The following is a 144,179-nucleotide window of genomic DNA, read 5'->3' as shown; positions in this document are numbered from 1 at the left end:
AATGTGAATCACATTTTCATTTGGCGTACCCCCGACGGTATTGCGCATATCCCTGTTTGGGAATACCTGCCCCAAATGGATAGTTTTGCACTTCTCAAGGTGGAGAGGATAATTGAAAAGTGACTCCAAAAAGCCTCTTCGTATAATCTTGGGTATTGTAAAATATCGGCCGAATCGGCTTTAGTCTTATGAATAATACAGGACAGGTCAGATAAACACACTTCAGTACATCATAACCCCATGACATACTTGGCTGTGACCAGGTGTCGATCAGATTACAGTACTATATTTGCACATTTTACACGAATAGTATTTATTTTGCTGTTCCAGTACCCGACCTCACAGCCTGAGAACAGCGGATTGACAGTATGATTTACAACAACATATTTCCCATTCATGTCAACATTCTCTGATGTGTGAACTGTTACGGAGTCTAGTTGATAGGTATTCGACTAGCCGGACTGTTCCCGGGACTCCCATGTGTAGGGATTTGTACAATGCACAAACAAGGCTATTGAACCTGACATTGGTGTTTGTCTTTATTCCTTTATCCAACATATCATACTGAAACATGAACCTCCAACCATCTTTGTGGTACCATTTGAAAGGCCACATTTGAATGTATTCACATTTGAGTACATGTATCAGTTAGAATATGACACCCACCCTTGTATGTCTCAACCGATGTCGGGCACGACAGAAAAACATCAGATGGTGTAAAATAGGGTTTAAGCTACATTTGCGAATATGAAAAAAATATGAAAAAAATAACTGAGTTTGCGCGTTTTTTAGATAGGCCTAATTGACGTTTTAAGGTAAATTTTAAAAAAAAATAATACAATAAGGAAATGTATATGTTTTTAAAGGTGGAGTGTTCAAAATAAGTCAACTTTGAACACATTTATCTGTTGAATGTTTTGCCGTACAAAAAGTCACTACTTCTACAATGGGCACATGTGTACGGAAGGTTTGGTTCAAATGAAAACGGGTGCTGTCAAAAAGTGATCCGAATTCAAATGGACGTGTACATACCATGGCCTCACCGGGCTCCATCCTACTTCAACGTAGCGATTATATGCGAACAGCGACAGTGTAACGCCGGGGGTCTCGATCCAGGGTCTCCCAGAACCCAGACCTGCTTAACCACGACAGCTCCAATAAGTTGCTACAGTAGGCTATATATGCATTTCTCGTGGCCATATTGCAGCCTACACATTTATTTGGCCTACTTTGAAACTCTATTACAGCCAATAAAATGAGGTATTTGGATACAGCTCCCCGTGTCTCCATGCGTAATTGTCCGTGGCCGCATTGGATTGGTTGACTATTCAGACAATGACATATTTATTTAATGTCTTGAATAAATCATTGATAGATTTGAAATGGTTTTAAATATATTTGCTAGTACTCCAATATTCCGGGTGTTTCGGATGTCATTTGTTACCCAGATATAATTGCGCTGACATGCCCCCAGGAGCTGTTATTTTTAGGTGGCGTCCAGAGGTGCGAGATGTCCGCAGAAATATTTTCTATACATTTTTTCCGCCGTGCGTTTTGAGTAATGTCCATAAAATAGAGCGTGTTTCTGACTTGGACTTGGTTACTATGAATGTGCGCTCTGGGCGGACGATGCAGATTAGTCATTTACATCACATATGCCCACATGCACGTCTGTGGGTAGGCATTTTTCGGGGTTGCATGTTCATGGATTAAAACCAACCAGCATGGTCGTGGATACAAATGTAACTTTCAACCACAGCAACATGAGATCTTACGCGACAGAGAGAGCGGAAGAGCCTGACGCAACTAACATGATTTCGGAGGCGCTCGTTCCACACTTGCTGAAGATTGTACAAGAGGCGGCGGAGGCGGTGTCCCCCACTTCGCAGTCTTCAACTCTGCTGATGGAGAATGGCACCAGGTGCGGGGAACAAATTCGGAACTACGACAAGGTGGAGAAAGTATTTATTGGAGCGATCCTCACCACGCTCACGCTGTTTACTATCTGCGGGAACTTGCTGGTGGTGATTTCGGTGTGCTTCGTGAAAAAGTTGCGGCAGCCGTCCAACTATCTGATCGTGTCTCTGGCGGTTGCCGACCTTTCAATCGCGCTGGCAGTTATGCCGTTTGTCAGTATAACGGACCTTATTGGGGGGCAATGGGTTTTTGGCCAAGTCTTCTGCAATGTTTTTATTGCCATGGACGTGATGTGTTGCACTGCATCCATAATGACGCTGTGCGTAATTAGCATAGACAGGTAAGTGCCGTTCCAACTCCTATTTCCCAGTGATTGACGACGTTGAGCCGGCGTTGTGCCGAAAATCTCCCCCATGACAGAATCCCACCACTCCCCTTCTAATTTCCTTAATTTTGTGGCTAGAGTCAAATACTTCCTATAGAACAAAACTGAGATTAATAATTAATGCATGTGTGTTATATTAAACATAGAGGAGGGAGTAAAATGTTGGTAAGCAATAAACATTTCAGAACAACTATGGGACTGGACGCCCCCGGGTGCGGGCGGGTGCTGGAGGGGGGGGGGGGGGGGGAGCGCCATATTGAAACAAATATCCAAACCGAAAACTGCAGACAAAAATGCTTTCTGCTACTAAGATCAGTGAAATGTCGGTTAAACTGACAACGGAGTGAAGAGCAGAAATCTCAACTAGCAAGCAAGTAGCAGCAATGAAGAGGGGGAGGGGGGGGGGGGGTTCTGGCAGGGGAAGATTTTCGGCACAACACCGGTACTCATTTTGGTGCCAATACTGTTTATATTTAGGTGCAGGAACTCCGCAATACTTTTGAGATAATATTCTATAAGAGGAACAGGATCTCAAGCAGTAGAACATTCGAAGTGCCGTTACTCAGCTCCAGCTCTGGTGAAGCACTGCTATTACCTACATAGAAGGACAAGTGTATTGTTTGTGTTGTTTTACAAGGTTATTAAATACGTTTGGTTATGATTGTTAATTATGCATTTAATTGTTAATTGCATTTAATTTGTTAAATAAAAATGGTGGTTTGTATTTTGTGCACACATCGGCTACTTGATGAAATTGTGTGTTAATATTCCCATACATATATTCCCGTGCACCAGTTGGTCAACTAAATTAAAAATATATATTCAAAAAATCTATCATACATATTTACATAGTATATTGAGTGGGTAACACTTTCACCTCCAGAACTATATTTCCCCCATGCAGCTGGATCGAGCTCTTTATGTCCCTGCTGTTCCCTCTACTCTGTCTCTCTGCTTCTCCCTCTACTCTGTCTCTCTGCTTCTCCCTCTACTCTGTCTCTGCTGCTCCCTCTACTCTGTCCCTGCTGCTCCCTCTACTCTGTCTCTCTGCTTCTCCCTCTACTCTGTCTCTGCTGCTCCCTCTACTCTGTCCCTGCTGCTCCCTCTACTCTGTCTCTGCTGCTCCCTCTACTCTGTCTCTGCTTCTCCCTCTACTCTGTCTCTCTGCTGCTCCCTCTACTCTGTCCCTGCTGCTCCCTCTACTCTGTCCCTGCTGCTCCTTCTATTCTGTCCCTGCTGCTCCCTCTACTCTGTCTCTGCTGCTCCCTCTACTCTGTCTCCCTGCTGCTCCCTCTACTCTGTCTCTGCTGCACCCTCTACTCTGTCTCTGCTGCTCCCTCTACTCTGTCTCTGCTTCTCCCTCTACTCTGTCTCTCTGCTGCTCCCTCTACTCTGTCTCTGCTGCTCCCTCTACTCTGTCTCTGCTGCTCCCTCTACTCTGTCTCCCTGCTGCTCCCTCTACTCTGTCTCCCTGCTGCTCCCTCTACTCTGTCCCTGCTGCTCCCTCTACTCTGTCCCTGCTGCTCCCTCTACTCTGTCTCTGCTGCTCCCTCTACTCTGTCTCCCCGCTGCTCCCTCTACTCTGTCTCCCTGCTTCTGCTCCTATCCTGTTGTAATAATAGTAACTCAAGCTCGTAAGGAGTTCAGAATTCCATTCTCAAAAGTATAGCCCAGCTGTAGTAGGCTACATTATAATAACATTGTTATACAGTATCTTATTATAATCGCTATAGTTCATTTGGGGTGAATAACTCCCCAGTGTTTGTTTTCTGTTCATGTAATGTATTTACAGTAGTATGTTCTGTATGTATAAACAGTTTATGTTTATTAGCTAATTAATGATATGTATTTTTTGCTGTTTGTTCTGAGGTACCTGGGCATAACCAAGCCTCTGACCTACCCTATGAGGCAGAATGGCTGTTGCATGGCCAAGATGGTGCTGTCCGTGTGGCTCCTCTCCGCCTCCATCACCCTGCCCCCCCTCTTCGGCTGGGCCCAGAACGTAAATGACAACAAGGTGTGTCTGATCAGCCAGGACTTTGGTTACACCATCTACTCCACCTCAGTGGCGTTCTACATCCCCGTATCCGTCATGCTCATTATGTACTACCGCATCTACCGCGCCGCCAAGCTCAGCGCCGCCAAGCACACCATCACGGGCTTCCCGCGGGTCGGGGAGGAGGCGGCGCGGGGGGAAGAGGAGGAAGTCATGGAGGAACAGGAGGAGGAAGAGGACAGCGTGGACTGTGTGTCGGCCGCTCTGAGGCTCCACAGGGAGGTGGAGGAGTGCACGCGATTCTCCCGGCTCGTGAGGAGCAACCGGAGGAACATGTCCATCTTCAAGCGGGAGCAGAAGGCAGCAGCCACCCTGGGGATCGTGGTAGGGTCCTTCAGTGTCTGCTGGATGCCTTTCTTCTTACTGTCCACGGCCAGACCCTTCATCTGCAGGGCGGACTGCCCTAGCTGTGTGCCCTTGTGGGTGGAGAGGACCCTGTTGTGGCTGGGCTATGCCAACTCCCTCCTCAACCCTTTCATCTACGCCTTCTTCAACAGGGACCTGAGGACCACCTACCGCAACCTGCTGCGTTGTCGTTATCGCAACATCAACCGCAAGCTGTCCGCCGTCGGGATGCACCAGGCCCTCAAACTGGTTGAAAAGACTCACTCTGTTATCTAAATGTGACCATGGTGTTATTGTTGTGGTTTTGTGGCAGCTGCTATCTAAATGGTGTTATTGTTGTGGTATTGTGGGAGTTGCCATCTAAATGGTGTTATTGTTGTGGTATTGTGGGAGTTGCCATCTAAATGGTGTTATTGTTGTGGTATTGTGGTAGTTGCCATCTAAATGGTGTTATTGCTGTGGTTTTGTGGGAGTTGCCATCTAAATGGTGTTATTGTTGTGGTTTTGTGGTAGTTGCCATCTAAATGGTGTTATTGTTGTGGTATTGTGGGAGTTGCCATCTAAATTGTGTTATTGCTGTGGTTTTGTGGGAGTTGCCACACTGAGAAAGTCTTGGGTCAATGGTATCTGCTTGCCTGGTCCTCTACTCAAGATCTTGCATGTCCAGACAGTCTAAAACAGGGCTCTGTCACGACTTCCGCCGAAGTTGGCTCCCCTGCCTGTTTCGGGCGGTGCTCGTCGGTGGTCGTCACCGGCCTACTAGAAGTTGGCTCCCCTGCCTGTTTCGGGCGGTGCTCGTCGGTGGTCGTCACCAGCCTACTAGAAGTTGGCTCCCCTGCCTGTTTCGGGCGGTGCTCGTCGGTCGTCGTCACCGGCCTACTAGAAGTTGGCTCCCCTGCCTGTTTCGGGCGGTGCTCGTCGGTGGTCGTCACCGGCCTACTAGCCACCCCCGATCCCTTTTTCGTTTTCTGTTTGTTTTGTCTTATTAGTTGCACCTGTGTCTATTTGTGTGTGCTTGATGGGCTTCCTTATTTAAAGTGCGTATACCCGCCCTTGTTTTGTGCGGGATTACTCTTGTGTTATTTAGGTGTGTTCGTGTTCTGGACCTGGTACCCTGTGTTGTGTGTTGGTACCCTGTGTTGTGGGTTGGTACCCTGTGTTGTGGGTTGGTACCCTGTGTTGTGGGTTGGTACCCTGTGTTGTGGGTTGGTCCCTGTGTTGTGGGTTGGTCCCTGTGTTGTGGGTTGGTACCCTGTGTTGTGGGTTGGTACCCTGTGTTGTGGGTTGGTACCCTGTGTTGTGGGTTGGTCCCTGTGTTGTGGGTTGGTCCCTGTGTTGTGGGTTGGTCCCTGTGTTGTGGGTTGGTACCCTGTGTTGTGGGTTGGTCCCTGTGTTGTGGGTTGGTCCCTGTGTTGTGGGTTGGTCCCTGTGTTGTGGGTTGGTCCCTGTGTTGTGGGTTGGTCCCTGTGTTGTGGGTTGGTCCCTGTGTTGTGGGTTGGTCCCTGTGTTGTGGGTTGGTCCCTGTGCTGTGGGTTGGTCCCTGTGTTGTGGGTTGGTACCCTGTGTTATGGGTTGGTCCCTGTGTTGTGGGTTGGTTCCTGTGTTGTGGGTTGGTACCCTGTGTTGTGGGTTGGTCCCTGTGTTGTGGGTTGGTCCCTGTGTTGTGGGTTGGTCCCTGTGTTGTGGGTTGGTACCCTGTGTTGTGGGTTGGTACCCTGTGTTGTGGGTTGGTACCCTGTGTTGTGGGTTGGTCCCTGTGTTGTGGGTTGGTCCCTGTGTTGTGGGTTGGTCCCTGTGTTGTGGGTTGGTCCCTGTGTTGTGAGCATTGCTCTTTGTGCCATAGTAAAGTGCACCTCTTCCTGTGGAACTCTCTGCTCTCAGCGCCTGATTCTTCCTCACACACCTAGTCCCGCCTGGAGAGTCATCCTCCTGTAGGTTTTAACTCCAACCCTGTTCCTGGAGAATCACCCTCCTGTAGGTTTTAACTCTACCCTGTTCCTGGAGAGCTACCCTCCTTTAGGTTTTAACTCCAGCCCTGTTCCTGGAGAGAAACCCTCCTGTAGGTTTCAACTCCAACCCTGGTCCTGGAGAGATACCCTCCTGTAGGTTTTAACTCCAGCCCTGTTCCTGGAGAGTCACCCTCCTGTAGGTTTGAACTCCAACCCTGTTCCTGGAGAGACACCCTCCTGTAGGTTTTCGCTCCAACCCTGTTCCTGGAGAGCTACCCTCCTGTAGGTTTTAACTCCAGCCCTGTTCCTGGAGAGTCACCCTCCTGTAGGTTTGAACTCCAACCCTGTTCCTGGAGAGACACCCTCCTGTAGGTTTTCGCTCCAACCCTGTTCCTGGAGAGCTACCCTCCTGTAGGTTTTAACTCCAACCCTGTTCCTGGAGAGTCACCCTCCTGTAGGTTTTAACTCCAACCCTGTTCCTGGAGAGTCACCCTCCTGTAGGTTTTAACTCCAACCCTGTTCCTGGAGAGCTACCCTCCTGTAGGTTTTAACTCCAACCCTGTTCCTGGAGAGACACCCTCCTGTAGGTTTCAACTCTAACCCTGGTCCTGGAGAGATACCCTCCTGTAGGTTTTAACTCCAGCCCTGTTCCTGGAGAGTCACCCTCCTGTAGGTTTGAACTCCAACCCTGTTCCTGGAGAGACACCCTCCTGTAGGTTTTAACTCCAACCCTGTTCCTGGAGAGACACCCTCCTGTAGGTTTTAACTCCAACCTTGTTCCTGGAGGGTAACCCTCCTGTAGGTTTTAACTCCAACCCTGTTACTGGAGGGTAACCCTCCTGTAGGTTTTCGCTCCAACCGTAATCTAGCCACCTGATTGTAATAATTAGCTGGTTAAAAAGCTGAATCAGGTTAGTTACAACTGGGGTTGGAGTTAAAAACCCACAGCTCTCCAGGATCTTTGTTGGAGAGCCCTGGTACGGTATTGGAGAGGTCTGATTATGAAACAAATATGAAGCAATCCTTCCATCTGAATGTGAGTCCATGGTCACTGGCTTTGTGTCCGTGCCTTTATGGTTTCTTCCCCTGGGCTTTTCCCAGTTGTGCTACTTGTGATGACGTCTCACGGCAATCAATTATGGTTAGCTGTTGCATGGAACAAAACATTTTCTGTACAGAATGTCACTGCAACAATGGTGTGGCTCTGTCAACAATCAACTATGGGGTGTTGCATTTTCCTGTTTTTTTTTCTCACCTTTATTTAACCAGGTAGGCCAGTTGAGAACACCTTTATTTAACCAGGTAGGCCAGTTGAGAACACCTTTATTTAACCAGGTAGGCCAGTTGAGAACACCTTTATTTAACCAGGTAGGCCAGTTGAGAACACCTTTATTTAACCAGGTAGGCTAGTTGAGAACACCTTTATTTAACCAGGTAGGCTAGTTGAGAACAAGTTCTCATTTACAACAGCGACCTGGCCAAGATAAAGCAAAGCAGTGCGTCACAAACAACAACACAGAGTCACACATGGAATAAACAAACATACAATCAATAATACAGTAGATTAGTGTATATACAGTATGTGCAAATGAGGTAGGATAAGGGAAGTAAGGCAATAAATAGACCATAGTGGTGAAATAATTACAATTTAGCAATTAAACACTGGAGTGGTAGATGTGCAGAAGATGCACGTGCAAGTAGAGATACTGCAAAGGAGCAAAATAAATAAAATAAATAACAGTATGGGGATGAGGTACTTGGATGGGCTATTTATAGATGGGCTATGTACAGGTGCATTGATCTGTGAGCTGCTCTGACAGCTGGTGCTTAAAGCTAGTGAGGGAGATATGAGTCTCCAGCTTCAGTGATTTTTGCAGTTCGTTCCAGTCTTTGGCAGCAGAAAACTGGAAGGAGAGGCGGCCAAAGGAGGAATTGGCTTTGGGGGTGACCAGTGAAATATACCTGCTGGAGCACGTGCTACGGGTGGGTGCTGCTATGGTGACCAGAGAGCTGAGACAAGGCGGGGCTTTACTTAGCAAAGACTTATAGATGACCTGGAGCCAGTGGGTTTGAATATGAAGCGAGGGCCAGCCAACGAGAGCGTACAGGTCGCAGTGGTGGGTAGTATATGAGGCTTTGATGACAAAACAGATGGCACTATGATAGACTGCATCCAATTTTCTGAGTAGAGTGTTGGAGGCTATTTTATAAATGACATCGCCAAAGTCAAGGATCGGTAGGATGGTCAGTTTTACGAGGGTATGTTTGGCAGCATGAGTGAAGGATGCTTTGTTGCGAAATAGGAAGCCGATTCTAGCTTTAATTTTGGATTGGAGATCCTTAATGTGAGTCTGGAGTTTACAGTCTAACCAGACACCCAGGTATTTGTAGTTGTCCACATATTCTAAGTCATAACCGTTCAGAGTAGTGATGCTGGACGGGCGGGCAGGTGTGGGCAGCGATCGGTTGAAGAGCATGCATTTAGTTTGACTTGCATTTAAGAGCAGATGGAGGCCACGGAAGGAGAGTTGTATGGCATTGAAGCTCATCTGGAGGTTAGTTAACACAGTGTCCAAACCATTTAGTTTGACTTGTATTTAAGAGCAGATGGATATGGAGGCCACGGAAGGAGAGTCGGATGGCAGAGAAGCTCGTCTGAAGGTTTGTTCTATGGTTATGCTTGTTGTGCTATGGTTGCCCAAACATGACCCCTCAGAACGATGAATGATGGTTAGGTGTTGATTAAAAGGGCAATCAGCAGTTGCTACATCCATTTTTGTACTTAAATTACAGATATACAACATTGATTCTTGAAATATATAACTTAGAAATCCATCATGAGCTTAGTTCAACTGTCACACACCATGAGAACCAGAAATATAATGTTTTTTTGGTCCAATTTTTGTCCACAAAGTAAATGTAAACAAACCCTATTTAGTCCCAAAACACAGTTTAAAACAAATGTTGACATAATGGATGGTCAGTCCTTGCATCCATAGCTCTGTCTACGAATTTGAGAGTGGTTACATTTTCTCCAAACCCATTCCCTCAGCTGTTTATTAGAAAGTGGCGGGGTGAGCTTTGTTGATGTCAAAACTGCAAATTTCCCCCTTCAAGAGTTGGAAATGAACATTTTCTGAATGTCACTGCAACAATTTGGTGGCTCGGTGAAAAATTCAACTATGGTGTGTTGATGTTGTACCATGTTTATGCATTTGACCTTCAGATGTCTTTTTAATTACAGATAATTAATAACTCTTAATTGTCTTTTTAATTACAGTTAATTAATAACTCTTAGTTGTCTTTTTAATTACAGTTAATTAATAACTCTTAATTGTCTTTTTAATTACAGTTAATTAATAACTCTAATTGTCTTTTTAATTACAGTTAATTAATAACTCTTAATTGTCTTTTTAATTACAGTTCATTAATAACTCTTAATTGTCTTTTTAATTACAGATAATTAATAACTCTATTTGCAAATGTTTCATTGTGATGTGTTGGGAGATGGGTCATAACCAATGGACAAAACAACCTACACCTGATATGCTACTTACTGGGATGCTGCCCATTCAAGTGTATAAAGACCTTTTTTTCAATCTCTGTTGATGTGTGTTCAACGTATGTTTGTTGAATGGCAGCATATAAAAGTGATTGACATGTCATTAATGTACTTTTAAAAAATATATATATATATTAAAAGATTAAACAGACAGAATTTGCATGGTTTTGATAATAATGGTATAAAGATTCAAAGTGTAAATCTAATCTGTTGACCATTAATCGTTTTTATAGAACGGCGATAACATTGTTTAATTTACATAGCATTACGAATCTTTTTTTTTTACATAATCATTTATTAAATATTTACAGTTGTCATAATTTGTGTTTTCTTGACTAAAGTGTCAGTATTCTCTCAGTCATATGTTACATGAAAAGTACAGGAAAGCGTAGGGGTGGGTGTAGGCAGTCATACGCACTTATTAACACCGCTGAATCATCATACGTCACAAAGGCATCTTCATGTCTGATTATGAGTCAAAGTCAAGACATCTGAAGGAGGAAAGGGGACTGACTTCCTGTTCCTGATCTAGATCCAACATTTTTAGCCAGTCACTCACTTGGCAAAAGTTGGAGAAAAAAACCCCATAAGAAACACTATGGGCCATAGAGGATTGGTTGTAATAGAAATCAACACATTATGGGAAAACACGTTATCCCAGTTAGCTCTATATAAAAACGGACATTATAAATTGTCTGTCCTCAAAAGTTTATTGTAACTGTAGCAGTAGGGTCTTTCCTGTTTGTAGCGTTCCTTAAGTCTCTATCAGAATTAAATACATTTCATATCTATCTCCATCCTCCCTGACCAGTCCCCACAGCTCCCAACACACACACACACACACGCACGCACGCACGCACACGCACACACATACAACACACACACACATACACACACACACAACACACACACACACACACACACACACAACACACACAACACACGCACACACGCACGCACGCACGCACACACGCACGCACACACACACACACACACACACACATTGGTGCCAAGTATGTTATGGTGTGCGACGGGTTTTTACCCACTTTCTTTATTTTGTGTTGGTTTTCTGAGTTTGTAAGCATTTATTAAATAACTACGTTTATACCAATTTCGTTCTCCTGTGCCTAACGTCCCTGCCACAAACACGCACCCCATTACACATGGCCTGTCAATACACCCTTCTTAATTAAACAAGCATCATGGCCTATCAATTCAACCTTCTTAATTAAACAAGCATCATGGCCTATCAATACACCCTTCTTAATTAAACAAGCATCAACACACACATCTTAATCAAAAAATAGTTTGTGTCCTGTTATTCATGAATTCTGTTCTTCATAAATTCAATGATAATTTACTTAGAAAATGTTTATTCCTTTAGTATCTAGTTACTTACTTGGTCCTCTTCGTTCCTACGTGGAACCGAATGCTTTCACGAGAGAGCAGCACTGCTGCCGATTTTCTGCCTTTTTCATTTCCTTCTCCATGGGTCTTCACCAGGTTTCTTTTGGCTGGCCACACTACCTTCTCCAATCTGCTGTCTGGTGAAGGGCTGTCTTTGGCTCATTCATTTAGCATACATGCCTTATTATTTAATTAAACAGTGTACAGATGAAGGATTTTAATTTTACAGCAGTAAAATAATCCTGCATCAACAGTAAATGTGAATTATTATGTGGATTATAATTAATGGACATTTAATTTAGGGGAAACCTGTTTTAGGTAAGATTTGAATACCCCTGGCCTATTTTGTATGGACGCAGAGGCCTTATATCAATACCTGTCACAGCTTACGGTCTTCCTTATCTAAAGCCCAACTCTCCTTATCTCTCTCGTACCAAATCCACCCAGCTCTCCTTATCTCTCTCATCCCAGAACCACCCAGCCATCCTCCTTATCTCTCTCATCCCAAGCTCACCCAGCTCTCCTTATCTCTCTCATCCCAAATCCACCCAGCTCTCCTTATCTCTCTCATCCCAGAACCACCCAGCCATCCTCCTTATCTCTCTCATCTCAAATCCACCCAGCTCTCCTTATCTCTCTCATCCCAGAACCACCCAGCCATCCTCCTTATCTCTCTCATCCCAAGCTCACCCAGCTCTTCGTATCTCTCTCATCACAAACTCACCAAGCTCTCCTTATCTCCCTCATCCCAGAACCACCCAGCCATCCTCCTTATCTCTCTCATCCCAAACTCACCCAGTTCTCCTTATCGCTCTCATCCCAGAACCACCCAGCCATCCTCCTTATCTCTCTCATCCCAAACTCACCCAGTTCTCCTTATCGCTCTCATCCCAGAACCACCCAGCCATCCTCCTTATCTCTCTCATCCCAAACTCACCCAGTTCTCCTTATCGCTCTCATCCCAGAACCACCCAGCCATCCTCCTTATCTCTCTCATCCCAAACTCACCCAGTTCTCCTTATCTCCCTCATCCCAGAACCACCCAGCCATCCTCCTTATCTCTCTCATCCCAATGAGAATGGCAATAGCCCCAATCACAGTGTACAAGACGGAAGTAGACATTGCCATCCAGAAAGATGAAACAGTGCTCTATACACAAAAAGTCACACGCAAAGTGTAGAAGATTAAGGGAAAAACTCCTTGAAGAGAGGAAAACTTTCCTTAAAGAGAACTCTGTATGCTTTCTGTGTGTGTCTCCTCAACCGCACACCAGATGAAGACCTGTAAAGCTGTCTTCCAGTGCTCAGAGTGTGGACACGACAGACACATTGCAGCTCTTCACGTGGGTCCTGCCTCTTGGTCTCAGAAAGAAGCTCCTCCACACACAGCATGGCAGGGAGGAAGACGAGTCTCCATCCTCTCCAGTTGGCACTTCCACCACTGCACTGAGGTCTGTGGGGACAATGCTCAGGGAAAATCTTGCTCCGAGATCTGTCTTGTTAATGTCTACCCAGAGGGTCAGCCTAAGAAGAAGATAAAAATGTATGCCATTCTGGACAACCAAAGTAATAAAAGTCCTTAGCCAGATCAGTCTTCTTCAAGATGTTCAACGTAGCCGACGACACCTCACCTTACATCATTCAAATGTCTGCAGGTGTCTGAGACCATGTACCGGAGAGCGAGAGGCTTCATTGTGGAATCAGCTGATGGAGAGGCCTTTTTTGCCTCTTCCCACACTCATCGTGTGCAATGAGCTTCCCAAACAATAGGGCAGAAATCCCTACACCAGATGCTGCAAGGTATCACCCTCTCCTAAAGTTCTTAGACACCAAGATACCTTCCCTGGAACCTCAGGTTGAGATCCTGCTACTACTAGGGAGAGACATCATCCAGGTCCACAAGGTGCTAGAGCAGAGCAACGGTCCCCTGCACTCCCCCTTCGCACAGCGCTATAACCCTCGGCTGGGTGATAGTGGGAGATGTCTGTCTCGGACGGGCACACAAGCCTTTACCAGTCAATGCCTTCAAGACAAACATTCTTGAGATTGGACACCCCAGCCTCATGAGTCCATGTCTCAGCATCTTCCATGTCAAGGAGAGCTTCAGCCATACCCCTCAGCCTCAAAGTTCTGAGTCTTGTCAACGATCAACAGCCTGTTCGATCCACTTGGATTTTACGCTCCTGCATTGAAGCATTTAAGGAAGAGCTTGCAATGGAGCTCTGCGATTGGGACACTCCTCTCCCAGAAGAGAAGATCAAAGAATGGAGCCGTCAATGGAGGCATTTACGTAGCCTTGCCGACACCTTCTGGCACCGTTGGAAGAAATAATACCTTCCTTCCATGTAGAGTTGTCGAAAGTGGCAAAATGAGAAGCTCAACCTTCAGCCAGGAGACATTGTGGTGCTGAAAGACAGCCAAATAAAAAAAAAACGACTGGCCCATGGGCATCGTCACAAAGACCTTTTCCGGCAGAGATGGAAAGGTGAGAAAGGTCAAAGTCAAGACAGCAAGAGAGGGGTCACACAAGACCTTCCTGTGTCCATTCTCAGAGACAATCTTACTCCTCTCTCCTGGGACTGATAAGTAACATTGCAGTTCTAACCTGCATAGTCTTAATGGTGGCATCCTTACAGATACCAGGTGGGGAGTGTTCTGGCTCCTGTAGTTGGGTTCGAGTTCTATTAGGCTGTCTTGTAATTCCATTATTGACCACTTGGGGGCCACTGTCCTGTGTTGATGTGTGTTGTTCGTTTAATGTGCTAAATCCTGTCGAATAATTGTCACATTCCAAAATGATGAAATTCACACAGTGGAGCTTCAGACGTTATCAAACTCCATCAATTCTTGCTATAATTTTGTAGAAGTATTGTCTGTAAGTCAAATTAATCATAACATATTAACATATATTAACATATTTGGCATTACATGATGATATTTTTGTACAGATTATAATTTTAATGAGATTTATGAATCTTCTTGATAACCATATGGATATCTGATCCGTGCATTTGATCTTGTCATGTATAAGGGAATTATATACATCCGATTTAATGCATAATGCTGCATATTTCTGTGTTTATGAACGTGTATACAAATACATGTTGTGTTATTATTGAGAATGAAACCTAGTATTCAGCTAGCATTACAATAAGTCATACTCATTGCTCTTTTCTGTCTATATTTCAGTTTTACTCATTTCAGTCACTAGTACTGTACCTACAAAGTGGTGGCAATAAATGATCCTTCAACACAACAGTAGCTGTTCCGGGTTTATCTATCTGCTAAGCTTAAAGTAGGGGACTCTTCTGCTAGGACAGAATAAAATTAATACAACAGATTTGAAGATACAAAAGTAGGATCCTCCCTGCATTAGAGGACCAGACTGGGGGATACTGTCAGACGCGTTCAAAAACATTTCATGTACACTGAGTGGACAAAACATTAAGAACGCCTGCTCTTTCCATGACACACAGACTGAGTGTCCAAAACATTAAGAACGCCTGCTCTTTCCATGACACACAGACTGAGTGTACAAAACATTAAGAACGCCTGCTCTTTCCATGACACACAGACTGAGTGTACAAAACATTAAGAACGCCTGCTCTTTCCATGACACACAGACTGAGTGTACAAAACATTAAGAATGCCTGCTCTTTCCATGACACAGACTGACCAGGAGAACCAGGTGAAAGCTAGCTCCCTTATTAATGTAACTTGTTAAATCCACTTCAATCAGTGTAGATGAAGGGGAGGAGACAGGTAAAAAATATATTTTTAAGCTTTGAGACAATTGAGATATGGATTGTGTATGTGTGCCAATCAGAGGGTGAATGGGCAAGAAAACATATTTTAGTGCCTTTGAACTGGGTATGGTAGTAGGTGCCAGGCTCACCGGTTTGTGTCAAGAACTACAAAGCTGCTGGGTTTTTCACGCTCAACAGCTTCCCGTGTGTATCAAGAATGATCCACCACCCAAGGGACATCCAGCCAACTTGACACAACTGTGGGAAGCATTGGAGTCAAGATGGGCCAGCATCCCTGTAGAACGCTATCAACACATTGTAGAGTCCATGTCCCAATGGATTGAGGCTGTTCTGAGGGCAGAAGGGGGGGGGGGGGGGGGGGGGGGGGGGGGCAACTCAATATTATAAAGGTGTTCCTAATGTTTGGTATACTCCGTGTATACATACACACGTGTCAATGTCTTTCAAAGTATTTGAAATATCTTAAATAGTATTTGAACCCAGGTCTGTTGTTTTCTCAAATTTTGATTGATTGTATTTGATTTGACAGTCTAAAAAAGTACATATACAAACAGAACATACATTTAAAAACTTGACAGGGATACGACAATAAATAAGACAATAAGACATAGACAATAAATAAGATAATAAATAAGATAATAAATAAGATAATAAATAAGATAATAAATAAGATAATAAATAAGACTAAGATAATAAATAAGATAAATAAGACAATAAGACATAGACAATAAATAAATAAGACAATAAACAAGACTAAGATAATAAATAAGACAATAAGACATAGACAATAAATAAGATAATAAATAAGATAATAAATAAGATAATAAATAAGACTAAGATAATAAATAAGATAAATAAGACAATAAGACATAGACAATAAATAAATAAGACAATAAACAAGACTAAGATAATAAATAAGACAGAGACAATACGACAATCAATAAGACAACCAATAAGACAATAAGACAATCAATAAGACAATCAATAAGACAATCAATAAGACAATAAGACAATCAATAAGGCAATCAATAAGACAATAAGACAATCAATACGACAATCAATAAGACACTCAATAAGACAATACGACAATCAATAAGACAATCAATAAGACAATCAATAATACAACCAATAAGACAATAAGATAACCAACAAGACAATCAATAAGGCAATCAATAAGACAATAAGACAATAAGACAATCAATATGACAATCAATAAGACACTCAATAAGACAATAAGACAATCAATAAGGCAATCAATAAGACAATAAGACAATCAATACGACAATCAATAAGACACTCAATAAGACAATACGACAATCAATAAGACAATCAATAATACAACCAATAAGACAATAAGACAATCAACAAGACAATCAATAAGGCAATCAATAAAAGTTATTTCCTCCCTTTCATTACTCAGGTTGTCTGATGAGGAGAGTGTTGTATAGGGAAGACCTGGGGCAGTCTTCTGTACATACAGTGTATACTAGGTGGAAACTCTCCAACACAAATCAAAAGTGAATATTCAGTTAAATGTAATTCAATCAGGCATCCATTCAGAGGTTATGGAAAAACCACGGTGGATCTCATTTTTTTTCTGGAAGAGTTATGAAATTGTTTTCCAATTTTCTAATGGTGCTTTTAGCACACAGTAAACTGCTACAATAAATAATGAATCAAACTCCATGCGAAGAGGTGAGACATTCGGATTCTGTGGAACTGGCTAACAATATCAGAATGTTTTATATCCAGACGGACATTAGTTTAGAGTAGGACCATGTAAAAATGATTGAAGCAGCACTATGTCAAGCTGTGTGGCAAACTATTAACTTAATTAGCACCATGTTGATGACTAACACAGATTTGTTTTTTTTATTAATGTCAAGCTTGACAACACTTCAACACTTCAAACCAAAATGTTTTAGTTTACTTGGTGTTTGGAACAATGGTGTCAGAACAATGAAACAAATAAACAAATCAAAATATATTTTACATTTCAGATTCTTCAATGTTGCCACCCTTGCCTTGATAACAGCGTTGCACACTTTTTGCATTCTCTCAACCAGCTTCATGAACTAGTCACCTGGAATGCATTTCAATTAACAGGTGTGCCTTGTTAAAAGTTCATTTGTGGAATTTATTTCCTTCTTAATGCGTTTGAGCCAATCAGTTGTGTTGTGACAGGGTAGGGGGTGGTATACAGAAGATAGCCCTATTTGGTAAAAGACCAAGTGCATATTGTGGCAGGAACAGCTCAAATAAGCAAAGAGAAACGACAGTCCATCATTACTTTAAGACATGAAGGTCAGTCAATCCGGAAAAAGTTTCTTCAAGTGCAGTCGCAAAAACCATCAAGCATTATGATGAAACTGGCTCTCATGAGAACCGCCACAGGAAAGGAAGCCCCAGAGTTACCTCTGCTGCAGAGGATAAGTTCATTAGAGTTTCCAGCCTCGGATATCAGCAATTAACTTCACCTCAGATTGCAGCTCAAATAAATGCTTCACAGAGTTCAAGTAACAGACACATCTCAACATCAACCACTACTACACCAATATGAAGAAGAGACTTGCTTGGGCCAAGAAACATGAGCAATGGACAATAGACCGGTGGAAATCTGTCCTTTGGTCTGATGAGTCCAAATTTGAGATTTTTGGTTCCAACTGCCGTGTCTTTGTGAGACACAGAGTAGGTGAATGGATTACCTCTGCATGTGTGGTTCCCACCGTGAAGCATGGAGGAGGAGGTGTGATGGTGTTGGGGTGCTTTGCTGGTGACACTGTCAGTGATTTATTTAGAATTCAAGGCATACTTAACCAGCAATGCTACCACAGCATTCTGCAGCGATACGCCATCCCATCTGGTTTGTGCTTAGTGGGACTATCATTTGGTTTTCAACAGGACAATGACCTACATGATTCCATATGTGTTATTTCAAAGTTTTGATGTCTTCACTATTATTCTACAATGTAGAAAATAGTAAAAATAAAGAAAAACCCTGGAATGAATAGGTGTGTCCAAACTTTTGACTGGTACTGTATATACTCCCCTACGTATTTATTTGGACAGTGCTAAAACTTTTCATTTAGCTCTATACTCCTGCATTTTGGATTTGAGATCAAATGTTTTATATGAGGCCACAGTACAGAATGTCAACTTTTATTTGAGAGTATTTTCATGCATATCTGTTTACCGTTTAGAAATGAATTTATTTAGATACTTTATGTATCTAGTCTCCTCATATGAAAGTGTCAATAGTACTTGGACAAATTCACTTATAGTGTATTTAATTCAGTCAGAAGTTAAGAATTCGGTCCCATATTCCAAGCACGCAACTACATCCAAATACATCAAGCATGTGACTCTATAAACTTGTTGGATCCGATTGCATCTGCATTTTGTTTTGATTTGAGTTTCAGATTACTTTGTGGCCAATAGAAATGGATGATAAATAATGTATTGTGTCATTTCCGAGTCCCTTTTATTGTAAACATATTGTTTCAATTTTTTCAAAAAGTTTTAATCATAAATGAATTGTGAATAATGATGAGTGAGAAAGTGACAGATGCACAAATATCATACCCTTAAAAACCTGCTGACATCACACCATTACCAATAACAGCGTAGGTTTGTTCACCGCTATAATATTTTATCTAAGCGTACACACATCACCCCACCGCCATATCGGAAACTCTTGCTAGTGGGAACATGATAGGAAATTCTTTCAATAATATTTTATATGTAGCCTATACACTGAGTGTACAAAACATTAGGAGCACCTTTATAATATTGAGTTGCACACCTCCCTTTTGCCCTCAGAACAGCCTCAATTTGTCAGGGCATTGGACTCTACGTTCCAAAGGGATTCTGGCCATTGTGGACTCCAATGCTTCCCACAGTTGTGTCAAGTTGGCTGGATGTCCTTTGGGTGGTGGACCATTCTCGATAAACACGGGAAACTTTTGAACGTGAAAAACCCAGCTGCGATGCAGTTCTTGAAACAAACCGGTGCACCTGGCACCTACTACCATACCCCCGTTCAAAGGCACTTCATTGGTTTGTCTTCCCCATTTAACCTCTTTAACCTGTCTCTTCCCCTTCATCTACACTGATTGAAGTGGGTTTAACAAGTGACATCAATAAGGGATCATATCTTTTACCTGGATTCACCTGGTCCGTCTATGTCATGGGTCTTACTTTTGTTATGTTTGCATTTTGCTGGGTTTGCTAGGTGTTGGTGGGTTTGCTAGGTGATTGTGGGTTTGCTAAGAGTTGGTGGGTGTGCTAAGTGATGGTGGGTTTGCTAAGTGTTTGGTATTTTATTAGGATCGCCATTAGCTGATGCAAAAGCAGCAGCTACACTTCCTGGGGTCCAACACAAAACATGAAACATAATACAGAACATCATTAGACAAGAACAGCTCGAGGACAGAACTACATACATTTTTAAAAACGCACAAGTAGCCTACATATTGATGCATACACACAAACTATCTAGGTCAAATAGGGGAGAGGCGTTGTGCCGTGAGGTGTTGTGTCACGTTCTGACCTTTATTTCCTTTGATTTGTATGTATTTAGTATGGTCAGGGTGTGAGTTGGGGTGGGCAGTCTATGTTTGTTTTTCTATGTTTTGGGGCATTTCTATGTTTCGGCCTAGTATGGTTCTCAATCAGAGGCAGGTGTCATTAGTTGTCTCTGATTGAGAATCATACTTAGGTAGCCTGGGTTGCACTGTTTGTTTGTGGGTGATTGTCTATGTTAGTGGCTTGTGTTTCAGCACAGGTCTAATTTGTTTATTGTTTTGTATGGAGTGTTCAGTACTTTCTTTATTAAATATTCACCATGAACACATACCACGCCGCGTTTTGGTCCTCTGATCCTTCTCGCCTCTCCTCATCAGATGAAGAGGAGGACGACCGTGACATGTTGCTTTATCTGTTTTTTGAAACCAGGTTTGCTGTTTATTTGAGCAATATGAGATGGAAGGAAGTTCCATGCAATAAGGGCTCTATATAATACTGTACGCTTTCTTGAATCTTTTCTGGATTTGGGTCTATGAAAAGACCCCAGGTGGCATGTCTGGTGGGATAAGTGTGTCAGAGCTGTGTGTAAGTTGACTATGTAAACAGTTTGGGATTTTCAACACATCAATGTTTCTTCTAAAAAGAAGAAGTGATGCACTCGGTCTCTCCTCAACTCTTAGCCAAGAGAAACTGGCATCAATAGTATTAATATCAGCTCTCTGATTACAATGAAGAGCAAAATGTACCGCTCTGTTCTGGGCCAGCTGCAGCTTAACTACGTCTTTCCTTGCACCACTGGACCACACGACTGGACAATAATCAAGATTAAACAAAACTAAAGCCTGCAGAACTTGCTTTTTGGAGTGTGGTGTCAAAAAAGCAAAGCATCTCTTTAAGACGGACAGACCTCTCCCCATCTTTACAACCATTCATTCTATATGTTTTGACCATGACAGTTTACAATCTAAGGTAACGGCAAGTAATTTAGTCTCCTCAACTTGTTCAACAGCCACACCATTCATTACCAGATTCAGCTGAGGTCTAGCACTTAAGAAATGATTTGTACCAAATCCAATGCTCTTAGTTTTAGATATGTTCAAGGCCAGTTTATTACTGGCCACCCATTCCAAAACAGACTGCAACTCTTTTAAGGGTTTCAGTGACTTCATTAGCTGTGGTTGCTGATGCGTATATGGTTGAATCATCAGCATACATGGACACACATGCTTTGTTTAATGCCAGTGGCAGGTCATTGGTGAAATAGAAAAGAGTAGAGGGCCTAGAAAACTGCCCTGCGGTACACCACACTTTACATGTTTGACATTAGAGACGCATCCATTAAAGAAAACCCTTTGAGTTCTATTAGATAGATAGCTCTGAATCCACGATATGGCAGAGGTTGAAAAGCAATAGCACTTAAGTTTTTTCAACAGCAAGTTATGGTCAATAATATCAAAGGCTGCACTGAAATCTAACAGTACAGCTCCCACAATCTTCTTAGTATCAATTTCTTTCAACCAATCATCAGTCATTTGTGTCAGTGCAGTACATGTTGAGCGCCCTTCTCAATAAGCATGCTGAAAATCTGTTGTTAATTTGTTTACAGAGAAATAGCATTGTGTTTGGTCAAACACCATATTTTCCAACAGTTTGCTAAGAGCTGGCAGCATGCTGATAGGTCTGCTGTTAGAACCAGTCAAGTTCGCTTTACCACTCTTGAGTAGCAGAATGACTTTGGCTTCCCTCCAGACCTGAGGACAAAGACTTTCCTCTAGGCTCAGATTAAATATATGACAGATAGGAGTGGCTATAGAGTCAGCTACCATCCTCAGTACCTTTCCATCTAAGGTGTCAATACCAGGAAGTTTGTCATTATTGATCGTTAACACACATTTTTCCACCTCTCCCACACTAACTTTACAAAATTCAAACTTGCACTGCATTTTCTTTTCATTATTAGATTTTTTTTATACATTCATGTAATTGCTCATTGTTTGTCGTGGGCATTTCCTGCCTAAGTTTGCCCACTTTGCCTATGAAATAATCATGAAAATAATTGGCAACATCAAATGGTTTTGTGACGAATGAACCATCTGATTCGATCAAAGATGGGAGTTGAATTTGTCTTTCTGTCCATAATTTCATTTAAAGTACTGCAAAGTTTTTTTTCCATCATTCTTTATATAATTGATCTTGGCTTCATAATACAGTTTCTTCTTCCTTTTGTTGAGTTTAGTCACATAATTTCTCAATTTGCAGTAAGTCAGATGTGCAAGCCAGACTTATTAGCCACTCCTTTGCCCCATCTCTTTCAACCATACAGTTTTTCAATTCCTTATCAATCCATGGAGCCTTAACAGTTCTAAAAGTCATTTTTTTTAACAGGTGCATGTTTATCAATAATTGCAAGAAGCAATTTCATGAATTCATCAAGTGCAGCATCTGGATGCTCCTCATTAATCACATCAGACCAACAAATATTTTTAACATCATCCACATAAGAATATAAATGTTGGTGGGTTTGCTAGGTGTTGGTGGGTTTGCTAAGTGATGGTGGGTTTGCTAAGTGATTGGTGGGTTTGCTAAGTGATGGTAGGTTTGCTAAGTGATGGTAGGTTTGCTAAGTGATGGTGGATTTGGTAAGTGATGGTGGGTTTGCTAAGTGATGGTGAGTTTGCTAAGGGTTGGTGGGTTTGGTAAGTGATGGTAGGTTTGCTAAGTGATGGTGGGTTTGCTAAGTGATGGTGGATTTGGTAAGTGATGGTGGGTTTGCTAACTGATGGTGGGTTTGCTAAGTGATGGTGGGGTTGCTAAGTGTTGGTGGGTTTGCTAAGTGATGGTAGGTTTGCGAAGTGATGGAGGATTTGGTAAGTGATGGTGGGTTTGCTAAGTGATGGTGGGTTTGCTAAAGGTTGGTGGGTTTGCTAAAGGTTGGTGGGTTTGGTAAGTGATGGTGGGTTTGCTAAGTGATGATGGGTTTGCTAGGTGTTGGTGGGTTTGCTAAGTGATGATGGGTCTGCTAAGTGTTGGTGGGTTTGCTAAGTGATGGTGGGTTTGCTAAAGGTTGGTGGGTTTGCTAAAGGTTGGTGGGTTTGGTAAGTGATGGTGGGTTTGCTAAGTGATGATGGGTTTGCTAGGTGTTGGTGGGTTTGCTAAGTGATGATGGGTCTGCTAAGTGTTGGTGGGTTTGCTAAGTGATGGTGGGTTTGCTAAGTGATGATGGGTTTGCTAAGGGTTGGTGGGTTTGCTAAGTGTTGGTGGGTTTGCTAAGGGTTGGTGGGTTTGCTAAGAGATGATGGGTTTGCTAAGGGTTGGTGGGTTTGCTAAGGGTTGGTGGGTTTGCTAAGTGTTGGTGGGTTTGCTAAGTGATGATGGGTCTGCTAAGTGTTGGTGGGTTTGCTAAGTGTTGGTGGGTTTGCTAAGTGTTGGTGGGTTTGCTAAGCGATGCACACTAATAGGCTATTTCTCCAATATGTCAGAAGGGGGATGTGACTGCAATAGCAAAATGTTCAAAGATAATTTACAAAGAGCTTATTTATTTGACACAATTAAGCATTAAAATGATATTATATCGATTCTTGTGCAGAATTACATTTCCAGTCTTCACAGCAGGATGAATGCTGTGGCTGTCTGGAAGTTAATGACTTAAAAGCCAACACCTGAAAATCTCCTTTAACATTCATGGACCTGTTCTCTTGTCAGCACTCAAAGACAAGAGCCCCCTTTCTATTCATTAGAGGATATATACTATTGTATTCATTAGATGAGATATATTATTCTATTCGTTAGAGAAAATATATTATTCTGTTCATTAGATGAGATATCCTTGCCATTGTTGACCAAGGCTTTCTTTGAGGGTTGGTTTAAGAGGTTTTATTGCCTTTGCAAAGAGAGCGGTGACAATAGTGTCGTGAAAACCATCACACTTGAAAAGTGAACCAAATTTCATTGAAGTTTGCAATATCACAGGGCATTTTTGACCCCACGTCTGTTGCCATGGTGCAGTCCAACCCCACCTCCCCCTTCCTGTCTGCACCTTAAGCCCTTCCCCTTATATCAGGAATTCCATATGAGCTTTTTACGGTTTGACCTTAAGAAAACACCATATAAGGGCATAAATAGCCTTTTACTGGTCTGTAATCGAATAGGTATCCCCATTTACGCTCCGCAGAGCATGGCAAATGAAGGGGAGGCTCAGCAATAACAAAAAATCCCTTTGCACACTTAACCTCAACTGAGTGCCCGAAAAGTCCCGTACAGCTGGAACAACAAAAACAACTCATCAAGCTATTAGTTTTATATTTTGTACAAATTGTTAACTCTGACCACTGGTTGAATAAACATTGTTTCCACGTCACATTTCAATGAAATTACGTTGAACCAAAGTGGATTAGACGTTGAATTGATGTACAGTATGTGCCCAGTGGGTAGTGATTATTATGCCCAAGGTGCAAACCACAACCTCCACAGTGGGAGTCGACGTAAAGGTAAGGGAAGAGTTAAGAGTCTGTCTGACGTCAGCTATGCAGATTCAACCACCAGTGACGTCGACATGGCAACACGTATCCAGGGAGACATACTGTACGTGTAGAGTTGGAGAGGAGGTGTCATTCTTCCACTTAAACCTACATACCACATGTCATAAAATTAAAAATAATTATTAACATTTTGTGTGATTCAACAAGAATAATTCTGATTATGTACACCAGAGAACAAGAGGAGGGGTTTGGACTCTCTCCCTGGCACAGCAGTAAATAACAATAGTGGGTCTATATATGTACCTCTAGGAGCTAGACTTGGCGCTCCGGTACCGCTTGCCGTGCGGTAGCAGAGAGAACAGTCTATGACTAGGGTGGTTGGAGTCTTTGACAAGTTTTAGGGCCTTCCTCTGACACCGCCTGGTATAGAGGTCCTGGATAGCAGGAAGCTTGGCCCCGGTGATGTACTGGGCCGTACGTACTACCCTCTGTTGTGCCTTGCGGTCGGGGATCGAGCAGTTGCCATACCAGGCAGTGATGCAACCAGGACGCTCTCGATGGTGCAGCTGTAGAACCTTTTGAGGATCTGAGGACCCATGCCAAATCTTTTCAGTCTCCTGAGGGGGAATAGGTTTGTCGTGCCCTCTTCACGACTATCGTGGTGTGCTTGGACCATGTTAGTTTGTTGGTGATGTGGACGCCAAGGAATTTGAAGCTCTCAACCTGCTCCACTACAGCCCCGTCGATGAGAATGGGGGCGTGCTCGGTCCTCCTTTTCCTGTAGTCCACAAACATCTCCTTTGTCTTGATCAAATTGAGGGGGCGGGGGCGTATGCCTTATGATTAACGAGACGTGGTGTGATCATAACAACGTACAGGAACTGAAGTCCTTATGTTCACCTGACTTAGAATTCCTCACAATCAAATGTCGACCGTATTATCTACCAAGAGAATTCTCTTCGATTATAATCACAGCCGTATATATTCCCCCCCAAGCAGACACGTCGATGGCCCTGAACAAACTTTATTTGACTCTTTGCAAACTGGAAACCACATATCGAGAGCATCCTGTCCGGCTGTATCATCGCCTGGTACGGCAACTGCACCGCCCTCAACCGTAAGGCTCTCCAGAGGGTAGTGAGGTCTGCACAACGCATCACCGGGGGCAAACTACCTGGCCTCCAGGACACCTACACCACCAGATGTCACAGGAAGGCCATAAAGATCATCAAGGACCACCCGAGCCACTGCCTGTTCACCCCGCTATCATCCAGAAGGCGAGGTCAATACAGGTGCATCAAAGCAGGGACCGAGAAACTGAAAAACAGCTTCTATCTCAAGGCCATCAGACTGTTAAACAGCCACCACTAACATTGAGTGGCTGCTGCCAACACAATGACTCAACTCCAGCCACTTTAATAACGGGAATTGATGGAAATTGATGTAAAATATATCACTAGCCACTTTAAACAATGCTACTTAATATAATGTTTACATACCCTACATTACTCATCTCATATGTATATGTATATACTGTACTCTATAGAATCTACTGCATCTTTATGTAATACATGTATCACTAGCCACTTTAAACTATGCCACTTTGTTTACATACCCTACATTACTCATCTCATATGTATATACAGTACTCGATGCCATCTACTGCATCTTGCCTATGCCGTTCTGTACCATCACTCATTCATATATCTTTATGTACATATTCTATATCCCTTTACACTTGTGTGTATAAGGTAGTTGTTGTGAAATTGTTAGGTTAGATTACTCGTTGGTTATTACTGCATTGTCGGAACTAGAAGCACAAGCATTTCGCTACACTCGCATTAACATCTGCTAACCATGTGTATGTGACAAATACATTTTATTTGGAGAGGTTGTTGTCTTTGCACCACACGGCCAGGTCTCTGACCTCCTCCCTATAGGCTCATCAATGTCGGTGATCAGGCATGCCACTGTTGTGTCATTGGCAAACTTAATGATTGTGTTGGAGTCGTGCCTGGCCTTGCAGTAATGAGTGAACAGGGAGTACAGGAGGGGGCTGAGCACACACCCCTGAGGGGCCCCCTAGGTGAGGATCAGTGTGGCGGATGTGTTGTTACCTACCCTTAGCACCTGATCTACATTATAGAGACTAACGCCATAAATAGCAACTTATCTTCATTCAATTGAGCACTTTGTTCAAATTCCCCATTGTACCTTAACTCAACGTTTTACTGAATCTCCTCTTCTGTTTCTGCCTAAAATGTGTTTCAGGAAAAGGGAGGTACATTTATCGAAGTGCCAGGCGCTCTATTGGTATTCAGCATTCAGGTGTGATGAATGGGGTTTGTAAGGCGATCTGCAGACTGCCTGGGGACACTGATAAGACACATTGTGATTTTCCTCCCTGTAAATAGTGTTATCCCCAATAAATCACACTCAGAAACCCAGAAGGCTGAGAGCATTGTGTCTGTGTATGGGACGTCTCTATCATTAATCAGATTCAGCAGATATATAGTGGCACTTTTTTTGGTAAGACAATTTGAATTATAATGTGGTTGTTTGTTATCTTGTCTTGTCTGTCAATCATTAGATGTTTTATTTATTTTTAACCATAGATCGAGGACTACTTTGGAAAGACGTGTTTTAAGGAATACTTTCCAGTAAAATCCTCTGGGAATACAATGTACATCCTACTGTATATGTTTTTTTTTACCCAAATATATTCAATTGAAAATTACACACCATAAAACGGGTCTCAGTAGGCTTGAGAACCAGTATTGAGTTTAGTTGTCATGCAAACACAATTAGAGTCGTCAACCATAAAACATTTATTTAGCTAGAGGTAATGTGTTTTTGTTGATAACTGTCATTTTTAGTTAAATCCATCTTTAAAACAGTAACTGCATCGTTGTGGTGGTAGAACTAGAGCCCATTTGTGGCCATCTGGCAGACCAACGCACGGTTCATCTCAGAGAACTGCTTTCTGTCTCTCTCTCTCTCTCTCTCTGGTCTTTTCAGTGAAATTAGCCCGCAGTTTGTAGCCATCTACTGACACAATAGGCCTACAGCTACACTGCGGATCTACATTATCTAGTTACAAAAGGCATTCACTGTTGACAACCTGCCATATGGATGTCTGTGTTGGTGTGTTACCATGGAAATGTGATGCAATCAGAGCAGGATGTTGCCTCTTCAGGATGAAGGTGCCATCCTCACTTTCCCCACACTAAAAAAACTATCCCTATTGTGCGAATTATCTCATGTCACGAAATGCACAGAAAAATCAAGCATTTCAACAGTGGATTAATCACCAGAGCGAGGAAAACAATAATACACTGGAAAGAAAAAATAGAAACGCGACATGCACCAATTTCAAAGAGTTTACTGAGTTACAGTTCACATTAGGAAATCAATCCATTCAAATAAATAAATTAGGCCCAAATCAATGGATTTCACATGACTGGGAATACAGATATACATCTGTTGGTCACTGATACCTTTAAAAAAAAGGGTAGGGTAGCGTGAATCAGAAAACCAGTCAGTATCTGGTGTTGTGGCACTGTGTTGTGTGCCAAAACTGCAAATATTAGAGCAGCCTGTGAAATGATCACGCTGTTTAATCAGCTTCTTAATATGCCACACCTGTCATGTGAATGGATTATCTTGGCAAGGCATAAATGCTCACTAAGAGGGATATAAACACATTTGTGAGAAATTCTAGAGAAATAAGCTTTTTGTTCGTATTGAAAATGTCTAGGATCTTTTATTTCAGCTTATGAAACATGGGACCAACACTTTACATGTTGCGTTTACATTTTAGTTCCGTGTATATGCCATTTAGTAGACGCTTCTTTCTAAAGTGGCTTACAGTAACGCATACATACATTGTTTATGTTTGAGTGGTCCCGGGAATCAAACCCACTACTCTAGCATTGCAAGCACCATGCTCTACTAACTGAACTACACAGAGCGAGGGTACCGATCCCAGGGATGTCATTGGTTCTTACTGAAACAGTATAGACACCTCCAGACGCTTGAATATTAAAAGGACCAGGGGTAAAGATGGCTACCGATAGCTGTGGCTTACTCTGAAACAAAGTGAAGGAGAAAAGGGAATCTGACATCGCTCTTTCCCGTTTAAAGAAAAGCTTCACCCAATTTGGAAATGTTGTGTTGTTTCTGTGCATCTCTGAGTGATGTTCTATCGATTCCCTGGGTCATTTCATGTGTATCTGAGTGATGTTCTATCGATTCCCTGGGTCATTTCATGTGTATCTGAGTGATGTTCTATCGATTCCCTGGGTCATTTCATGTTTATCTGAGTGATGTTCTATCGATTCCCTGGGTCATTTCATGTTTATCTGAGTGATGTTCTATCGATTCCCTGGGTCATTTCATGTGTATCTGAGTGATGTTCTATCGATTCCCTGGGTCATTTCATGTGTATCTGAGTGATGTTCTATCGATTCCCTGGGTAATTTCATGTTTATCTGAGTGATGTTCTATCGATTCCCTGGGTCATTTCATGTTTATCTGAGTGATGTTCTATCGATTCCCTGGGTCATTTCATGTTTATCTGAGTGATGTTCTATCGATTCCCTGGGTCATTTCATGTTTTCATGTGTATCTGAGTGATGTTCTATCGATTCCCTGGGTCATTTCATGTTTTCATGAGTATCTGAGTTATTGGCGTTCAAGCAGGCAAAGATCTGTCCGGTATGACGTAGCACTGTGATAAAGTCTCTCTCATTACATTGGAAGTGTATAGGAATACGAGTTTTAGATCGTGTTAAAGCATCTATCATACATGTCAGAATACAATACTGGCCGGTGTCATAACGCAATAGGTTGTCTTCTCTAGAATGAGCCATTGATCATATTTTTGCGATATTCCTACCTCAAGAAATTTGTACTTTAAAATAGCGCCACACCCAGCTGTGTCACGCGGTTGCTAAGCTAATTTTCACGCAATCCCTTCTCAAAGTCAGCGTATGTCGAGAAACGTGCCTATTTTCCTCAAAAATACGCAATGTCACGATTACAAAGCTATACGATACTACATATAGCAAGTTAATTATCTCAGATCTCGGAAAAGATTTGTAATTCTGTACTTATTGTTGGCAAAAATTTGTGCTAATGTAGGGTTCTGAGCTAGCGCCCAATAAACATCCCGTTCACTCCTTGAAGGAGAGCAATCCTTGTCCAAGAGTCGCCCAGAATGCACCGCGCGGCCCATTGCCTTAGCATGGGCAACGTTTCCCATCTCCTCAAAAGTTTATTTGCTGTTGTGAATGTCAGACTCCACTCTGTGAGGCACATCGATCTGCAGGTTGAACATGGTGAGATTATAGACTCCTAAATTTATAGTGCAGTTTGTTTAGGCAATTATACAGCTAACTAGCTACTACATGCTGATATTGTCTTTGGTATTATTGTGTGTAGCTACGTTTGCTAGCTAGCTACCTAGCTAGGGAGCCAGCAAGCCCATAGAGAGAGCATTGCATTGTGGATTTTGTAGTCGACTAGTGGTGCAACAGGTTTCCACAATGATTTTCCATGTTGATATCAACCTTATTATAACTCCTATATGAAACGTTTGTTCACAACAAAATATTATTCTCACATAGTGATATTTAACACTAAATTAAAGGAATGAGTGGTTTGGGTGGATTTTTCCTTTAATGCACTTGAATGTCAATCTCCTGCTGGGAGTTTGGGACTCCAAATATTTTAACCCCTTTTTAACCCATTCTGATTCAACACACACAGGACAGCCTGCCATGCAAACATAACAGTAGATCCTATGGTCTTTAGAATGGATTTTCCCCCCCTCCTTTCCTAGGTCCTCTTTTGAGCTCACAGCAGAAGCTGCATCTCCATTTTATTTGTCACATACACATGGTTAGCAGATGTTAATGGTCACATACACATGGTTAGCAGATGCTAATGCGAGTGTAGCGAAATGCTTGTGCTTCCGACAATGCAGTAATAACCAACGAGTAATCTAACCTAACAATTCCAAAACGACTACCTTATACACACAAGTGTAAAGGGATAAAGAATATGTACATTAAGATATATGAATGAGTGATGGTACAGAGCGGCATAGGCAAGATGCAGTAGAGGGTATCGAGTACAGTATATACATATGAGATGAGTATGTAAACAAAGTGGCATAGTTTAAAGTGGCTAGTGATACATGTATTACATAAAGATGCAGTAGATGGTATATATATATATGAGATGAATAATGTAGGGTATGTAAACATTATATTAAGTGGCATAGTTTAAAGTGGCTAGTGATACATGTATTACATGTCTGAAGTGGCTTATCTTCCTTCTATCCTCACTTCTCTGTTTGGAATCATGCTAGTGTGACACAGACACTCTCACTCTGTCCTTCGGAGAACAAGAAGCTGGAGCTGACATTCAGAAGGTACAATGGCACAGCTGTGTGGGAAGACTTTGACTTGGCTCTGAGTAGGCAACAGGTGCATTCGGAAAATATTCAGACCCCTTGACTTTTTCCACATTTTGTTCATTACAGCCTTTATTCTAAAATGGATTAAATAGTCCCCCCCCCCCCCCCTCCCCCTCAACACACAATAACCCAGAATGACAAAGCAAAAACAGGTTTAGACATTTTTGAAAATGTATTACAAATAAAAAACAGAAATCACATTTACATAAGTATTCAAACTATTTACTCAGTACCTTGTTGCAGCAATTACAGCCTTGAGTCTTCTTGGATATGACACTACAAGCTTGGTACACCTGTATTTGGGGAGTTTCTCCTATTCTTCTATGCAGATCCTCTCAAGCTCTGTCAGGTTTCATGGGGAGTGTCGCTGCACAGCTATTTTCAGGTCTCTCCAGAGATGTATGATCGGGTTCAAGTCTGGGCTCTGGCTGGGCCCCTCAAGGACATTCAGAGACTTGTCCCGAAGCCACGTCTGCGTTGTCTTGGCTGTGTGCTTATGGTCGTTGTCCTGTTGGAAGGTGAAGTCCTAAGTGCTCTGGAGCAGGTTTTCATCAAGGATCTCTCTGTACTTTGCTTCATTCATCTTTCCCTCGATCCTGACTAGTCTCCCAGTCCCTGCCATTGAAAAACATCCCCACAGCATTATGCTGCCATCACCATGCTTCACCATAGGGATGGTGCCAGGTTTTGTCCAGAAGTGACGCTTGGCATTCAGGCCAAAGAGTCTAATCTTGGTTTCATCAGATCAGAGAATCTTGTTTCTCATTGTCTGAGAGTCCTTTAGGTGCCTTTAGGCAAACTTCAAGTGGGCTGTTATGGGCCTTTTACTGAGGAGTGGCTTCCATTTGGCCACTCTACCATACAGGCCTGTTTGGTGGATTGCTACAGAGAGGGTTGTCCTTCTAGAAGATTCTCCCATCTCCACAGAGGAACTTTGGAGCTCTGTCAGAGCGACCATTGGGTTCTTGTTCACCTCCCTGACCAAGGCCCTTCTCCCCCAATTGCTCAGTTTAGCCAGGCAGCCAACTCTAGGAATAGTCTTGGTGGTTCCAAACTTCTTCCATTTAAGAATGATGGAGGCCACTGTGTTCTTGGGGCCCTTCAATGTTGCAGAAATGTTTTGGTACCCCATGTCCAATCAATTGAATTTACCACAGGTGGACTCCAAACAAGTTGTAGAAACATCCCAATGGAAACGTGATGCACCTGAGCTCTATTCTGAGCCTCATAGCAAAGGGTCTGAATACTTACGTAAATAAGGTGTTTCTGTTATTTTATAATCATTTTATCCATATTAGAATAAGGCTGTAACGTAACAAAATGTGGAAAAAGTCAAGTTTTCAGAATACTTTCCGAATGCACTGTATATGGGGAAGATGGAGCAACATTGATTTAGGAGCGTGGCCTTCCAGTCACACATCTATCTGTATGTTATCTTTAGTTCTACAGGGATGTAGCCTATCTGTTATCTCTAGCTCTACAGTGCTATAGCCTATCTGTTATCTCTACTGTGCTATAGCCTCTAGCTCTACAGTGCTATAGCCTATCTGTTATCTCTAGCTCTACAGTGCTATAGCCTATCTGTTATCTCTAGCTCTACAGTGCTATAGCCTATCTGTATGTTATGTTAAGTTCTACAGTGCTATAGCCTATCTGTTATCTCCAGCTCTACAGTGCTATAGCCTATCTGTTATCTCTAGCTCTACAGTGCTATAGCCTATCTGTATGTCATGTTAAGTTCTACAGTGCTATAGCCTCTAGCTCTACAGTGCTATAGTCTATCTGTTATCTCTAGCTCTACAGTGCTGTAGCCTATCTGTTATCGCTAGCTCTACAGTGCTGTAGCCTATCTGTTATCTCTAGCTCTACAGTGCTATAGCCTCTAGCTCTACAGGGCTGTAACCTATCTGTTATCTCTAGCTCTACAGTGCTGTAGCCTATCTGTTATCTCTAGCTCTACAGTGCTATAGCCTCTAGCTCTACAGGGCTGTAGCCTATCTGTATGTTATGTTAAGTTCTACAGTGCCGTTATGTGCCGTTATGTGGTTAGTCATACAAAAATATTTAGCTGTGACTCTTATGTGGATGATGTAAAAAATATTTGTTGGTCTGATTTGTGAATAATAAGGAGGATCCAGAAGCTGGCTTCTTCCAATTATTGATAAACATGCACCTGTTAGAGCTCCATGGATTAATGAGGAATTTAAAAACACATCTGACTGGCTGACTTACTGCAAATGAAGAAATGATGTGACTAAACTGTATTATGAAGCCAAGATCAATGATATGAAGAATGATGGGGGGGGAAAAACCTTTGGAGTACATTAACTGAAATTATGGGGCAGAAAGACACATTCAACTCCATCTTTCATTGAATCAGATGGCTTATTCATCACCAAAACCATTTGATATTGCCAATTATTTTCATGAAAACTTGAGTGGGAAATGCCAACAACGAGCAGTGAGTCATCGTATTCACGCATAAAAAAAATCTAATAATGAAAGAAAAGCATCGCAAATTAGAATTTTCTAAAGTTAGTGTGGGAGACGTGGAAAAATTATTGTTAACGATCAATAATGACAAACCTCCTGGCATTGACAACTTAGATGGAAAGCTACTGAGGATGGTAGCTGACTCTATAGCCACTCCTATCTGTCATATCTCTAATCTGAGCCTAGAGGAAAGTCTTTGTCCTCAGGCCTGGAGGGAAGCCAAAGTAATTCTGCTACCCAAGAGTGGTAACGCAGACTTTACTGGTTCTAACAGCAGACCTATACGTTTTTTAAAAATGTATTTGACATTTTTATACATTTTAAGGGTTGGATCAGCTTAATATTGCGGAAAGATTGTTGCTTCCATCAATGTAATTGTCTGCATCATTTCCTATCCCCCATATATTTTGGGGGGGTTAAATATATATATTCATATATACATACACATATGCATATATACATACCTATATAGACATACATACTTTTTTTTAGAATATACCTTTAGTATTCCCCAAACCCTACCACCCCTCCCCCAATTGGAGTAAACTAATAAACAATAACACTCAGGCTTCTAACTTCAGTATATAAATCTTATACACATTTTACAGACACAATCTATTTTACAATCTTTATATTTTGTTTGTTTTTAGTCCTTCCTCTATTTCTGATGTCCGTCCAGTTTGATTTCTATTTGTAACTGTGCTATTTCGCAACATTTCTGAACCTATATACATTTTCCAGATCCCGTATGTTTTACATTGGTTACCTTGTTATTAGTCCCACCCTTCAGCTCCCATTCAACCCGTCCCATCTATCTCTCAACATCATCCATTTTGGATTTCTATTTGCCATATATTTTTCAACTGTGCTGTGATGCTTCACAAAAGCACTGAACCTTTCTATTCTCATAGCTTCTACAGATTGTAAATTATAGATAAACATTTTTGCAAAAATAATTATATTATTGATTGAGTGACGATGGCTTTTCAAATTACCCAGTATTGCTATCTGCAGTGTTAGTTCGAGGCAAATGTTGCAATTCTTCAGCCATTCCTGGACCTGTGACCAAAAACAAGCTACATATGGACAGTACCAAAATACATTATCTAATGACCCTGCTTCCTCACAGCAAAATCTGCAGAGCTGGGAAGATTGTATCTAGGATTTTTGCATCACAACACTGAAGTATAAGAGGTCTCCAATTTTTTAAATGGACTGGATCTTTATATATACACCACTTTGGTCCTGTTTCAGTAATAATGATATCAGACCTTGTTGAGTGTCTGATAATCTACCATTTATATAGGAGTGGTTACAACATGCTAATAACGGTCCTCGGAGTATATCAAAAAAAAAGTTTGGCATACTTCCACTGGTATGCCATCCAGGCCTGGAGTTTAGTATACTTCCACTGGTATGCCATCCAGCCCTGGAGTTTAGTATACCTCCACTGGTATGCCATCCAGCCCTGGAGTTTAGTATACCTCCACTGGTATGCCATCCAGCCCTGGAGTTTGGTATACTTCCACTGGTATGCCATCAGGCCCTGGAGTTTGGTATACCTCCACTGGTACGCCATCAGGCCCTGGAGTTTGGTATTCTTCCACTGGTATGCCATCCAGCCCTGGAGTTTGGTATACCACCACTGGTATGCCATCCAGCCCTGGAGTTTGGTATACTTCCACTGGTATGCCATCCAGCCCTGGAGTTTGGTATTCTTCCACTGGTATGCAATCCGGCCCTGGAGTTTCCCCAGCCTTAAAGGCTTTAATTGCATCACGAAGTTCCTCCTCTGTAATTTGGCCATAACATCTGTACAGAAGGACTCATGTGAACTTTACATCATTATTATTGTGGGAGCGAGATGTACATATAGGGAGAAACATAATACTGTACCACAAGAGAAAGATACACTTAGAGTGCATCTGCCATTCTGGCAAAATGCATTGTCTATTGTATAGGACAGGAAGCCAAAGTAAGGCCATGAGAGCATAGGACAGCTGGACATACCAAGGTCAGAGGGACATACAAAGGAGGGGGTCAGCCAAATGACCAACTGATGGACTATAGACATAGGGCATATATTTTTAGGACATGAAGTGAAGAGACACATAGTCTACTAGTCCTAATAAGGACAAGCTAAACATAAGGGACCCATAGGATAAGATGGGCATGTATTATTTTTGGGACATGAAGAGGTCCTGTCACCATTATAACTTGACTGAAAGCAGATATGGGCGTTATTGGGCGTGAACAAGCAGGAAGCACAGATTGAAAGATAATGGTGGCAGATGGACTGAGGGAAGTAACTTCATTTGCATGTGGGATGGACTCATATGTTGTATGTGTATAAAGACAGAGCCAGTGCTCTGGAAAAGGGTGTGTTCCGCGGACCATCTAGGCTTCTGATGTGTTTGTATTAAAAGCCTATATTGAATTCACAAGTTCTTGTAAGTGTTATATTTTGTAACGATCCTCCACGACATTATTAGGAAACAAATCCTTACAATTAGTTTCAGTTAGTGGAGATGGAGAAGACTGAAACGAAAACATATTATTTTAAAGTACTTTACTTCCTCTTTCTAAATATTCTGTGAATCATGCATGACTCCATAATTTGTTACAAGTTTTAATACATTTTTAGCATTTCTATATTGAAGATTGAAATAGAATTTGGTGCATTTTTCCCCATATTCCATTCAGTTCACTTTATTATTATAATATATTACACTAGATCTTTCTAGAATAAGTTCCTCCATTTCATTTGTGTTTTTCCTCTAACTTATTCTGTGCCTCTATGGTAGTTTTTATTGCCATCTAACTGGTAGTTAGTCCTTCAATTTCCTTTGTTCATGTGGACTCTTTTGATCCAAATGGCTTTTGTTTTATAGATGAGAACTGAACTGCATGGCCTCTAAAGGCACACTTAAAAGTGTCCCATACAATAAGGGAATCTGCTGTACCTATGTTATGTCTGGAAAAAGTCAGTTATAAATTCTTCTGTCCTAGTTCTAAACTATTTATAATCTAGTAGGCTTTGATTAAATTTCCAATATCCTCGCCCACGTGGAAATTCTGTAAGAGTAATATATATGGGAATTATGTGATGGTCCGACCGCATTCTGTCCCCTATCAACACTTTAAAAAAAAACTTTTGGTGCCAGAGAGAATGGTATAAGAAAGTAGTCAAGGCAACTAGCTTGATTAAGCCTCCTTCCTCCATGTATATCACACTAGGTCAGGGTATTAAACCTCCATGTATATCTTACTAGGTCAGGATATTAAACCTCCATGTATATCTCACTAGGTCAGGGTTTTAAACCTCCATGTATATCTCACTAGGTCAAGGTATTTAAGTCTCCACATATCCACTAATTCCAATATATCCATGACATTCATGATTTCCTTAAGTGCCTTAAGGTGATAGTTTGTAGTGTTATTTCCTTTCTGGTCCATAGAGGTATTTAAGACCATATTGAAATCTCCCACCATAATAATATAGTCTAGTGTTGCTTGTAGAGTTGATAGATTCTTATATATATTTTCAAAGAAGCTTGGATCATCATTATTCAGACCGTATAGGTTAATAAGCCATATCTGTTTATTGTCCAATAACATATTTAAAATGATCCATCTACCTTGATAATCTGTTTGGACAATTTGTACATTTGGATCAAAATTATCCAGGTAAATACTGATCGTCTTTTCTTATCTGCTAAGCCATTACAATTGTAACTGGCTATACTTATTTCATCATAATGAGACACAACTTTCAATTCTATTTATCAAAATATATATGTTTGTAAACGTACCATTAAAAAGTAACATGATGATTTAGTGTCTATATAGCTGTACCATGATATTTGCATTGCTACTAAGTAAACCTCCAATTGGTCCCCACTATTCTACCCGCTAAAACCCCTCCTCATCCCGAGTTGGGTTGTCATCCCAATGCCTGACAGACCACCCCTGACCCCCCTTATCCCATAGCCCTGAAAAGACTGGGAACCATCCTTCGAAAAGAGCACACAGTGCCATTTACAGAACAGAAGTAGATCAACCGCCAAATGCATTTCCATCGCCCTCACCTCGATTTGTATTATATATAACAATCAGCTGCCAGCTCTTAGCAAACTGTTGGAAATAATTGTGTTTGGCCAAATACAATGCTACTTCTCTGTAAACAAATTAACAACAGATTTTCAGCATGCTTATAGAGAAGGGCACTCAACATGTACTGCACTGACACAAATGACTGATGATTGGTTGAAAGAAATTGATAAGAAGATTGTGGGAGTGGTACTATTAGATTTCAGTGTAGCCTTTGATATTATTGACCATTAACCTGTTGTTGATTTAAAAAAAAAGTGTTATGGCTTTTCAACCTCTGCCATGTCGTAGATTCACAACTATCTATCTAATAGAACTCAGATGTCGTAGATTCAGAGCTATCTTATCTCATAGAACTTAAAGGGTTTTCTTTAATGGAAGCTTCTCTAATGTCAAACATGTAAAGTGTGGTGTACCGCAGGGCAGCTTTCTAGGCCCCCTTTCTATTTTTTACCAATGACCTGCCACTGGCATTAAACAAGGCATGTGTGTCCATGTATACTGATGATTCAACAATATAAGCATCAGCAACCACAGCTAATGAAGTCACTGAAACCCTTAACAAAGAGTTGCAGTCTGTTTTGGAATGCGTGGCCAGTAATAAACTGGTCCTGAACATCTCTAAAACTAAGAGCATTGGACTTGGTACAAATCATTCCCTAAATTCTAGACCTCAGCTGAATCTGGATTAAATTGATTAAATATGGGGAGAGGTCTGGCAGTAATAAAGAGATAGAGACCCTGCTTTTTTGACACCACATTCCAAAAAGCAAGTCCCGCAGGCTCCAGTTTTGTCTTATCTTGATTATTGGTCATATGGTCTAGTGCTGCAAGGAAAGACCTAGTTAAACCCCAGCTGGCCCAGAACAGAGCGGCAAGTTTTGCTCTTCATTGTTTAAAAAAAATTACTTTATTTAACCAGGTAAAACCCATTGAGGTTAAAACGGTCTTTTGTGAGGGCGACCTGGCAAGAACCTTTATTTAACTAGGCAAGTCAGTTAAGAACAAATTCTTATTTCAACGAAGGCCTAACTGCCTGTTCAGGGGCAGAACGACAGATCTGTACCTTGTCAGCTGGTGGGGATTTGAACTTGCAACCTTCCGGTTACTAGTCCAACGCTCTTAACCACTAGGCTACCCTGCCGCCCCATAAAATACTACAGAAAAACACAGAAATACACACAGAAGACAGCGTGGCACAAGTTAAAGATACAGTTGAAGATTCGAAACGGCAGCTGTGTTGTCGATCAGAGTCTTAACAACAGGCGAGGACACCAACTCACCTAACGTTAATATCTTTTGAAACATGTTCCTGGATGAAGGGGCATTATGGGAAAATTATTTGTTTCTCCATCTCAGTTCTAGCCTTAAGAACAGACAAGGACAGCGGCGACTGTGAACGAAGACTGTGTTGAGTGACTGATCTGGTCAGTAAGGAACAGACAAGGACAGCGGCGACTGTGAACGAAGACTGTGTTGAGTGACTGATCTGGTCAGTAAGGAACAGACAAGGACAGCGGCGACTGTGAACGAAGACTGTGTTGAGTGACTGATCTGGTCAGTAAGGAACAGACAAGGACAGCGGCGACTGTGAACGAAGACTGTATTGAGTGACTGATCTGGTCAGTAAGGAACAGAGATGCAAAGGGAGTTGTCCCATCAATGCTTTGTACACAAAAGTGCCTTGAACATTATCCTTTCTGACTAACATTGAAAAGCAAGATTTGTGCCTAAAATAGAAACGCAATTTCACTTATAAATGTGCTGTTTAAAAGTCATCTTTTCATCTTACCAAATACCAAGATAGTTATAGGTGACCCTATTAATTTTCTGGCATTTTATAGATAAAATCTGTAAGATTTCTTGGGTTCATCGGGTTTCTTTCAAACCATACATTTTGTTTTCCTTGCATTTTAAGCACAAGTTTCTGCCATGTTGTAAATTAACAACAGATTTTCAGCATGCTTATAGAGAAGGGCACTCAACATGTACTGCACTGACACAAATTACTGATGATTGGTTGAAAGAAATAGATAATAAGAAGATTGTGGGAGCTGTACTGTTAGATTTCAGTGTAGCCTTTGATATTATTGACCATTAATTAACCTGTTGTTGAAAAAAAAAAAATTGTCCAAAGCCCAAGGTTATAGGTGACCCTATTAATTTTCTGGCATTTTATAGATCAAATCTGCAAGTGACTCCCATCGGTTTTCTTTCAAACCATACATTTTGTTTACCTTGCATTTTAAGCACAAGTTTCAATTCGAAAGGCTGCCTTTGAATAACATCAAAAGCCAAATGTAAGTCTTGAAAAGCCTTCTCAATATTAGATACGCATAAATAAATGTGTCATCAGTATACAGATGGAGATTTGCAGAGTCAATAGTCTTTCCTATATCATTTACATAGTGTAAAAAATATCAGACCTAAAATTGAGCCCTGGGGAACTCCTTTTCTAAGCCTTGTAAACTCAGATTCCATACCCTCCTGAGCTACACACTGTGTTCTGTCAGAAAGGCAGTTTTGGAACCAATCCTATGCATCAACACTTAAACCAATCTTTTTTTTAGTCTATACAACCACAGGGCATGGTCAACCGTGTCAAAGGCCTTCGATAAGTCAATAAAAAGTGAAACACAGTGATTTTTCTTGTCCTGAGCATCTAGAATATGACCTATAACCTTACTTACTGCAGTAATTGTACTACGCTTGGCTCTAAAATCGAGATAACACTGAGTTATTACAAAGAAAGTCTTTCAACTGGCGAGTTCACCAGGTTTTCCAAAACTTTTGCCAGTGCAGACCGTTTAGATATGGAACGTCAGTTATCCAACTGGGACGGATCGTCACCCTTATGTCCAGACTTTAGGAATGGTATTCCTCGCCAATGAAAGGTTTAATATACGAGTGAGGGACAGCAATGATCTCTGTGCCAATTCTTAGAAAATAAGGGTTTAATTCATCCGGACCAGACACTTTCTTAATATCAATAGATTTTAGTGTCTTTAAAACTTCTGAAATCTCTGTAAAAAAAAAAAGCAAGATGAACCATAATCAGAGGGCTGATATAAATACTATTCATGCCTGTCTCTCTTGGCTAAGAGTTGAGGAGAGACTGACTGCATCACTTCTTATTTTCATAAGAAACATGAATGTGTTGAAAATCCCAAATTGTTTACATAGTCAACATGACCCACACACACTTACCCCACCAGACATGCCACCAGGGGTCTTTTCACAGTCCCCAAATCCAGAACAAATTCAAGAAAGTGTACAGTATTATATAGAGAGACATTATTGCATGGAACTCCGTTCCCATCTCACATTGCTCAAATAAACAGCAAACCTGGTTTCAAAAAAACAGATAAAGCAACGCCTCACGGCACAACGCCTCTCCCCTATTGGACCTAGATAGTATGTTTGTATGTATTGGTATTGATATGTAGGCTACATGTGCCTTTTTTAAATATGTTTATTTACATGTATTTCAATTGATGTATTTCTGTCTGAGCTGTTCTTGTTGATTAATGTTCTGTATTATTTCATGTTCTGTGTGGACCACAGGAAGATCAGCTGCAGCTTTTGCAACCGCTAAGGGGGATCCTAATAAATGATAAAATACCAAAAGTTTCCTGGTGAGGCCTTTGGATGAAGGCTCCTTCCCTTCTCTCCTGGTTTACGAAGCACTAAGCACTCTGAAAATCTTTTAGCTGGATTCGATGGTGCCGTAATATATAATTAGCTGACTATAAGGCCCATCTCTGGGTCTGAGCTGAAAGCAACTGCCAAACCCAGAACTCTTTTGCCAAATGATTATCTTCCTCATAGCTATCTCATTTCAAAACATGATTGTGCTATGAATGAGAATCAGGCTCATTATATCACTTCCACACATTTACAGCTTAGCAGAGAAAGAAAAAAACACACAAGAACCCCCCCCCCCCCGTCCATGCTAGATGAACGGCCATAACTGTGACATCCGTCCCAGAACAAAAAACGTTTCAATACTGCCAGCCCGGCAGCTGCCTTGTCTTCATGTGTCTCTTAATCATTTAGCGTATTCGGATGCAATTCAAATATTCTATGAATATTTATTTAAAAAAAATAAACATCCATTATGTCCCAAAACAGTGATTGCTGAGCTGATTTCAGAGTACACAAACAGATGGTCACAATACTTGGAGTGGTTTGGATGCAATACAGTGGAGGAAAAAGTACCCAATTGTCATACTTGAGCAAAAGTATTTTCATAGAAAATGACTCGGGTAAAAATCACCCGGTAAAATTCTACTTCAATAAAATATTTGTTTTTTAAAATAACTTTAAAGTATGAAAAGTAAATGCAATAGCTAAAATATACTTAAGAATGAAAAGTAAAAATAATTTAAAATTCCTTATATTAAGTAAACCAGAGGCAGTAGGGATGACCAGGGATGTTCTCTGTTCAGTGAGTCCACCAGATCAGAGGCAGTAGGGATGACCAGGGATGTTCTCTGTTTAGTGAGTCCTCCAGATCAGAGGCAGTAGGGATGACCAGGGATGTCCTCTGTTTTAGTGAGTCCTCCAGATCAGAGACAGTAGGGATGACCAGGGATGTTCTCTGTTTAGTGAGTCCTCCAGATCAGAGGCAGTAGGGGTGACCAGGGATGTTCTCTGTTTAGTGAGTCCTCCAGATCAGAGGCAGTAGGGATGACCAGGGATGTTCTCTGTTTAGTGAGTCCTCCAGATCAGAGGCAGTAGGGATGACCAGGGATGTTCTCTGTTTAGTGAGTCCTCCAGATCAGAGGCAGTAGGGATGACCAGGGATGTCCTCTGTTTTAGTGAGTCCTCCAGATCAGAGGCAGTAGAGATGACCAGGGATGTTCTCTGTTTAGTGAGTCCTCCAGATCAGAGGCAGTAGGGATGACCAGGGATGTTCTCTGTTTAGTGAGTCCTCCAGATCAGAGGCAGTAGGGATGACCAGGGATGTTCTCTGTTTAGTGAGTCCTCCAGATCAGAGGCAGTAGGGATGACCAGGGATGTCCTCTGTTTTAGTGAGTCCTCCAGATCAGAGGCAGTAGAGATGACCAGGGATGTTCTCTGTTTAGTGAGTCCTCCAGATCAGAGGCAGTAGGGATGACCAGGGATGTTCTCTGTTTAGTGAGTCCTCCAGATCAGAGGCAGTAGGGATGACCAGGGATGTTCTCTGTTTTAGTGAGTCCACCAGATCAGAGGCAGTAGGGATGACCAGGGATGTTCTCTTGATAAGTGCGTGAATTTTCCTGTCCTGCTTGGCATTCAAAATGTAATAAGTACTTTTAGGTGTCAGGGAAAATGTATGGAGTAATAAGTACATTATTTCTTTAGGAATGTAGTGAAGTTGTCAAAAATATAAATAGTAAAGTGAAGATACCCATAACTACTTAAGTAGTACTTTAAAGTATTTTTACTTAAGTACTTTACACCACTGGGTATATACTTAGTTACTGTAGCTAGCCTCAGTCACTGCAATAATTCAGCAAACTAGAAAGTTAGATTTTAGTAGGGCAAGGGTTTATATGCACAACACTTAAAACAATGGATGGCTCAACCAGGTTATAGTGTTTTAATTAAACCATCTTGGTATATGTTAGCAGTACAGTATTACAAAGGAATGGTAGTGTTTTATTCAACCACCTTGGTATATGTTAGCAGTACAGTATTACAAAGGAATGGTAGTGTTTTATTCAACCATCTTGGTATATGTTAGCAGTACAGTATTACAAAGGAATGGTAGTGTTTTATTCAACCACCTTGGTATATATTAGCAGTACAGTATTACAAAGGAATGGTAGTGTTATATATTCAACCATTTTGGTATATGTTAGCAGTACAGTATTACAAAGGAATGGTAGTGTTTTATTCAACCATCTTGGTATATGTTAGCAGTACAGTATTACAAAGGAATGGTAGTGTTTTAATTAAACCATCTTGGTATATATTAGCAGTACAGTATTACAAAGGAATGGTAGTGTTATATATTCAACCATTTTGGTATATATTAGCAGTACAGTATTACAAAGGAATGGTAGTGTTTTATTCAACCATCTTGGTATATATTAGCAGTGGTATTGAAAAGGAGACTGGGAAAGACATTTAGATTCATTTAGTAAAAAAAAAGAGAAAAAAAAGGTTTACTGAGTTAAACCAAAAGATCAGTTTGTGATGGTGTTCTGTCTTATCTCAGATACTACGCTGATTAGCAGATCTGATTGAATAGGGCCCTATATCTACGTCGCACCAAGCCTTATCAACACGTTTACCACAAAAATAGGACTTGGTAGTGGTTGTCCCTAGTGAGAGATTCATTCTGCTCCACAAAAATAAACTAGTGTATTTTTTTAAAATACATGAACATTGTTGAGATGATCACAATAAAGTACTAAATCCCAAGATACTTATAGGAGATGAACCTATCAATTTGCTGGAATTTTCTAGATAAAATCTGCATGTTGACTCAATCTGTTAACTTTCAGGGAAGAGAAAACCATGCATTTTTGTTTTCCTTGCATTAAGTTTCAATTGGAAAAGCTGCCTTTGAATAACATCAAAAGCCTGTACTGTAAGTCCTGAAAAGCCTTCTGAATATTAGATACGCATAAATTAATAATTGTGTCATCAGCATACAGATGTTTTTTTACCACATGAACATCTGAGATGATCACAGTAAGGTACTATACTGTGTTTTTATAAAGTACTATACTGTGCTTTTATAAAGTACTATACTGTGCTTTTATAAGGTACTATACTGTGCTTTTATAAAGTACTATACTGTGTTTTTATAAAGTACTATACTGTGCTTTTATAAAGTACTATACTGTGCTTTTATAAAGCACTATACTGTGTTTTTATAAAGTACTATACTGTGCTTTTATAAAGTACTATACTGTGTTTTTATAAAGTACTATACTGTGCTTTTATAAAGTACTATACTGTGCTTTTATAAAGCACTATACTGTGTTTTTATAAAGTACTATACTGTGCTTTTATAAAGTACTATACTGTGTTTTTATAAAGTACTATACTGTGTTTTTATAAAGTACTATACTGTGTTTACAAGAACATCGTTGAGATGATCACAGTAAAGTACTATACTGTGTTTACAAGAACATCTGAGATGATCACAGTAAGGTGATATACTGTGTTTTTATAAAGCACTATACTGTGTTTTTACATGAACATCTGAGATGATCACAGTAAAGTACTATACTGTGTTTTTATAAAGTACCATACTGTGTTTTTATAAAGTACTATACTGTGTTTTTATAAAGTACTATACTGTGCTTTTATAAAGTACTATACTGTGCTTTTATAAAGTACTATACTGTGCTTTTATAAAGTACTATACTGTGCTTTTATAAAGTACTATACTGTGTTTTTATAAAGTACTATACTGTGTTTTTATAAAGTACTATACTGTGTTTACAAGAACATCGTTGAGATGATCACAGTAAAGTACTATACTGTGTTTTTATAAAGTACTATACTAAATCTTCAGATTACTGCTTCACCACGATGATGTTCTGGACTGAGAATAAAAATAGTTGATTATATTCTGTTAAATCATATTATACAGAATGGAGAGAAATAATCATAATATGTGCAACGGTAAATATGTAGAAATACAATAGAATGAAGACTATATGAAAGAAAACAGGAAGCTAAGAGGAAGAGGAAGTGACTTCAGAAAATACACGTCTTCTAGAAAGAAAAACGGCCTTAACAATAAAGTAAACTTCAAGATGTCCTTCATTAAAAAAAAAATCTATTAATTCATTTCCCTGTACCATTAAAGAGCAGCGTCTTTGACTTCGGTCCAGAGTTCTCTCTTGACGATGAGACGGTCACTCTCTTTCTCATCTGGAACTCCATTGATGATCTGAAGACAGAGGTTTACAACCAAAGTTAATCAACAAGAACCTCTTACATGACACCCACCATATCAACCTCAAATGAATGGGAATCGCTATCCGCAGGATAGGACCTGAGCCTATTGGTTTGCATCGTGCATACCTTTTCATTTGGGTACACATCTGTGATAAACAACATACATTTTTAGGGGGGGTATCAACAACCCTGCTGATTAATAAATGTTTTAAAAGTGTTTTTTTTTACAATAGCGTCTATAACGACTTCTTGATACAATATTACATAAATAAGTTCTACAAATTGGACTACTTCACTGTCAGTTTTGGTTGAGTATAAACCAATCAGAAGAGAGAAAGCTCATTAAAACCATGTAGAATTTATTTGTAGCCATCCTAGGGGGTCCTGCACTACTCATCAGGGGTTGGAACCGATCGTTTCGTTCTGAACAGAACCATTATTTTTTTAAATTCCGTTCCATTGTTCCAATCGGCAAACTAAAGTTCTGAACCGGTTCGAACCCCCCCCAAAAAGTACCGGTGTATATTGTTCCATTCTGTTCCTTTTTTTAAATTAACCTGTGAAAAATCGACAGTTGTTTACATTTAATTAACTAAATGACTTCATAGAGCAGGCAAGCTAGTTGTTTACATTTAGTTAACTAATTGACTTCATAGAGCAGGCAAGCTAGTTGTTTACATGCATGATGGACAAACAAGTGTGGCCTATGGCGCAAGACACAACTATAGAAAAATGCCTGTTACCTAAAAGAACGTTATTAGCTGGTTCCCATGCTTTTAAAATAACGGTTCTGTTCCGGAACACTATGGATCACTTTCATTCCCGGTTCTGTTTCTGTTCCTTGAAAAATGTCATTTTCCGGTGTTTTGTTCCCTGAACCGGTTCCAACCCCTGCTACTCATAAAACATATTTAAAACTTGTATTATTCAGAAACATTAAATACAGCTATACCATCAACAATAAGATAAATATTGTGATATACTTTGGCCATATTGCCCAGGCCTAATCAGAAGGACGTGTAGCTGGCTGTGGGTTCTCACCGGGTGGGAGGAGAAGTCTATCGCGGAAGAGATCTCTGGTCTGTACAGCTTCCACTTAGACTTCATGGGTCTAAAGCTCATGGACGACTCCGTCTCTGGGGATTTCCCGCTCACCAATCCCATTATCTTTTTAGCTGCAGAGAGAAAGAGGGACATAAGGGCTTTTAAAAAAGCTGAGCAGCATAGGCCAATAAAAAGTTCAAGCCAGAGCAAACCATTACTGTAGGCCAGAAAAAACTAGCCTGGGTGCCAGTCTGTTTCCGCACTCTTGTCTACTCCTTATGGAATTGCTATGCTTGACAAGGACAATGGAGTAGAGACAGGGCAGCATCCATGGACTAACTGTGGACTGAGAGAGACCAGGCAGTATCCATGGACTAACTGTGGACTGAGAGACCGGGCAGCATCCATGGACTAACTGTGGACTGAGAGACCGGGCAGCATCCATGGACTAACTGTGGACTGAGAGACCGGGCAGCATCCATGGACTAACTGTGGACTGAGAGAGACCAGACAGAATCCATGGACTAACTGTGGACTGAGAGACCGGGCAGCATCCATGGACTAACTGTGGACTGAGAGAGACCAGACAGAATCCATGGACTAACTGTGGACTGAGAGAGACCAGGCAGCATCCATGGACTAACTGTGGACAGAGAGACCGGGCAGCATCCATGGACTAACTGTGGACTGAGAGAGACCAGACAGCATCCATGGACTAACTGTGGACTGAGAGAGACCAGACAGCATCCATGGACTAACTGTGGACTGAGAGACCGGGCAGCATCCATGGACTAACTGTGGACTGAGAGAGACCAGACAGCATCCATGGACTAACTGTGGACTGAGAGAGTCCAGACAGCATCCATGGACTAACTGTGGACTGAGAGAGACCAGGCAGCATCCATGGACTAACTGTGGACAGAGAGACCGGGCAGCATCCATGGACTAACTGTGGACTGAGAGACCAGGCAGCAACCATGGACTAACTGTGGACTGAGACCAGGCAGCATCCACGGACTAACTGTGGACAGAGAGACCGGGCAGCATCCATGGACTAACTGTGGACTGAGAGACCGGGCAATATCCATGGACTAACTGTGGACTGAGAGAGACCAGACAGCATCCATGGACTAACTGTGGACTGAGAGACCGGGCAGCATCCATGGACTAACTGTGGACTGAGAGAGACCAGACAGCATCCATGGACTAACTGTGGACTGAGAGAGTCCAGACAGCATCCATGGACTAACTGTGGACTGAGAGAGACCAGGCAGCATCCATGGACTAACTGTGGACAGAGAGACCGGGCAGCATCCATGGACTAACTGTGGACTGAGAGACCAGGCAGCAACCATGGACTAACTGTGGACTGAGACCAGGCAGCATCCACGGACTAACTGTGGACAGAGAGACCGGGCAGCATCCATGGACTAACTGTGGACTGAGAGACCGGGCAATATCCATGGACTAACTGTGGACTGAGAGAGACCAGACAGCATCCATGGACTAGTTCTGGACAGAGGGATTGTGGCCGGTTATATTGAACATGACCATTAAGGTGTGTTTTGTTCCCCTGCAGATGTTACTTTGACTCCAGTTTGGTTTCAGTTTCTGGCTCTTTGGTCATGATGATGATCATCATGTAGTCTGTGCTCGGTGCTCTCTACTCTGCAGTGCTGTTCTGTGTGGGATAGACGGTCATGCTGTCAGTGTAGAGTTGCACAAAGCCATTCCGTGCTGCTGTTAGTGTCAACTCTTACCTTTGCTACCGAAGACTCCGATCTTCTGCATCGTTCCTTCTTTCCTGCTATGCAAGCTGGACTGGGAGTCCTGGGGCCTCATGGATCCCGGGTCTTTACTGCCCCAGGCCGGAGACGGCTGTAGATGGAGGAGAAACCATGACATAAATAAATAAATAAAAACTTAACTAGGCAAGTCAGTTAAGAACTAATTCTTATTTACAAGGACGGCCTGCCCCAGGCCAAACCCGGACGATGCTGGGCCAATTGAGCGCCGCCCTATGGGACTCCCAAATCACAGCCGGTTGTGATACAGCCTGGATTCGAACCAGGGTCTGTAGTTATGCCTCTAGCACTGAGATGCATTGCCTTTAGACCGCTGCACCACTCGGGAGACCCAAAGTAAACCAATAAGTAATATAAAGACTAAAGGTGAGATGATATACTTTATTATCCCCGAGGGGAAATCTGACAGAGCTTCCACATAAACACATCGACTGACACAACGTACACGGTTAACACTGTCATCATAATGTACACCCCCCCCACACCCACACAAACTGGCATTAGTTCATGCCAGGCAAGGCTGTGACGAGGTGACACATCCACATGATGAGACCCTACAGGCCAGGCTCCAGTCCATTATCATCAGCCTCGGATTTAACAGACTTATTGACAGGGGGACAAAGTCATGTTTGTATCTGTTCAAACATAAAAGCTGTGTGTCTCACCACCTCTTGATGCACAGCCAGTTTAGGAGCCAGTCTGGTTCTGGGGTTTCTATGGTTCTCCTTGTGCACCTCATCCTGAGGAACACCAGCGCAGAGACGAGAGTTAGGAGACCAGGGAGAGAGAGGTGAGATTTAGGAGACCAGGGAGAGAGAGAGGTGAGATTTAGGAGACCAGGGAGAGAGAAATTAGATTTAGGAAACCAGGGAGAGAGAAATGAGATTTAGGAGACCAGGGAGAGAGAAATGAGATTTAGGAGACGGGGGAGAGAGAAATGAGATTTAGGAGACCAGGGAGAGGAGATAAATGAGATTTAGGAGAACAGGGAGAGAGAAATTAGATTTAGGAGACCAGGGAGAGAGAAATGAGATTTAGGAGACCAGGGAGATAGAAATGAGATTTAGGAGACCAGGGAGAGAGGAGACCAGGGAGAGAGGAGACCAGGAAGAGAGGAGACCAGGAAGAGAAATTAAAACTCCATGGTGAGGATTTAGTTTTATGAATGTTACGACATTGAGAGATCAGTTTACATTTTAAAAGTCCCCATGCACTTTCAGGTTGAATAAATCACTAGGTTTCCAATGATGTGGATGAACAATGTATGTTTCCCAGCTCCAGTGTAGGCCATCCCCCTGACACATCTAGTTTGAACTGTTCAGCTCACGGCAAAAGAAACACTCATCTAAATGCGTACTCCAAAATAAAAGCATATTCAATAACTTATTGGTAACATCTGTCCAACTCCGCATTTAGCTTTTAAATAGGATGCTGTATGAATCATTAAGCATGTTTCAAACTTCTGGACTTTGTGTTTCTGTATTTTATATGTTATATTTAAGCAATAAGGCATGAGGGGGTGTGGTATATGGGCAATATACCACGGCTAAGGGATTTTCTTAAGCACGACGCAACGCGGAGTGCCTGGACACAGCCCTTAGCCGTGGTATATTGCACATAAACCACAATACTCAGAGGTATCTTATTGATATTATAAACTGGTTACCAACGTAATTAGAGCAGTAAAAAGAAATGTTTTGTCATACCTGCGATATATGGTCTGATATACCACGGCTGTCAGCCAATCAGCATCCAGGGCTGGAACCACCCAGTTTATAATCTTCAATAATCAATGGGTATATATTATTTATAGAAATGACCACTGAGCAGCAGGAAATACCCCAACGCTGAAACAAACCCTGTCATTTTAAATCACAACCATTCCATGTCGTCTCTCAGAGGACTTTCATAGCTTTGCCATTACGCCAACCGAGCTATTACCAACCAAAGCATTAGAACATTGAGAGGGGATGGCGATGGATGGGGCAACAGGCATGAAGAGGGGAGAGGTACCTGAGAGGGGAGAGGTACCTGAGAGGGGAGAGGTACCAGAGTACCTGAGAGGGGAGAGGTACCTGAGAGGGGAGAGGTACCTGAGAGGGGAGAGGTACCTGAGAGGGGAGAGGTACCAGAGTACCTGAGAGGGGAGAGGTACCAGAGTACCTGAGAGGGGAGAGGTACCAGAGTACCTGAGAGGGGAGAGGTACCAGAGTACCTGAGACGGGAGAGGTACCTGAGACGGGAGAGGTACCTGAGACGGGAGAGGTACCCGAGACGGGAGAGGTACCCGAGACGGGAGAGGTACCCGAGACGGGAGAGGTACCCGAGACGGGAGAGGTACCCGAGAGGGGAGAGGTACCTGAGAGGGGAGAGGTACCAGAGTACCTGAGAGGGGAGAGGTACCTGAGAGGGGAGAGGTACCTGAGAGGGGAGAGGTACCTGAGAGGGGAGAGGTACCAGAGTACCTGAGAGGGGAGAGGTACCAGAGTACCTGAGAGGGGAGAGGTACCAGAGTACCTGAGAGGGGAGAGGTACCAGAGTACCTGAGAGGGGAGAGGTACCAGAGTACCTGAGACGGGAGAGGTACCTGAGACGGGAGAGGTACCTGAGACGGGAGAGGTACCCGAGACGGGAGAGGTACCCGAGACGGGAGAGGTACCCGAGACGGGAGAGGTACCCGAGACGGGAGAGGTACCCGAGAGGGGAGAGGTACCTGAGAGGGGAGAGGTACCAGAGTACCTGAGAGGGGAGAGGTACCTGAGAGGGGAGAGGTACCTGAGAGGGGAGAGGTACCTGAGAGGGGAGAGGTACCTGAGAGGGGAGAGGTACCAGAGTACCTGAGAGGGGAGAGGTACCAGAGTACCTGAGAGGGGAGAGGTACCTGAGACGGGAGAGGTACCTGAGACGGGAGAGGTACCCGAGACGGGAGAGGTACCCGAGACGGGAGAGGTACCCGAGACGGGAGAGGTACCCGAGACGGGAGAGGTACCCGAGACGGGAGAGGTACCCGAGACGGGAGAGGTACCCGAGACGGGAGAGGTACCCGAGACGGGAGAGGTACCCGAGACGGGAGAGGTACCCGAGACGGGAGAGGTACCCGAGACGGGAGAGGTACCTGAGTACTTGAGAGGGGAGAGGTACCTGAGAGGGGAGAGGTACCTGAGACGGGAGAGGTACCTGAGAGGGGAGAGGTACCCGAGAGGGGAGAGGTACCCGAGAGGGGAGAGGTACCCGAGAGGGGAGAGGTACCCGAGAGGGGAGAGGTAGCCGAGAGGGGAGAGGTACCCGAGAGGGGAGAGGTACCCGAGAGGGGAGAGGTACCCGAGAGGGGAGAGGTACCCGAGAGGGGAGAGGTACCCGAGAGGGGAGAGGTACCCGAGACGGGAGAGGTACCCGAGACGGGAGAGGTACCCGAGACGGGAGAGGTACCCGAGACGGGAGAGGTACCTGAGACGGGAGAGGTACCTGAGAGGGGAGAGGTACCTGAGAGGGGAGAGGTACCTGAGACGGGAGCTCATGCGTTGCTCTCCTTTTAGCTGGACTGCGCCATCCGCTCTTCTTAAAAAAATATATTTAAAAAAGAAGAAAGAGGTTTGTTATAAAGTTAGCAAGAATAACCCGAGTCTAATACACCAAGGGCAATATGTGTCGACCATGTACCAGGTAACTAACCAACCACAAAGACGCCTATAAAATGTGACATTGATATTATATTGACACGTGAATTACATCAGGACTGAAAGGCTACAGGGGCGTGTCATAATGTGCAGATAAATACTTCAACAGCACATTTAAAAAAGTTTAGATGCTTCAAATTCTGGTGCTTAAAATGCATTTATCTTTAATGCTAAAAACCATTGCCCTGTTTGTGTGTTTGTTGTGAATCTTCTATAAAATAATTAACAGTCTAAAAGATTTAGAGGCTGTGTTTTTTTTAACGCCTGGATCTGCTGAAGGCAGAGAGAAAGCTGACAATACCCACATAATGAATTAAAAAAAAAACTTTATTACTAAATAGAAAACATTGTGAAAAATATTTTTGAATTGAACTCGACTTTCCCTTGTCGTCATCTGTCAACATGTCTTTCTTCATGTCTCGTGTTCAACAAAATGCTTGGCATTTTATTCCAAAACAGTGGGGAGTCAGAGAGACAGACCTCAGGGAAAGAGTTGTTTTTGTGACAGATACCAGAATGACTGAGTAACACTAAAGATTAGGACTAGGAACATCAGAGCTCCCAAAGACTCCCCCGCTGTGTTGTGTGGGCTTTAGTTAGTTACCGTGCTGTTAACTAGGGACGGCAGGTAGCTTAGTGGTTAGAGTGTAGGGACGGCAGGTAGCCTAGTGGTTAGAGTGTAGGGACGGCAGGTAGCTTAGTGGTTAGAGTGGAGGGACGGCAGGTAGCCTAGTGGTTAGAGTGTATGGGCGGCAGGTAGACTAGTGGTTCGAGTGTAGGGGCGGCAGGTAGCCTAGTGGTTAGAGTGTAGGGACGGCAGGTAGCCTAGTGGTTAGAGTGTAGGGACGGCAGGTAGCCTAGTGGTTAGAGTGTAGGGACGGCAGGTAACCTAGTGGTTAGAGTGTAGGGACGGCAGGTAGCCTAGTGGTTAGAGTGTAGGGACGGCAGGGTAGCCTAGTGGTTAGAGTGTAGGGACGGCAGGTAGCCTAGTGGTTAGAGTGTAGGGACGGCAGGTAACCTAGTGGTTAGAGTGTAGGGACGGCAGGTAGCCGAAAGGTTGTTAGATTAAATCCCCGAGCTGACAAGGTAAAAATCTGTCATTGAACAAGGCAGTTAACCCACTGTTCCTAGGACGTCATTGTAAATATTTGTTCTTAACTGACTTGCCTAATTTAATTAAATAAAATATATTTTTATTTTTAAGTACAGGCCATGTTTAAAGGCAGTTCCTCCCCACAGAACTTCTTAGGGAGGAGAGGAATCACGTAAATACAATGCAGATTCACTCCTCCCCTCTCCTCCGTCGTCTCTCCTCCCCCCTCTGGGACAGTCAGTAATGGAATTACTTTAGTCTCAAACTGCAGAGGTTTAACCCCATAAATACTCCTCCTATATGGACTTAATACTGCACCATAGCCTTTACTCACTCCTACGTCACTGCAGCAGAGACCCCCCTCCTCCCACTCTGCAGCAGAAACCACCCCTCCTCCTACGCTGCAGCAGAGACCCCCCTCCTCCCACTCTGCAGCAGAGACCACCCCTCCTCCTACGCTGCAGCAGAGACCCTCCTCCTCCTACGTCGCTGCAGCAGAGACCCTCCTCCTCCTACGTCGCTGCAGCAGAGACCCTCCTCCTCCTACGTCTCTGCAGCAGAGACCCTCCTCCTCCTACGTCTCTGCAGCAGAGACCACCCCTCCTCCTATGCTGCAGCAGAGACCCTCCTCCTCCTCCTACGTCGCTGCAGCAGAGACCCTCCTCCTCCTCCTACGTCCCTGCAGCAGAGACCCTCCTCCTCCTCCTACGTCCCTGCAGCAGAGACCCTCCTCCTCCTCCGTCACTGCAGCAGAGACCCTCCTCCTCCTCCGTCACTGCAGCAGAGACCCTCCTCCTACGTGACTGCAGCAGAGACCCTCCTCCTCCTCCGTCACTGCAGCAGACCCTCCTCCTACGTGACTGCAGCAGAGACCCTCCTCCTCCTACGTTGCAGCAGAGACCACGCCTCCTCCTACGTTGCAGCAGAGACCCCCCCCCTCCTCCTACGCTGCAGCAGAGACCCTCCTCCTCCTCCTACGTAACTGCAGCAGAGACCCTACACTACATCGACTCATTATATTCACACAACAACCGTGCGTGTGTTAGATCCCACCACATGTAATAGGAAACTCTATAAATGTACTTCCATAAAAAAGAAGCACAAGCCTTTCAGTTCAATGCATAACGTAAGATGGGAGCAGTAAACTATTAATATGTTGTACAACTTGCTCTTCAGATGAACCTAATTAACACTTCATTATGGCTTATCTGGGGCTATTTAAACATGTTTGCTTCTTGCATGGTTTCTTATGCCAATGCAATTAGTTAGGTGGGTGACTCCTGACTTTGGACATGGGATAACAGAACTGTTGCAGTACTAATGCTCTCTCTGTAAAATGTATTTAAGATGACTGACAGGAGAGAGACCACCACCCGAATGGCAAGATGGACAGGGTCTGCAGTGGCGGAAGGACCACACGGTTGTACCCTGGACTGAACCTACAGTACGTGACCTCACTGCAAGTGAACACGGTCTACCTTGTCGATCTCAGAGCTCTTCCTCTTGCGGGTGATTTTGACATTGATTACGTCCTCTCCCTGGCGTTTCAGGGCCATCCTGTTGGGCTGCAGCGGGCTGAAGGAGATCTCGAGCTCAGGCTTGGGGAAGCGGCTGGTCCTGCCTCCTTCTGTGGAGATCTCTGAGGAGTCTAGCACCGACGGGTAGCCCCCAGACCCCTACAGACAGACAGGCAGGGGTACACAGGATGACAGTGACGGTGAGTTAACCTACAGGAGTGTCTAGTCAGTTGGGTTAACCTACAGGAGTGACTAGTCAGTTGGGTTAACCTACAGGAGTGTCTAGTCAGTTGGGTTAACCTACAGGAGTGACTAGTCAGTTGGGTTAACCTACAGGAGTGACTAGTTAGTTGGGTTAACCTACTAGTCAGTTGGGTTAACCTACTAGTCAGTTGGGTTAACCTACTAGTCAGTTGGGTTAACCTACTAGTCAGTTGGGTTAACCTACAGGAGTGTCTAGTCAGTTGGGTTAACCTACAGGAGTGACTAGTCAGTTGGGTTAACCTACTAGTCAGTTGGGTTAACCTACAGGAGTGACTAGTCAGTTGGGTTAACCTACAGGCATGTCTAGTCAGTTTGGTTAACCTACTAGTCAGTTGGGTTAACCTACAGGAGGGTCAGGTCATTTGGGTTAACCTACAGGAGTGACTAGTCAGTTGGGTTAACCTACTAGTCAGTTGGGTTAACCTACAGGAGTGACTAGTCAGTTGGGTTAACCTACAGGAGTGACTAGTCAGTTGGGTTAACCTACAGGAGTGTCTAGTCAGTTGGGTTAACCTACAGGAGTGTCTAGTCATTTGGGTTAACCTACAGGAGTGACTAGTCAGTTGGGTTAACCTACTAGTCAGTTGGGTTAACCTACTAGTCAGTTGGGTTAACCTACTAGTCAGTTCCATCAGAGCAAGACGGACGTGGCGCTAATTGACATAAGACATGCAGATGACAACCTAGCCTTGGAAACCCGACCCCCTAGGCAACAGCAGTGACTCCCAACAAACCACGCGGCAGACATGTAGATGAGAACCTAGCCTTGGAAACCCGACCCCCTAGGCAACAGCAGTGACTCCCAACAAACCACGAGGCAGACATGCAGATGAGAACCTAGCCTTGGAAACCCGACCCCCTAGGCAACAGCAGTGACTCCCAACAAACCACGAGGCAGACATGCAGATGAGAACCTAGCCTTGGAAACCGGAACCCCTAGGCAACAGCAGTGACTCCCAACAAACCACGAGGCAGACATGCAGATGAGAACCTAGCCTTGGAAACCGGAACCCCTAGGCAACAGCAGTGACTCCCAACAAACCACGAGGCAGACATGCAGATGACAACCTAGCCTTGGAAACCCGACCCCCTAGGCAACAGCAGTGACTCCCAACAAACCACGAGGCAGACATGCAGATGACAACCTAGCCTTGGAAACCCGACCCCCTAGGCAACAGCAGTGACTCCCAACAAACCACGAGGCAGACACGCAGATGACAACCTAGCCTTGGAAACCCGACCCCCTAGGCAACAGCAGTGACTCCCAACAAACCACGAGGCAGACACGCAGATGACAACCTAGCCTTGGAAACCCGACCCCCTAGGCAACAGCAGTGACTCCCAACAAACCACGAGGCAGACACGCAGATGACAACCTAGCCTTGGAAACCCGACCCCCTAGGCAACAGCAGTGACTCCCAACAAACCACGAGGCAGACATGCAGATGACAACCTAGCCTTGGAAACCCGACCCCCTAGGCAACAGCAGTGACTCCCAACAAACCACGAGGCAGACATGCAGATGAGAACCTAGCCTTGGAAACCGGAACCCCTAGGCAACAGCAGTGACTCCCAACAAACCACGAGGCAGACATGCAGATGAGAACCTAGCATTGGAAACCCGACCCCCTAGGCAACAGCAGTGACTCCCAACAAACCACGAGGCAGACATGCAGATGAGAACCTAGCCTTGGAAACCGGAACCCCTAGGCAACAGCAGTGACTCCCAACAAACCACGAGGCAGACATGCAGATGAGAACCTAGCCTTGGAAACCGGAACCCCTAGGCAACAGCAGTGACTCCCAACAAACCACGAGGCAGACATGCCAGAACGTCGCAACTCGAAACCAAGGTTTGCAGGCTAAACATTTGCAGTGGTTTTAGCGAAGGTAGTTGATGCGAACTAGCCACTTGTAAAATGCACTCGTTAAAAAAAAAAAAATTACCTCAGTGAACTCTCGATAGCTACTATTTTGTCGGAGGAACGTGAGCAACAGGCGGATAAAGAAGTGACATACTTCCTCTATGCCAAACTGACGTTTTGTTACGCACAGACGCGTTAAACCGGAGAGATTGAAACATTGCAGGAGATTACCTGACTGGTCCTCTTCGACGTCTTTACGTCGTGTACTAGTTGACCGTTGTCATGGAGAGTCCTCTCACGGACTTTGGAAGGGCACTCCTCTGCTTCAGTCTGTGAGAGCTATCATGAACAACATCCATTGTATTAACAAGACCAACATACTACAATATGGATAGGGGATTGAATACAATGTTATATTGTTATATATTCATATTTTTGGATAATGTGTTGAGGAGAGCTTGCAAGTTTCACTGTACTGTTTACACCCTGTATCCTGTGCACGAGACCAATAAACTTAAGATTGTATTCGTTATGAAGGAGGACTGCTCCCTCACCTGATTGGCTGTCTCTCTGTGTTTAGTAGGGTCCGAGGCATCGCTGCTGGCTTTGAATGCAGTTTTCAGTTGTTCCTTCAGGTTAAGAATCTCAGTGTCTCTGTCAGACAGAAGGCCCTGTAGCGCCACCTGGCCTTGGTCCCCCTGGGGGAGGGGGAAGGATACAACAGTAAGGAAACAGGGGCCCATAATGCTATCTATCAACATGGTCCCTCTGGGGGAGGGGGAAGGATACAAGAGTAAGGAAACAGGGGACCAATAATGCTATCTATCAACATGGTCCCTTTGCTGTCAAAGACTCCAAACTCCACACAGTTGTCACGGACTAGTTGGATATCAGTGGAGGCTGCCGAGGGGAGGACGGCTCATAATAATGGCTGGAATGGAGTGAATGGAATGGCATCAACCCATGGAAACCATGGAAACCACGTGTTTGATACCATTCCACAGATTCCGCTCCAGCCATTACCACGAGCCCGTTCTCCCCAGTTAAGGTGCCACCAACTTCCTGTATTGGATATTCATATTAAATACTGTTGAAGTAATGTTGGCTACAGGTTCATCTGCCTCACCTAAAGCCCATTCTGGTGGGAAGCTGCTATAGACCACCAAGTGCTAACAGTCACTATCTGGATAACATGTGAAATGCTTGATAATGTACAGGTCCAGTCTGTACAGTAGACCCTGCCACATACAGTACCAGTCTGTACAGTAGACCCTGCCACATACAGTACCAGTCTGTACAGTAGACCCTGCCACATACAGTACCAGTCTGTACAGTAGACCCTGCCACATACAGTACCAGTCTGTACAGTAGACCCTGCCACATACAGTACCAGTCTGTACAGTAGACCCTGCCACATACAGTACCAGTCTGTACAGTAGACCATGCCACATACAGTACCAGTCTGTACAGTAGACCATGCCACATACAGTACCAGTCTGTACAGTAGACCCTGCCACATACAGTACCAGTCTGTACAGTAGACCCTGCCACATACAGTACCAGTCTGTACAGTAGACCCTGCCACATACAGTACCAGTCTGTACAGTAAACCCTGCCACATACAGTACCAGTCTAAAGTTTTAGAACACCTACTCATTCCAGGGTTTTTATTTAATTTGAGTATTTTCTACATTGTTTAACACTTTTTTTGGTTACGACATGATTCCATATGTGTTATTTTATAGTGTCGATGTCTTCACTATTATTCTACAATGTAGAAAATATTAATGACACACACACACACACACACATAGACACGTATACAAACACAAGATAACATATGCACTATACACACATGTACACATGAATATGGTGTTATAGATATGTGGTAGTAGACTGAGGACACACACTTAATATATTGTGAAATCTGTTGAATGTATTGGACCCCCATAAATACAAATACATTTTATCAGGTTTTCTGCTTTGGCAGTCCTTATTTTTTTAATTACATTTTTAAAATGATGGGGCTACAGTGTCCCCTGACCCCTCCTGTCTCAGCCTCCAGTATTTATGCTGCAGTAGTTTATGTGTCGGTGGGCTAGGGTCAGTCTGTTATATCTGGAGTACTTCTCCTGTCTTATCCGGTGTCCTGTGTGAATTTAAGTATGCTCTCTCTAATTCTCTCTTTCTCTCTCTCTCTGTTTGGGGTTTTAGGCTGGGTTTCTGTACAGCACTTTGAGATATCAGCTGATGTACGAAGGGCTTTATAAATACATTTGATTTGATTTGATTTTTAAAAACATGAATGCAACGGTTTGTCAAAGTGTTATGTGTTCTACTTGTAGCCCTGCTTGCCCTGAAAACAACATGTTAAAACACTTAATATAACGGCTGGACATGGAGATAAATGACAGACAGATAAATGAAAAGCCCATTTCTGTTGGGGTTTTGGGACTGGGGGAGTTAACAGAGCTCATTTGTTCCAAAGGAAAATAGTCTGCCAAGTCCCAACCGACTAAACAGTCCAACGTGTGTTTGAACTGACCTCTGCTGGCTGAGAGGAGGCGTGGCAGCGGAGACTGGCTATCTGTTCATCCTTGTCTGCGTTGCTGGAGAGGAGTTTGGTTAGCTGGACCTCCAGAGCTGTCACCAGGGAGTCCCTCTCTTTCCTCCACTTCAGTAGGTCCTGCTCCTTCTCACTGAGCTGGGCCACCAGACCTTCCTACAGGGTAACAGACAGTGGTTTCTTAGGCTGCATTTACACAGGCAGCCCAATTCTGACCTTTTAAACCAATTATCTTTAACCAATTACAAAAGATCTGATCTGTGTAAATGCAGCCTTTGTAGGCTCTGTCTGTAGAGGATATTGTAGCTTTATTCCAAGGAAAACCTCTCCTAGGGGATCCCCAGAGGTTTCACAATGTTGTTGAACTAGCTCACCTGATTCACCTTGTAAAGGGCTTGATGATTAGTTGAATCAGGTTTGATAACTGTGCAATTAGTTAATACGTGGAACGGCTGGGGGTCCCCGGGGGGGGGGGGGGGGGGGTTGTTTTACCACTTGGTCTTGCTGCTTGGCGTGACGCTTACGGCCGTCTGCAAACTTCCTCATCTCCTGGTTCCTCTTATCCTCGGCCTCCTTGGCCAGCCGGATCAGAACCGTCTTCTCTTCGAGCCACTTCCTCTTGTCAGCTTGGTGTTTCTCAGTACACAGCTAGAAACACACGTGATTACTTATACTTGGAAGTACACTTACACGCACCGACTAATCCAAGGTAAAAAAAAAATAAACAGAGAAAATACACACTATCAACAACTACGTGTGTGACCCGTTTCAGGAAACTAGGCATATGTCGCGACTTCATAGGAGAGTGAAGTTCATCTTTCAAAGCAGAATTACTTTTTCGTTGTTCCTCAAAAATGCAGTGTATGATATACCATTTTGTAGCTCTGAATCTCTACTTTTATCCAATGTAATTAAAAAAATCAAATAAAAATACTATTTCAAATTTGGCTACATAAGACCAAATCCAGGTGGTGAGTCACATATTGAGATGTCCACCTTCAAGGTCACTTGAGCCTGAACTGCTTCCTGTATGGCTAGCTTGGCCTCGTCCGATTGGCTGTCTCTCAGGGCTCCAGTGTCTTTCCCACTGTCTTGGTAGCGTAACAGTCCTTTCAGTTTATCCACCTCTGTGGGGGGGGGGGACAAAAAAACAACAACACCACTTGAGTACTATCACCATGTTCAGTTGTACTTACCATTCTATGTTTTGTATATACCGAGTATCAGAACATTAGGAACACCTTCCTAATATTGAGTTCCTTTGGCTGTGAGAAGAGCCTCAATACATTCAAGACAATGTCAATCTCAGTCGAACCCAGCGCCGACGGCATTCAGATCTGGGGTGAAATATTATTTAGAGTACTTCAAATACATTGACACGCATATTTACAGTGCATTGGAAAAGTATTCAGACCCCTTCCCCCCTTTTTCCACATTGTGTTACGTTACAGCCTTAATTCTAAAATGGATTAAATAAAAAAAAAAAATCCTCATCAATCTACACACAATAATACCTCATCATGACAAACCGAAAAACGGTTTAGATTTTTTTGCAAATTCATTAAAAAAACTAAACAGAAATGCTTTATTTACATAAGTATTCAGACCATTTGCAATGAGACTTTAAATTGAGCTCAGGTGCATCCTGTTTTCATTGATCGTCCTTGAGGTGTTTCAACAACTGTGATTGGAGTCCACCTGTGGTAAATTAAATTGATTAAACATTATTTGGAAATGCACACACCTCTCTATATAAGGTCCCGCAGTTGACAGTTCATGTCAGTGCAAAAAACCAAGCCATGAGGTCGAAGGAATTGTCCTTAGAGCTCCGAGACAGGATTGTGTCGAGGCACAGATTTGGGGAAAGGTAGCAAAAAATTTCTGCAGCATTGAAGGTCCCCAAGAACACAGTGGTCACTCTGACAGAGCTCCAGAGTTCCTCTGTGGAGATGCCAGAAGGACAACCATCTCTGCAGCACTCCACCAATCAGGCCTTTATGGAAGAGTGGCCAGACGGAAGTCACTCCTCAGTAAAATGCACACGACAGCCCGCTTGGAGTTTGCCAAAAAGCACCTAAAGGACTCTCAGACCATGAGAAACAAGATTCTCTGGTCTGATGAAACCAAGATTTAACTCTTTGATCTGAATGCCAAGCATCACGTCTGGAGGAAACCTGGCACCCTCCCTCCGGTGAAGCATGGTGGTGGCAGACACCATCATAGCACTGAGACTGCACTCGTGAAGGTGGTAAATGACCCTTTAAATGGCGTCAAACCAAGGCTCTGCATCTGCCCTCGTGCTCTTAGACCTTAGTGCTGCTTTTGATACCATCGATCACCACATTCTTTTGGAGAGATTGGAAACCCAAATTGGTCTACACGGACAAGTTCTGGCCTGGTTCTGACAAATCAACTGTAAATGTCAGTGTTCCTCAAGGTTCCGTTTTAGGATCTCTCTTGCTCTCTCTCTCTCACAGCCCTAGGACCATGCCTCAGGACCACCTGGCCGGATGACTCATTGCTGTCCCCAGTCCACCTGGTCATGCTGCTGCTCCAGTTTCAATTGTTCTTCCTGCGGCTATGGAACCCTGACCTGTTCACAGGATGTGCTACCTTGTCCCAGACCTGCTGATTTGGACTCTAACGCACCTACTGTCTCTAACTCTGAATGATCGGCTATGAAAAGCTAACTAATAAATAAACTTAAAACACCAAATATACACCATAATGGAAAACTACATCTTGAAATAATCCCACCTTCAATGAGGGCGTCAATCTCATCCAGTTTGGCCTCTAACACCAGCTCCTGTTGGGTCTGGGTATCCTCCTGTTCAATCAGAGCCAGACGCATGTCCTCCATCATACGCTCCTTAGCCTGAAGGTCTGGGGAAGCACAATGAACCCCATGAATACAAGACAGAGATACATTTTATGTCTCCTGAGTGGCGCAGCGGTCTAAGGCACTGCATCTCAATGCAAGAGGCGTCACTACAGACACCCTGGTTCAAATTCAGGATGTATCACAACCGGCCGTGATTGGGAGTCCCATAGGGTGGCGCACAATTGGCTCAGCGTCGTCCGGGTTTGACCGGGGTAGGCCGTCATTGTAAATAAGAATTTGTTCTTAGCTAAATTGCCTAGTTAAATAAAAGGTTACATTTAAATTAAAAATAGAGAAGAGCAGCCCAACTCCATGATTACAGGACAGAGAGAAGAGCAGCCCAACTCCATGATTACAGGACAGAGAGAAGAGCAGCCCAACTCCATGATTACAGGACAGAGAGAAGAGCAGCCCAACTCTATGATTACAGGACAGAGAGAAGAGCAGCCAGTATTAGATTATACATTCTCATTATGGGGGAGTCTAGTATTAGATTACACATTCTCAGTATGGGTGAGTCTAGTATTAGATTCTACATTCTCAGTATGTTTGAGTCTAGTATTAGATTACACATTCTCATTATGTTTGAGTCTAGTATTAGATTATACATTCTCAGTATGGGGGGAGTCTAGTATTAGATTACACATTCTCAGTATGGGGGAGTCTAGTATTAGATTATACATTCTCAGTATGGGGGGAGTCTAGTATTAGATTATACATTCTCAGTATGGGGGAGTCTAGTATTAGATTACACATTCTCAGTATGGGTGAGTCTAGTATTAGATTATACATTCTCAGTATGGGGGAGTCTAGTATTAGATTATACATTCTCAGTATGGGGGGAGTCTAGTATTAGATTATACATTCTCAGTATGGGGGGAGTCTAGTATTAGATGACACATTCTCAGTGTGGGGGGAGTCTAGTATTAGATTATACATTCTCAGTATGGGGGGAGTCTAGTATTAGATTATACATTCTCAGTATGGGGGGAGTCTAGTATTAGATGACACATTCTCAGTGTGGGGGGAGTATTAGATTATACATTCTCAGTGTGGGGGGAGTCTAGTATTAGATTATACATTCTCAGTATGGGGGGAGTCTAGTATTAGATTATACATTCTCAGTATGGGGGGAGTCTAGTATTAGATTATACATTCTCAGTATGGGGGGAGTATTAGATTATACATTCTCAGTGTGGGGGAGTCTAGTATTAGATTATACATTCTCAGTATGGGGGGAGTCTAGTATTAGATGACACATTCTCAGTATGGGTGAGTCTAGTATTAGATTATACATTCTCAGTATGGGGGAGTCTAGTATTAGATTACACATTCTCAGTATGGGGGAGTCTAGTATTAGATGACACATTCTCAGTATGGGGGAGTCTAGTATTAGATTATACATTCTCAGTATGGGGGGAGCCTAGTATTAGATTATACATTCTCAGTATGGGGGGAGTCTAGTATTAGATGACACATTCTCAGTATGGGGGAGTCTAGTATTAGATGACACATTCTCAGTATGGGGGAGTCTAGTATTAGATGACACATTCTCAGTATGGGGGAGTCTAGTATTAGATGACACATTCTCAGTATGGGGGAGTCTAGTATTAGATGACACATTCTCAGTATGGGGGAGTCTAGTATTAGATGACACATTCTCAGTATGGGGGAGTCTAGTATTAGATTATACATTCTCAGTGTGGGGGGAGCCTAGTATTAGATTATACATTCTCAGTATGGGGGGAGTCTAGTATTAGATTATACATTCTCAGTGTGGGGGGAGTCTAGTATTAGATTATACATTCTCAGTATGGGGGGAGTCTAGTATTAGATTATACATTCTCAGTATGGGGGAGCCTAGTATTAGATGACACATTCTCAGTGTGGGGGAGCCTAGTATTAGATTACACATTCTCAGTGTGGGGGGAGCCTAGTATTAGATTACACATTCTCAGTATGGGGGGAGTCTAGTATTAGATTATACATTCTCAGTATGGGGGGAGTCTAGTATTAGATTATACATTCTCAGTATGGGGGGAGTCTAGTATTAGATTATACATTCTCAGTATGGGGGGAGTCTAGTATTAGATTATACATTCTCAGTAAAGGGGAGTCTAGTATTAGATTATACATTCTCAGTATGGGGGAGTCTAGTATTAGATTACACATTCTCAGTATGGGGGAGTCTAGTATTAGATTATACATTCTCAGTATAGGAGAGTCTAGTATTAGATTATACATTCTCAGTATGGGGGAGTCTAGTATTAGATTATACATTCTCAGTATGGGGGAGTCTAGTATTAGATTACACATTCTCAGTATAGTGGAGTCTAGTATTAGATTGCACATTCTCAGTGTGGGGGGAGTCTAGTATTAGATTATACATTCTCAGTATGGGGGAGTCTAGTATTAGATTACACATTCTCAGTATAGTGGAGTCTAGTATTAGATTATACATTCTCAGTATAGTGGAGTCTAGTATTAGAGTGCACATTCTCAGTATGGGGGAGTCTAGTATTAGATGACACATTCTCAGTGTGGGGGGAGTCTAGTATTAGATTATACATTCTCAGTCTGGGGGAGTCTAGTATTAGATGACACATTCTCAGTATGGGGGAGTCTAGTATTAGATGACACATTCTCAGTATGGGGGGAGTCTAGTATTAGATTACACATTCTCAGTATGGGGGAGTCTAGTATTAGATTATACATTCTCAGTCTGGGGGAGTATTAGATTACACATTCTCAGTATGGGGGAGTCTAGTATTAGATTACACATTCTCAGTGTGGGGGGAGTCTAGTATTAGATTATACATTCTCAGTGTGGGGGGAGTCTAGTATTAGATGACACATTCTCAGTACGGGGGAGTCTAGTATTAGATTATACATTCTCAGTATGGGGGAGTCTAGTATTAGATTATACATTCTCAGTGTGGGGGGAGTCTAGTATTAGATTATACATTCTCAGTGTGGGGGGAGTCTAGTATTAGATGACACATTCTCAGTACGGGGGAGTCTAGTATTAGATTATACATTCTCAGTATGGGGGAGTCTAGTATTAGATTATACATTCTCAGTATGGATGAGTCTAGTATTAGATTATACATTCTCAGTATGGGGGAGTCTAGTATTAGATTATACATTCTCAGTATGGGGGGAGCCTAGTATTAGATTATACATTCTCAGTATGGGGGAGCCTAGTATTAGATTATACATTCTCAGTATGGGGTGAGTCTAGTATTAGATTACACATTCTCAGTATGGATGAGTCTAGTATTAGATTATACATTCTCAGTATGGGGGAGTCTAGTATTAGATTATACATTCTCAGTATGGGGGGAGCCTAGTATTAGATTATACATTCTCAGTATGGGGGAGCCTAGTATTAGATTATACATTCTCAGTATGGGGTGAGTCTAGTATTAGATTACACATTCTCAATATGGGGGAGTCTAGTATTAGATTATACATTCTCAGTATGGGGGGAGCCTAGTATTAGATTATACATTCTCAGTATGGGGGAGTCTAGTATTAGATTATACATTCTCAGTATGGGGGGAGCCTAGTATTAGATTATACATTCTCAGTATGGGGGAGTCTAGTATTAGATTATACATTCTCAGTATGGGGTGAGTCTAGTTTTAGATTATACATTCTCAGTATGGGGTGAGTCTAGTTTTAGATTACACATTCTCAGTATGGGTGAGTCTAGTATTAGATTATACATTCTCAGTATGGGTGAGCCTAGTATTAGATTATACCTTCTCAGTATGGGGGAGTCTAGTATTAGATTACACATTCTCAGTATGGGGGAGTCTAGTATTAGATTATACATTCTCAGTATGGGGGAGTCTAGTATTAGATTATACATTCTCAGTATGGGGTGAGTCTAGTATTAGATTATACATTCTCAGTATGGGGGGAGTCTAGTATTAGCTTACACATTCTCAGTATGTTTTAGTATTGTATTAGATTACACATTCTCAGTATTGGGGGAGTCTAGTATTAGATTATACATTCTCAGTATGGGGGAGTCTAGTATTAGATTATACATTCTCAGTATGGGGGAGTCTAGTATTAGATTACACATTCTCAGTATAGTGGAGTCTAGTATTAGATTGCACATTCTCAGTGTGGGGGGAGTCTAGTATTAGATTATACATTCTCAGTATGGGGGAGTCTAGTATTAGATTACACATTCTCAGTATAGTGGAGTCTAGTATTAGATTATACATTCTCAGTATAGTGGAGTCTAGTATTAGAGTGCACATTCTCAGTATGGGGGAGTCTAGTATTAGATGACACATTCTCAGTATGGGGGGAGTCTAGTATTAGATTACACATTCTCAGTATGGGGGAGTCTAGTATTAGATTATACATTCTCAGTCTGGGGGAGTATTAGATTACACATTCTCAGTATGGGGGAGTCTAGTATTAGATTACACATTCTCAGTGTGGGGGGAGTCTAGTATTAGATTATACATTCTCAGTGTGGGGGGAGTCTAGTATTAGATGACACATTCTCAGTACGGGGGAGTCTAGTATTAGATTATACATTCTCAGTATGGGGGAGTCTAGTATTAGATTATACATTCTCAGTGTGGGGGGAGTCTAGTATTAGATTATACATTCTCAGTGTGGGGGGAGTCTAGTATTAGATGACACATTCTCAGTACGGGGGAGTCTAGTATTAGATTATACATTCTCAGTATGGGGGAGTCTAGTATTAGATTATACATTCTCAGTATGGATGAGTCTAGTATTAGATTATACATTCTCAGTATGGGGGAGTCTAGTATTAGATTATACATTCTCAGTATGGGGGGAGCCTAGTATTAGATTATACATTCTCAGTATGGGGGAGCCTAGTATTAGATTATACATTCTCAGTATGGGGTGAGTCTAGTATTAGATTACACATTCTCAGTATGGATGAGTCTAGTATTAGATTATACATTCTCAGTATGGGGGAGTCTAGTATTAGATTATACATTCTCAGTATGGGGGGAGCCTAGTATTAGATTATACATTCTCAGTATGGGGGAGCCTAGTATTAGATTATACATTCTCAGTATGGGGTGAGTCTAGTATTAGATTACACATTCTCAATATGGGGGAGTCTAGTATTAGATTATACATTCTCAGTATGGGGGGAGCCTAGTATTAGATTATACATTCTCAGTATGGGGGAGTCTAGTATTAGATTATACATTCTCAGTATGGGGGGAGCCTAGTATTAGATTATACATTCTCAGTATGGGGGAGTCTAGTATTAGATTATACATTCTCAGTATGGGGTGAGTCTAGTTTTAGATTATACATTCTCAGTATGGGGTGAGTCTAGTTTTAGATTACACATTCTCAGTATGGGTGAGTCTAGTATTAGATTATACATTCTCAGTATGGGTGAGCCTAGTATTAGATTATACCTTCTCAGTATGGGGGAGTCTAGTATTAGATTACACATTCTCAGTATGGGGGAGTCTAGTATTAGATTATACATTCTCAGTATGGGGGAGTCTAGTATTAGATTATACATTCTCAGTATGGGGTGAGTCTAGTATTAGATTATACATTCTCAGTATGGGGGGAGTCTAGTATTAGCTTACACATTCTCAGTATGTTTTAGTATTGTATTAGATTACACATTCTCAGTATTGGGGGAGTCTAGTATTAGATTATACATTCTCAGTATGGGGGGAGTCTAGTATTAGATTATACATTCTCAGTATGGGGGGAGTCTAGTATTAGATTATACATTCTCAGTATGGGGGGAGTCTAGTATTAGATTACACATTCTCAGTATGTTTGAGTATTGTATTAGATTACACATTCTCAGTATGGGGGGAGTCTAGTATTAGATTACACATTCTCAGTATGGGGGGAGTCTAGTATTAGATTACACATTCTCAGTGTAGTTGAGTCTAGTATTAGATTTTACATTCTCAGTATGGGGGGAGTCTAGTATTAGATTACACATTCTCAGTATGTTTGAGTATTGTATTAGATTACACATTCTCAGTATGGGGTGAGTCTAGTATTAGATTACACATTCTCAGTATGGGGGGAGTCTAGTATTAGATTACAGATTCTCAGTGTAGTTGAGTCTAGTATTAGATTATACATTCTCAGTATGGGGGAGTCTAGTATTAGATTATACATTCTCAGTATGGGGGGAGTCTAGTATTAGATTATACATTCTCAGTATGGGGGAGTCTAGTATTAGATTACACATTCTCAGTATGGGGGAGTCTAGTATTAGATTATACATTCTCAGTATAGGAGAGTCTAGTATTAGATTATACATTCTCAGTATGGGGGAGTCTAGTATTAGATTATACATTCTCAGTATGGGGGAGTCTAGTATTAGATTACACATTCTCAGTATAGTGGAGTCTAGTATTAGATTGCACATTCTCAGTGTGGGGGGAGTCTAGTATTAGATTATACATTCTCAGTATGGGGGAGTCTAGTATTAGATTACACATTCTCAGTATAGTGGAGTCTAGTATTAGATTATACATTCTCAGTATAGTGGAGTCTAGTATTAGAGTGCACATTCTCAGTATGGGGGAGTCTAGTATTAGATGACACATTCTCAGTGTGGGGGGAGTCTAGTATTAGATTAAACATTCTCAGTCTGGGGGAGTCTAGTATTAGATGACACATTCTCAGTATGGGGGGAGTCTAGTATTAGATTACACATTCTCAGTATGGGGGAGTCTAGTATTAGATTATACATTCTCAGTCTGGGGGAGTATTAGATTACACATTCTCAGTATGGGGGGAGTCTAGTATTAGATTATACATTCTCAGTGTGGGGGGAGTCTAGTATTAGATTATGCATTCTCAGTGTGGGGGGAGTCTAGTATTAGATTATACATTCTCAGTGTGGGGGGAGTCTAGTATTAGATTATACATTCTCAGTGTGGGGGGAGTCTAGTATTAGATGACAAATTCTCAGTACGGGGGAGTCTAGTATTAGATTATACATTCTCAGTATGGGGGAGTCTAGTATTAGATTATACATTCTCAGTATGGATGAGTCTAGTATTAGATTATACATTCTCAGTATGGGGGAGTCTAGTATTAGATTATACATTCTCAGTATGGGGGGAGCCTAGTATTAGATTATACATTCTCAGTATGGGGGGAGCCTAGTATTAGATTATACATTCTCAGTATGGGGTGAGTCTAGTATTAGATTACACATTCTCAATATGGGGGAGTCTAGTATTAGATTATACATTCTCAGTATGGGGGGAGCCTAGTATTAGATTATACATTCTCAGTATGGGGGAGTCTAGTATTAGATTATACATTCTCAGTATGGGGGGAGCCTAGTATTAGATTATACATTCTCAGTATGGGGGAGTCTAGTATTAGATTATACATTCTCAGTATGGGGTGAGTCTAGTTTTAGATTATACATTCTCAGTATGGGGTGAGTCTAGTTTTAGATTACACATTCTCAGTATGGGTGAGTCTAGTATTAGATTATACATTCTCAGTATGGGTGAGCCTAGTATTAGATTATACCTTCTCAGTATGGGGGAGTCTAGTATTAGATTACACATTCTCAGTATGGGGGAGTCTAGTATTAGATTATACATTCTCAGTATGGGGGAGTCTAGTATTAGATTATACATTCTCAGTATGGGGTGAGTCTAGTATTAGATTATACATTCTCAGTATGGGGGGAGTCTAGTATTAGATTACACATTCTCAGTATGTTTGAGTATTGTTTTAGATTACACATTCTCAGTATGGGGGGAGTCTAGTATTAGATTATACATTCTCAGTATGGGGGGAGTCTAGTATTAGATTATACATTCTCAGTATGGGGGGAGTCTAGTATTAGATTATACATTCTCAGTATGGGGGGAGTCTAGTATTAGATTACACATTCTCAGTATGTTTGAGTATTGTATTAGATTACACATTCTCAGTATGGGGGGAGTCTAGTATTAGATTACACATTCTCAGTATGGGGGGAGTCTAGTATTAGATTACACATTCTCAGTGTAGTTGAGTCTAGTATTAGATTTTACATTCTCAGTATGGGGGGAGTCTAGTATTAGATTACACATTCTCAGTATGTTTGAGTATTGTATTAGATTACACATTCTCAGTATGGGGGGAGTCTAGTATTAGATTACAAATTCTCAGTATGGGGGGAGTCTAGTATTAGATTACAGATTCTCAGTGTAGTTGAGTCTAGTATTAGATTATACATTCTCAGTATGGGGGAGTCTAGTATTAGATTATACATTCTCAGTATGGGGGGAGTCTAGTATTAGATTACACATTCTCAGTATGGGGGAGTCTAGTATTAGATTATACATTCTCAGTATGGGGTGAGTCTAGTATTAGATTATACATTCTCAGTATGGGGGGAGTCTAGTATTAGATTACACATTCGCAGTATGTTTGAGTATTGTATTAGATTACACATTCTCAGTATGGGGGGAGTCTAGTATTAGATTATACATTCTCAGTATGGGGGAGTCTAGTATTAGATTATACATTCTCAGTATGGGGGGAGCCTAGTATTAGATTATACATTCTCAGTATGGGGGAGTCTAGTATTAGATTATACATTCTCAGTATGGGGGGAGTCTAGTATTAGATTACACATTCTCAGTATGTTTGAGTATTGTATTAGATTACACATTCTCAGTATGGAGGGAGTCTAGTATTAGATTACACATTCTCAGTGTAGTTGAGTCTAGTATTAGATTATACATTCTCAGTGTGGGGGAGTCTAGTATTAGATTATACATTCTCAGTATGGGGGGAGTCTAGTATTAGATTACACATTCTCAGTGTAGTTGAGTCTAGTATTAGATTATACATTCTCAGTGTGGGGGAGTCTAGTATTAGATTATACATTCTCAGTATGGGGGGAGTCTAGTATTAGATTACACATTCTCAGTGTAGTTGAGTCTAGTATTAGATTATACATTCTCAGTATGGGGGAGTCTAGTATTAGATTATACATTCTCAGTATGGGGGGAGTCTAGTATTAGATTATACATTATCAGTATGGGGGAGTCTAGTATTAGATTACACATTCTCAGTATGGGGGAGTCTAGTATTAGATTATACATTCTCAGTATGGGGGGAGTCTAGTATTAGATTATACATTCTCAGTATGGGGGAGTCTAGTATTAGATTACACATTCTCAGTATGGGGGAGTCTAGTATTAGATTACACATTCTCAGTATGGGGGAGTCTAGTATTAGATTATACATTCTCAGTATGGGGGAGTCTAGTATTAGATTATACATTCTCAGTATGGGGGAGTCTAGTATTAGATTACACATTCTCAGTATGGGGGAGTCTAGTATTAGATGACACATTCTCAGTATGGGGGAGTCTAGTATTAGATTATACATTCTCAGTATGGGGGAGTCTAGTATTAGATTACACATTCTCAGTATGGGGGAGTCTAGTATTAGATTACACATTCTCAGTATGGGGGAGTCTAGTATTAGATTATACATTCTCAGTATGGGGGGAGTCTAGTATTAGATTATACATTCTCAGTATGGGGGAGTCTAGTATTAGATTACACATTCTCAGTATGGGGGGAGTCTAGTATTAGATTATACATTTTCAGTATGGGGGGAGTCTAGTATTAGATTATACATTCTCAGTATGGGGGGAGTCTAGTATTAGATTATACATTCTCAGTATGGGGGAGTCTAGTATTAGATTACACATTCTCAGTATGGGGGAGTCTAGTATTAGATTACACATTCTCAGTATGGGGGAGTCTAGTATTAGATTATACATTCTCAGTATGGGATGAGTCTAGTATTAGATTATACATTCTCAGTATGGGTGAGTCTAGTATTAGATTATACATTCTCAGTATGGGGTGAGTCTAGTATTAGATTATACATTCTCAGTATGGGGGGAGTCTAGTATTAGATTACACATTCTCAGTATGGGGGGAGTCTAGTATTAGATTATACATTCTCAGTATGGGGGAGTCTAGTATTAGATTATACATTCTCAGTATGGGGGGAGTCTAGTATTAGATTATACATTCTCAGTATGGGTGGAGTCTAGTATTAGATTATACATTCTCAGTATGGGGGGAGTCTAGTATTAGATTATACATTCTCAGTATGGGGTGAGTCTAGTATTAGATTATACATTCTCAGTGTGGGAGGAGTCTAGTATTAGATTATACATTCTCAGTATGGGGGAGTCTAGTATTAGATGATACATTCTCAGTGTGGGAGGAGTCTAGTATTAGATGACACATTCTCAGTGTGGGGGGAGTCTAGTATTAGATTATACATTCTCAGTATGGGGGGAGTCTAGTATTAGATTATACATTCTCAGTATGGGGGGAGTCTAGTATTAGATGACACATTCTCAGTGTGGGGGGAGTATTAGATTATACATTCTCAGTGTGGGGGGAGTCTAGTATTAGATTATACATTCTCAGTATGGGGGGAGTCTAGTATTAGATTATACATTCTCAGTATGGGGGGAGTCTAGTATTAGATTATACATTCTCAGTATGGGGGGAGTATTAGATTATACATTCTCAGTGTGGGGGAGTCTAGTATTAGATTATACATTCTCAGTATGGGGGGAGTCTAGTATTAGATGACACATTCTCAGTATGGGTGAGTCTAGTATTAGATTATACATTCTCAGTATGGGGGAGTCTAGTATTAGATTACACATTCTCAGTATGGGGGAGTCTAGTATTAGATGACACATTCTCAGTATGGGGGAGTCTAGTATTAGATTATACATTCTCAGTATGGGGGGAGCCTAGTATTAGATTATACATTCTCAGTATGGGGGGAGTCTAGTATTAGATTACACATTCTCAGTATGGGGGAGTCTAGTATTAGATGACACATTCTCAGTATGGGGGAGTCTAGTATTAGATGACACATTCTCAGTATGGGGGAGTCTAGTATTAGATGACACATTCTCAGTATGGGGGAGTCTAGTATTAGATGACACATTCTCAGTATGGGGGAGTCTAGTATTAGATGACACATTCTCAGTATGGGGGAGTCTAGTATTAGATTATACATTCTCAGTGTGGGGGGAGCCTAGTATTAGATTATACATTCTCAGTATGGGGGGAGTCTAGTATTAGATTATACATTCTCAGTGTGGGGGGAGTCTAGTATTAGATTATACATTCTCAGTATGGGGGGAGTCTAGTATTAGATTATACATTCTCAGTATGGGGGAGTCTAGTATTAGATGACACATTCTCAGTGTGGGGGAGCCTAGTATTAGATTACACATTCTCAGTGTGGGGGGAGCCTAGTATTAGATTACACATTCTCAGTATGGGGGGAGTCTAGTATTAGATTATACATTCTCAGTATGGGGGGAGTCTAGTATTAGATTATACATTCTCAGTATGGGGGGAGTCTAGTATTAGATTATACATTCTCAGTATGGGGGGAGTCTAGTATTAGATTATACATTCTCAGTAAAGGGGAGTCTAGTATTAGATTATACATTCTCAGTATGGGGGAGTCTAGTATTAGATTACATATTCTCAGTATGGGGGAGTCTAGTATTAGATTATACATTCTCAGTATAGGAGAGTCTAGTATTAGATTATACATTCTCAGTATGGGGGAGTCTAGTATTAGATTATACATTCTCAGTATGGGGGAGTCTAGTATTAGATTACACATTCTCAGTATAGTGGAGTCTAGTATTAGATTGCACATTCTCAGTGTGGGGGGAGTCTAGTATTAGATTATACATTCTCAGTATGGGGGAGTCTAGTATTAGATTACACATTCTCAGTATAGTGGAGTCTAGTATTAGATTATACATTCTCAGTATAGTGGAGTCTAGTATTAGAGTGCACATTCTCAGTATGGGGGAGTCTAGTATTAGATGACACATTCTCAGTGTGGGGGGAGTCTAGTATTAGATTATACATTCTCAGTCTGGGGGAGTCTAGTATTAGATGACACATTCTCAGTATGGGGGAGTCTAGTATTAGATGACACATTCTCAGTATGGGGGGAGTCTAGTATTAGATTACACATTCTCAGTATGGGGGAGTCTAGTATTAGATTATACATTCTCAGTCTGGGGGAGTATTAGATTACACATTCTCAGTATGGGGGAGTCTAGTATTAGATTACACATTCTCAGTGTGGGGGGAGTCTAGTATTAGATTATACATTCTCAGTGTGGGGGGAGTCTAGTATTAGATTATGCATTCTCAGTGTGGGGGGAGTCTAGTATTAGATTATACATTCTCAGTGTGGGGGGAGTCTAGTATTAGATTATACATTCTCAGTGTGGGGGGAGTCTAGTATTAGATGACACATTCTCAGTACGGGGGAGTCTAGTATTAGATTATACATTCTCAGTATGGGGGAGTCTAGTATTAGATTATACATTCTCAGTATGGATGAGTCTAGTATTAGATTATACATTCTCAGTATGGGGGAGTCTAGTATTAGATTATACATTCTCAGTATGGGGGGAGCCTAGTATTAGATTATACATTCTCAGTATGGGGGAGCCTAGTATTAGATTATACATTCTCAGTATGGGGTGAGTCTAGTATTAGATTACACATTCTCAGTATGGATGAGTCTAGTATTAGATTATACATTCTCAGTATGGGGGAGTCTAGTATTAGATTATACATTCTCAGTATGGGGGGAGCCTAGTATTAGATTATACATTCTCAGTATGGGGGAGCCTAGTATTAGATTATACATTCTCAGTATGGGGTGAGTCTAGTATTAGATTACACATTCTCAATATGGGGGAGTCTAGTATTAGATTATACATTCTCAGTATGGGGGGAGCCTAGTATTAGATTATACATTCTCAGTATGGGGGAGTCTAGTATTAGATTATACATTCTCAGTATGGGGGGAGCCTAGTATTAGATTATACATTCTCAGTATGGGGGAGTCTAGTATTAGATTATACATTCTCAGTATGGGGTGAGTCTAGTTTTAGATAATACATTCTCAGTATGGGGTGAGTCTAGTTTTAGATTACACATTCTCAGTATGGGTGAGTCTAGTATTAGATTATACATTCTCAGTATGGGTGAGCCTAGTATTAGATTATACCTTCTCAGTATGGGGGAGTCTAGTATTAGATTACACATTCTCAGTATGGGGGAGTCTAGTATTAGATTATACATTCTCAGTATGGGGGAGTCTAGTATTAGATTATACATTCTCAGTATGGGGTGAGTCTAGTATTAGATTATACATTCTCAGTATGGGGGGAGTCTAGTATTAGATTACACATTCTCAGTATGTTTGAGTATTGTATTAGATTACACATTCTCAGTATGGGGGGAGTCTAGTATTAGATTATACATTCTCAGTATGGGGGGAGTCTAGTATTAGATTATACATTCTCAGTATGGGGGGAGTCTAGTATTAGATTATACATTCTCAGTATGGGGGGAGTCTAGTATTAGATTACACATTCTCAGTATGTTTGAGTATTGTATTAGATTACACATTCTCAGTATGGGGGGAGTCTAGTATTAGATTACACATTCTCAGTATGGGGGGAGTCTAGTATTAGATTACACATTCTCAGTGTAGTTGAGTCTAGTATTAGATTTTACATTCTCAGTATGGGGGGAGTCTAGTATTAGATTACACATTCTCAGTATGTTTGAGTATTGTATTAGATTACACATTCTCAGTATGGGGTGAGTCTAGTATTAGATTACACATTCTCAGTATGGGGGGAGTCTAGTATTAGATTACAGATTCTCAGTGTAGTTGAGTCTAGTATTAGATTATACATTCTCAGTATGGGGGAGTCTAGTATTAGATTATACATTCTCAGTATGGGGGGAGTCTAGTATTAGATTATACATTCTCAGTATGGGGGAGTCTAGTATTAGATTACACATTCTCAGTATGGGGGAGTCTAGTATTAGATTATACATTCTCAGTATAGGAGAGTCTAGTATTAGATTATACATTCTCAGTATGGGGGAGTCTAGTATTAGATTATACATTCTCAGTATGGGGGAGTCTAGTATTAGATTACACATTCTCAGTATAGTGGAGTCTAGTATTAGATTGCACATTCTCAGTGTGGGGGGAGTCTAGTATTAGATTATACATTCTCAGTATGGGGGAGTCTAGTATTAGATTACACATTCTCAGTATAGTGGAGTCTAGTATTAGATTATACATTCTCAGTATAGTGGAGTCTAGTATTAGAGTGCACATTCTCAGTATGGGGGAGTCTAGTATTAGATGACACATTCTCAGTGTGGGGGGAGTCTAGTATTAGATTATACATTCTCAGTCTGGGGGAGTCTAGTATTAGATGACACATTCTCAGTATGGGGGGAGTCTAGTATTAGATTACACATTCTCAGTATGGGGGAGTCTAGTATTAGATTATACATTCTCAGTCTGGGGGAGTATTAGATTACACATTCTCAGTATGGGGGGAGTCTAGTATTAGATTATACATTCTCAGTGTGGGGGGAGTCTAGTATTAGATTATGCATTCTCAGTGTGGGGGGAGTCTAGTATTAGATTATACATTCTCAGTGTGGGGGGAGTCTAGTATTAGATTATACATTCTCAGTGTGGGGGGAGTCTAGTATTAGATGACACATTCTCAGTACGGGGGAGTCTAGTATTAGATTATACATTCTCAGTATGGGGGAGTCTAGTATTAGATTATACATTCTCAGTATGGATGAGTCTAGTATTAGATTATACATTCTCAGTATGGGGGAGTCTAGTATTAGATTATACATTCTCAGTATGGGGGGAGCCTAGTATTAGATTATACATTCTCAGTATGGGGGGAGCCTAGTATTAGATTATACATTCTCAGTATGGGGTGAGTCTAGTATTAGATTACACATTCTCAATATGGGGGAGTCTAGTATTAGATTATACATTCTCAGTATGGGGGGAGCCTAGTATTAGATTATACATTCTCAGTATGGGGGAGTCTAGTATTAGATTATACATTCTCAGTATGGGGGGAGCCTAGTATTAGATTATACATTCTCAGTATGGGGGAGTCTAGTATTAGATTATACATTCTCAGTATGGGGTGAGTCTAGTTTTAGATTATACATTCTCAGTATGGGGTGAGTCTAGTTTTAGATTACACATTCTCAGTATGGGTGAGTCTAGTATTAGATTATACATTCTCAGTATGGGTGAGCCTAGTATTAGATTATACCTTCTCAGTATGGGGGAGTCTAGTATTAGATTACACATTCTCAGTATGGGGGAGTCTAGTATTAGATTATACATTCTCAGTATGGGGGAGTCTAGTATTAGATTATACATTCTCAGTATGGGGTGAGTCTAGTATTAGATTATACATTCTCAGTATGGGGGGAGTCTAGTATTAGATTACACATTCTCAGTATGTTTGAGTATTGTTTTAGATTACACATTCTCAGTATGGGGGGAGTCTAGTATTAGATTATACATTCTCAGTATGGGGGGAGTCTAGTATTAGATTATACATTCTCAGTATGGGGGGAGTCTAGTATTAGATTATACATTCTCAGTATGGGGGGAGTCTAGTATTAGATTACACATTCTCAGTATGTTTGAGTATTGTATTAGATTACACATTCTCAGTATGGGGGGAGTCTAGTATTAGATTACACATTCTCAGTATGGGGGGAGTCTAGTATTAGATTACACATTCTCAGTGTAGTTGAGTCTAGTATTAGATTTTACATTCTCAGTATGGGGGGAGTCTAGTATTAGATTACACATTCTCAGTATGTTTGAGTATTGTATTAGATTACACATTCTCAGTATGGGGGGAGTCTAGTATTAGATTACACATTCTCAGTATGGGGGGAGTCTAGTATTAGATTACAGATTCTCAGTGTAGTTGAGTCTAGTATTAGATTATACATTCTCAGTATGGGGGAGTCTAGTATTAGATTATACATTCTCAGTATGGGGGGAGTCTAGTATTAGATTACACATTCTCAGTATGGGGGAGTCTAGTATTAGATTATACATTCTCAGTATGGGGTGAGTCTAGTATTAGATTATACATTCTCAGTATGGGGGGAGTCTAGTATTAGATTACACATTCGCAGTATGTTTGAGTATTGTATTAGATTACACATTCTCAGTATGGGGGGAGTCTAGTATTAGATTATACATTCTCAGTATGGGGGAGTCTAGTATTAGATTATACATTCTCAGTATGGGGGGAGCCTAGTATTAGATTATACATTCTCAGTATGGGGGAGTCTAGTATTAGATTATACATTCTCAGTATGGGGGGAGTCTAGTATTAGATTACACATTCTCAGTATGTTTGAGTATTGTATTAGATTACACATTCTCAGTATGGAGGGAGTCTAGTATTAGATTACACATTCTCAGTGTAGTTGAGTCTAGTATTAGATTATACATTCTCAGTGTGGGGGAGTCTAGTATTAGATTATACATTCTCAGTATGGGGGGAAGTCTAGTATTAGATTACACATTCTCAGTGTAGTTGAGTCTAGTATTAGATTATACATTCTCAGTGTGGGGGAGTCTAGTATTAGATTATACATTCTCAGTATGGGGGGAGTCTAGTATTAGATTACACATTCTCAGTGTAGTTGAGTCTAGTATTAGATTATACATTCTCAGTATGGGGGAGTCTAGTATTAGATTATACATTCTCAGTATGGGGGGAGTCTAGTATTAGATTATACATTATCAGTATGGGGGAGTCTAGTATTAGATTACACATTCTCAGTATGGGGGAGTCTAGTATTAGATTATACATTCTCAGTATGGGGGGAGTCTAGTATTAGATTATACATTCTCAGTATGGGGGAGTCTAGTATTAGATTACACATTCTCAGTATGGGGGAGTCTAGTATTAGATTACACATTCTCAGTATGGGGGAGTCTAGTATTAGATTATACATTCTCAGTATGGGGGAGTCTAGTATTAGATTATACATTCTCAGTATGGGGGAGTCTAGTATTAGATTACACATTCTCAGTATGGGGGAGTCTAGTATTAGATGACACATTCTCAGTATGGGGGAGTCTAGTATTAGATTATACATTCTCAGTATGGGGGAGTCTAGTATTAGATTACACATTCTCAGTATGGGGGAGTCTAGTATTAGATTACACATTCTCAGTATGGGGGAGTCTAGTATTAGATTATACATTCTCAGTATGGGGGGAGTCTAGTATTAGATTATACATTCTCAGTATGGGGGAGTCTAGTATTAGATTACACATTCTCAGTATGGGGGGAGTCTAGTATTAGATTATACATTTTCAGTATGGGGGGAGTCTAGTATTAGATTATACATTCTCAGTATGGGGGGAGTCTAGTATTAGATTATACATTCTCAGTATGGGGGAGTCTAGTATTAGATTACACATTCTCAGTATGGGGGAGTCTAGTATTAGATTACACATTCTCAGTATGGGGGAGTCTAGTATTAGATTATACATTCTCAGTATGGGATGAGTCTAGTATTAGATTATACATTCTCAGTATGGGTGAGTCTAGTATTAGATTATACATTCTCAGTATGGGGTGAGTCTAGTATTAGATTATACATTCTCAGTATGGGGGGAGTCTAGTATTAGATTACACATTCTCAGTATGGGGGGAGTCTAGTATTAGATTATACATTCTCAGTATGGGGGAGTCTAGTATTAGATTATACATTCTCAGTATGGGGGGAGTCTAGTATTAGATTATACATTCTCAGTATGGGTGGAGTCTAGTATTAGATTATACATTCTCAGTATGGGGGGAGTCTAGTATTAGATTATACATTCTCAGTATGGGGTGAGTCTAGTATTAGATTATACATTCTCAGTGTGGGAGGAGTCTAGTATTAGATTATACATTCTCAGTATGGGGGAGTCTAGTATTAGATGATACATTCTCAGTGTGGGAGGAGTCTAGTATTAGATTATACATTCTCAGTATGGGGTGAGTCTAGTATTAGATTACACATTCTCAGTATGGGGTGAGTCTAGTATTAGATTATACATTCTCAGTGTGGTTGAGTCTAGTATTAGATTATACATTCTCAGTATGGGGGGGGTCTAGTATTAGATTATACATTCTCAGTGTGGGAGGAGTCTAGTATTAGATTATACATTCTCAGTGTGGGAGGAGTCTAGTATGTTGATATGTGTTGCTTACTGCATACATTTGAACCAAAGAGTATGTAGGACAATAAATACACAGTATGTCATTTTACTAAGTAGTAGGCAAGAACACAGCCTATGTATGGCACACAGAAATACAGAGCAGAACAGTATGGATCAACAGGCTTTATATGTACCTTTACAGGCGTTCGGATTGAGCTTGAGGTTCTCGTCAGCAGACTGTTCCTGGAAAGAGAAAGATCAAACTCCGGTCAACAACAAGGACACATTTAAAGTAAAACAACCAAGATTTAAACAACATACCGTTTTCAGTTGCTGTATGGTCCTGTCTTTATTAGCCAGGTCTGCCTGCTGCCGTTTCTTCACTTTCTCCAAGTCCTGCAGTTTAAGTTTGAGAGATTTCGCCTCTTCTCGCATGGAGATGATCTTGGGTAGGAAAACAAAAGGGCCGATATGTTATTAATAGTGATTGAAACGTTATTAATAGTGATTCATATATTATTATAGGGAGATAAATTAGTATAGTGGTTCATACATTATGAATAGTGATTCATACATTATGAATAGTGATTCATACGTTATTAATAGTGATTCATATGTTATTATAGTGATTCTTATATTATTATAGGGAGAGATAAGTTAGTATAGTGGTTCATACATTATTAATAGTGATTCATACGTTATTAGTGAATCATACTTTATTATTAGTGATTCATACGTTAGTGATTCATACGTTATTATAGTGATTTATACATTTTAAAAAGTGATTCATACATTATTAGTAGTGAGTCATACATTATTAATAGTTATTCATACATTAGTGATTCATACGTTATTAGTAGTGATTCATACATTATTAGTAGTGATTCATACATTATTAGTAGTGAGTCATACATTATTAATAGTGATTCATACATTATGAATAGTGATTCATACGTTACAAATAGTGATTCATATGTTAATAGTGATCCATACGTTATTATAGTGGTTCATACGTTATTAATAGAGGTTCATATGTTATAGTTATTAATAGTGATTCACACGTTTTGAATGGTGATTCATACGTTATTAGTGATTCATACGTTTTTAAAAAGTGGTTCATACGTTAGTGATTCATACGTTATTATAGTGATTCATACGTTTTGAATGGTGATTCATACGTTTTGAATGGTGATTCATACGTTTTGAATGGTGATTCATACGTTTTGAATGGTGATTCATACGTTATTATAGTGATTCATACGTTATTATAGTGATTCATACGTTTTGAATGGTGATTCATATGTTATTATAGTGATTCATACATTATTAATAGTGATTCATACGTTAGTGATTCATACGTTAGTGATTCATATGTTATTAATAGTGATTCATACATTATTAATAGTGATTAATACATTATTAATAGTGATTCATACATTATTAATAGTGATTGATGCTATTAGTGATTGTAATTATGGACCTACTGTGATAGTATCTGTTGCATAAATAAAGATCAAATCAGATTTTACCTCTATTTGAACTTGCTGGATCTGTTTTTTAGAGTCGGACAGCTTCTCTTTGAGATCAGAAGTGTGGTCGTCTTTCCTCTCAAGGTCCAGGCTCAAACTCTTCACTTTGTCGGAGTCAAGTTTAGCCGTCTCCTTCAATCTGTGGTCATGAACACGAGAGGTAAACTCAAACAGCAGCTACATTAGAGAGGTTTTACCAGTAAGGAGGAGCAGGGGAAAGGAAGAAACATTTAGGCCAATCCCAAATCGTCCCCTGTGCACTACGCACTCGTGGAGATATGAGAGGACAAGCGTAATCAATCTTGTAATAGCTACACCTTGCTCCCTGATAGGCTAGGCAGAAGTTTCACCATATTGCTTATACCAATCAAATCCTCTCGGATTGCCACACGTGCATAGGGCGTAGGTTATGATTTGGGATTGGCACGTAGTCCTCCCCAGTAGCCAGAGTGAAAGGTACCAGCCAGCCCACTAACCTGGTGATGACCCGCTCTCTCCTCTCCAGCTCAGCGTTCTTCTGAGTGATGGCCTCTTCAGCCACAGCCAGCAACTCCCGCCTCCTCTCCACCTCCCTCTTACGAGCCTCCTGCACCGTAGCGGTCTCCTCATCCTCCCGCATTTCCTGCGCCTCCCTCAGGCTCCTCTGCAGGCCTGACACCTGCGCCTCCTTCTCAAACAGCATCTTCTCCAACTCTGCCACTCTCTCCGTTTGGGACATGAGCTCGTCGTTATACGACTGGGACACGGTTACGACCGCCTCCCTCTCCGTTTGGTGGGTGCACTGCTTCTCCTCCAGTGCAGCCATCTTTCCCTTCAAGGTCACGACCTCAGCTACAGAGTTCTCGCTGTGGTCCATGGCTTTAGCCTCCATTTCTGGCCCTTTCTCACTCTCCTTTAGGGTCTTTGGGAATTCTCTTTTCTGTTCCGTCAGCTTGTCTCTGAGAAGCCCACTGTCCCTTTGTACCTCCACCAGCTCCCTGTGCAATCTGTCCATCTCCTCCTCTCCTCTCCCCAGGAACCCTAACAAAGACATGGACACTTGTTGAATTATCTTTGAAGGTGACGCAAAGCTTCTGAGGTATGGTGGGGATTTTATTTTATGTTGACTTGATGCTTAGTGTCAAACTAAATTTAGTGTGCTCCTTAGCATTAGCCAGTGGAATGAGATTAGGACAGTTTGTTAAATAGCAAAACAACTGGACACGTTGCAATTTGTCAGCAAACAATGTGAAAAAAATAAAATAAAAGTATTTTAATAACCATGTCAATATAGTGAGTGTTTGGTTAGTGAAGATCATTTCCCAGGATATGAAGTGGTGTCTCTCCACCAATGAGACAACAATAAGTCCTACCAATGCTATACAACGTTTGAAAAATATCTGAGCACAGCAACAACAACAAAAACTTTATTTATAATCAAAATCATATGGAACACAACCACTTAAAAAACATCAAGCCAGAAATGGGGAACACATACATGGATACATAGGAAAAACATGATGAAAAGCGCTCCGCTGTCTGAGACTTTGGGCAGCATTAGTTCTTGAGCGCAGACAGTCGCCTCTTTAAGCGGATGTTCCTGCGACTTTTGGCTGTGTTCTCTCTACCCCCTGCTCTCAACCCAACAAACGGTGGGAGGGGCTTCCCGGCCGTGCTCGGAGCCCACCCTGTACCTTTCTTGCTGGGTGGCTGGTCCTCCAGGTTGGCCTGGAGGTCCACCAGCCGTTTGCGGCTCTCTGCGCGAGAGCTGGGCCTCTCCCCTCTGGAGCAAGAGCAGCTGCTCTTCAGTTGCAGGATCTCATTTTTGATGCCGTCAAATGTAGCCTTCTGCCAAAGAAAAACCCAACAAATGTTAAAGACGTCAAGCATGGCCTACTCAAGCTGGAATAAAAATGTTTTATATAAAAAATATTTTTTTTAAAAAATCACATTTTGGATATGAACATTTATAATGTGACATAAGGATGGGAAATAAGCACCAGTTCAGTATAAATGGGAGATGTAAAGGAGAAATACTAAGTATGAAAACAGGCGGCTGTCCAATAGTTAGTCAGATCTAAGCGCCACTTTAAAAAACATCTACATACATTCTTGATGGTGGCTTGGACCTGTTGGTCTACGGTGTTCTGAAGCGCGGTGATCATCTCATCCTTCTCGTGACACATCTCCAGGAAGTAGGAGAATTTCAGCTCCTGAGACTCAAGAGTCTAAAAAAGTTTTGTCAGAACTACTCTGTTAACCGCGAACTAAAACCTAGCGGAATTTGGTTTTTATGTAGAACAGACAACCCAAAACAATAAGTCCCCATTGCTGGAAAAGAACCAAAAAACAAAATGGCACAATACCTTTCTAGCCTCTTCAAGCTGTTCGTTCGATTGCCGCGCTTGTTTGCAACAATATTCTAGTTCTGAAATTGAACAGAAGACACCGACTACTCAACCCAAGGGAAACATTGTGAGCGTTCCATCACAGCCACTGTTATGGGATTAATCAAACCCATCCGGAGCAGTAGTTGATAGTGAAGACAGGTGATTAACAGGTTATCGCTGAAAGAGATACAGCGTATATGAAAGGCATAGGCTACACCAGTGTTTCATAATACTGTTCCCGAGGGAAACAAAAAGGGCCGTCACATTTTAGTTCTTGCCTTAGCATGACACACCACATTCAAATAGTCAACTGCTCAAGCCTTTGCTTATGGTGCGTTCTTAACCAAGTGGGAAAGTGGTTAATGATCTGAACTTGTTGAAAGCCGATTGGCTAAATGGCCAAAATGCTGCGTCAACCATCAACTAAACTTACAGCGATCATGTTAATAAACAAATTAGAGTTAAAGCTAACTTAAAAAAAAAAAATGTTTTACAAATGTTTTGTTGTTGCATTTAAAAATGCTGTTACCAAGGTAATTTTCTTAGTAGGTGATGTCAGAGGTCAGCATGTGTGAGAAGACAGAGCTCAGGGATGAATCATAGTTTCCCCACTAGGTGTTACCAGTTGGAGGGCCATTCAAGTGGATTTTCCCCCCAAGTTGTATGTGATAAATACCACCGTCCCACTTGGCTATGAACACGGCTTTATTGTAAATAGGTGTAATGCTTGGGCAATTTTTTTTTTTATGTGAACCCTTGTGGGTCCCGACGACCACGATGAAACACTGGGCTATAAAACATTTTAAAAAATACATTTTTAAAACAACTGGTTGTCAGTTGGCTACCATTGGTTTTGACAGTGAGCTGCTCCTGGGCTTGGTTCAGCAGCGCCGAGAGATCATCCACTCTCTTTTCCAGATTGGAGATGGTTTCGCCACTGGGTTGGGTGACCACCAGACACGTCTTGGCCTCCAAAGCCGCCTTCTTTATGCCCGCCAGGTCACTGCACATGGAGTCAAACATCTTTCCCAATGGCGAGCTGTCCTCCTACAACAGAGAAGACATATTTGAGTCATTTTGGAGATGCTATTATCCAGAGACACTTACAATTAGTGCATTCATCTTAAGATCGCTAGGTGAGACAAGCACATATCGCTCTCATAGTGAATACATTATTTCTTAATAAAGTAGCCATCAGCAAAGACAGCACTAGTAAGAAAAGACAAGTTAGGTTTTTTTTTTTTGTCACCGCAGTTTGAACACCAAGGTAAAGGACGAGAGACATGGCTACATCATGAAGGTTGACACTGTTAATGTCCAACACATCTAGGCAGGATGCATTACTGTGGCTCGCTCTACTCTGTCCAACTCCTCTTGACTGGTGTTAATGTTCCCAAGATTTCTCAGGATCTCTAGACGCTTCTCTGCTCTCTCCTCGACATTCTTCTCCTCTTTGGCCAGACGCTCCCTGTAAGACACAGAGATGCATAGATATATTTTTTTAACCTTTATTTAACTCGGCAAGTCAGTTAAGAACAAATTCTTATTTTCAATGACGGCCTAGGAACAGTGGGGTTAACTGCCTTGTTCAGGGGGAGAACGACAGATTTGTACCTTGTCAGCTCGGTTACAAGTCCAACACTAACCACTAGGCTAACTGCCACCCCAAATATTATAGCTAGATCTTATTCAGTTATGTATCAAAATACATAAAAAACATTTACCTTTAAAAAGCTACTATGTAAAGTGTTGAGTACCTCAGTTGGTAGAAAAATACTCAAACCAACCATTTTTTTTTTAAGCAACCAAAACCAAAAATAAATGACTGAAATAAGGCACAGAAGGGCTCACTTGTAATCGGTCTGCATTTCAGAGAAGAACTCCGAGAACTCCTTGGTGACCTCGTCACGGATACGGGATTCCAAAGCAATGTTTTCAGACCTCTCTTTCTGGAGCTGTTCCCGGAGCTCCGTCAACTGGAGGAGCTGGCTCTGAAGGGTTGACAGACATTTACCTCTTGTGGACAGACGTCATTGAGCATTACGTGACACTTTAGTTCTAGGTTAACCGGAGATGAATTTGATATTAATTAGGGCCCCAGAGTTTTGACCATTTCACCCGATGAGTGAAACTCTGGTCCATTTACTATTAACAGGGCTAAATCTTCCCCAAATGTCTCAATCAAATCAGGGCCTGGAAATGTAGTTTTCTTTTAGCATTGATGAGCCAATTGGAATTTCTGTGTAAGAATCAAATAAAAATAGCCACAGAATTAGTTGGGGGAGAGACTTACCTCATAAGTGTCTTTATTGATGAGAACCTTTTCATCATCGTCCACTTCCTGCATGGTCTCCATCACGCTCTCCTCTTCCTCTTCCGTGTCGTCATGCTCCTGCACGTCCTCCAGACTGGTCTCCCAGCCAACCAGGGAGCTCCTTCTCTTCTGACCCAACAGGTACTTCCTGTCTGCGTTGTTGATGATCATGGACAGTTCCCGGGCCGACCTTTTGGTGGCGAGGTGGGGGACGGTCTTGGTGGTCAGCACCACCACCTTCTGAGCCACGGCGGAGAACTTTAGCACGTTGAGCGTCTCGTCGTACATGGAGGCACACTGGTTGACGTTGACTATCATGCAGGCTTTGCCCCGGCCACAGAAGAAGCCCTGAAGGTAGTGGGTTAGCTTGCTCTCCCTGAAGGGGACATGCTGTGGTAGCCTAGCAACAAGGGTTTGATTGATTGATTTGTCAGTGACAAAAATGTAAATAATAATATGATCTATATATCCAGTACATCGAAAAACATGACTGGCAGAATAAGAAGTTTGACTTATTTCCACTGTGGTCCTCATCAGGTCAGAACATTAACAATTCCAAGCTACAGATTTGTAAACCCCCCCCCCACTACTTTGTAAAATGTATAATTCCATAACCATCAAATATTTTTCTGAAAGCAGACATTCAAGGCTCACTTGGATTGCTGGCTTTGCCGTAACGTGTTGATACACTTGCCCAGTGTCATCAGGGAAGTGTTGATGTTTCCAGCCTCTTTCAAACGCTCCCCTTTATTCTGAGTTTTAGCGCACCTCTCAGACCCAGCCAGGTCACACAAGGACAGCCTGAACATAAACAAACCCTGCCTTAATATATATACACACACACACGTACTGCATAGGGCTTCTAAGGATATCGTTTTTGTCCAAATGAATAAAAAAAATATGCATTTCACTTACTCGCTGATCGAGATAACACGAGGAATCCTAGCATCTTCCATCCGCAGGATACGAACAGAAAATATGCTGTGGCTGAGCATAGGAACAGATTTCTATAAGAGCACAGCGGTCAAGCTACTGTGTGAACTTGGCTCATGCAAGTTCGTACCAACCCCCAAAAAAAGAAAGACTGGAATAATTTAAAAAAGGGAAATTATTGACGTGCTTAATAATCACCTCCGGCTCGAGAGGAGGTTGAGCTTTGTGCTGGCGAAGCTCTGGTTCTTCTTCCCTAGCTTCATTACCTTGTAGGCTTCCTCCGCATTGTTCACCTGTATCCACTTCAGATCTGAAAAAAATCACACACAGGAACATTTGGTCATCTCCGGTTCAGTCGGTAGAGCGTGGTGCTTTACAACGACAAGACTGTGGGTTCGATTCCTGGGACCACCCGGACGTCAAACACACGCCTGACTAAGTCTCACTGGATAAATATTTTTTTTAAAAGACTAAAAAGTCAAATGTGACACAATCTGCAGCCGTTACCTTTCACAAAGGAGTTGCCTTTGACATCCTGCGACAGCCGCAGCGTGGTTCTCTTCTGGGCTCCGATCGGAACGGACTCCAGCAGGTCGTGAATGTTCTCGTTGTAGATTTCACAGAAGGACACCCAGACGGAGAACTTGGTGTGTGCTTCAACAACCAGACTGAAACGTTGTTCCGTCACAGTCCCCTCGATGTCACTCGGTGTGGACCCTGTCAGAGAAACAAGTGGTGGTGTTAACCTGTTTACAAACCTCTGGTTGGATAGAAGTCTATTGTAAATGGCCTAATGATACGCCAAAGTATCAGAGAGATGGACATGTGACAATCATGTCTAAATGCAGGACAGGACTATGCATCGTGGAACGATAACATAAATAATTTGGTCTCATGTCAATTATTTATTTATCTGTTATTTTACCAGGTAAGTTGACTGAGAACATGTTCAGCAACGACCTGGGGAATAGTTACAGGGGAGAGGAGGGGGGGATGAATGAGCCAATTGTAAACTGGGGATTATTAGGTGACCGTAATGGTTTGATGGCCAGATTGGGAATTTAGCCAGGACACCAGGGGTTAACACCCCTACTCTTACGATAAGTGCCATGGGATCTTTTAATGACCGCAGAGAGTCAGGACACCCGTTTAACGTCCCGTCCCTACACAGGGAGCATGTTGTTTACAACGCAGGGGTCTCTACGGCAACCTTTTTTTTATTTTTTAAAGGAGCCAGTGTGCGACCAAGTTGATAAACATAGGAGTGCACAAAGAAATGTAGGATCACAATGAAAAATATTTGGAAGTCAAAGTTAGAATCCTTTAGTACAAGTGCTAAATAAAAATACAGATTGCATAGCAAAATATTTAGGCGCATGTGTGAGTAAAATTATCACAACGTAGAACCCTGCAATGCCAGGATAGTGGGTTCAATTCCCAGGACCGACCAACTGGCCAGGTCGCAGTTGTAAATGAGAACTTGTTCTCAACTAGCCTACCTGGTTAAATAAAGGTGAAATAAAAATAAATAAATAAGTAAAAATGTATGAACTCTTGACTAAGTCGCTTTGGATAAAAAGCATCTGCTGAATAGCATATAAAATAATACATTTCCTTGCCTTCCAGGGTTGTCTTGGTGAAGCTTTTCTGGTTATCACTCTATGGGAGAAGGGCAATAAGGGACATCATTTAATATAAATGACTAGAAACAAAGAACAACCTGTTGAGTAATGCAATGGCTTTTATCAGGTCAATGAACCAACCCAGTACCTCCTTGAGGAGCCTGAAGAGGTTTCTCTTGTTAGTGGCCTCTTCACTCTGCTGGTCTTTAGTGAGCCTGATGAACTCTCTGCATCGCTGTGGCTTGATAGTCATCTGGTCGTAAACACGCCCCTCAATGCTGTTGAAGATGACATTCAAAGACCTGGGGAGGATCCCTCCATTGGCCTCTGGACCTAAAAAAAAACAACAGGTGTTGAGGATCTCTTAATTTCTCAACCTCTTTGTCTCAGTGGTTTGTTTACCATAAAGAGCATTATCAGCTCATACCGACAACAGGTTTTTGATTGCAATAGAAACTTAGAAGCACCATCAGAGGATTTAAGTCTCAACATAGAATATCAGCAATGTGAAAATCCTAACAGTGAATCTGTGCTAACTCAAGTTGGACCTTTGGGTACAAGTTGGTTATTACACCAACACAGTTTGCATCTCTCCAACTCTGCAAATAATCAAGAAATCAAACCTAGAAAAGTGAATGTCTTTCCCGCATTGGTCACTCCATACGTGAAAACGAGAGAATTTCCACCTTCAAGAACCTCCTTGACGAGGCCTCTCACTGTGCTGTCAAACATCTCCCTCTGAGTGGTTTCTGGCCCTAAGACCTGAGGTCAAAAATGAAAAATAATGTGGTTGGAAGAACCTTCATTTTTTTTTTGGTTCCTAGAAAAAGAGTCATGGGTGTCTCCAACAAACCCTGCTGACTGACCTGTGAGAATTGAAACCGTTGAGCCGATTTGTCACGGAGCCGCGCTGAGAGCGAAGTCCTTGGAGCCTTAAGGAGGACCGTGTCCGGGCGCTCGATGGAAACGCAGTCCTTGAATGTGTACAGGGAAAAGACAGCAAGTCATAGTCAAAGCTCAACAGTGATTATGTTTCCAAGTCTCTTGTTAAAATCGGGAAGTGTGTGCGCGGTGGTGAGGTAACGGGTATCTATATTGAACAAAAATATAAAACGCAACATGTAAAGTGTTGGTCCCATGTTTCATGAACTGAAATAAAAGACAGCAGACATTTTCCATACACATAAAAAAAAAAACATCTCTCAAATAGAGCACTAATTTGTTTATATCCCTGTTAGTGAGCATTTCACCCTTGCCAAGATATGCCACACCTGTCAGGTGGCTGGATTATCAAGAAGCTGATTAAAACAGCATGATCATTACAGGTGCACCTTGTGCTGGGGACAATAAAAGGATGCAAAAAATGTGCGGTTTTGTCACAACGCCACAGACGTCTCAAGTTGAGGGAGTGTGCATGATGACTGCAGGGAATGTCCACCAGAGTTGTTGCCAGAGAATTAGTTTATTTCTCTACCATAAGCCGCCTCCAATGTCATTTTAAGGGAATTTGGCAGTATGTCCAACCGGCCTCACAACTGCAGACCATGTTTAACCACACCCAACCCAGGACCGACACATCGGTCTTCCTCACCTGCGGGATCATCTGAGGGGGGTGCTGCAGAGTATTCCTGTCTGTAATAAAGCTCTCGCCTGGAAAAAATAATATTCTGATATGCTGGGCCTGCTCCCCAGTGTGTTTGTCTATTCCCACCCATGGTGGCCACTTGCAGTCATGTGAAATCCATAGAGTGGGGCTAATGAATTCATTTCAAATTGACAGATTTCCTTATATAAACTTTAACTAAGTAAAATATTTTAAATGATTGCATGTTGCGTTTATATTTTTGTTCAATAGAGATGGTTCATGTGACAAACTGGGGTGTACTCATTACGCCGAAAAACATTTTGTAACAGATATATATTTCAAACACTCTTCAACATGAACTTGCCCAGTTTGTCTCAGCTGTTGGGTTCTTAAAACGGAAGTTGTAGTTCATTTTAAATTGTATGGTTTCCACTAGGGCTGGGAATTGTCAGGGACCTGAAGATATATTATTATGACACTTGGTGCCAATAGGATATGTATTACAATTCTCACGTTTCAATGTGTATTTCGTTTTGCTGTTCCAAACATATTGCTCGCCATATGTCTACTGCAGAGGGACAAGAGAGAGCAATCAGGAGACACATTTTTGATTCGTAATGGAAATTAGCGCTGAAAACAAATTGGCTCCCTATTTAAAAAGGATGGAGAACAAGCTATGAAGGGAATTACTGGAGTTTTGGTGCTGGTACAGTCAAATAGCGCCAACATAATATTGCGACAGTAAAAACGATACATGTAGAAATGTATATCCCGATATGTAACTATCGATTTAAATCCCGATATGTAACCGTCGCCATTCCGAATAGCCTGCGAAGTGTTTGGCACGATCTATAAATGATCGATTATTCTGTGTGCTAAGGTTAATGAATACACCCCTGCCTGGATTTCAAGCTAAAGGGGTGTGTGTGTTGAGTTCAATTACCTGCGATTCGCCCTTTTCACTCTCAGTTGTTGTGAATGGTCGAATGCGAAGGTACACCTGCAAGTGTTCATGCTCTTCCAGACAAGACTCCTGGGAGTCTATGGAATTAAACTCAGAAAATAGGTCTTTCTTCAAGTCGTCGAAGTTAACTTCCCGCTCCACGCTTTCCAATTTGTTGTAAAAACACGATTCCATCATCCTGTGTCAAATAAATGTTGTGGGAGAGAGACAGCTAACGTTAGATGTTCAACAAGCGCACCATCCACATGGAACTAAGCAGATCACAACACTAATGCTAATAAATCAGCACAATAAACAAGTGGCGTTGTAGTAGAAACATTTTGGCATTAACTTAAACTCCTTGGTATGTGCACTGACAGCTCTGTGTTACAGCTAACATGAGCTAAACCAGAGAGCGGAAGAGACGAAGTCAATAATAATAATAATAAAAACGTATTCTTTGGCTAAACCAACATTCAGACGATGGCAAACGCTAACCTGTCTGAATGATAAAAATAAAAAACATTAAATTGACATCAGGCTTTTTATTTTCTACTTACGTGAGAAAACGGATTCCCAAAATATTGATCGCATCAAAAATCCTTCTTCAACCCAAACTGTCCCGGTCTTATTTTTAAATTCGACCAATCGGGAGAGAGGGATTTTTTTTTTTTTTACCGGAAGAGTTCATTGGGGCGAATAAAGTGTTTTTTTCCCCATAGGCTACAACTGTGACGTCATCCCTCAGTCTACGAAACTAATCATAAAATAAAACGTCCCTTTTTCAGGACCTTGTCTTTCAAAGATAATTTGTCTTTCAAAGATCTTCATTGTAAAGGGTTTAAACACAGTTTCCCATGCTTGTTCAATGAACCATAAACAATTAACGAACATGCACCTGTGGAACGGTCATTAAGACACTAACAGCTTACAGTAGGCAATTGAGGTCACAATTATGAAAACTTAGGACTCTTAAAGAGGCCTTTCTACTGACTCTGAAAAACACCAAAAGAAAGATGCCCAGGGTCCCTGATCATCTGTGTGAACGTGCCTTAGGCATGCTGCAAGGAGGCATGAGGACTGCAGATGTGGCGAGGGCAATAAATTGCAATGTATGTACTGTGAGACGCCTTAGACAGAGCTACAGGGAGACAGGACGGACAGCTGATCATCCTCACAGTGACAGACAAATGTAACCACACCTGCACAGGATCGGTACATCCGAACATCACACCTGCGGGACAGGTACAGGATGGCAACAACGACTACCCGAGTTACACCAGGAACGCACAATCCCTCTATCAGTGCTCAGACTGTCTGCAATAGGCTGAGAGAGCCTGGACTGAGGGCTTGTAGGCCTGTTGTAAGGCAGGTCCTCACCAGACATCACCGGCAACAACGTCACCTACGGGCACAAACCCACCGTCGCTGGACCGGACAGGACTGGCAAAAAGTGCTCTTCACTGACGAGTCGCTGTTTTGTCTCACCAGGGGTGATGGTTGTATTCGTGTTTATCGTCGATGGAATGAGCGTTACACCGAGGCCTGTACTCTGGAGCGGGATCGATTTGGAGGTGGAGGGTCCGTCATGGTCTGTGGCGGTGTGTCACAGCATCATCGGACTGAGCTTGTTGTCATTGCAGGCAATCTCAACGCTGTGCGTTACAGGGAAGACCTCCTCCTCCCTCATGTGGTACACTTCCTGCAGGCTCATCCTGACATGACCCTCCAGCATGACAATGCCACCAGCCATACTGCTCGTTCTGTGCGTGATTTCCTGCAAGACAGGAATGTCAGTGTTCTGCCATGGCCAGCGAAGAGCCCGGATCTCAATCCCATTGAGCACATCTGGGACCTGATGGATCAGAGTGTGAGGGCTAGGGCCATTCCCCCCCAGAAATGTTTGGGAACTTGCAGGTGCCTTGGTGGAAGAGTTGGGTAACATCTCACAGCAAGAACTAGCAAATCTGGTGCAGTCCATGAGGAGGAGATGCACTGCAGTACTTAATGCAGCTGGTGGCCACACCAGATACTGACTGTTACTTTTGATTTTGACCCCCCCCTTTGTTCAGGGACACATTATTCCATTTCTGTTAGTCACATGTCTGTGGAACTTGTTCAGTTTATGTCTCAGTTGTTGAATCTTGTTATGTTCATACAAATATTTACACATGTTAAGTTTAATGAAAATAAACGCAGTTGACAGTGAGAGGACACTTCTTTTTTTACAAACGCCATGACTTGATATTTCAAGTATTATTGTTATTTCAAATATTCAACAATAAATAATGCATTGTAAAAAATAATGGATTTTCTATAAGTTAAGGTAGCTAACGTTAGCTAGCGTTAACATTGACTTTCAAAGACACAGCTCAGAGTGAATATAATTTTTTTTTTTTTTGCATAACTGAAATGGATTATTGTCCAATCTGCAGACCATGACTAACGTCTGATAACCCAAACGGACGTCCTGAGTGGCACCTTACGAAACCTCCACTTCTCCTTATATGGTTCGTTTCGAAAAGTCCACTTTTCCTGAAAGATGCACTGAGAGGTGACAGCAGTGAGACCCTAAGGGGTGACTGCTCTGAGAGATGACATCGCAGCTCTCCTCTCGTTTTTTACGGTCTCTGGCCATGTATGGATAGCTACAGCCAAAGTATGGTTGACCGGAGTATGGGCAAGTGTCTGTGACGAAAGAAGTGGGTGTATGGAAAGAGAATCCGCTAATTGGGAAGATTTGTTGCAACTCAAGACCGTTTTAGGTGGCTGATTGGGCTGCACGATAAGTGATAAGCCGGTGACAAGTGCACCAGTGTTGTTTCGATGTGCCTAATGTGCTTCCTACTCCACAGCTGCAATTTTTTTCCCTCCCATGATTTTATTTCAAGTAGGATAGCAGCCTACACAAGAAATAACTCATTTTGATAACCATATAGATGTCACCTTGATACAAACATACATCCATCCATACATCCATACATACAGTTGAAGTCGGAAGTTTGGGTTGAAGTCATTAAAACTCGTTTTTCAACAACTCCACAAATTTCTTGTTAACAAACTATAGTTTTGGCAAGTCGGTTAGGACATATACTTTGTGCATGACACAAGTAATGTTTCTCACACCGAAGAACCGAGTTCGTAACAGGGTCTTGACAGAAACAGAGCCCTTCTGTCAAGACCCGGTTACGAACTTGGGTCTCCGGTGTGAGAAAGTCACTTAGCAAACTGAGCCACTAATAGTCAGCGGAACCCAGAAGAATGAGGCAGACACAGCAGTACTTGAGACGGTGTTTTAATAAAGTAAACAGGAAAGATCTTCAGGCAAAAATATAATTCCAAGAGAACAAAGGTAATCCTCCAAGTCAAAAGGTAAATCCACAAGGTGGTAGGTACAGCAGGAAAAAGCCTCAAAAGATAATCAAAAATAAATCAACGAGAACAAAAACAGAGTACCACAAGAGAGTCCAACTGGAGCAACACATGTACACAGCATCGCTGGGGCTGGGTGCTAACATTCAAACACAGAGCAAAGAACTGAGGAATACGTTCAAGGGAAACCAAGAGGGTCAAAAAGCACAATGGGGGCATCTAGTGGCCAAAACCGGAACAATCCTGGCCAAATCCTGACGCACCATTAAATATGTCTACACTGTATTTCTGATTTGATGTTATTGGACAACAAATGTGCTTTTCTTTCAAAAACAAGGACATTGCTATGTGACCCCAAACGTTTGAACAGTAGTGTGTATATATATATATATATATATATATATATTATAAAATGCTCCTTGCTTGATGTGTGCCTAGCAAATCCTTTGGATCTATCGATAGCATGCTCACAGTTAGAATAGCTGCCTTGGGTGTTAGCTTTGGATCCAATACAGAACATGGGAAACCAAAATGCAGCATCTGTAGTAACAGAGTATTCCCGGCCACTCTCTTCATATGAACCAGTTGATATTAAATGAACGTTTTTGGACAGAAAACTTGCGGCTAGAGTAGGATTCTAGGCTAACCTGGACTAGCTCTTAACGGGTCTACTTCTCTGCTATTCAAATCAGAAGAACAGAAATATCTACCACCAATCCATAGGAAACAGAACAAAAACGTAATTGTTGCCAGCAGCACAGTTACAGTCACCAATGCTCTGGATAGCATGAAAAAAGCCTGACCAATTCTACTAGGGTAAGGTGTTCTCTCATTTGTGTCTGGAAGTAGCTAGCAAGCTGGCCAACTTCAGCCAGTTATCTTGGGTGCGGTTGTGAGGCCGGATCACTCTGATCAACCCGACTCGTCCAGTGTGTGCTCTGAATTCTCCTAGAGCGAAATGTTTCAAAAAACAGACAATCTGACAAAGCTCTGAATTTACAAACACACCCTAGTTTAGATAACTTTCCACAGTTAAACTGTAATTCAACTTTTCACAACTTTCACATTATAACAATGGCGAGCACATTCTAAGCATTAAATAATGAGTAAACAACGTGACTTTTGACCCAAATCAGCTACCTGGACCACTTTTCTCAAGGTGTTGTAGATAAAAAGGTAAAGGGTTAATTAACACCTTGGTCTAATTCTCTGATATTCAAATCTGAAATCAGAACACTACTTCAACAATGCCTCCTTGTCTTCTGTACTTTGTTATTACAGTTTGCATATACCGTGGTAATCTAGTAGGAGAGTGTATACAAGTTCAGTAGTCTGAGTGTAGTTATTTGTGATAAAACAATGTGCTCTAACTGCCCAACGATCTAAAGTAATAAGGTCGATAGTGTAGTCTATCAAATAAATCTATTATTTTATTAAATGTAACTTGGATTAAATGTAACTAATTGGCTTAAGTAAAACATTTTAAACTTCTTCCACTAAAACAAAAATATCTGTAAAGAATAGCACCAATATTTTCCATAGAAGTGAACATCTAGTTTTAAACTCTATGTCGCGCTGCCTGGGTAGCATACGTAGTATTACATAGATACGCCCATCCGTGAAGTCGAAGGAAGTTGGTTTACTAGACAATCTAGCGTTGCATTTTAGTTTAGCTGTCTAGCTAGCTCATTTAGCTACAAACAAATAATAATTCACATAAATAGTTATTATCAACGATGGACAAGCTTCGTAGTATGATGGGGGGGCGAGAAGACAACGAGGAAACGGGTCTCACGGCGCAGGTAACAAACACAGCAAGAACGTCGTACTTTATCAGTCAGTGCTATGATGAAACCTTAAGATATCCCTACCTTAAACTTAACCCCGTGAACCTTACTTAAACCCTACCCTGTGTACATTGCAACTTTAATTTGGGATAGGGACGTCCCAAGGATCCCGGATAGCTTGCCAACGCAAAAACCTTGGCTTGACACATGACGAATCGAGTGGTTTTATATATATATATATATATATATGTTTTGAGTGACGGTGCATTTCCGTTAATCACATCAAATGCATCATTTAAATGTTGTTCGTCACGAGTATTTCAGCTATCACTTTGCACCTTATTGTCATTGATACACCTCACATATGTGTCGACTGTGCTGAGATAGTTTGGTAGCTAGACCAGTGTGTCGTGAACAACATTTGACTCGGCGGTTTTTGTCGTCAAAAACATACAAGTCCTCAATTGAAACTGATTAAAAACGGATACCAGTTGTGAAAACATGCCACAGTTGGACTAGATAATGCTAAACAAGGTTGGAATGTTAAATCAATTCAACAAAATACCGTTACTTCATTTTGGCGGAAAAAATGTGTGAAAGTCAGTTGAAATCAGACTGGGGGTGTATTTGAATTGACAATTGCATTGGAGGCATACTTATATGAACCCCCTACCCATAATAAATACAGGTTAAATAAATATGCACTGGACTGCTTAACCTATGGATTGTGCACCGATGAAATGGGTTTTCAGCCTACTCCATGACACCCACAGAACACAACTATGTAGCATTTACACAACTATTAGCCTCTTAGCTCTTATTGCAGGACTTTGACTGTGGGAAATCACCTCACTATTCAGTGCAGTATGAAGGTCTTGCCATAAGAGCTTAGACGCTAATATTTGCGTAAACTCTTCATCGTCGTGTTCTGTGGGTGTCACGGAGTAGGCTGAAACCCCATTTCATAGGGTAGGCAGTACAGTGCATACGCTGCATTCAGAAAGTATTCATACCCCTTAACTTATTACACATTTTGTTGTTGGAGCCTGAATTCAAAATGTATTACATAAAAACAATTCTCACCCATATAAACACAATACTCTTTATCGTGACAGAGTGAAAACATGTCTTTAAAACGTTTTTGGGGTCAAACTAACTAATAATTGTATTTTGTTAAATTTATATAACAACATTCAAACCTTGTTTAGCGTTATTTATTCCAATTATGGTATGATTCCACTATTTCTATCCGTTTGCGTCAGTTTCAATTGAGGACTTTTATTTTGAAGGCGAACCACCGATTCTACTGTTGTTGCTGACGCTGTTGTTCACGACACACATGCTAGCTCGCTAGTACATTGATCATATATGTAATTGTATGGCTGTGATAGCTAACAATGTCTTATCATTTAATCCCGTGTATTTGTATGCAACACTGCTCTTTGTATGCCTTCATAAGGACACCATGGTTTTGTCCCACAAGAAGTCCGCCTTTATCTAATGAATTCACGTGTGTTCATTTCCCTGACTAGCAATGTACACTTCAAAACAGTGCATTGGTTCAAAACAGTTCAGTGTTGCTCAGCTGATTTACAGTACAACCATGGCTTTATTTTTCCTGTCTTGTGACATCAGAAGCAAAGATTGATTCGTGCTGCTGTCATAGAAGTTCTAAAGATACGTTATATTAGTTGTCTTGTTTTTGTGTGTTCAAATAGGTCAAACTTTTATATTTTTCTCTCTCCTTTGCCACTGATCAGCATGGTAGAAGCATCAGTAGGAAGAGAGACCTTGGGTCCCTGGGTCTGTGCTTGCGTTGGGTCGTTGCCCGTCTGTCTTGTGACATCCTACCATTGTTCTCTCCTCAGGTCCTGGATGCCTCGACCCTCAGCTACGGCACCCGGCTGAAGTGGTTCGTCATATGCTTCGTTTCAGGGATCCTGTGCTCCATACTGGTGAGATTTCGCCCTATTTCAGCATTATAGTGAGTCTGAAATGACTCCCTTTTCCCTCACTACTTTTGACCCTGGCTGTACTCTACATATGGGATAGAACCAGGTCTCCCCTGTCCATATAATCTAAAAGGCAAAAGTGATCTGAGATCAGTACTACTCTGAGACAGGCAAGGGCCTCTAGGCTATTAAGAAACTGTCTCAGCATGATGCCTTGTACTTCCTGTTTGGTCCTAGCCCCTGAAACAGACTGGCAGTCTTCATGAGACTGTTTTGACAGGTCACTAAAGTCGACTCTACTTCTATCCCGCTGTTTTAGCTCTATACTTGGCAGTTCCCATACACTCTATACGAGTGCTGCTAATCTAGGAACATGTTCCCACACTGTTCATGTACTTTAGTAGGTGACACTTAGAGACGAATGAATACGGATACTTTAGGTCATGTAGTGTACAGGAAGGACTTATTATCTCTCTCTGTCTGTTTTCATATGCGTTTGCACATTCCGCCTTCCCTTCCAATGCCCACAGCTGTTTCCATCCACACTTTCTCATAAGAGTCATGTCCTCATCTACAGTGTTCCGTATATTCCCTTCTGCCATAGACCTCAATGAACGAGTCTGTCCACAGCATGATACCGGTGATGGCTGTACACTACAATAGATTAGTGATGGCTCTAAACTACAATAGAACACTATGATACCAGTGATGCCAGGTACAGAACAGTTGTCCCCTCTGTTAATGTGGTTATGGGCTGGCCTACAGAACAGTTGTCCCCTCTGTTAGTGTGGTTATGGGCTGGCCTGCCGACAGAACAGTTGTCCCCTCTGTTAGTGTGGTTATGGGCTGGCCTGCCGACAGAACAGTTGTCCCCTCTGTTAGTGTGGTTATGGGCTGGCCTGCCGACAGAACAGTTGTCTCCTCTGTTAGTGTGGTTATGGGCTGGCCTGCCGACAGAACCGTTGTCTCCTCTGTTAGTGTGGTTATGGGCTGGCCTGCCGACAGAACAGTTGTCTCCTCTGTTAGTGTGGTTATGGGCTGGCCTGCCGATAGAACAGTTGTCTCCTCTGTTAGTGTGGTTATGGGCTGGCCTGCTGACAGAACAGTTGTCCTGATAACAGCTCTGCATGCTGATTATTCACACCATGTTCTTAACACGGGTGAGAGCCATTCATAACGGAAGACCTCAAATCACGAGTCAACAGAATGTTCCATTTTGGATAACACCATTTTTATATTTTGTTTATATAGGTTCATACATGCTTGTAACAGGTTATGAAGCCTGCAGGCTGTAAGTGAAGTTGTGTGGACATAAGACAGTATGATTTTATAAAAAATAAAATATAAATCCTCATTCATCATCGATCCTACTTAGGCCTAGTTGGGGAATGTGTTAAATCATTAATCCTGTATTTTTATTCTCCATTACTCTTTACATGCTTTCATAAGGAGCTGGATCACGTGAGGTAAGGTTGGTGTTGAACACAATGGTTTCTTCCACAAGGAGACACCTTTTATCTAATAGCCTATATCACTGCTCTTCAAACCCTGTTCCTGGAGAGATACCCCTCCTGTAGGGTTTCACTCAAACCCCGGTTGGGACTAAGCTGATTCATTTTAGGGGGCTAGATTAGGGTTGGAGTGAACCTACAATATGGTAGCTGTCCAGGAACAGAGTTGGAGTTAACCTACAGGAGGGTAGCTCTCCAGGAACAGTGTTGGAGTTATAACCTACAGGAGGGTAGCTCTCCAGGAACAGTGTTGGAGTTAAAACCTACAGGAGGGTAGCTCTCCAGGAACAGGGTTGGAGTTAACCTACAGGAGGGTCTCTCTCCAGGAACAGGGTTGGAGTTAAAACTTACAGGAGGGTAGCTCTCCAGGAACAGGGTTGGAGTTAAAACTTACAGGAGGGTAGCTCTCCAGGAACAGGGTTGGAGTTAAAACTTACAGGAGGGTAGCTCTCCAGGAACAGGGTTGGAGTTAACCTACAGGAGGGTCTCTCTCCAGGAACAGTGTTGGAGTTAAAACCTACAGGAGGGTAGCTCTCCAGGAACAGTGTTGGAGTTATAACCTACAGGAGGGTCTCTCTCCAGGAACAGTGTTGGAGTTAAAACCTACAGGAGGGTAGCTCTCCAGGAACAGGGTTGGAGTTAAAACCTACAGGAGGGTAGCTCTCCAGGAACAGGGTTGGAGTTAAAACCTACAGGAAGGTAGCTCTCCAGAGACAGTGTTGGAGTTAAAACCTACAGGAGGGTAGCTCTCCAGGAACAGTGTTGGAGTTATAACCTACAGGAGGGTCTCTCTCCAGGAACAGTGTTGGAGTTAAAACCTACAGGAGGGTAGCTCTCCAGGAACAGTGTTGGAGTTATAACCTACAGGAGGGTCTCTCTCCAGGAACAGTGTTGGAGTTAACCTACAGGAGGGTAGCTCTCCAGGAACAGTGTTGGAGTTATAACCTACAGGAGGGTAGCTCTCCAGGAACAGGGTTGGAGTTAAAACCTACAGGAGGGTAGCTCTCCAGGAACAGGGTTGGAGTTAAAACCTACAGGAGGGTAGCTGTCCAGGAACAGTGTTGGAGTTAAAACCTACAGGAGGGTAGCTCTCCAGGAACAGTGTTGGAGTTAACCTACAGGAGGGTAGCTCTCCAGGAACAGTGTTGGAGTTATAACCTACAGGAGGGTAGCTCTCCAGGAACAGTGTTGGAGTTAAAACCTACAGGAGGGTAGCCCTCCAGGAACAGGGTTGGAGTTAACCTACAAGAGGGTAGCTCTCCAGGAACAGTGTTGGAGTTAACCTACAGGAGGGTCTCTCTCCAGGAACAGGGTTGGAGTTAAAACTTACAGGAGGGTAGCTCTCCAGGAACAGGGTTGGAGTTAAAACTTACAGGAGGGTAGCTCTCCAGGAACAGGGTTGGAGTTAAAACTTACAGGAGGGTAGCTCTCCAGGAACAGGGTTGGAGTTAACCTACAGGAGGGTCTCTCCAGGAACAGGGTTGGAGTTAAAACTTACAGGAGGGTAGCTCTCCAGGAACAGGGTTGGAGTTAAAACTTACAGGAGGGTAGCTCTCCAGGAACAGTGTTGGAGTTAAAACCTACAGGAGGGTAGCTCTCCAGGAACAGGGTTGGAGTTAAAACCTACAGGAAGGTAGCTCTCCAGAGACAGTGTTGGAGTTAAAACCTACAGGAGGGTAGCTCTCCAGGAACAGGGTTGGAGTTAAAACCTACAGGAAGGTAGCTCTCCAGAGACAGTGTTGGAGTTAAAACCTACAGGAGGGTAGCTCTCCAGGAACAGGGTTGGAGTTAAAACCTACAGGAAGGTAGCTCTCCAGAGACAGTGTTGGAGTTAAAACCTACAGGAGGGTAGCTCTCCAGGAACAGTGTTGGAGTTATAACCTACAGGAGGGTCTCTCTCCAGGAACAGTGTTGGAGTTAAAACCTACAGGAGGGTAGCTCTCCAGGAACAGTGTTGGAGTTATAACCTACAGGAGGGTCTCTCTCCAGGAACAGTGTTGGAGTTAACCTACAGGAGGGTAGCTCTCCAGGAACAGTGTTGGAGTTATAACCTACAGGAGGGTAGCTCTCCAGGAACAGGGTTGGAGTTAAAACCTACAGGAGGGTAGCTCTCCAGGAACAGGGTTGGAGTTAAAACCTACAGGAGGGTAGCTGTCCAGGAACAGTGTTGGAGTTAACCTACAGGAGGGTAGCTCTCCAGGAACAGTGTTGGAGTTATAACCTACAGGAGGGTAGCTCTCCAGGAACAGTGTTGGAGTTAAAACCTACAGGAGGGTAGCCCTCCAGGAACAGGGTTGGAGTTAACCTACAAGAGGGTAGCTCTCCAGGAACAGTGTTGGAGTTAAAACCTACAGGAGGGTGACTCTCCAGGAACAGGGTTGGAGTTAAAACCTACAGGAGGGTAGCTCTCCAGGAACAGGGTTGGAGTTAAAACCTACAGGAGGGTAGCTCTCCAGGAACAGGGTTGGAGTTAAAACCTACAGGAAGGTAGCTCTCCAGAGACAGGGTTGGAGTTAACCTACAGGAGGGTAGCTCTCCAGAGACAGTGTTGGAGTTAACCTACAGGAAGGTAGCTCTCCAGTGACAGTGTTGGAGTTAACCTACAGGAAGGTAGCTCTCCAGGAACAGGGTTGGAGAGCCCTAGCCTATATGATCAACAACAAAAAAGAAACCTAAATGAGTCAAGGATCCGGTTTTTGTGAACCAGGAAGTCAGTGTGGAGATTGATATGGTGTTTTACCACTAGGTGGCGATAGTGTCACATTATTGTAGTTGTAACATTTTCAGGGAACCGTGCAATTTAAGTTGAAAATGCAATAACAAAGCAATACAAAGATTAGCATTTTTAAACATTTGAACTACCTGATATTTACCAAATAGCCTAATTCCAGGTTACATTGATCTATCTGACCTCTCGTCTTCCAGGAGTTTTATAGACAGTGGAAACGATCGGATTGGTTCAGATCAGACTGGTATACAGACTGATGGTAGGATGATGCCTAGGTGGACATGGATGTGATTTCATGTTGTGTGTGTGTGTTTCAACCAGGGCACTGCACTGCTGTTCTTACCCAATGGCACCAAGCTGTTTGCTGTGTTCTACACACTAGGTAACCTTGCTGCACTCTCCAGGTGAGTCATTCATTCATGATTTTCCAGAGCTAAAGACAAAGCCTTTTCCATTGAGCTTCACCTAATGAATAATGCATCTACTTGTTACAGTTACATTTCAATAGATGCCTAGAAAGGGAATGTCTTCAATTAAAATGAATTGTGAGGAAATGTAACTGGAAGTTCCATCCTATCCATCTAACTTGACTTTAGGATGCCAGACTTGAACAATTATTCATCTGCCTGTCCCATCACCTATTTGGAATGCAGGCAGTAGCAGTCAGTCAGTGGCAGTCAGTCAGTGGCAGTCAGTCAGTGGCAGTCAGTCAGTGGCAGTCAGTCAGTGGCAGTCAGTCAGTGGCAGTCAGTCAGTGGCAGTCAGTCAGTGGCAGTCAGTCAGTGGCAGTCAGTCAGTGGCAGTCAGTCAGTGGCAGTCAGTCAGTGGCAGGCAGTCAGGAGCAGGCAGTCAGTCAGTCAGTCAGTCAGTCAGTCAGTCAGTGGCAGTCAGTCAGTCAGTGGCAGTCAGTCAGTCAGTGGCAGTCAGTCAGTCAGTGGCAGTCAGTCAGTCAGTGGCAGTCAGTCAGTCAGTGGCAGTCAGTCAGTCAGTGGCAGTCAGTCAGTCAGTGGCAGTCAGTCAGTCAGTGGCAGTCCGTCAGTAGCAATCAAATGTATTTATAAAGCCCTTCGTACATCAGCTGATATCTCAAAGTGCTGTACAGAAACCCAGCCTAAAACCCCAAACAGCAAGCAATGCAGGTGTAGAAGCACGGTGGCTAGGAAAAACTCCCTAGAAAGGCCAAAACCTAGGAAGAAACTGACTGCTAGTAGCAGTCGGTCAGTAGCAGTCAGTCAGTAGCAGTCTCGCAGTCAGTCAGTCGGTCAGTAGCAGTCGGTCAGTCAGTAGCTGCCCTAGTGTCCATTGAGTTAGTTGTCGAGGAGGTGTTCCAAGTTATAGAATTAGAATGAGATCTGGTTCCTGTTCTAGTGATTCTATTTCTCTGGTTCAGGTGTCAGTAAGACTACATGGTTGGTCAGCCCTACTATGCAGTAGTTGTTCTAAATGTTGAGACAGAACAGAATGCACGGCGGACGGGTTTCCCTATTGAGCTTTGTGTAGTAGTCCTGTGTGGTTCAGTAGGTAAGAGCATGACACTAACAAACACCAAGGTCGTAGGTTCATTTCCCGCAGGGATCACAGACGAAACATGTGGCCCCATGCGCTCACTGTCCTGGACACAATGGGCAGCTTTCTAGGATTCATTGTGGTATAGGGTTTCTATAGTTCAGGACATGCTGTGCAGTAATGTGTTGGGTTGAATCGCTGACGGTGGAACAGGTCTGTTGGGTTTTAGTTCGTTATCTAAGAATCCAGAGTTGAGCTGTCAGATAAACATATCACACGTGACTCTCCAAGATTCAAGTCATACCAAAGACTCAACAATAAAAAATGGAACCCGATACCTCTCAGCTTGGCACTCAGCATTAAGGAGATGGATTGTGGGTAAGGGCCTGTGACAGAATTAGCGTCCTGTCCCGCGGGTGTACTTGTACACAGTGGCGAACCATGACTATAGGACCTAGGTCTTCAGAGGGACCAGGACTCTTCTAACCCGTTGTCTCAAACTAAATAATCTACATAACATCACTTTTAATGCGTGCTAACAGTTCAAACAGGCCTGGCTGCTCTTCGGGCTGCCGTAGACACACAGAGACAGAACCGGTATTGACACAACATGTGACACACAGAGACAGAACCGGTATTGACACAACATGTGACACACAGCATAAAATAATGCCACCAGCAAAACAAACTATCATGGGTTGTGTTTACACAACGCAACTGTCACAAATATCTACAACAACGGTGTCATGTCAAAGGTGACTGGCTCATGGTGCTGAACAGACAGAGACCGTAATACCTGTGCACTCCATGGTGCTGAACAGACAGAGACCGTAATACCTGTGCACTCCATGGTGCTGAACAGACAGAGACCGTAATACCTGTGCACTCCATGGTGCTGAACAGACAGAGACCGTAATACCTGTGCACTCCACGGTGCTGAACAGACAGAGACCGTAAACCTGTGCACTCCACGGTGCTGAACAGACAGAGACTGTAATACCTGTGCACTCCATGGTGCTGAACAGACAGAGACCGTAATACCTGTGCACTCCGTGGTGCTGAACAGACAGAGACTGTAATACCTGTGCACTCCATGGTGCTGAACAGAAAGAGACTGTAATACCTGTGCACTCCATGGTGCTGAACAGACAGAGACCGTAATAAACTGTGCACTCCACGGTGCTGAAGGAGAGACCATTTTGGTCAAACACATAGATGGGGCTGATAGACAGGAGACAGAAGTCACACCCAGCATCAGATCATGGTAAAGAATAAGCATCCCATTCACTTCAGTAGGCCCCATGAAATCAGTAGGCCCCATGAAATCAGTAGGCCCCATTCGCTTCAGTAGGCCCCATTCACTTCAGTAGGCCCCATGAAATCAGTAGGCCCCATGAAATCAGTAGGCCCCATGAAATCAGTAGGCCCCATTCGCTTCAGTAGGCCCCATTCACTTCAGTAGGCCCCATGAAATCAGTAGGCCCCATGAAATCAGTAGGCCCCATGAAATCAGTAGGCCCCATGAAATCAGTAGGCCCCATGAAATCAGTAGGCCCCATTCGCTTCAGTAGGCCCCATGAAATCAGTAGGCCCCATGAAATCAGTAGGCCCCATGAAATCAGTAGGCCCCATTCGCTTCAGTAGGCCCCATGAAATCAGTAGGCCCCATGAAATCAGTAGGCCCCATGAAATCAGTAGGCCCCATGAAATCAGTAGGCCCCATGAAATCATACCGTTACAAAAGAACAACCATTTCATGTACAAAATGAAATTAACAAACCAGCTATTACTTCCCATTGCAAATATATTTTTATCACATTCAATCAAATTAATTTATAAAGCCCTTCGTACATCAGCTAATGTCACAAAGTGCTGTACAGAAACCCAGCCTAAAACCCCAAACAGCAAGCAATGCAGGTGTAGAAGCACGGTGGTTAGGAAAAACTCCCTAGAAAGGCCAAAACCTAGGAAGAAACCTAGAGAGGAACCAGGCTATGAGGGGTGGCCAGTCCTCTTCTGGCTGTGCCGGGTGGAGATTATAACAGAACATGGTCAAGATGTTCAAATGTTAATAAATGACCAGCATGGTCAGATAATAATAATAATAATAATAATAATAATAATAATAATAATAATAATAATAATAATAATAATAATAATAATAATCACAGTGGTTGTAGTGCAACAGGTCTGATCCTGCTGTCTCTAGAGAGTTGAAAACAGCAGGTTTGGGACAGGTAGCATGTCCAGTGGACAGGTCAGGGTTCCATAGCCGTAGGCAGAACAGTTGAAACTGGAGCAGCAGCACCACCAGGTGGACTGGGGTCAGCAAGGAGTCATTCATCACACTAACCGGTGATCTAAAGTTAAAATGCAACAATGTTTCATTATTTTCAAAGAGATAGCTAACAGCAAGCTAGCAGCAACAAAAAAAACAGTGCCACTCACCAGATGATGTTCATTTGTAAACCAAGTTTGAAAGTTAATCTTGAAAAGGGTTATGCTAACAAATTAGCAACAACCTCCACCTTGAATTGATAACAGCTGCTGCAGCTTTCTCCATTGCCACACTACCACAACACAAGCTAGCTAACATTGTGGCCCAGTACATCACCGGGGCCAAGCTTCCTGCCATCTAGGAAGGTGTCAGAGGAAGGCCCTAAAATTTGTCAAAGACTCCTGCCACCTTCGTCATAGACTGTTCTCTCTGCTACCGCACGACAAGTGGTACCGGAGCGCCAAGTCTAGGTCCAAGAGGCTTCTAAACAGATTCTTCCCCAAGTCATAAGAATCTTTCCCTCCCCTCTGAGCTTGGTTCCTCCCCTCTGAGCTTGGTTCCTCCCCTCTGAGCTTGGTTCCTCCCCTCTGAGCCTGGTTCCTCCCCTCTGAGCCCTCCTCTCTGAGCTTGGTTCCTCCCCTCTGAGCCTGGTTCCTCACCTCTGAGCCTGGTTCCTCCCCTCTGAGCCTGGTTCCTCCCCTCTGAGCTTGGTTCCTCCCCTCTGAGCTTGGTTCCTCCCCTCTGAGCCTGGTTCCTCCCCTCTGAGCCTGGTTCCTCCCCTCTGAGCCTGGTTCCTCCCCTCTGAGCCTGGTTCCTCCCCTCTGAGCCCTCCCCTCTGAGCCCTCCCCTCTGAGCCTGGTTCCTCCCCTCTGAGCCTGGTTCCTCCCCTCTGAGCCTGGTTCCTCTAAGTTTCTTCCTTTATTTGGGAGTGTTTCCATGCCACTGTCGACCGACTAATCAGAATGGCCGATTAATTAGGGACGATTTCAAGTTCTCATAACAATCTGTAATCGGTATTTTTGGACACAGATTTGCCGATTTTTATTTATTTTATTTGTATTTTTTATGAATGTATGTATGTATATATATTTACACTTTTATTTAATTAGTCAAGTCAGTTAAGAACACATTCTTATTTTCAATGACGGCCTAGGAACGGTGGGTTAACTGCCTTGTTCAGGGGCAGAACGACAGATTTTTACCTTGTCAGCTCGGGGATTTGTTTTTGCAATCTTCCAGTTACTAGTCCAACGCTCTAACCACCTGCCTTACATTGCACTCCACAAGGAGCCTGCGTGGCAGGCTGACTACCTGTTACGCGAGGGCTGCAAGAAGCCAAGGTAAGTTGCTAGCTAGCATTTAACTTATCTTATAAAAAATAATCAATCTTAACATAATCACTAGTTAACTACACATGGTTGATGATATTACTAGTTTATCTAGCGTGTCCTGCGGTTGCATATAATGGATGCGGTGCCTAACAAGCGCATTTGCGAAAAAAGCACTGTCGTTGCACCAATGTACCTAACCATAAACATCAATGCCTTTCTTTAAAATCAATACACAAGTATATATTTTTAAACTTGCATATTTAGTTAATATTGCCTGCTAACATGAATTTCTTATAACTTGGGAAATTGTGTCACTTCTCTTGTGTTCCGTGCGAGCTGTCAGGGTATATGCAGCAGTTTGGGCCGCCTGGCTCGTTGCAAACTGTGTGAAGTCCATTTATTCCTAACAAAGACCGTAATTAATTTGCCAGAATTTGACATAATTATTAAATAACATTGAAAGGTTGTACAATGTAACAGCAATATTTAGACTGATGGATGCCACCCGTTAGATAAAATATGGAACGGTTCCGTATTTCACTGAAGGAATAAACGTTTTGTTTTCGAGATGATAGTTTCCGGATTCAACCATTTTAATGACCAAAGGCTCGTATTTCTGTGTGTTATTATGTTATAATTAAGTCTATGATTTGATAGAGCAGTCTGACTGAGCGATGGTAGGCAGCAGCAGACTCCTAAGCATTCATTCAAACAGCACTTTTGTGCATTTGCCAGCAGCTCTTGTTCTGTTTATGACTTCAAGCCTATCAACTCCCGAGATTAGGCTGGTGTAACTGATGTGAAATGGCTAGCTAGTTAGCGGGGTGCGCGCTAATAGCGTTTCAAACGTCACTCGCTCTGAGACTTGGAGTAGTTGTTCCCCTTGCTCTGCATGGGTAACGCTGCTTCGAGGGTGGCTGTTGTCGACGTGTTCCTGGTTCGAGCCCAGGGAGGAGCGAGGAGAGGGACGGAAGCTATGCTGTTACACTGGCAATACTAAAGTGCCTATAAGAACATCCAATAGTCAAAGGTATATAAAATACAAATCGTACAGAGAGAAATAGTCCTATAATTCCTAAAATAACTACAACCTAAAACTTGTTATCTGGGAATATTGAAGACTCGTGTTAAAAGGAACCACCAGCTTTCATATGTTCTCATGTTCTGAGCAAGGAACTGAAACGTTAGCATTCTTACATGGCACATATTGCACTTTTACTTTCTTCTCCAACACTTTGTTTTTGCATTATTTAAACCAAATTGAACATGTTTCATTTTTTATTTGAGTCTAAATTGATTTTATTGATGTATTATATTAAGTTAAAATAAGTGTTCATTCAGTATTGTTGTAATTGTCATTATTAAAATTAAATATAAAAAATCCCCCGATTAATCGGTATCGGCTTTTTTGGGTCCTCCAATAATCGGCATCGGCGTTGAAAAATCATAATCGGTCGACCTCTAGTTATTACAGTCACAGACAGGTGTCGTGTCGTCTCAACATCGTGTATGGCTGTCTGTGTGGCTGTCTTGATGGATTGACACAGTGCCAATTTTGTGACTAACAGGAAACTCTCACGTCTTTTTGTTTCAGGTGTCATTTAAAAAAATAAAAATATTAGAATTTATTACGCCAATGGCAACAGCTAGTCTTACCGGGGCTAGTCTTACCGGGGCTAGTCTTACCGGGGCTAGTCTTACCGGGGCTAGTCTTACCGGGGCTAGTCTTACCGGGGCTAGTCTTACCGGGGCTAGTCTTACCGGGGTCCGACACAACAACAAAGGCATTACAGACAAAAGACTTTACAATTTACATACACGTTAATGTTTTTAAAGTGTGTGTGTGTGTGTGTGTGTGTGTGTGTGTGTGCATCTATCAGTTCCACATACATGTCAGTACATACACACAACCAGTAGGTCAAATAGGGGAGAGGCGTTGTGCCGTGAGGTGTTGCTTTATTTGTTTTTTGAAACCAGGTTTGCTGTTTATTTGAGCAATGTGAGATGGGAACGGAGTTCCATGCAATAACAGCTCTATATAATACTGTACGCTTTATTGAATTTGTTCTGGATTTAGAGACTATGAAAAGACCCCTGGTGGCATGTCTGGTGGGATAACTGCGTGTCAGAGCTGTGTGTAAGTTGACTATACAAACTATTTGGAATTTCCAAAACATTTGCATTTCTAAGAAAAACAACAAGTGATACAGTCCGTCTCTCCTCAACTCTTCAACCAAGAGAGACTGGGCATGCAGAGTATTAATATCAGCCCTCCGATTACAATGAAGAGCAAGACGTGCAGCTCTGTTCTGGGCCAGCTGCAGCTTAACTAGGTCTCGTGTGTGTGTTTACGCAGCGACAAAGCTGTGTGAAACAAACTGGGGGACAGTGTCTTGTGTGTGCTAACTCCTGGTTACTGTTCTGAACCACAAACAGTGGTGTCATGTTTACACTGGGCCTTTGTCCCAAATGAAATGTAGTGCACTAGATTTAACCAGGGCACATATGTAGGGAATAGGGTACCATTTGGGACGGCAGGTAGCCTAGTGGTTAGAGTGTAGGGACGGCAGGTAGCCTAGTGGTTAGAGTGTAGGGACGGCAGGTAGCCTAGTGGTTAGAGTGTAGGGACGGCAGGTAGCCTAGTGGTTAGAGTGTAGGGACGGCAGGTAGCCTAGTGGTTAGAGTGTAGGGACGGCAGGTAGCCTAGTGGTTAGAGTGTAGGGACGGCAGGTAGCCTAGTGGTTAGAGTGTAGGGACGGCAGGTAGCCTAGTGGTTAGAGTGTAGGGACGGCAGGTAGCCTAGTGGTTAGAGTGTAGGGACGGCAGGGTAGCCTAGTGGTTAGAGTGTAGGGATGGCAGGTAGACTAGTGGTTAGAGTGTAGGGGTGGCAGGGTAGCCTAGTGGTTAGAGCGTAGGGGCGGCAGGGTAGCCTAGTGGTTAGAGCGTAGGGGCGGCAGGGTAGCCTAGTGGTTAGAGCGTAGGGGCGGCAGGGTAGCCTAGTGGTTAGAGCGTAGGGGCGGCAGGGTAGCCTAGTGGTTAGAGCGTAGGGGCGGCAGGGTAGCCTAGTGGTTAGAGCGTAGGGGCGGCAGGGTAGCCTAGTGGTTAGAGCGTAGGGGCGGCAGGGTAGCCTAGTGGTTAGAGCGTAGGGGCGGCAGGGTAGCCTAGTGGTTAGAGCGTAGGGGCGGCAGGTAGCCTAGTGGTTAGAGCGTAGGGGCGGCAGGGTAGCGTAGGGGCGGCAGGGTAGCCTAGTGGTTAGAGCGTTGGACTAGTAACCGGAAGGTTGCAAGTTCAAACCCCCCTACATGACAAGGTACAAATCTGTTGTTCGGCCCCTGAACAGGCAGTTAACCCACTGTTCCTAGGCCGTCATTGAAAATAAGATTTTGTTCTTAACTGACTTGCCTAGTTAAATAAAGGTTAAAATTTTAAAAAATGCAGCTAAGACGGTGCTTTTGTCCAGTATGTCCTCATAGGAAGTGGAAGTGCTCAGACTGTCATTTTTCAACCAATGTGTATATTCGGCTATGCAGGTTAGTAAGTGCCACGTTGTATAATATTTAGGCTCACAAGCCCTTCAGCATATGATGGTTATGTAGTGATGACTTTAACGGTTACTACTACTCAAACTGGCTCTGTTTGAAAAGCTTGTCTGCCTGAGAACCCACACACACACACACACACACACACTGCGCACCTCTGCACTTTTCCCAGGTTAGCTAGTTCATGATGTACCTGTGGTTCTAGATCACTCATGAGTTCCCACAAAATTCTCACAGATGTTTCAATTGGACTTCATATTTATTAATTGAATGGTCCCCCCCAATCATCAGGTTCCTATAAATATCTGGGCTTTTTGGATTGACAAAGGATTTAACATTTTAAAAAACAGACTGATGAGCTAGTTAAAAAAACTAAGATTTAAAGTGGACTTTTTAAAATAGATCTTGCCTCTCCCTAAACAGCAGGAAGCAGATTATACAGTCAACTTTCCTGACAGTTCTTGACGATGGTGACACTATTTACCAGAATGCAGCAGCCACCACGACGCTTACTTGAAGGAATTTCCACCTCTATTTCTCGCACTATTCATTTTACAGACACAAAAAGACCCCACCATGTCGAACAAATTATCTGTCGCTATTTTAGAAAATTGTACCGGAACTTCCTGTTTACGTTGTAGCTGTCATGTTTTTATATACGGTATGACTTTACGCGCATAAAAACTGTGGATGGAAACGTGGTTAGAGGCTTTAATAATGTTCCTGCTCCACTGAGCACCTTAAGCCCTTCCCCGTCCCCTCAGCTCCCCTCCACATCCTCTCGTTCCACTCAGCTCCCCTCCACATCCTCTCGTTCCACTCAGCTCAGCTCCACATCCTCTCGTTCCACTCAGCTCAGCTCCACATCCTCTCGTTCCACTCAGCTCAGCTCCACATCCTCTCGTTCCACTCAGCTCAGCTCCACATCCTCTCGTTCCACTCAGCTCAGCTCCACATCCTCTCGTTCCACTCAGCTCAGCTCCACATCCTCTCGTTCCACTCAGCTCAGCTCCACATCCTCTCGTTCCACTCAGCTCAGCTCCACATCCTCTCGTTCAGCTCAGCTCCACATCCTCTCCTTCCCCTCAGCTCCACATCCTCTCCTTCCCCTCAGCTCCACATCCTCTCCTTCCCCTCAGCTCCACATCCTCTCCTTCCCCTCAGCTCCACATCCTCTCCTTCCCCTCAGCTCCACATCCTCTCCTTCCCCTCAGCTCCACATCCTCTCCTTCCCCTCAGCTCCACATCCCCTCCTTCCCCTCAGCTCCACATCCCCTCCTTCCCCTCAGCTCCACATCCCCTCCTTCCCCTCAGCTCCACATCCCCTCCTTCCCCTCAGCTCCACATCCCCTCCTTCCCCTCAGCTCCACATCCCCTCCTTCCCCTCAGCTCCACATCCCCTCCTTCCCCTCAGCTCCACATCCCCTCCTTCCCCTCAGCTCCACATCCCCTCCTTCCCCTCAGCTCCACATCCCCTCCTTCCCCTCAGCTCCACATCCCCTCCTTCCCCTCAGCTCCACATCCCCTCCTTCCCCTCAGCTCCACATCCCCTCCTTCCCCTCAGCTCCACATCCCCTCCTTCCCCTCAGCTCCACATCTTCTCCTTCCCCTCAGCTCCACTTCCTCTCCTCCGCCACTCCTCTTCTCTCCCCCCTCTTCCACCTTCCTCTCCTCTCCCCCTCCTTCACCCTGTGGCTGTCAGAGGCTTCCTGCCCACGTCACCAGTCACAGATAGACGGCGTTCTTCTGTCTCATCATCTGACCTGATCACCTCATGACCTGCCTCATGACCAGCCCCTTCTCTACCTCAGCATCAGTCCACTTCACCCCCTGTGGCTGTCTGAGAGCCCGTTTGCGTCACCAGTTACAGATAGACGGATGTGATGCTCTGCAAACACACAGCCCACTCAGATGAGCACGCACGGGCACACACATATATACACACACACACACTGACACACAGCGCCATCAAATTGAAGATGACACATTCAGTTGGCTAGATGGAGAGGTGGCAGGCAGGGTCGTAGGTCAGGTGGATGCATCTCTCCAGGGTCTTTGTGTGAAAGCAGGGTCGTAGGTCAGATGGATGCATCTCTCTAGGGTCTTTGGGGGCCAGCAGATGACATGGGTCAGATGGATGCCTCTCTCCAGGGTCTTTGTGTGAAAGCAGGGTCGTAGGTCAAATGGATGCCTCTCTCTAGAGCTGGGGGGGGGGGGGGGGGGAGCAGAAAAAAGGTGGGAGGAAGTGATGATTTGATAAAGATGACAGATGCACTCAAAAAATAGATCCATCAGAGCTGGAAATGAAATGGGTGGGTGCTTAACAAATGATACTGATGACTGATCATGTAAGGGAGACGGGGTGAGGATTGTTGTACGTGGGTTTAAATGTGACTGTCTTCCATGTAATGTCCTTACAAGCTGTAGCCATTAATAGATGGCTTATTATATAACCCGCCACAGAATATCTATTCACACCGTTGAAATGACAATGTATTTGTTTTGCTTGTCAATTATGTAAATAGCATTTTTTTCCCCTGTTTTTAAAATGGGGAATCTGTGATTGTTACATCTATTTAATGACTCATCTATAGCCATTTGATTATTGAAGAGTATATTCTAATTGACTCATGAGCTTAGTTCAAACGGTCTTACTTACTCCATCACTACCCCAAATATAAGATTGTGTACTCCATTGTTTGTATACAATGGGATTGTAAACAAACACTGTATAGCCTCAAAACAAGATTCAAACAATAATCTTGATGTCACGGATGGTTACTCCTTGCAGTAATTGCACCGTGTATACATTTGCGAGTGGTTAAATTTCTCCAGCCCCATCCCTCAGCTGTATACCGAAAAAGTGGTGGGGCGGGTTTGTTGTTTGAATCCCAGATTCCCCCTTTAATAAAGATCTCTTTCATCATACATTTATTTTCCGTATTTTTTTTTTTACAAAAAATTGTTTCTCTGGGCCTGTGTGATCAATATGTTGTCTATTGAAATCTAGAAATCTGAAATCTAGAATCTATTAGGCATTATTTCTATGTTGTAACCAGTGTGTTTTGCGTTATCTGTCTTGCAGCACCTGTTTCCTGATGGGACCCGTGAAGCAGCTGAAGAGAATGTTTGAACCGACCAGACTGATAGCCACCTGTGTTGTGTTGGTAACTACCTACTGCACATCCACGTATTCAACTGTTAAATAGCCTAGCTTCTGCTTATAGCCTAGCTTCTGCTTGTAGCCTAGCTTCTGCTCGTAGCCTAGCTTCTGCTTGTAGCCTAGCGTCTGCTCGTAGCCTAGCTTCTGCTCGTAGCCTAGCGTCTGCTCGTAGCCTAGCGTCTGCTCGTAGCCTAGCGTCTGCTCGTAGCCTAGCGTCTGCTCGTAGCCTAGCGTCTGCTCGTAGCCTAGCGTCTGCTCGTAGCCTAGCGTCTGCTCGTAGCCTAGCGTCTGCTCGCAGCCTAGCGTCTGCTCGCAGCCTAGCGTCTGCTCGTAGCCTAGCGTCTGCTCGTAGCCTAGCTTCTGCTCGTAGCCTAGCGTCTGCTCGTAGCCTAGCGTCTGCTCGTAGCCTAGCGTCTGCTCGTAGCCTAGCGTCTGCTCGTAGCCTAGCGTCTGCTTCCACTGCTCCCGAGTGGCGCAGCGGTCTAAGGCACTGCATCTCAGTGCAAGAGGCGACACTACAGTCCCTGGTTCGAATCCTGGCTGAATCACATCCGGTTGTGATTGGGAGTCCCATAGGGCGGCGTACAATTGGCCCAGCGTCATCCGGGTTTGGGCCGGGGGTAGGCCGTCATTGTAAAAATAAGAATTTGTTCTTTAACTGACTTGCCTAGTTTAAATAGAGGTTTAGTAACAAATAAAATTGACATTTTATAAAAGGACATACACAGATGTCCTTGTCAACTAATGTTAAGTTAAACAACCGCATACAACGATCATAGTAAGTAATCCCACAGCAGCTTTTCTCACTCGGGCTGACTTTGCTGAGAGCTGCTTTATTGAAGACAGGTTTTATTTACTACGACTGTGATGATACGTGATTTATCTCACCTAGCTACCTTGAGGACAGGGTTTATTTGCTACGACTGTGATGATACGGGGCGGCAGGGTAGCCTAGTGGTTAGAGCGTGTGACTAGTAACCGGAAGGTTGCGAGTTCAAACCCCCGAGCTGATAAGGTACAAATCTGTTCTGCCCCTGAACAGGCAGTTAACCCACTAGGCCGTCATTGAACGCATCTAAAACGCATCCTACTGTGTTTTCAAAGTTGAAAGAGTGACTAACTCCCCCACTCATTCGTAATACCTGTGGTAAATTTGGGTCAAAATTATCCTATTTACATTTCGTAGTCAATTTTGGGATGTCAAATAGGCTGTTTTCTAAACGACAGTAGTTTTTTTTTTAGGGTCAGTTACTCTTTAAGTTTGATCTGCTGTTAGGGCAAGTCAAAACACTGACACTCAAAAGCTGAGTGGTGATCTGAAGTAAATCCCTCACAGTAGATTACACATTAATCAAATTATGCGTTAATCACAGTAGAATAGATAATACATTAATTGAACCAATATTCAGGTTTTACTTTTGTTTTTATCTTTCTGTTTCCAGCTCTGTCTCGTTTTGACTCTTTGTGCAGTTTTCTGGGTAAGTATCCGAAAGTCTCTAAATAGTTCAGTAGCCTACATTGTGACCCTAACCCAGCGTATCCCAAACTCAGTCCTGGGTATCCCAAGAGGTGCATGTTTTTTGTTTTTTTGCCCTAACACTACATCGCTGATTCAAATAATCAAAGCTTGATGATGAGTTGATTATTTAAATCAGCTGTGTAGTGCTAGGGACAAAACCCCAAACTTGTACCCTTTTGGGGTCCCCGGGACCGAGTTTGGGAAACGCTGCCGTGTGCACTATAACAAATCTACAACACAGCTGTTTGACAAAAGACACGAGATTGGTTCTGTCTCTGTAGTGGCAAAAGAAGGGACTGGCCATCATCTTCTGCATTCTACAGTTCTTAGCAATGACATGGTAAGTAACACTATCCTCTCCACTTTATTTTAAGAATGTGAAATGTCAGAATAATAGTAGAGAGAGTGATTTATTTCAGCTTTTATTTATTTCATCACATTCCCAGTGGGTCATAAGTTTACGTACACTGAATTAGTATTTGGTAGCATTGCCTTTAAATTGTTTAACTTCGGTCAAACGTTTTGGGTAGCCTTCCACACGCTTCCCACAAAAAGTTGGGTGAATTTTGGCCCATTCGTCCTGACAGAGCTGGTGTAACTGAGTCAGGTTTGTAGGCCTCCTTGCTCGCACACGCTTTTTCAGTTCTGTCCACACATTTTCTATAGGTTTGAGGTCAGGGTTTTGTGATGACTACTCCAATACCTTGACTTTGTTGTCCTTAAAAGCATTTTGCCACAACTTTGGAAGTATGCTTGGGGTCATTGTCCATTTGGAAGACCCATTTGCAACCAAGCTTTAACTTCCTGACTGATGTCTTGAGATGCTTCAATATATCCACATCATTTTCCTACCTCATGATGCCATCTATTTTGTGAAGTGCACCAGTACCTCAGAACTTCCGAGGTCACCCTCCTCTCATGACCTCAGAGCCCCCCAGAGGTCACCCTCCTCTCATGACCTCAGAGCCCCTCCTCTCACGCTCACGTTTTGTTCCGGCACCTCCCGATTTACAAATTATGCTCTGGCAAGATCTGAAAACAGCCTTTGGTGGAGGGAACCCCTAAAACGTTAATGAATTAGAGCCGTTTGCTGCTGAAGAGTGGGCCAGGTGGTCAGTAGGAAGGTGCAGCAAGCTACAAGAAACATTTGTTGGTAGTTATCTTGACCAAAGGCTTTGCAGTTGCAGTTTGGAAAATCCAAAAAACGTGTGGAGACCAGAAGTGTTTGTCAAATTCAATTTATTTATTTTTAGAACAAATTGGGAATTATTTATGGAAAGTGAAAGATGTCAATTTATTTGGTCGCAAATGTATCACAATCAACCTTCTTCAAAAGAGACACGCTATCTGCAACGTCAGTAAACCTTTCCTCCTTTGGTACATTTGCACGATGTCATAACACACCTACACAGTCTTCTATTGCTCACTTATCACCAGACTGCAGTTCACTTGATGGTGGGGGGGGGGTTGAACTCTTCTGTGTCAACGAGAGCATAGCTGACTTGGCGCCAGCTGATTGGCTCACTGGGCTCGTGCGTATGCTGAATCCAGTTCATGGGTAAACCCTTAGACGTGCACTGTGCACATACTGTTGTACCTGCCTTTACTTCACTGACTTGGTTTGTTGTTGCCGTATCATGTACACGTTTTAAAATGGCGTTCAAATACGGTAGACAACAAATGGACAATAAGAAAAATCCTAACAGCATATATTGATGAAAGAAGACCAGCCTGCTGGCCTTACTGGATGGATAGGAACATTAACCCCAGTTGTTTAGGAAGGGGCATCACACCTTAGTGATAGGAACATTAACCCCAGCTGTTTAGGAAGGGGCATCACACCTTAGTGATAGGAACATTAACCCCAGCTGTTTAGGAAGGGGCATCACACCTTAGTGATAGGAACATTAACCCCAGCTGTTTAGGAGGGGCATCACACCTTAGTGATAGGAACATTAACCCCAGCTGTTTAGGAGGGGCATCACACCTTAGTGATAGGAACATTAACCCCAGCTGTTTAGGAGGGGCATCACACCTTAGTGATAGGAACATTAACCCCAGTTGTTTAGGAAGGGGCATCACACCTTAGTGATAGGAACATTAACCCCAGCTGTTTAGGAGGGGCATCACACCTTAGTGATAGGAACATTAACCCCAGCTGTTTAGGAGGGGCATCACACCTTAGTGATAGGAACATTAACCCCAGCTGTTTAGGAGGGGCATCACACCTTAGTGATAGGAACATTAACCCCAGCTGTTTAGGAGGGGCATCACACCTTAGTGATAGGAACATTAACCCCAGCTGTTTAGGAGGGGCATCACACCTTAGTGATAGGAACATTAACCCCAGCTGTTTAGGAAGGGCATCACACCTTAGTGATAGGAACATTAACCCCAGCTGTTTAGGAAGGGCATCACACCTGGTATAAAGGCTTGTCTAGTTCTGTTATTTCTGCCGGGGCGTTCCCTATACCTACACCCAGAGGGGAGTAGTTCAGAGTCCAGGTCATTGGGTCTTGAAGGATTTTGTGAGCCTTGCTAAGGGCCCTGACCAAAAAGATCTCATCCAAGCCTGTGTTTGACGACTCAAAGTACCTTGCCTACCCTGGACACAACCTGACTGGCAGGATCTCTGACTCTAATTGTACTGTTGTACCTGCCTGTCCTGGACACAACCTGACTGGCAGGATCTCTGACTCTAATTGTACTGTTGTACCTGCCTGTCCTGGACACAATCTGACTGGCAGGATCTCTGACTCTAATTGTACTGTTGTACCTGCCTACCCTGGACACAACCTGACTGGCAGGATCTCTGACTCTAATCGTACTGTTGTACCTGCCTACCCTGGACACAACCTGACTGGCAGGATCTCTGACTCTAATCGTACTGTTGTACCTGCCTACCCTGGACACAACCTGGCTGGCAGGATCTCTGACTCTAATTGTACTGTTGTACCTGCCTGTCCTGGACACAACCTGACTGGCAGGATCTCTGACTCTAATTGTACTGTTGTACCTGCCTGTCCTGGACACAATCTGACTGGCAGGATCTCTGACTCTAATCGTACTGTTGTACCTGCCTACCCTGGACACAATCTGACTGGCAGGATCTCTGACTCTAATTGTACTGTTGTACCTGCCTGTCCTGGACACAATCTGACTGGCAGGATCTCTGACTCTAATCGTACTGTTGTACCTGCCTGTCCTGGACACAACCTGACTGGCAGGATCTCTGACTCTAATCGTACTGTTGTACCTGCCTGTCCTGGACACAATCTGACTGGCAGGATCTCTGACTCTAATCGTACTGTTGTACCTGCCTGTCCTGGACACAATCTGACTGGCAGGATCACTGACTCTAATCGTACTGTTGTACCTGCCTGTCCTGGACACAACCTGACTGGCAGGATCACTGACTCTAATCGTACTGTTGTACCTGCCTGTCCTGGACACAACCTGACTGGCAGGATCACTGACTCTAATCGTACTGTTGTACCTGCCTGTCCTGGACACAACCTGACTGGCAGGATCACTGACTCTAATTGTACTGTTGTACCTGCCTGTCCTGGACACAACCTGACTGGCAGGATCACTGACTCTAATCGTACTGTTGTACCTGCCTGTCCTGGACACAACCTGACTGGCAGGATCACTGACTCTAATCGTACTGTTGTACCTGCCTGTCCTGGACACAACCTGACTGGCAGGATCACTTGCAGGTCAATGAAATGTACATGCTGGAAAGCAGGAAGCAAAAAGCACTTGTTGACGTTTTTGCATGTAGATGTTGAAAGGTTTGTATAGAGGCGTGTATGTTTGCATATTGATTGTGTGTGTGGGTGTGTGTCTAGCTGTCATTCCAACCTACTGAGATGTCACCTTCCTCTCTCTCACTGTGGTACCTGTCCTAGTCTGATATACATGACCCTCTCTCTCACTGTGTACCTGTCCTAGTCTGATATCACCTTCCTCTCTCTCACTGGTACCTGTCCTAGTCTGATAGATATCACCTTCCTCTCTCTCACTGTGGTACCTGTCCTAGTCTGATACACATGACCCTCTCTCACTGTGGTACCTGGCCTAGTTTGATATCACCTTCCTCTCTCTCACTGGTACCTGTCCTAGTCTACAAATGACCCTCTCTCACTGTGGTACCTGGCCTAGTTTGATAGATATCACCTTCCTCTCTCTCACTGTGGTACCTGGCCTAGTCTGATAGATGTCACCTTCCTCTCTCTTACTGTGGTACCTGTCCTAGTCTGATACACATGACCCTCTCTCACTGTGGTACCTGTCCTAGTCTGATACACATGACCCTCTCTCTCTGTGGTACCTGGCCTAGTTTGATAGATATCACCTTCCTCTCTCTCACTGTGGTACCTGGCCTAGTCTGATAGATGTCACCTTCCTCTCTCTTACTGTGGTACCTGTCCTAGTCTGATACACATGACCCTCTCTCACTGTGGTACCTGTCCTAGTTTGATAGATATCACCTTCCTCTCTCTCACTGTGGTACCTGGCCTAGTCTGATAATGTCACCTTCCTCTCTCTTACTGTGGTACCTGTCCTAGTCTGATACACATGACCCTCTCTCACTGTGGTACCTGTCCTAGTCTGATAAATACCACCTTCCTCTCTCTCACTGTGGTACCTGTCCTAGTCTGATAGATATCACCTTCCTCTCTCTCACTGTGGTACATGTCCTAGTCTGATGTCACATTCCTCTCTCTCCCACTGTGTGGTGCCTGCCTGTCCTAGTCTGATAGACATCACCTTGGCAACCACCAGGTGTACACACACGCACGTCTTGGCATAGTACATCACATAGTACATCACATACGCACTCCGACATGCACTCAGACCTGTCTGTGTGTGGGAGTGTATTTCCTGTAACAATCCATCCTCGGTCCATTGCCCGACACAGACGGTCTAAAACAGGCCTATTAGTCAGAATGGAACAGGAATTCCTGCTCACTTCTCAGATGCTCAAATGAGATGCCAAACGTACCAGAATATATTATCCAAATGGTTAATCATTTATCTGGATGTTCTCATAAGGAAGTTAGTTGGTTGTCTAATACTCTGATACCGTATTCTGTATTGATACCCTTTTCTATCATACCCCCTCAGTGAACAGCCCACGTTAACAAAACAGAAGTATTCAGGCCCCTTCCTCTCATGTTGTTACATTACAGCCTTATTCTGAAATGGATTAAATCGATAAAAAAATCCTCATCAATCTTCACACAATACCCCATAATGACATCACAATACCCCATAATGACATCACAATACCCCATGACATCACAATACCCCATGACATCACAATAACCCATAATGACATCACAATACCCCATGACATCACAATACCCCATGACATCACAATACCCCATGACATCACAATACCCCATGACATCACAATAACCCATAATGACATCACAATACCCCATGACATCACAATACCCCATGACATCACAATACCCCATAATGACATCACAATACCCCATAATGACATCACAATACCCCATGACATCACAATACCCCATAATGACATCACAATACCCCATGACATCACAATAACCCATAATGACATCACAATAACCCCATATTGACAAAGTGAGAACATTTTGCAAATGTATACAGAATTTCAAACATAAATAGCTAATTTACATAATTATTCAGACCATTTGCTATGACACTCGAAATTGAGCTCCGGTGCATCCTGTTTCCACTCATCATCTTTGATGTTTCTACAACTTGATTGGAGTCCACCTGTGGTAAATTCAATTGATTGGACATGATTTGGAAAGGCGCACGCCTGTCTATAAAAGGTTTTTGTCAGAGCAAAACCAAGCCATGAGGTCGAAAGGAATTGTCCGTAGAGTGCCGAGACAGGATTGTGCCGAGGCACAGATTTGGGGAAGGGTACCAAAAATGTCTGCAGCATTGAAGGTCCCCAAGAACACAGTGGCATCCATCATTCTTATATGGAAGAAGTTTGGAACCATCAAGACTCTTCCTAGAGCTGGTCATCTGGCCAATCTGAGCAATTGGGGGGAGAAGGACCTTGGTTAGGGAGGTGACCAAGAACCCGATGGCCTTAATTTCTAAAAACCTTGTTTTGCCTTTTCATTATGGGATATTGTGATGTCATTATGGGGTATTGTTTGTAGATTTATGGAACAAAACCAATTGAATCCGTTTTAGAATAAGATTAATGTAATAAAATGTGGGAAAAGTTAAGGTCTGAGTACTTTTCCGAAGGCACTGTAATATTACAACTAAACGTCCTTTTTCAGGACTCTGTCTTTCTAAGATAATTAAATAAAAATCCAAATAACTTCACAGATCTTCATTGTAAAGGGTTTAAACACTGTTTCCCATGCTTGTTCAATGAACCATAAACAATTAACGAACATGCACCTGTGGAACGGTTGTTGAGACACTAACAGCTTACAGACAGTAGGCAATAAAGGTCACAGTTATGAAAAATTTGGACACTAAAAGAGGCCTTTCTACTGACTCTGAAAAACACCAAAAGAAAGATGCCCAGGGTCCCTGCTCATCTGCGTGAATGTGCATTAGGCATGCTGCAAGGAGGCATGAGGACTGCAGATGTGGCCAGGGCAATAAACTGCAATGTATGTACTGTGAGACTCCTAAGACAGAGCTACAGGGAGACAGGACAGACAGCTGATCGTCCTCGCAGTGACAGACCAAATGTAACAAGTCCTGCACAGGATCGGTACATCCGAACATCACACCTCATCACAGGTACAGGATGGCAACAACAACTGCCCGAGTTACACCAGGAACGCACAATCCCTCTATCAGTGCTCAGACTGTCTGCAATAGGCTGAGAGAGGCTGGACTGAGGGCTTGTAGGCCTGTTGTATAAGGCAGGTCCTCACCAGACATCACCGGCAACAACGTTACCTATGGGCACAAACCCATCGTCTCTGACCCAGACAGGACTGGCAAAAAGTGCTCTTCACTGACGAGTCGCTGTTTTGTCTCACCAGGGGTGATGGTCGGATTTGCGTTTATCGTCGAAGGAATGAGCGTTACACCGAGGCCTGTACTCTGGAGCGGGATTGATTTGGAGGTGGAGGGTCCGTCATGGTCTGTGGCGGTGTGTCACAGCATCATCGGACTGAGCTTGTTGTCATTGCAGGCAATCTCAACGCTGTGCATTACAGGGAAGACATCCTCCTCCCTCATGTGGTACCCTTCCTGCAGGCTCATCCTAACATGACCCTCCAGCATGACAATGCCACCAGCCATACTGCTTGTTCTGTGTGTGATTTCCTGCAAGACAGGAATGTCAGTGTTCTGCCATGACCAGCAAAGACCCCAGATCTCAATCCCATTGAGCACGTCTGGGACCTGTTGGATCGGAGGGTGAGGGCTAGGGCCATTCCCCCCCAGAGATGTCCGGGAACTTGCAGGTGCCTTGGTGGAAAAGTGGGGTAACATCTCACAGCAAGAACTGGCAAATCTGGTGCAGTCCATGAGGAGGAGATGCACTGCAGCTGGTGGCCACACCAGATACTGACTGATACTTTTGATTTTGATCCCCCCCTCCCCCCTTTGTTCAGGGACACATTATTCAATTGATGTTAGTCACATGTCTGTGGATCTTGTTCAGTTTATGTCTCAGTTGTTGAATCTTATGTTCTTACAAATATTTACACGTTAAGTTTGCTGAAAATAAACGCAGTTGACAGTGAAAGGACGTTTCTTTTTTTTTGCTGAGTTTAGTATCCACCCCCTCAGTGAACAGCCCACGTTGACAAAACGTCACATTACAACTAGTATACAACCTGACCATGACATCACAAAAGAGATTATAGTTGAGCCTCTTAAAAGTAATTCCCTGATGATGATGATTATGTATTTAAAATCCTCAACCCTCTCTCCCAGGCCACTCCATTAGGTTTCAGCTTGTCTCAATAACCCGGATGTAATCCTCTTGTTATGGCCAGGCATCATTTATTAAAGGGATAGTTTGAGATTTTGGCAATTTAAGCTCCCCCCCCCCCCCCTACTTACCCAGAGTTTAGCGCAATGACTGGAAGTCTAGTCTACAGGAGCATCTAGCATGCTAACGCCAGTTAGCAATGGCTCCAGAAACTACTTTTAACATCTTTCAAACTGCGACATAGACAGGGACATACAAATGGTGTCCGTGAGTTAATCTGACTCTGGGTAAGTAGAAAAAAAACAGGGCTTAATTGCTCAAATCTCAAACTATCTCTTTAAGGACAGTAATGTGCTCTATCAAAATGGTGTAATTCCTCTGATAGTGCAGGCAGTGAATGTCATTATCCCTGTCTTGTATTTATCTTTGTGATAATATTGGGGGGGGGGGGGGGGGAATTCAAGACTTAAGCCACATTGAAGGTTTGTTATTCTGCTTGGTTTGTTATTCTGTTTGTTATAAGACTGTGTTTTATTATTATTCATAAAGCTGGGAGACAAACTGGTCTTTCATGATGAGTTAGTCTATTGTTTCCATATTGATCCCACCTCTTTTCATTTTATGTAATGGAAAAGAGTCCATTAATATTGGGTCTGACGATTATACTCCTCTGGTCATACTTTTCAATATGATCTGTAAGAAATACCGATCACACCTCCAGGGAGATGGCCTGAGCAAGTCTAGTTCTTTTCAGACCGAGTGCTCCTATGGACAGATACTCTAATCTCCGCTGTGGAGCTTTGTAGCTCCTTCAGGGTTATCTTTGGTCTCTTTGTTGCCTCTCTGATTAATGCCCTCCTTGCCTGGTCCGTGAGTTTTGGTGGGCGGACCTCTCTTGGCAGGTTTGTTGTGGTGCCATATTCTTTCCATTTTTTAATAATGGACTTAATGGTGCTCCGTGGGATGTTCAATGTTTCTGATATTTTTTATAACCCACCCCTGATCTGTACTTCTCCACAACCTTGTCCCTGACCTGTTTGGAGAGCTCCTTGGTCTTCATGGTGCCGCTTGCTTGGTGGTTTCCCCTTGCTTAGTGGTGTTGCAGACTCTGGAGCTTTTCAGAACAGGTGTGTGTGTATATATATATATACTGAGATCATGTGACACTTAGATTGCACACAGTGGACTTTATTTAACTAATTATGTGACTTCTGAAGGTAATTGGTTGCACCAGATCTTATTTAGGGGCTTCATAGCAAAGGGGGTGAATAGATAAGCAAGCACCACTTTTCCGTTTAGAATTTATTAGAATTTTTTTGAACAATATATATTTTTTCATTTCACTTCATCCAATTTGGACTATTTTGTGTATGTCCATTACATGACATCCAATTAAAAATAGGACAAACATCAAGGAGGTGAATACTTTTGCAAGGCACTGTACCTGTATATTATAATATAGGCTACCTGATTCTATACTATACTGTAGAAGGCCAGCATCCCGGACTCGTCTCTTCACTGTTGACGTTGAGACTGGTGTTTTGTGGGTACTATTTAATGAAGCTGCCAGTTGAGGACTTGTGAGGCGTCTGTTTCTCAAACTAGACACTCTAATGTACTTGTCCTCTTGCTCAGTAGTGCACCTGGGCCTCCCACTCCTCTTTCTATTCTGGTTAGAGCCAGTTTGCTCTGTTCTGTGAAGGGAGTAGTACACAGCATTGCACCAGATCTTCAGTTTCTTGGAAATTTCTCGCATTGAATAGCCTTCATTTCTCAGAACAAGAATAGACTGACGAGTTTCAGAAGAAAGGTCTTTGTTTCTGGCCATTTTGAGCCTGTAATCAAACCCACAAATGCTGATGCTCCAGATACTCAACTAGTCTTAAAGAAGGCCAGTTTTATTGCTTCTTTAATCAGGACAACAGTTTTCAGCTGTGCTAACATAATTGCAAAAGGGGTTTCTAATGATCAATTAGACTTTTAAAATGATAAACTTGGATTAGCTAACACTACATGCCATTGGAACACAGGAGTGATGGTTGCTGATAATGGGCCTCTGTACTCCTATGTAGATATTTCATTTAAAAAATCAGCCGTTTCCAGCTACAATAGTCATTTATAACATTAACAATGTCTACACTGTATATCTGATTTGATGTTATTTTAATGGACAAAAAATGTGCATTTTTTTCAATAACAAGGACATTTCTAAGTGACACCAAACTTTTGAATGGTAGTGTACCTGTGTATTATAATATAGAGATATATATATATATATATATACCTGTGTAGTATAATATATACCTGTGTAGTATACCTGTGTAGTATAATATATACCTGTGTAGTATACCTGTGTAGTATAATATATACCTGTGTAGTAAACCTGTGTAGTATAATATATACCTGTGTAGTATAATATATACATGTGTAGTATAATATATACCTGTGTAGTATACCTGTGTAGTATAATATATACCTGTGTAGTATACCTGTGTAGTATAATATATACCTGTGTAGTATACCTGTGTAGTATAATATATACCTGTGTAGTATACCTGTGTAGTATAATATATACCTGTGTAGTATACCTGTGTAGTATAATATATACCTGTGTAGTAAACCTGTGTAGTATAATATATACCTGTGTAGTATAATATATACATGTGTAGTATAATATATACCTGTGTAGTATACCTGTGTAGTATAATATATACCTGTGTAGTATAATATATACCTGTGTAGTAAACCTGTGTAGTATAATATATACCTGTGTAGTATACCTGTGTAGTATAATATATACCTGTGTAGTATACCTGTGTAGTATAATATATACCTGTGTAGTATACCTGTGTAGTATAATATATACCTGTGTAGTATACCTGTGTAGTATAATATATACCTGTGTAGTATACCTGTGTAGTATAATATATACCTGTGTAGTATACCTGTGTAGTATAATATATACCTGTGTAGTAAACCTGTGTAGTATAATATATACCTGTGTAGTATAATATATACATGTGTAGTATAATATATACCTGTGTAGTATACCTGTGTAGTATAATATATACCTGTGTAGTATAATATATACCTGTGTAGTATACCTGTGTAGTATAATATATACCTGTGTAGTATACCTGTGTAGTATAATATATACCTGTGTAGTATACCTGTGTAGTATAATATATACCTGTGTAGTATACCTGTGTAGTATAATATATACCTGTGTAGTAAACCTGTGTAGTATAATATATACCTGTGTAGTATAATATATACATGTGTAGTATAATATATACCTGTGTAGTATAATATATACCTGTGTAGTATACCTGTGTAGTATAATATATACCTGTGTAGTATAATATATACCTGTGTAGTAAACCTGTGTAGTATAATATATACCTGTGTAGTATAATATATACATGTGTAGTATAATATATACCTGTGTAGTATACCTGTGTAGTATAATATATACCTGTGTAGTATAATATATACCTGTGTAGTATACCTGTGTCATATCTTATTTTTTTTCTCTTTCAGGTACAGCATCTCTTACATTCCATTTGCCAGGTAAGATGATTATGTTCCTATACCTTTAGTGGTCCCTGGTTAGAAGACTGTGTGTTCCTATACCTTTAGTGGTCCCTGGTTAGAAGACTGTGTGTTCCTATACCTCTAGTGGTCCCTGGTTAGAAGACTGTGTGTTCCTATACCTTTAGTGGTCCCTGGTTAGAAGACTGTGTTCCTATACCTTTAGTGGTCCCTGGTTAGAAGACTGTGTGTTCCTATACCTTTAGTGGTCCCTGGTTAGAAGACTGTGTGTTCCTATACCTTTAGTGGTCCCTGGTTAGAAGACACTGTGTTCCTATACCTTTAGTGGTCCCTGGTTAGAAGACTGTGTGTTCCTATACCTTTAGTGGTCCCTGGTTAGAAGACTGTGTGTTCCTATACCTTTAGTGGTCCCTGGTTAGAAGACACTGTGTTCCTATACCTTTAGTGGTCCCTGGTTAGAAGACTGTGTGTTCCTATACCTTTAGTGGTCCCCAGTTAGAAGACTGTGTGTTCCTATACCTTTAGTGGTCCCTGGTTAGAAGACTGTGTGTTCCTATACCTTTAGTGGTCCCTGGTTAGAAGACTGTGTGTTCCTATACCTTTAGTGGTCCCTGGTTAGAAGACTGTGTTCCTATACTATACCTCTAGTGGTCCCTGGTTAGAAGACACTGTGTTCCTATACCTTTAGTGGTCCCTGGTTAGAAGACTGTGTGTTCCTATACCTTCAGTGGTCCCTGGTTAGAAGACTAACCTCATCTGGTGTGATGTGTGGAACCCAGTGGGTCGACCCTACCCGTCACCCTGTGCCCTGCAGGCTAGGTCTGGAGCACGGGGGGAAAGCTGCTACTTATATCGTGTACTTTGGTATATAGCTAACAACAATGTGAGAACTATGAATTACAGTGTTGTTAGTTTTACTACACAGAACAACTTGGCGTTCAGCGCTGCCAAGTTCCTGTTTATTTCTCTGTCTGACATCACTGACTGGTTGTGTGACGCGAGGCTCTGTCATAACGTGATCCAGTGGACATGTTGTTTAGTTGACACAAACCTTGTGGACCACGTAAAGGGATAATGACAATCCCAGACACACACACACACACAGACACACACACACACACAGACACACACACACACACACACACACTGACTTTTAAATTTAAGAGCAGCAGCCGTCCATCTACAAATGGTACAATTCTTTGCTGAGCTAAACACAAACACTCCCTGATCCCTGATTTAAAAAAAACAAAAAAAAAACAGGTTTTATATTTACTTCTACACACCCTGCTGTTTGGTTCCACCATATGGTGCTAATCCCCCAGGGTGCATCCTAAAAGACTCCCTATTTTCTACAGGGGGCCTATGGGAAAGTAACGCACTACGTAGGGAACATAGTGCCCTTTAGGACAAAGCCCTCAACCCACAGAGCTCATCACAGCTCTCCACGCAGATGGCAGCTTGTTGTTTCAGTCCCCCCCCCCCCCCCCCCCCCCACCCCAGCTCTACCAATGCTTTATATTAACGGTAAAATATAATTATCCTTTTTAGAAAATAGATTTTTGAAAACATGTATGTATGTTTGTTTTGACTAGCCTTCATAATATCGTCAGCGCTAAGCTCTGCCTGAACCCCCTGAGAGTTGACTTTAGTGGTGATTTCTGTCTTGGTAAAGGAGAGAATTAAACACAGACAAATTGAGTCTCTTCCCCCTCCCCCACCCTGGTGTCCGCCCTTACACCTCCTTAGGAAAAAGGCAAGGCTTGTTTAGCCTGAGCTAGAGGTTTCTCTCCTTCTATTTATTGATTTTTAAAAAATGTAACCTTTATTTAACCTTTATTTAACTAGGCAAGTCAGTTAAGAACTCATTCTTATTTTCAATGACGGCCTAGGAACAGTGGGGCAGAACGACAGATTTGTACCTTGTCAGCTCGGGGGTTTGAACTTGCAACCTTCACTTGGTTACTAGTCCAACACTCTAACCACTAGGTTACCCTGCCGTGGAAGGTTTGAGCACCTTTCACCCCTGTCCTACTCTCACACCACACACGTACGTTTCTGTGGCGGAGAGGGAAGACAAAGGACGTTAGCCTCTCCACTCCTGTCATACTGAATCTGTACAGTACTGTATAGACTAGAGGAAGTGTAACTGTAGACTGCACTGTATGTGTAGAAATGGAATAAATTGATAGAAGGAATAGATGGTTGTTTTACGTATAACCCACAGGTACGCTCGTTGTTGGGACCCGTGTCAGAACCCTTCAGGGCTTGTGTTCCGTATTTCCATTATTTTATTGTTACACTCAGTTCTTAGAGACTCACAGGTTTCTGGTTTCTGCCAGTAAATCATTCTGTCCCCCAAACCTCTTGGTTTAAATCTCTGTTTTCATTTAGGCTGGTGTTCTCTGTTGTTTTCATTTAGACTGGTGTTCTGTTGTTTTCATTTAGATTGGTGCTCTGTGTGGTTTTCATTTAGATTGGTGCTCTCTGTTGTTTTCATTTAGATTGGTGCTCTCTGTTGTTTTCATTTAGGCTGGTGCTCTCTGTTGTTTTCATTTAGATTGGTGCTCTCTGTTGTTTTCATTTAGATTGGTGCTCTCTGTTGTTTTCATTTAGGCTGGTGCTCTCTGTTGTTTTCATTTAGGCTGGTGCTCTCTGTTGTTTTCATTTAGGCTGGTGCTCTCTGTTGTTTTCATTTAGGCTGGTGCTCTCTGTTGTTTTCATTTAGGCTGGTGCTCTCTGTTGTTTTCATTTAGGCTGGTGCTCTCTGTTGTTTTCATTTAGGCTGGTGCTCTCTGTTGTTTTCATTTAGATTGGTGCTCTCTGTTGTTTTCATTTAGGCTGGTGCTCTCTGTTGTTTTCATTTAGGCTGGTGCTCTCTGTTGTTTTCATTTAGGCTGGTGCTCTCTGTTGTTTTCATTTAGGCTGGTGCTCTCTGTTGTTTTCATTTAGGCTGGTGCTCTCTGTTGTTTTCATTTAGATTGGTGCTCTCTGTTGTTTTCATTTAGGCTGGTGCTCTCTGTTGTTTTCATTTAGGCTGGTGCTCTCTGTTGTTTTCATTTAGATTGGTGCTCTCTGTTGTTTTCATTTAGGCTGGTGCTCTCTGTTTTCATTTAGGCTGGTGCTCTCTGTTCTTTTCATTTAGACTGGTGTTCTCTGTTGTTTTCATTTAGGCTGGTGCTCTCTGTTTTCATTTAGGCTGGTGCTCTCTGTTGTTTTCATTTAGGCTGGTGTTCTCTGTTGTTTTCATTTAGGCTGGTGCTCTCTGTTCTTTTCATTTAGACTGGTGCTCTCTGTTGTTTTCATTTAGGCTGGTGCTCTCTGTTGTTTTCATTTAGGCTGGTGCTCTCTGTTGTTTTCATTTAGGCTGGTGCTCTCTGTTGTTTTCATTTAGGCTGGTGCTCTCTGTTGTTTTCATTTAGATTGGTGCTCTCTGTTGTTTTCATTTAGGCTGGTGCTCTCTGTTGTTTTCATTTAGGCTGGTGCTCTCTGTTGTTTTCATTTAGATTGGTGCTCTCTGTTGTTTTCATTTAGGCTGGTGCTCTCTGTTTTCATTTAGGCTGGTGCTCTCTGTTCTTTTCATTTAGACTGGTGTTCTCTGTTGTTTTCATTTAGGCTGGTGCTCTCTGTTTTCATTTAGGCTGGTGCTCTCTGTTGTTTTCATTTAGGCTGGTGTTCTCTGTTGTTTTCATTTAGGCTGGTGCTCTCTGTTCTTTTCATTTAGACTGGTGCTCTCTGTTGTTTTCATTTAGGCTGGTGCTCTCTGTTGTTTTCATTTAGGCTGGTGCTCTCTGTTCTTTTCATTTAGACTGGTGCTCTCTGTTGTTTTCATTTAGGCTGGTGCTCTCTGTTCTTTTCATTTAGGCTGGTGCTCTCTGTTGTTTTCATTTAGGCTGGTGCTCTCTGTTGTTTTCATTTAGGCTGGTGTTCTGTGTTCATTTGTTATTACGCAGGTTGAGTAATATTTAGATTATGGGATGTTTTAAAGTATTCCCTTTCGAACGTAATGTTCACCTTTTATTTATTTTATATTACCTTTATTTAACCAGGTGAGGCGGTTAAGTCTTTTTTTGTTGCATTGATAGCTAGGGTTAACCCACATCCCAACTGGTGCCGTTTCCCTTTGAATAACCTAATGCATGATTTATTTGAGTTAACATTCAAAATTGTTATTTACAGAAATTAACCCCTAATTCCACAGTACTTCCCCCAATTCCACAGTACTTCCCCCAATTCCACAGTACTTCCCCCAATTCCACAGTACTTCCCCCAATTCCACAGTACTTCCCCCAATTCCACAGTACTTCCCCTAATTCCACAGTACTTCCCCCAATTCCACAGTACTTCCCCTAATTCCACAGTACTTCCCCCAATTCCACAGTACTTCCCCCAATTCCACAGTACGTCCCCCAATTCCACAGTACGTCCCCCAATTCCACAGTACGTCCCCCAATTCCACAGTACGTCCCCCAATTCCACAGTACGTCCCCCAATTCCACAGTACGTCCCCCAATTCCACAGTACGTCCCCCAATTCCACAGTACGTCCCCCAATTCCACAGTACGTCCCCCAATTCCACAGTACGTCCCCCAATTCCACAGTACGTCCCCCCAATTCCACAGTACTTCCCCCAATTCCACAGTACGTCCCCCAATTCCACAGTACGTCCCCCAATTCCACAGTACGTCCCCCAATTCCACAGTACGTCCCCCAATTCCACAGTACGTCCCCCAATTCCACAGTACGTCCCCCAATTCCACAGTACGTCCCCCAATTCCACAGTACGTCCCCCAATTCCACAGTACGTCCCCCAATTCCACAGTACGTCCCCCAATTCCACAGTACTTCCCCCCAATTCCACAGTACGTCCCCCAATTCCACAGTACGTCCCCCAATTCCACAGTACGTCCCCCAATTCCACAGTACTTCCCCCAATTCCACAGTACGTCCCCCAATTCCACAGTACGTCCCCCAATTCCACAGTACGTCCCCTTAATTCCACAGTACTTCCCCCTAATTCCACAGTACTACCTCCCGTCTCCAGTCTGTGTGGTCCGTCATGCTAACTTTGGTGTTGGTCTGTGTTGACCACATCATCACTCCCAACACTAATGTAGCCCAAGCTGATCCTTTAATGTGTTTTACTCTGTTGATACTATATATAGGTGTATATATATCCCCTCTCGGGGGAGGCTCTCCCCAGTCCCTGGTTAAACCTGCTGCATCTGCTCTTTCTAATACTTCAGCTGGGGTCACTATGGGTTGTGTCCCAAACGGCCCCCTATTCCCTATTTAGTGCACTCCTTTTGACCGGGGCCCATAGGTTATCCTAGGCAATAAGGTGCTATTTAAGATACAGTTTATCTGAGGTATCCTGGAGTAGTCGGTTGCGCCGGTGTTTCATCATTTCACTAAATTATCATTTATTTATGTGGTGTGTTTTTAGGAAGCCGGGTGCTAAAATAGCGGTGTGTTGCTTTCATTGTAGAGGAAAGATGGGAAGGAGGTGGAGTGTATCAGGGGCGGTGTGTCTTTATGTGAAGGTGGGTGAGCTCACTGCAAATCAGAGAATCACAATGAGAGTCACCAGTCTTTTCCACCAACCATCTTGTGCCTCCTCGCTTTCTCTCTCTCTCTGTCTCTCTCTCTGTCTCTCTCTCTGTCTCTCTCTCTGTCTCTCTCTCTGTCTCTCTCTCTGTCTCTCTCTGTCTCTCTCTCTGTCTCTCTCTCTGTCTCTCTCTCTCTGTCTCTCTCTGTCTCTCTCTCTCTGTGTCGCTCTCTCTGTGTCGCTCTCTCTGTGTCGCTCTCTCTCTCTGTCTCTCTCTCGCTGTCTCTCTCTCGCTGTCTCTCTCGCTGTCTCTCTCGCTGTCTCTCTCGCTGTCTCTCTCGCTGTCTCTCTCGCTGTCTCTCTCTCGCTGTCTCTCTCGCTGTCTCTCTCGCTGTCTCTCTCGCTGTCTCTCTCGCTGTCTCTCTCGCTGTCTCTCTCGCTGTCTCTCTCGCTGTCTCTGTCTGTCTGTCTTATGATTAATCCCTCCCTCTCTCCTTTTAACCTTAGCTGGTTCAGCTTCACCTCTCCTCCAGTAGCTGTTGAGGGTGGCAGGAAAGTGAAGTCTGCTTAGCAACACATGGATAGGGGATAGAGAGAGAGCAGTTGACACAGAGAAAGAAAGAATGAGGGGGGAAAGTGGAAGAGAGAGATGGAGGAGGGGACCGTTTTCTGCTGTTGCCATGGCGATTCATGGTTGCGACGCTTCATCATTCCAATACCTGGAGTGTGTTAAGGGGGGGGTGGGGGCGTCACTTTCCCGCCAAAACATCATTAAATATGCATGAGCCACGCCCAAAACAACAAAGGATTCATGTAATAGCGATAGTGTAGTAGCAACTTTCCAGATGAGATATATACTGGAATTGTTATCAACAAGGTAAAAGGCATGTGGTGGGTAGGATAACCATCTTTAAAACCCTAAATACTAGAATGAAGGAATAAATAAATGACTGAATTATAACTATTGCTTTCATCATTATTTTGTTGTTTTTGTTCAGGCAAATTATTCAGATATAACCTACTGTATCAGGCAGCAGATATAACCTACTGTAACAGATATAACCTACTGTATCAGATAACAGATACAACCTACTGTAACAGATATAACCTACTGTATCAGGCAGCAGATATAACCTACTGTATCAGACAGCAGATATAACCTACTGTATCAGGCAGCAGATATAACCTACTGTATCAGATAACAGATATAACCTACTGTATCAGGCAGCAGATATAACCTACTGTAACAGATATAACCTACTGTATCAGACAGCAGATATAACCTACTGTATCAGGCAGCAGATATAACCTACTGTATCAGATAACAGATACAACCTACTGTAACAGATATAACCTACTGTATCAGACAGCAGATATAACCTACTGTATCAGATAACAGATATAACCTACTGTATCAGGCAGCAGATATAACCTACTGTAACAGATATAACCTACTGTATCAGGCAGCAGATATAACCTACTGTAACAGATATAACCTACTGTATCAGATAACAGATACAACCTACTGTAACAGATATAACCTACTGTATCAGGCAGCAGATATAACCTACTGTATCAGACAACAGATATAACCTACTGTATCAGGCAGCAGATATAACCTACTGTAACAGATATAACCTACTGTATCAGATAACAGATATAACCTACTGTATCAGATATAACCTACTGTATCAGATAACAGATACAACCTACTGTAACAGATATAACCTACTGTATCAGGCAGCAGATATAACCTACTGTATCAGATATAACCTACTGTATCAGATAACAGATATAACCTACTGTATCAGATATAACCTACTGTGTCAGATATAACCTACTGTATCAGGCAGCAGATATAACCTACTGTAACAGATATAACCTACTGTATCAGGCAGCAGATATAACCTACTGTAACAGATAACAGATATAACCTACTGTATCAGGCAGCAGATATAACCTACTGTAACATATATAACCTACTGTATCAGGCAGCAGATATAACCTACTGTAACAGATATAACCTACTGTATCAGACAACAGATATAACCTACAGTATCAGAAAACCGATATAACCTACTGTATCAGGCAGCAGATATAACCTACTGTAACAGATATAACCTACTGTATCAGACAACAGATATAACCTACAGTATCAGAAAACCGATATAACCTACTGTATCAGGCAGCAGATATAACCTACTGTATCAGACAGAGAGAACCTACTGTATCGGACATCAGATAACAGATATAACCTACTGTAACAGATAACAGATATAACCTACTGTATCAGGCAGCAGATATAACCTACTGTAACAGATATAACCTACTGTATCAGGCAGCAGATATAACCTACTGTAACAGATATAACCTACTGTATCAGGCAGCAGATATAACCTACTGTATCAGATAACAGATATAACCTACTGTATCAGGCAGCAGATATAACCTACTGTAACAGATATAACCTACTGTATCAGGCAGCACATATAACCTACTGTAACAGATATAACCTACTGTAACAGATAACAGATATAACCTACTGTAACAGATATAACCTACTGTATCAGATAACAGATATAACCTACTGTATCAGGCAGCAGATATAACCTACTGTATCAGATAACAGATATAACCTACTGTAACAGATCTAACCTACTGTATCAGATATAACCTACTGTAACAGATAACAGATCTAACCTACTGTATCAGATAACAGATATAACCTACTGTAACAGATCTAACCTACTGTATCAGATATAACCTACTGTATCAGATAACAGATCTAACCTACTGTATCAGATATAACCTACTGTATCAGATATAACCTACTGTAACAGGCAGCAGATATAACCTACTGTATCAGATATAACCTACTGTAACATATATAACCTACTGTATCAGGCAGCAGATATAACCTACTGTAACAGATATAACCTACTGTATCAGGCAGCAGATATAACCTACTGTATCAGATATAACCTACTGTAACATATATAACCTACTGTTTTAGGCAGCAGATATAACCTACTGTATCAGGCAGCAGATGTAAACTACTGTAACAGATATAACCTACTGTATCAGGCAGCAGATATAACCTACTGTAACATATATAACCGACTGTAACAGATAACAGATATAACCTACTGTAACAGATATAACCTACTGTATCAGATAACAGATATAACCTACTGTAACAGATATAACCTACTGTATCAGATAACAGATATAACCTACTGTATCAGGCAGCAGATATAACCTACTGTATCAGATAACATATATAACCTACTGTAACAGATCTAACCTACTGTATCAGATAACAGATATAACCTACTGTAACAGATATAACCTACTGTATCAGATAACATGTATAACCTACTGTAACAGATCTAACCTACTGTATCAGATAACAGATATAACCTACTGTATCAGATATAACCTACTGTATCAGGCAGCAGATATAACCTACTGTATCAGATAACATATATAACCTACTGTATCAGACATCTTAATACAGTAGGTTATATCTACTGTCTAATACAGTAGGTTATATATACTGTCTAATACAGTAGGTTATATCTGTCTAATACAGTAGGTTATATCTACTGTCTAATACAGTAGGTTATATCTACTGTCTAATACAGTAGGTTATATCTACTGTCTAATACAGTAGGTTATATCTACTGTCTAATACAGTAGGTTATATCTGTTATCTGATGTCCGATACAGTAGGTTCTCTCTGTCTGATACAGTAGGTTATATCTGCTGCCTGATACAGTAGGTTATATCGGTTTTCTGATACTGTAGGTTATATCTGTTGTCTGATACAGTAGGTTATATCTGATAACAGAGAACCTACTGTATTAAGAGAACCTACTGTATCAGATAACAGAGATATCAGATAACAGAGTTACAGTAGGTTATATCTGATACAGTAGGTTATATCTGATACAGTAGGTTAGATCTGTTATCTGATACAGTAGGTTATATCTGATACAGTAGGTTAGAAAAAGAGAACCTACTGTATCAGACAACAGATATAACCTACTGTATCAGATAAGAGAGAACCTACTATGTTCTATTGATCATAAAGATTGATATTGGATTGATCGTGAAATATTTGTTGTCATGTATCCCCTTCTGTTCCCCTGTCTTCTCCTTTTTCTCCAGAGATGCAGTGATAAAGGTTTTCAACAGCTGTCTGAGTTAGAGAACGGACAGTGCTCTCCCGGGTCTGGGTTCAAATACTATGAAATCACAAGACTGGTCCCAAATATGCAAAGACAACAGAGAGATATTTTGTATTTTTCCTTTTCATTGCTGTTTTGATACTGTGAATCATTAATATTTCCAATAGTTGTATAATCATGTTAGCAGTTATCTGAAACTAATGTTTATTCATATTATGGTTATCAGGGTTGGGGCCAATTCCATTTCAATTCAGTTAATTCAGGAAGTAGACTGAAATTCGGAATTGGAATTGGTTTACTTCCTGAATTGACCCTGATTGATGCTTATTTAACCTTTTGTTTATTTGTTACTCTCAGATTGGGTCTGTCGTTTAAAGTGTGTTTATGCTTCTGTTGAGAGAGAGAGGTGAATGCTTGAAATTCAAATATATATATATATTTTTTATATATATCATCCAAAAACACAGGATTGGGGTCAAGTGGAATTGAAGGCAGTCAATTCAGGAAGTGACTTTGAATTTTAAAATGAAAACATTTTACAACTCTCAAAATAAATAGCTTTTACTTTTCAGTTTGAGAAGTCATTAAAATATGCCTTTTTCAATTCTTGAATTGGAAGTTAAGCTTATTTCCTGAATTGACTGCCTTCAATTCGAATTGACCCCCGTATCCTGCAAGTAGACCTATTTTATATCTTGTTTCGTTCAGAGCAGGGAAAGATCTATAGACATTTTGCAATATGATGCTGAAAATACAACTCAATGCCTTACCTTTTTCTACTTTGTATTTTGTCTCATGACAATACGATTTGATGATATTTTAACATTAAGTTTTCCATCTTCAGAAGAATGGAATATGACGGTCTATTTTTTTTGATGAATAAAATGAAGAAATGTTTTCATTTTGAAACTGCTCTCCAACTTAGTTCGGCCTTAAAGGGAAAATTCCACCCATAAACTCTCTTTTGGTATTTGTTTCATTAGTCCATTGTTGTCATAGTCCTAAAAATGTTTTTCTTTTCAGCAATCAGGTTTTCAAGATATGTAAAACGCAGCATCATATGATGCAAAATGCATCATACGGGGATTATTTCTGTATTTTAAAAGTTACATATCTTGAAAACTTGATTGCTGACGAGCAAAACGTTTTAGGACTAATGAAACAAATACCAAAATATAGTTTTGGGGTGGAGTTTTCCTTTAAATGTTGGTGTCATGCTTATATGTTTTTAGAGTGTGCGTGTGTGTTCTTCATTTCCTAAAATGCAGAAGACGCGTGTGCGTGCGTGCGTGCGTGCACAACCATGCGTATGTGAGTGATTCCTTGAAACACATTGTATCTCCTCGCCCCATGTGTCCAAGTCAGTGACATGTAAGTAATGTGGCTGATTAGACTCAAATTGTGTTATGTTACTAAATTCTTAATGGATAACTACAGTATCCTGGCGTGCCCTGCCTGGGGCGACAGACAGATAGACGATCACATCACATTAAACCCACATCCCTCTCTTGGCTTTTCTCAGCCAAGGACAACAAAGGGAAAGGAGCTACTGTACCGCTGGCTTGTGTTCATTAGTGCAAACCCTAGCAAAATGTTTCACAATGCTTTGCAACTGGGGAGAGAAAAAAAAAGACATTTCTTATTGGACAAATCCCTCTCCATTTCAGTATGTTTTCTTCCGTTTGATGCCTACTGAACAAGACCCAGATCAACATGTGTGCAGTGAGTGACATACATCATCTCCTCTCTTACTCCTTCAGCTCAAAGCCCAATTGCCTGTAAACGAGCTCTCTTTGTTTCTCTAGTTAAGATGCAGTTTGAGACCTTCTGACTCAGTCACTTCCGTCCTTCTGTTCTGTGTAATCTTAACCTAATTACCTACTACACTACCCCATAGTTTTTTTTATATTCGCCTGGTCCCATATCTAGCGGTTTGTGCTGTCTTCGCAACGTCTATGGTCATTGTCACAATAAATATATATGGCAAGGACGGGAAGTGAAAACAGATTTGGGACCAATGCTATTGTCATGTGGGCATTGTGTGGTTAATTCTAAATCTAAACAACTTCGGAATAAGCTGGAGCCCTCTGGAATGGGATTCTGAAAGGAGGATGTGGTTGCTACGACAACCACGGGAACTAGGAATTACCCCTCTGCTGCTCCTCCTCCGTATTCCCAACGGGAGCATCCATGGTCACATGGTCCATTATGGTAATGAGGGATTTCAGACAGTAGTGTCACAGGACACCCTGGTCGGTCTGCCTCCACGCCTCTCCTGTCAGAGGTAGTATGGTTCAAAGGGGAGGAGGGGACTTTTTCCTGGATTGGCCCAATACAATGAGTGGCCTTAACCCACAACAAAGAGAGAAAGCTCTGGGTGAGGAGAGATGCTTCATTTGCTCTTTTAAGAAAAACAATAACAAACCTTTTAAGATGTGTCATAAATCTTTTGTGTTATTTCGTGTGGTACTCTTAGACATATCCTGTTCGCTTCTTACGTAGCTCTACGTGACCTAACACACAGGTTTTTAGACATCCCTCTCCAGGTGCTTTCTTTATACACTCGGAACAAATGTTCGATTTGGGGTTCTATATATGGAACCGTAGAGGTTCTTTAGGGATGACATCTATCTGAGCATAGAACCTTTTATATGTTTTTATGATGAACCATATTTTATCACCGGGAGTACGTGATCGATGCCTATGGTGTTTACCCGGCACATACCCAGTCTTATGGAATTCTATAACAATGTTTCATTAGTAGTGTGATCATGGATCAGGCTTTTAATATAAACATTAAATCTCCTTTCAGTAGCACTAGTTCCAGTATGCATCCCAAATGGCCCCCTATTCCCTATATGGTGCACTACTTTTGACCAGAACCCGATGGGATACTCTACGGTGCCATGGTGTAAAGTAGTGCACTATATAGGGAATAGGGCGCCATTTGGGACTCATTTACAGGGGCTTGGCTTGGCAGGGGGTTCAGCTAAGCTTTTAGGCTCACTGTGACTATCAGAGTCATCTGGGAGAGGGAGGAAACCTACATCTCTAGTCATGTCCTTTCTTTGGATGGAGGACCAATATTTGTGTTGTTGTTGTTGTTGTTGTGAATGTGAGTCTGTTTTTGTCCATTCAATTATGATGACTTTGAGAAGAAAACAACAACAACAACAACAAAAAGGCCCCTGAACCAAACCCCCCTGATCTGGTGAGATATCCCGTTGGTTTCTACCATTTCTGTTATTTTGGGATCGAGGAAGGACAGTTGTTTGTTTCGTTGAGCTTCTTTGAGAGTGAATGTGCACGAAGAAGTTGACTAGGAGGACAAGAAAGGAAAATCTCAACTCAATACAGTAATCAGGTTTGTCACCGCACCCACCCCACCCCACCCACCCCAGCCAGACTGTCTTTCCATGTTTAAACTCATGCGATCATCAGCTTTTTTTATCTGCTGTATGTGGTTAGTGACAGTTAAATAAATAAAGAACATTTCTGTGCTAAATTATTATTTGTATTGTATTTGTTTTTGATTTAACTAGGCAAATCATCATTACTCGTTGTCTTGTATTGTGATCATGACTTGTTCTGAGTGTGTGTTTTGAATCTCTACTGCTGGTCTCGCTCAAAGTCTGTTCTGGTCACATATTACTAGAAATAGCCAAACAATGTACCTTTTTATAATTGAGAAATGATTCACACAAAATGGAAAACAAAACAGTGTGTAGGACTGGCTATTACAGATCAATGTATGTGAGAAGCCAATGGCATACAATTAAAGGGCCAATCAGCTGTTGAAACAACAACAATCCTAATCCCTGCCACTGTTTTGAGTAAAAAGCAGAGGGATGGAGAAATGTAACCAGTCTCAAATTCATAGACAGAGCAACGGATGCAAGGTCTGACCATCCATTATATCAAAATTATAGTTTTAATCATATTTTGTTTAAGTTTGGGTTCTGCTGGGGTATGACAGTTAAACTATGCTCGTGAGCATATAACTAATAAGTTATATTAGTCAAGAATCAATGGTTACATACCAAAAATGGTCCCTATAAAATCAAAAGTTATTTGTCACGTGCCGAATACAACTTCACTACCGTGAAATGCTTACTTACAAGCCCTTAAACAACAATGCAGTTTTAAGAAAAATACGAGTTAAGAAAATATTTACTAACTAAACAAAACAAAAAAATGTGTTAAGTACCTCAATAAAATAACAATAACGAGGTACAGGGGTTACCGGTACTGAGTCAGTGTTTATTTTAATGTTATTTAATTTCTCCTTTATTTAACCAGGTAGGCTAGTTGAGAACACCTTTATTTAACCAGGTTGGCTAGTTGAGAACCAGTTCTCATTTACAACTGCGACCTGGCCAAGATAAAGCAAAGCAGTGTGACACAAACAACAACACAGAGTTACACATGGAATAAACAAACATACAGTCAATAATACAGTAGAAAAAGTCTATATACAGTGAGTGCAAATGAGGTAAGATAAGGGAGGTAAGGCAATAAATAGGCCATAGTGGCGAAATAATTACAATATAGCAATTAAACACTGGAATGGTAGATGTGCAGAAGATGAATGTGCAAGTAGAGATACTGGGGTGCAAAGGAGTGTGCGGGGGTACAGGTTAGTTGAGGTCATTGAGGTAATATGTCCATGTGTCCAGGGGTTTAACTAAGACCCTGACAGAACGTATTGCAGCACACCCTTCGAGAGAATAGCTTTGATCCTCTGAAAACAATATTATACCTCTGAATGAAATGGAATTTTGCTCACTATTTATTCAAAATTGATGTAGAAACTATTGATGTCGAAACAGTCAATACACTTCATCCCTAATTCGTTAATATATATCCCTAGACGATTGACAATCAGGTTTCGACAGAGAAAAAGGCAGATGGATCTATACCAGACATACTAGGTAAATGGACATTTGTCACTGGTAAATTATAAATAGCTATAACAATATTGTGTGTGTGTGTTCTTTATTTCTTTAATCAAATGTATTTGGTTTTTAATTTTAATTTCAGTGGATGAACTGAATGGAAAAATTGTGAACGTTCTACTGAAATGTAAATGGGAATTGACGTCAGCCCTGTAACGTCAGTCCCCTGAATAGTAAGACTCATGTTATTGGTCAGTTTTTAAACGTTTTTTTTTTTTACATTCAACAAGGATACTGTTACATTTAAAGTACTACGTGGAATGAATGACATCACTATCCTAAAGGCCCCGCAGAAGCCACGCTTGTTTTTATACGGTTGTTGCCTTTGTTTAGTCGCGTGCCTTCCGCTCCTCCGCTCTTTCCGTGGACACGCCTCCCACGGACGAGCCTTATAAATACCAGACAACCCGCATCTTCACACCAGTTGAATTACAAAACGGATTACAGCGCTGTTGCTCATTGCGGCATTCAAGATACCTCATTTTTACTTGATCGGACAATGCAATTGGAATACAGTATATTTATTTACAGTCTTCGAGTTTAAAAGTATTATTCTGTTCAATAGAAGACGTTGCTTTTGTGGTCGGATCCCTTTTAAATCCCAATAATGCCTTTTCCGCCGATAAATCTCCATCAACGAATCTCTTCTCCCGGGAGAGAGCTGTTCAGGAAAAAGAAACAGACGGAGGAAAAAGACTCGGAGAAGGAAAAGATCTCGAAGTCTTGGACTACAGCCAATCTGAGGAATTTGGGGCGAAAACCCCAACAACAGAAAACTAAACTCCCGATTCAGGAGACAGAGGGTTTAAAGAGCTCCTGGCTAACTTTACCCAAACAATCTCAAGACTCGTGCGAGAGCGTTCCGCTTTACAGCTCTGTGGAATCCACCACGCACCGGGACAGGGGCAAGCAGTCCTCGCGGAGTTCCATAGGAAAGGACGAGGCAGGAGAAGAAAGGAAGATTCAATTCTCTCTGAGCCTCACACCGGAGGCCATTCTCGTTATTCAGAAGCGCAGCTTAGAAAAACAGATGCTAGCCAAACAGCAGAAGGGTTGCGTGTCCGTAGACTTTCGGCACAGGCGAGTCTTTCCATCCAAACGGACTCAAGGTGGTTCCAAAAGCTCGACCATTCCCGTCGCCAATCTGGAACACGCAGAGGACATCACAACCATAGTCAAAATATCTTTACTAAATGATCAGTATAAATACGATGACGTGGAATACGAAGAAGAAGATGGCGATGTGGATGAGACGGTGGTGAGGAAATGCAAAGAATGGCTGAAAGGAGTGGAAAGTGCTGCTGCTTTTGGGAAAGTGGACAAACTATCTACCCTTCCGCACCTAAAAAGCTGCTGACGAATGCTTCTCATATTATAAGACTTTAATATGATGTGACAAGGCAAGCTAGGAACATTGCACATTGTAGCCTACACAAAATATATGATGGATTCTTAGTAGCCTATCCACTGACACTGCTCACCATTACGCACGGCGAACACTGTTTCCACACACATGGGAATGTTGTTTTTTTTACTAGTCTAATAATTCTAATGATGCCTGAATTGAATAGCCTTTCATGTTCACTGTCAAAATCGTGTGTTCTCTTCTTTTGCACGTGCTTATGTTTTTATTGAGGCGCCTTTATCCGTTGGTTGGCATGCGCCGCCTGCGATCCAAGGACCCCTCTCTACCATTGTGTCCAAGAACAATAGCTGTCAACGGCAACGACAGGGTTACTTTGTGCGTTTTTTGTTGTTGTTGTTGTTGGGTGCACCTCTCAGAAGATGCACCTGTTTTTTTTTTTTGGACTGT

At 42.3% G+C, this 144,179-nt stretch overlaps 4 protein-coding genes across 5 annotated transcripts in view; 3 read left to right on the top strand and 1 right to left on the bottom strand.

The window, feature by feature from the left end:
* The first annotated feature begins 1,811 nt into the window (after positions 1 to 1,811).
* LOC110491286 (5-hydroxytryptamine receptor 7-like) lies at positions 1,812 to 5,653 on the top strand. Its single transcript, XM_021564635.2, has 2 exons — positions 1,812 to 2,257; positions 4,172 to 5,653. Exons 1-2 carry the CDS (start codon positions 1,812 to 1,814, stop codon positions 4,977 to 4,979), a joined length of 1,254 nt encoding a protein of 417 aa, XP_021420310.2. The 3' UTR covers positions 4,980 to 5,653.
* A 38,172-nt stretch (positions 5,654 to 43,825) lies between these two features.
* Positions 43,826 to 92,188, bottom strand: kif20ba (kinesin family member 20Ba). Its single transcript, XM_036945866.1, has 33 exons — positions 92,078 to 92,188; positions 91,518 to 91,716; positions 89,856 to 89,963; positions 89,613 to 89,751; positions 89,138 to 89,322; positions 88,987 to 89,026; positions 87,875 to 88,084; positions 87,566 to 87,677; positions 87,350 to 87,421; positions 87,089 to 87,235; positions 86,414 to 86,834; positions 85,972 to 86,111; positions 85,465 to 85,588; positions 84,966 to 85,167; positions 84,097 to 84,158; positions 83,839 to 83,958; positions 83,290 to 83,578; positions 82,228 to 82,864; positions 81,752 to 81,890; positions 80,544 to 80,666; positions 80,417 to 80,465; positions 61,967 to 62,092; positions 60,206 to 60,336; positions 59,702 to 59,857; positions 59,189 to 59,365; positions 57,198 to 57,341; positions 56,875 to 56,982; positions 54,476 to 54,673; positions 51,729 to 51,785; positions 48,893 to 48,967; positions 48,183 to 48,300; positions 46,420 to 46,553; positions 43,826 to 45,370 (listed from the first exon to the last, which is right to left on the bottom strand). Exons 2-33 carry the CDS (start codon positions 91,713 to 91,715, stop codon positions 45,281 to 45,283), a joined length of 5,031 nt encoding a protein of 1,676 aa, XP_036801761.1. The 5' UTR covers position 91,716; positions 92,078 to 92,188; the 3' UTR covers positions 43,826 to 45,280.
* A 4,315-nt stretch (positions 92,189 to 96,503) lies between these two features.
* On the top strand, positions 96,504 to 140,919 carry LOC110491283 (vesicle transport protein SFT2A). Of its 2 annotated transcripts, XM_036946060.1 has the most exons (8): positions 96,504 to 96,691; positions 98,545 to 98,631; positions 103,189 to 103,271; positions 114,607 to 114,688; positions 116,127 to 116,162; positions 116,485 to 116,543; positions 127,665 to 127,694; positions 137,392 to 140,919. In XM_036946060.1, the coding sequence occupies exons 1-8, from the start codon at positions 96,626 to 96,628 to the stop codon at positions 137,429 to 137,431; spliced, it is 483 nt and encodes a 160-aa protein (XP_036801955.1). In that variant the 5' UTR covers positions 96,504 to 96,625; the 3' UTR covers positions 137,432 to 140,919. The 2 variants fall into 2 exon arrangements, with proteins under 2 accessions (XP_036801955.1, XP_036801954.1); XM_036946059.1 differs by lacking the exons at positions 116,127 to 116,162; positions 116,485 to 116,543.
* Positions 140,920 to 142,651: 1,732 nt separating this feature from the next.
* prr18 (proline rich 18) overlaps positions 142,652 to 144,179 on the top strand; it is a 1,585-nt gene continuing 57 nt past the window's right edge. The window contains exon 1 of the mRNA XM_021564631.2: positions 142,652 to 144,179. This exon is cut by the window's right edge and continues 57 nt beyond it. Coding sequence (XP_021420306.1) covers positions 142,974 to 143,723 — 750 coding nt within the window. The 5' untranslated portion in view covers positions 142,652 to 142,973 and the 3' untranslated portion in view covers positions 143,724 to 144,179.

This window comes from Oncorhynchus mykiss, chromosome 16 (genome assembly GCF_013265735.2).
Source record: "Oncorhynchus mykiss isolate Arlee chromosome 16, USDA_OmykA_1.1, whole genome shotgun sequence".
Taxonomy (NCBI): Eukaryota; Metazoa; Chordata; class Actinopteri; order Salmoniformes; family Salmonidae; genus Oncorhynchus; species Oncorhynchus mykiss.
Note: the sequence above shows the minus strand (reverse complement) of the source record. Positions and strands in the feature narration are given on the sequence as shown.

Coding starts and splice junctions, on each gene's coding strand:
- LOC110491286 (XM_021564635.2), top strand. CDS start 1,812: ATGATTTCGGAGGCGCTCGTTCCACACTTGCTGAAGATTGTACAAGAG. Junction 2,258..4,171: donor TGCGTAATTAGCATAGACAG/GTAAGTGCCGTT, acceptor GTTTGTTCTGAG/GTACCTGGGCATAACCAAGC.
- kif20ba (XM_036945866.1), bottom strand. CDS start 91,715: ATGATGGAATCGTGTTTTTACAACAAATTGGAAAGCGTGGAGCGGGAA. Junction 89,323..89,612: donor AAAGACATTCACTTTTCTAG/GTTTGATTTCTT, acceptor GTTTTTTTTTAG/GTCCAGAGGCCAATGGAGGG. Junction 86,835..87,088: donor CGGCAAAGCCAGCAATCCAA/GTGAGCCTTGAA, acceptor CCTTGTTGCTAG/GCTACCACAGCATGTCCCCT.
- LOC110491283 (XM_036946059.1), top strand. CDS start 96,626: ATGGACAAGCTTCGTAGTATGATGGGGGGGCGAGAAGACAACGAGGAA. Junction 96,692..98,544: donor AAACGGGTCTCACGGCGCAG/GTAACAAACACA, acceptor TTCTCTCCTCAG/GTCCTGGATGCCTCGACCCT. Junction 103,272..114,606: donor AACCTTGCTGCACTCTCCAG/GTGAGTCATTCA, acceptor TCTGTCTTGCAG/CACCTGTTTCCTGATGGGAC.